The sequence below is a fragment of the Amblyraja radiata genome, chromosome 11 (genome assembly GCF_010909765.2).
Source record: "Amblyraja radiata isolate CabotCenter1 chromosome 11, sAmbRad1.1.pri, whole genome shotgun sequence".
NCBI lineage: Eukaryota > Metazoa > Chordata > Chondrichthyes > Rajiformes > Rajidae > Amblyraja > Amblyraja radiata.
The window spans coordinates 47,713,169-47,826,593 of record NC_045966.1 but is presented as its reverse complement, the minus strand read 5'-3'; the positions used below and the strand labels follow the sequence as shown (position 1 = coordinate 47,826,593).

At 44.0% G+C, this 113,425-nt stretch overlaps 1 protein-coding gene and 1 pseudogene across 1 annotated transcript; one reads left to right on the top strand and one right to left on the bottom strand.

Moving 5' to 3' along the window:
* The first annotated feature begins 47,217 nt into the window (after window positions 1-47,217).
* LOC116978604 lies at window positions 47,218-84,760 on the top strand. Its single transcript, XM_033029870.1, has 10 exons — window positions 47,218-47,292; window positions 50,202-50,301; window positions 51,801-52,139; window positions 62,837-63,109; window positions 63,910-64,248; window positions 75,089-75,361; window positions 78,570-78,680; window positions 83,760-83,822; window positions 84,234-84,277; window positions 84,409-84,760. Exons 2-10 carry the CDS (start codon window positions 50,214-50,216, stop codon window positions 84,475-84,477), a joined length of 1,599 nt encoding a protein of 532 aa, XP_032885761.1. The 5' UTR covers window positions 47,218-47,292; window positions 50,202-50,213; the 3' UTR covers window positions 84,478-84,760.
* Window positions 72,794-72,907, bottom strand: LOC116978839 (annotated as a pseudogene).
* Window positions 84,761-113,425: the final 28,665 nt, after the last annotated feature.

Sequence of the window (113,425 nt, the reverse complement as noted above, 5' to 3'; positions counted from 1 at the left end):
TACAGGGAGTGGATTTGTAAGTGGGATATCATAGAACTACCTTGGACAATGGTTGGCAGGAACATTTCAGTACCTGCCCTTGAAACACTCCATTCACTTTGTTACACATATATTGCATATATGTTAGGAAATGCTTCAGGTTGCTAATGGAGGAAACGAATATTGCAGTGTATCTAACCACCCCACACATAATTGGGATATAAGAGGAAACCCACCCAATCACAGGAAGAACATGCAAACTCTACATAGACAGCATCTGAGGTCTGGATTGAACTGACTGGAGCTGGCAGGCTGTAGCTTGACTTGCTATGCCACCATGTGGAAATATGAAGTGGTTCACTCTGGGAAGAAGATTGAATGGACAGATTGTTACCTAAAGAGAGAATGACTGCGGAAAGCTGCAGAAAGGAATTTGAAAGCCCTCATTTATGAAACACAGATTCAACAGGTAAGCTAATGAAATGCTTGCCATTAATTTAAGGGAGTTGGAGTATAAAAATAGACATGTCTTACTGTGACTGTTCAAGTGACATCTCATCTCCAATGCCATTACTGAAGTACGGAACAGTATGGAATTACTGAAGGATGGCAGAGTGGCTTAGCTGGTAGAGTTGCTGCTCCACAGTGCCAGAGACCCAAGTTTGATCTTGACCTCAGGTACTGTTCGTGTGGAGGTTGCATGATCTCCATGTCACCACTCGAGCCACAGAGGTAGGTCTCCTCTGGGTGGTCCTGTTTCCTCCCTCATCCCAAACACGTGTAGGTTTATAGGTTAATTGGCCCCTGTAAATTGCCCCTAAAATGTAGGAGGTGGATGCAAAAGTGGGATAATAAAGAAACTTGTGTGAACTGTTAATCGAGGGTTGTTGGGGACTTGATGGACCGAAGGGCCAGTTTTCACACTGTATCTTTTAATCAATCAACAAAATCTGCAATGTGAACATATATTTGCTGTTTAATGGAGGATGGAGATGGAAGTAAAGACCTTACAAACTCGCTGAATACTGGAAATGTGATTTAATTAAACACTACTGTGGTCAAGCACTGTGATTACGTTGGACAGATTGACTCCAAAGACGCACAGGTTTGTAGGTTAATTGGCTTGGTAAATGTAAAAATTGTCCCTGGTGGGTGTAGGATGGTGTTAATGTGCGGCGATCGCTGGCCGGCGCGGACCCGGTGGGCCAAAGGGCTGTTTCCGTGCTGTATCTCTAAACTGTTAAACTAAAGATATGGCACTTACGTCCTGCGGTAATAGATGGAAGTAGAAACACTAAAAATATGAACGTCAACCCTGTGTAGACTCTGCTGTAGAAAAATTGTAGCTTCATTTTACAAATATATTCCCTGTAAAAAAAACAAAAGTTACTTTAGAGACTGGTAATTCCTTGTGAGTGCTTCACACACGTTTACTGTTTTTGTTTCATTTAAAGATACAACACGGAAGTAGGCTCTTCAGCCTATCGAGTCTGTGCCAACGAGCAATCTCCGTATGCTAGCTCCAACCTACACACTACGGACAATTTCCATTTTCTTAACAAAGCCAATGAACCCACAAACCAGCAGGTCTTTGGAACGTGGGTGGAAACTGAAGCACCCAGAGAAAGACCATGCGGTCACAGGAGAATGTACAAACTCCGTACAGAAAAAATCCGTGCTCAGGAACAAACCTGGGTCTCTGCGCTGTGATGCAGCAACTCTACCGCTGCGCCACGATGATTGAAATAGGCTCAATGGACCAAATGACCTACTTCTGCTTCCCTGACTAATGAACTTATGAATTCATGAATCAGGCTCATTACGGATGTCAAATGTTAAGGTTAGGTGGGGAAAAACAGAAACTTCACAGACAGTAATTAGCAACAGTAATAAAATAAAATAAAATGATATTACTCACAGCAAATGGCTCAAATACGTAGTACACTTGCTGACCTTCTGATTCTGCTGAAAGTTTAAAATATCCAGTCAAAAGCAGTGCAGAAGTTAGAGGCACAATGGGCTGCAGATGCTGGAATCTTGACCAAAACACCAAGTGCTGTAGGAACTCAGCAGGTCAGGCAACATCTGTGGAGGGAATGGATAGACAACATTTTGGATCAGGAACCTTCATCAGACTGAGGTTTGAGGAACGTTCCCGACCCGAAACATTGAATTTCTAAACCACCCTCGGATGCTTCACTGTGTTTCTACAGCATTTGTATTTTGAAAGATCTTATTTATCTCCACTAATGTATATCTACTGACCTGGCCTCCACCATCCCAATGACTGAGAATTCCAGAGATACTACATCTGGTTAAGGGACTTTGTATGCAGCCAATTGTAAATGACCAATCCATCATTTTATGACTGTCTTCATTTTTGGGACTCTCATACTACTGAAGACATCTCATATCAATTCCAGCATTTCCCCTCAGGATCTTATATGTTTTAATAAGATCACCCATCATTCTTCAAAACTCCAAAATGTTTATGGGGTTACAATAGTCTGCAGATGTTGGTATCTTGAGCAAAAAAACAAAGTGCTGGAGGAACTCAACAGATCAGGCAGCATCTGTGGAGAGAAATGGCCAGTCGACGTTTTGGGTCAGGACCTGAAGATGCACCCCAACGCAAAATATTGTCTGGCCATTTCTCTCCACATGTACTGCCTTGCCTCCTGAGTTCCTCAAGCTTTCTGTTTTTGCCCTACCTATTTATCTTCCCTTTCAGGTGTATTTGCTATGTTCCTGCTGACTGCTGCTTTATAAGTGCAGTGGCTTAGCATAATCTCTCAGACACCGTGTTTCTGGGAAAAGAAAGCAGTCTCAGATCACGATTACAACATAGGCTCAAGATGTGATCAATGCAGTTGACAACTCATTTTGCGAGACATGGTCTGTATATAGCAGTGATTCCAGACATCCTTGTCTGTCTGATCTACTTCCCTCCACAGATGATGCCTGACCCACTGAGTTCCACCAGCAGTTTATTTTTTGGCCAGACATCATAAGCATTTCGACACGACCTGTCTGTACTGAATGATTTACAACAAGTGGCAAGACAAGATTGCAGGCATACTGGTCCTACCCCAGACAAACCTGCATAGCATCTACAAATTCCTGATAGAATCAGAGATCAGATGGGCAGGACATAGTCCTTGTATGTCTACTCAAGTCAAATCAAGCCAAGTTTAATATATTGTCAAGAGTTAAGAATATGTTATTGCCATATGTCCCAAAATGGAACAACAAAAGCCTTAATTGCAGAAGCACAACAGGCATGTCAACATGGACTGCAGTAGATACCATTATAAACAACAAAATAAGTTCAATACATATTTTTAAAACATTATGCAATAATGCAAAAGGAAAACAAGCCTGAAGTCCTGAGTGCAATCAAGGCAGTTTGTACTTTGTAGTTTAGTTGTTCTTAGTAGTCAATAGCCTGATGGTTGTTGGAAATAAATGATTCCTTAACTTGGATATTCAGTTTTCAGGCTCCTATACCTTCTTCTCAGGAGTTAAATGAGCGTGTGACCAGAGTGCAAGAACAATGAAACGAGAGTCTTGAAAACAGACTCTTGAGAGTATGAAGAAGGCTCTGAAATGCCATCTTTCCATTCCCTCCACAAATGCTGCCTGCCCCACTGAGACCTTCCAGCTCTTTGTGTTTTGCTCAAGATTCCTGTTTGTTCAATTTGTGTGTTGCCTCACTCTGATAGTGGAGGAGGCCCAGGACAGAAAGATCAGTATGGGAATGGGAAGGAGGGGTTTAAATATTTACCAAGAGGAGTTGAGTAAAGGAGCAAAGAGGTCCTTCTGCAGTTGTATAGGGCCCTAGTGAGACCACACCTGGAGTGTTGAGTGCAGTTTTGTACCCCTAATTTGAGGAAGGACATTCTTGCTATTGAGGGAGTGCAGTGTAGGTTTACCAGATTAATTCCAAAGATGGCGGGACTGTCATATGATGAGAGAATGGAGTGGCTGGGCTTGTATATTCTGGAGTTTAGAAGAATGAGAGGATATCTTATTGAAATATATAAAATTATTAAGGGTTAGGACAAGCTAAAGGCAGGAAACATGATCCCGATGTTGGGAGAGTCCAGAACCAGGGGGCCACAGTTCAAGAATAAGGGGTAAGCCATTTAGAACGGAGACGAGGAAACACTTTTTCTCACAGAGAGTTGTGAGTCGGTGGCATTCTCTGCCTCAGAGGGCGGTGGAGGCCGGTTCTCTGGATACTTTCAAGAGAGAGCTAGATAGGGCTCTTAAAGATAGCAGTCAGGGGATATGGGGAGAAGGCAGGAACGGGGTACTGATTGGGGATGACCAGCAATGATCACATTGAATGGCGGTGCTGGCTCAAAGGGCCGAATGGCCTACTCCTGCACCTATTGTCTAGTGTCTAGTGTCTATTTGGCCACCGGGAGATTAAGTAAGCCAAGGCAGACTGAGTGCAAGTGTTCAGCGAAACGGTCGCCCAGTCTGCGCTTGATCTCGCCAATATATAGCAGCAAACACCGAGAACAGCTGTTTCAGTCAGTTTATTGTCACTTGTGGTGTGCTAACCTGTCAGCAGAAAGACAAAACATGATTACAATCAATCCATTTACAGTGTATAGCTACATGATAAGGGAATAACAGATACTGTAGATGAGGTTGGAGGAGGTGTATATGAACCTCAGCTACTTTATGGAAAATGCTCATAAGGGCAGCAGGGTGGTGCAGCGTAGATTTGCTGCCTTACAGTGCTTGCAGCAACGGAGACCCGGGTTCGATCCCAACTACAGGTGCTCTCTGTACAGAGTTTGTACATTCTCTGTGTGACCGTGTGGGGTTTTCTCTGAGATCTTTGGTTTTCCTCCCACACTCCAAGTTGGAGTGTTGGCTTGGTGTATGTGTAAATTATCCCTAGTGTGGGCAAGATAGTGTTAATGTGCAGTGATCGCTGGTCAGTTTCTGTGCTCTATCTCTAACCGAAGGGCCTGTTTCTGTGCTCTATCTCTAAACTAAAACTAAAAACCAAAACTTAGAACAGAACTAGAAAGAGACTCTGTTAGAGCCTCACTGATGCACACCACCAGGAATAACAAGGATCGGATCGTTGTGTTTAGTATACCAACATAAAGAGTGATGCCCGTTCAGATGAGGTATCTGGGTTGGAGGAAGCAAAGAGGAAAAGAGAATCTCAAAAATCAAACTGATACAGCAGAGTCCTTGCACCTCTGCCACCCGTGTGAAAAGAGCTTTTGAGCCCCAACTGATCTAATCCGTTCTCTCCGTACATATCGCACGATCATAGACTGGATGTCATTGTTTTAACTTGAGAACGTGTGACAAACAACACATTTCCACAGATTTTTCATTCATCCTGGAGCTTCAATTTCTCCATCACACTCACTGGGAGAACTAAACCATAAGTAGGGGTAGAGATACATCAAGGAAACAGGACATTCGGCTGACCAAGTCCACGCTGACCAAAGATCACCAGTGCATTTGTTCTATCCTATACCCTAGGGACAATTTGCAGAAGCCAATTAACCTACAAACGCGCACGTCTTTGGAGTGTTGGAGGAAAGGCAGAGAAAGTTAGATTCTTGATTAGTACCAGTGTCAGGGATTATGGAGAGAAGGCAGGGGCATGGGGTTAGGAGAGCAAGAGATAGATCAGCCACGATTGAATGGCAGAGTAGACTTGATGGGCCGAATGGCCTAATTCAGTTCCTATCACTTATGAATTTATGAACTTATGAAACCAGAGCACTTGAAGAAAACTCACATGGTCACAGGGAGAACGTACAAACTCCACATAGACAGCACCCATATTCAGGATTGAAGCCGGGTCTCTGGCGTTGTCATGCAAATACTCTACCCTTGCGCCACTATGATGCCCTAGTTATGCTCTTATTTGGGTCTGAGGAGATGCAGGATTGATTGAAAATTGGTTGAAAGGGAGAAGGATTGAAAATAAAATGATTATTTAACTGAAGTAAGGTCACCTACCTGGTGGGAAGAGACTGGCGAAGGAGTCCAGTGATTGAACAGCAAAGGTACGAGCACAGCAACACATAAGAAGCTGAGCTTCTGAATCTCACTCTGCACAATGATTGATGGCATCTCTTGTGAAATAAAAAGAGTACAGAGCTTCCTCTTCCTTTCCAGCTCAGAGTTCAGACATCATTGGTGCTTTGAGAAAAGGTTGGCTGAAAAAGGATATGGAAGGAAGTTGAAAACGGGAACATCAAAATTATTTCAAAAGGTATATACTTTGGAAATTTATTATATTAATTGAAGGAACCAAATGGTAATCTTATTGGTAAATGGGGGAATCTGCTGTGCTAAATGCAACATGAAAGGATGTCATGGGATGCTGCTCTGTACCAGAATTATGACGTTCTATCTTTAGTTTAAAGCAGCATCTGCAGTTCCTTCCTCCACGGAATTAGCACCAATGCAGAATTCCGCCTAGTCTCCAATCATGAAGGTTGACTGTCCCATGTGCTAGGAAGAGTTTTCTACCATGAACTGGCTATTCCAAACCAACTGTAAGAAAGTCCAATGATGAAGACACCAGGAATCTTCTTCAACCTGATTGGAGTAGAGGGGTGGAAAGTTTGAAAAGGGAGGTGGGGTGCAGGGCAAAGCCTGGCGAGTGATAGATGGATAAAGTCGAGGGCAATAGTTTGACAGATGCATAGAGTAAGTGACATGGGACGGAGGTGAAAGGGTGACAAAATGGACTCAGAAAAAGACTCAGAGAAGAAGAGGAGAGATATGTAAAGCTGGAGGGATGTGGTATGTGTACAGGGGCAGGGAAAAGAGAGGAGGTAAAAGGGAAACAGGATACTCAGAGATAGATGAGTGAGGGAATGATAAGAAAGGAGCAGGGTGGATGGAGATGGTGGGAGAACTGGTACCCATTGGGGTGAAGAGTGGGGGAATGGGAAAGGGACGATGAGCATTATTTGAAATTAGAAAATTCAATGTTCATGGCATTAGTTCATGGCATGGCATAAGCTCGCCAAGCAGAATATGAGGTACTGAGATATTTCCTGATCTAACCCAGGATGAAAGATTGGGGATACCAGTGAGGATGCAGAAATAGAGATGAACGGCATTGGGCCAGTGTACAGATATTCACAGATGTGAATTTGCCTTCCACTGTATTAGCTGGGAAAGTTGTATTAATCACACCCTGGCCACACCCTCTTCTCCCCTCTCCCTTTCCACAAGAGGTATAGAAGTGTGAAAACAAACATGTCCAGATTCACGAACGGTTTCTTCCCAACTGTTATCAGGCAACTGAATCATCTTAGCAACAACTAGAGAGCAGTCCTGAGCTACTATTGACCACATTCGAGACACTCGAACTATCTTTGATGTGACTTTACTGGACTTTATCTTAAACTAAACATTATTCACATTATTCCCTTTCTCATGGTACACTGTGGATGGCTCGATTGTGATCATGTATTGTCTTTCCGCTGACTGGTTGACATGCAACAAAAGCTTTTCACTGTACCTCAGTACAGGTGACAATAAACTAAACTAAACTAAACTTAATGTGAGAATTAAAGTGCTGGATTAACCTAAAATAAATAATTTAGTTATTTAATGTTCTTCAGGGAATAAAATCTTCACTCAGGTTATATGTGACTCCAGACCCACCACAAATTCAACATGTAATGTTTAGGTGGTAAATTCCATATCTCTATCTTTAAAAAAAAAACTGGAATGTCCACCTGTGCTGTTTTTGTCAGTAATCTGTTGACTTGTTGGTTTAGGTTTATTATTGTCACATATAGAAAGGTACAGTGAAAAGCTTTGTTTTGCACACTATCCTAACTTATCAGATATACCATGCATAAATATAATGTTCAAACTCAAGTACAATCGACAGAGCAAAAGGGAAGATAAAAGGGAAAAATATAGTTCTCAGCATTGTAGTGCACCAGTCCATAGACAAACACACTTCTCGGCATCTGCATGCACTGGTGTCTGTCTTGCGCCTCTTGTGCTTCTTGTGCGTGGTAGTGGAAAGATTGGTGGAAACTGGGCCGCAACGTGAATGCTCTTTTCTTGACCCCCCTGAGCCTGGTGAAGTGCGATTTCAAGTATCTGTACCTTTTGCTGTACAGGAACAGGTAGAAGAAGCGTTGACCAGGATGTGACAAGTCCTTGATTATGTTGGCTACTTTTCCGAGTCAGTGTGAAATGTAGATGGAGTAAATGGTGGGAAGACTCGTCTGTGTGATGGATTTAGCGATATCTTCAACTCTCTACAATTTCTTGTGGTCTTGGGCAGAGTTATTCCAAACCAAGCTGTGATGCAACCTGATGGTAAGCTTTCTCTGGTGCATCTGTGAGGTTTATAAGATTCACTGGAGACATGCTGAATTGCCTCAGTCTCCTCAGGAGTAAAGCATTGGTGTGCCTTCTTGGCTATTGCATCAATGTGGTTGGTCCACAACGGATCATTGGTCATATTAACACCAATGAACTTGTAGCTCTCAACCCATTTCCACTTCCACACCATTAAAGGTGTTTGGGGAACGTATTCCACTATGCTTCCTCTAGTCAATAATAGCCCCTTCATCATGCTGACATTGAGGGGAGGTTATTGCCTTGACACCATGTAACAAAGTTCTCTATCTCCTTCCTGTACTTTGTCTCATCATTGTTTGAGATTCACCCCACCACAATGGTGTAATCTGCAATCTTGTAGATGAAATTAGAGTTGAATTTGGGTGTATAAGTGCACAGGGAGCATAGTAGGGGACTGAGAACGCATCCTTGCAGGGCACTAGTTTTGAGAATTATTGTGGGGTGGACTCTGTGATTTTGCATCACCCTGCTGTTTATTGCCTAGCTTGCCTCCCTGAAATAGTCTCCTGTTGTGACTGAAGAGTAAAACACTGCTTCGCACAGCTTCGATCAAGTAGCTACAGAGTGCCCTAGAAAATATCACATTTCAGTAATCTTGGATCCCCCCCAGCTGAGGTTAATTGGAGCGTAGCCCTCCATGCAATAGGGGGATAAGTTGATGCTGATTTCTGCATGAGTATAGAAGTTGAGACATTATGTTACAGTTGTACAAGATGTTGGTGACAACGTTTGGGTTCTGGTTTGGCCTTCCTATTATAGGAAGGATATTATTAAGCTAGAAAGAGTGCAGGGATGATTTACGAGTAAGTTGCCAGGACTTGAGGTGCTGAGCTAAAGGGAGAGGTTGGGCAGGCTTAAGACTTTATTTCTTTGAGCGCAGAAGGCGATGTTATACGGGTGTATAAAATCAGGAGGGGAATAGATAGAGTGAATGGAAACTCCAGCCATTAGGTCCGCGTAGGCTTTGAGAATGTGGCATGGAACACCATCAGGTCCAGACACTTTCCAAGGGTTCACCCACATAAAGGAACTTCTGGTGTCAAATTCAGTGTTTGAGATTACATTGCCATTAGAAGCTATAGGGACCTGTGAAGGCACATCAGTATTCTCCCTTTTGAAACATGCGTAGAACGCATTAGGCTTGTCTCAGACTGATACCTCGCTGTTGCTTGAGCTACGACTTGGTATTGTCTTGCAAGAATGATTGCTTGCAAGATTGGTCATAGCTGCCAAATGTCGATCCCACCCTTCAATTTAGAGCAAAAGTGCCTCTTTCGAGGCCATGAACCTGCGTCACCAGACTTGAATGCCTGAGATTTAAGGACCTCCTGGTTTATCCAAGGCTTCAAGTTGGGGAACACTTGGATGGTTTTGGTGCAAACACTCCCCTCCATATATTTTCTTTTGTCAGGAACAACCGAGGGTGTATTGGATTATATTGCAGAGTCCATTCTTCTTGCCAGTTCTATGCAGTCCTCACCACTGTTGTACTCCTCAGTCACTGCCTGTACACAGGAAGAAGGAGTAGGTGATCCAAATTCCCAAAGTGAGGGTGAGGGATGGACAGTAGGCATATTTGAAGGTGGAATAGCAGTGTTGGGGGGTGTTTTATCCTCTGGTGCTGTAGGACACACACAGACAGCAGTTAGGGAATGACTTTTTCGAATTGGCCTTGTTGAAGTCCCCGGCTATGATAGGAAAGGTATCGAGGTACGACATCTAGGGTTTGTTGACCATGGTGTGCAGATCCTGCAGGGCTAAACGGACATCTGCCTGGGGGGGGGGGGGGGGGGGGGGGGGGGGGGGGGGGGGGGGTGAAGTAGACCACAGTCACGATGAAGGAAGTGAATTCCCTCAGGAGGTAGAATGTACGGCACTTCACTGCTAAATGTGTAGCATGTATAAAACAGTGGTTTACTCCTTTCATTTCAACAGGCACTATTTTAAGAAGATGAATAAGGCAATAAATAGCTGTATAATGAAGCATCATGGAGAGCACATCGACATTTCCCTGAAAAAAATAGGACAGGCGGACACAGTTTATTAAATATATTTGTTCTAATACCGAGACACAAGGAACTGCAGATGGTCATTTACAAACAAAGAGACTTAATCCTGGAGTAACTCAGCAAGTCAGACATCATCTCCAGAGGATATGGATAGACAATGTTTTGTCACTTGTCACAATTTGTCACAATGATAGACACTTCTTCAGACTGATTTGCTATTGTTACATGGGTGAGTTTAAACTAAACAGTGGGGGGTGGGGGTTAATAACGTGGAAGCATAAGCGTGCAGTTAATGGGAAAGAGAATGTAGGAATGGTCACGTTTAAACTAACAGGGCAAGGGGATAGGAACCAATGCAAGGAGACAGAGGGTCATACAAGAAGGGCAGAAGCAAAAGGTAGAAGAGAGATAAGAAGAACAAATCTGAAAGCTTTGTGCCTTAATACAAGGAGCATTTGTAATAAGGCAGTTGAATTGAATGTGCAGTTAATAGTTAAGGCATATGATATTGTTGGAATTACAGAGACGTGGCTCCAGGGTGACCAAGGCTGGGATCTAAACATGCAGGGGAATTCAATATTCAGGAAGGGTAGACAGAACAAAAGAGGAAGTGGGGTGGCATTGCTGGTTAAAGAGGAAATTAATTCAATAGCAAGGAGAGACATTAGCTTGGATGCTGTAGAATCGATATGGGTAGAACTGCGAAATAGCCAAGGGCAGAAAACACTTGTAGTTGTATACAGACCGCCAAACAACAGTAGGGAGGTTGGGGATAGCATCAAGCAGGAAATTAAGGATGCGTGGTGCAAAGGTAGAGCAGTTATCATGGGTGACTAATCGACACATAGATTGGGCCAACCAAATTGTTAACAGTACTGGGGAGGAGGATTTTCTGGAATGTACTGTATATGGGATGGTTTTTTAAACCAATATGTAGAAGAACCGGCCAGAGGGCAGACTATCCTCAACTGAGTATTGTATAATGAGGAAGGATTAGTTAGCAATCTTGTTGTGCAAAGCCCCTTGGGCAACAGTGACCTTAATATGGTGGTATTCTGCATTAGGATGGAGAGTGACACCGTTAATTCTGAGGCTAGGGTCCTGAAAGCAGACTTTGAAGGTTTGAGATGGGAATTGGCTAGGATAGACTGGAAAATTATACTTAAAGGGTGACGGTGGAGATGCAATGGCAAAGATTTTAAAACCACATGGATGAACTCCAAAATGTTCATCCCTCTTGTGTTTCCTACATTGTTGACCCATCGGGTCTAGCAGCATCTCTGGGGAAATAGGGATTGTCACGGTTTGGTCTGAGATCCTGAACCAGAATGTCTGAATAACTCCAGCAGTTTGTACATTAGTCCAGATTCCAGCATTTCCTGTCGCTTGTGACTCCATAAAGGGAAGGAAGGAAATCACTTTATCTTTTAACTGAGCACATTATAGTCGTCAGGACTCTGTGTCAAATGTAATCATTTTATGGTAGTGAGCTATTTCACACCTTGACTCTTATATCTCTAGTATGCAGCTGTTTGCATTCTTCTGCAATAGGATGGAGAATGACATGGTTAATTCAGAGACTGGGGTCCTGAACTTAAAGAAAGGAGACTTTGAAGGTATGAGGTGGGAATTGGCTTGGATAGACTGGCAAATTATACTTAAAAGGTTGACGGTGGAGATAAAATGGCAAAAGTTTAAAGACCGCATGGATGAACTGCAAAAATTGTTCATCCTTGTCTGGCGAAAAAATATAATGGGGAAGGCGGCTCAACCGTGGCTAACAAGACCCTTCACAAAAAGCTGGAGTCATGCAGTGGGATAGGCAGCATCTCTGGAGAGAAGGAATGGGTGATGTTTTGGGTCTTGACCCAAAACGTCACCTATTCCTTCTCTCCAGAGATGCTGCCTGTCCCGCTGAGTTACTGCAGCTTTTTGTGTCTGTCTTCGGTTTAAACCAGCAGCTGCAGTTTGTTCCTACACATTTTGCCTGCTCCACTGCGAAATCACCTCAAGGTATGTCTACTTTGAAGAAGTTCTCCTCCTCTCTCCGACAAGAGTTGTGCAACACCTTCTCTCACTGCTCCCCCTCTGTGATTCCTCCTGCTCTCTCACTCTACGCACTCATTGTACTTTATCTCTCTATATCACCGTCTATATCTCTCATTTCCCATATCTCAACCTGAAATGTCACCCATTCCTTCTCTCCAGAGATGCTGCCTGTCCCGCTGAGTTATTCCAGCTTTTAGTGTCTATTTTAGGATTGTAAACTTTGACGAGGAGCCCCTACACCCTGACACTTTCCCTTTGTGTCAATGACTTTACATCCAAGAGGTCATCCAAGGGTATGTAGTCAGTGTTACATGCAGTCAGTGTAACAATCTAGAATTACAGGGAAAGCTCAGAATATAATTCTCACCAGATTAGACCAGCAATTTCAGGAGACACAAAGAACTACCGATAATGGAATCTTGACAAACCAGAAACTCAATTACTCCAGCACTTTGTGTTTTGCTCAGCAGAAGTCTTCTTACAAATTCATAGTCATGTAATAGGTTTAATTCTCAGTTTAGTATTGTCACCTACACCATGGTACAATAAAAAGCTTTGTTCTGCATTCTATCCAATAAGATTAAATGATACTACATGAATACAATCGTCAAACTCAAGTACAATAGATGGGCCAAAGGGGAAGATGCAGTGTGCTGAGCCTATTTTACTTCGGAGTCACGTGAGTGACTACGTGAAGAACCCCGCTAGGACGCATGCGTGTCATATCGCTTTCACGCTTGCGAAACGACAGGCGGGGTGGAGCGTTCCCCCGCAGCGGTAAGTTTGAAAACCGCGACCTGCAGGTAAGAGATTTACTCTGCGGTAGTTTTGTTCCCCGCGCTGTTTTTACATGAGGGGGGAAGCTGGACAAAATAGTGTCCACAAGTGCTGCGAGTGAAGCTGGCTGGGGAGGACCACGAAGTTGCGGGAGCCAGCAGCAGCTGAAGGCACAAGCCCGTAAGTGGGATCAGCTGTGCCGACTTTTGGTCCCGCGCCGGCCAGAACACCACGGCCGGGCGGGAGACTATTCAGAATGGGGCCGTCGACTTTTGACAAGTCGAAAACGGCAGGAGGCGGGGTGGAACGACGTTCCCCCGTAGCGACTATTTAGACCAGGACCTGCAGGTAAGAGTACTCTGCGGTCTTTTTGTGTTTTCCCACGCTGATTACAGGAGCATGGAAAAGTCGAATAAACCAACGAGGGCTGCGACAAAGCTGGTGGGACAGCAGCGGCCAGCGGCACTTGAATCACCTATAATGGGATCAGCTGTGCCCGATGTCACCTCCGCACCGGCCAGATCCACTCCGCGGCCGGGCGGTAAGGCAAGACAGAAAACTAACAAAGTCGTGGACTCAGAGGAGTCCGACTTTGAGCAGCCGCGGGCGGCCAGCGACCGTGAGCGCTGGAGCCGGATGGAGCGGTGTGTGGAGCATTTGCTCCAACGTGACAGGCTCTGGGAGATGGAGTCGAGTCACGGTGGGCTCTATGTAAAACCCACAGCAGCACCTCTTGTAGGGCTGCACAGTGCTTCTTCCTCGTCAGAGGGGAGTACTGGGGGTCAGTTCTGGGCTGATCCTGAAGAGGGGTTTGCAGAACAGAAATCAAGTGTGCGGGGGGTGCAGGAACGTGAAAATCTACTGGACATGGTGTCCAACTTCATACAGCCAGACCAGACTGGCCAAAACCTAGAGGACACCTGACACCGGGTAACTGTATATCCCTGAATGTTCCTGTAGTAAATAATTGTGTATGGAAACATATTGGAGTAGGAGTTAGAGGATGGATATCAAACTCCAAAAGGTATTTTACTTCGGAGTCACGTGAGTGACTACGTGAAGAAGCCCGCTAGGACGCATGTGTGTCATTGCGCTACACGCATTGCGAAATGTCAGACGCGGTGGAAGGACGTTCCCCCGCGGCGGCAATTCAAAAAGCCGCTATTGCAGGTAAGGTTCTTACTCTGCGGTCTTTTTGCCTTTTTGTCCACTACAGACGGAGAATGGAGAAAGGGAAAAAGACAACGAGGGCTGCGACGAAGCTGGTCAGGGAGGACCGCGGAGCAGCGGACAGCCAGCAAAAGCAGCCGTCGGCACTAAGATCACCCGTAGTGGGATCAGCTGTGCCCTGTGTAGCCGCCGCACCGGCCAAATCAACGCGGCCGAGCGGCAGGCAAAACACAAAACAAACAGAGTCGTGGACTCGGAGGAGTCCGACTCTGATACACCACGGGAGGCCAGCGACCGAGAGCGCTGGACCCGTATGGAACGGTGTTTGGAGCATCTGCTCCAGCGTAACCGGCTCCGCGAATTGGAGTCAGGCCTCTGTGGGCACTATATCAAACCCACAGCAGTACCTTTCCAAGGGCTGCATGATGTCCCCACCTTATCAGAGGGGAGCACCTCAAGTCAGTTCTGGGCTGACTTGGAAGAGGGGTCCGCAGAAGAAACAAGTGTGCATGGGGTGCAGGACAAAGAAAAATTGCTGGATATGGTGGCAAACTTCATACAGCCAGAACAAACTGGGGCAAACCTGGAGCCAAAGCTTGCTGCCAGCATTGACTATATGTCACTGCACCAGCTACAAGAACAGGCTGTAGTGGATACGACAGGGAGCATTCTCCTGTTCGGAGGCAACTTGTCTAAGCAGGTAAAGGAGCTAGACGAAGAAGCAAAAACTTTAGGGTTAATAAAAGGAACAACCCACCCTGCAAAAACCCACCACAGCCTATGACAGCACCCTTACGCACCCACCAGCGGAACTGGTGAGAGCTCGAGGGCACGGCACTCTAAACATGAGTCTTTTTTAGGCCATGGCCCAGGCCGGCCTTCCTGGAAAATGCGGGGAACCCCAACAACACCAGCAACCAACCCGAAAAACCAAGCACCAGCACAGCAACGGAAGAACTTCAGGAAGAAGTAGTCCTGCCACTGGTAACAATGGAGGTAGGTGGGTCTGGTTCCCCAAATAATATGGGAAGCATGGAGGTTGGGGGAAGACTATACTGGTTCTTGAATGCATGGAGCATGCTAACAACCGATACTTACGTCTTAAGCAGTATCCAGGGATATACCATAGAGTTTATACACGAAAACAGCCCTCCAGTCCAACATAAACCAAACCAAAAGTTTGTGCTCTCTGATGTGGAGAAAACAGAAGCACAAGCTGAACTGGAACGGCTTTACATAAAAGGTGTAATTGAACTAACGCGACACGAACCATTAGAATTCGTGTCCAATATATTTACCAAAACCAAAAAAGATGGTGGTTGTCGCATCATCATAGATCTGACAAAATTGAATATATTTGTACAATATATTCACTTTAAAATGGAAACCTTTGTTACTGCTAAACAACTAATTTCCAAAGGGTACTTCATGGCTAGCATCGATTTAAAAGATGCTTACTATTCAGTACCCATACGAGGTGACCACAGATGTTACTTAAAATTCAACTGGATGGGACAACTCTGGAGCGCTGCCAAATGGGCTAACATCAGCCCCCAGGCTGTTCACAAAAATCTTGAAACCAGCCCTAGCATTTCTACGGAAACGCAAACACATGATTATGGCATATTTAGATGACATACTCATTGTGGGCATAACTTTGGAATTGGCCACACTAACGGTAACAGCCACAAAACAGTTGTTTGAACAACTGGGATTTATCATCCATCCAGTTAAACATAAACTAACACCGTCCACTACTATGGACTACTTGGGATTTACCATTGATTCAGTTCACATGACAGTGACACTACCTAAGGGAAAGGCCAGAGAAATAATGGAGGTTTGCAGCAACCTCATTGACATCAGAAACCCATCCATCAGATTGGTAGCTAAAGTAATTGGTAAAATGGTGGCTGCTTTCCCAGCCATACAATTTGGACCCCTACATTACCAAAACTTACAGAGAGCCAAAATTCAAGCTCTAAAAATTAATGCAGGTCACTTTGACAGACCTATGAGACTACCAATCCAAGCCAAAACGGAATTCAAATGGTGGATAGATAACATCTGGCTTTGTTCCAACCCAATCATTGTCAGTAACCCTTCGATGGTACTACAAACTGATGCCAGTGCACTAGGGTGGGGAGCCACCAATACCATCACCAGCTGTGGAGGTAGATGGAAAGTGCAGGAGGCATCCTTCTTACTCACACTGGGTATAATTTATACTACTTGGAAATGTTGGGTGCATTTCATGGCCTTAAGTCATATTGTACTGGATCACACCACCAGCATGTTAGATTACAAATAGACAATACCACTGTGGTAGCATACATCAACCACATGGGCGGCAACAAATCGATATCATGTGACAATCTCGCTAATTCAATTTGGCAATGGTGCATCCAGAGAAATATTTGGATATCAGCCACTTATCTACCAGGGACACTAAATTTAGTGGCAGACACCAGGTCACGCAAATTTAATGAAAACACCGAATGGATGTTAAACAAAACGGTGTTTTCTGATATTACAGCAAAATATGGTACACCGGATATCGATCTTTTCGCATCCAGACTAAACAACCAGATATCTAACTAAGTTTTCATGGGAACCAGACCCTGGGGCAGCGGCCACAGATGCATTTTCGTTGCATTGGGGGAAATGGTTTATTTACGCATTCCCTCCCTTCTGCCTCATCAGTCGGGTATTAAGGAAAATACAACAAGACTCTGCGTCTGGTATTTTGGTAGTACCCGATTGGCCTACTCAACCATGGTTCCCAGTGGTGCAAAACATGGTATTAGAACCATGTATTACAATCCCACACAGACCAGATCTACTACTACATCCCGTGACAGGGGATAGCCATCCAAGCCATAAATGCTTGAACCTGTTAATTTGTAGAGTTTAAAGACACCGCTTCTACAACTGGGACTCACGGACCGAACAGCAAACATCATCTCGGCGGCCCAAAGAGAATTAACCAAGAAACAATATCTGGTCTACATCAGAAAGTGGGAAACGTACTGCCATAAGAACAAAATCACCAACAGAAATATCAACATCCCATCTGTTCTGGAATATCTGGCAGGCCTCCACCATGGTGAGGGGCTCAGCTACAGTGCCATCAACAGCGCCAGAAGTGCCCTGTCGACATACCTATGGCAAGGGACAGAGCGTTACACGGTAGGGACTCACCCTCTGGTAACCAAGCTCATGAGGGGAATATTTAACACAAACCCCCCAAAAACCAGGTACTCCCATATATGGGATGTAAGTATTGTCCTGAAAGCACTCAGGAACTGGTCACCAGCATCTACCCTGTCCCTATACAGACTAACGTTAAAAACAGTCATGTTAATGGCACTGGTCATGGCACAGAGGGTTCAGTCATTGCACAAACTCAGACTGGACAACATGACCTCCTCACCAGACGATATTACGTTCCATATTTACGAACTAGTAAAACAGAACAGACAGGGATCAGCAGGCCTCAATATCCAATTTAGGTCATACCCCGCAGATGACCGCCTCTGTATAGTTAAACATCTATCACTATACATGGAGAAAACAAAAATCCTAAGAGGCAATGAGAAGGGACTGCTGATCAGCCATAAGAAACCTCACAAAAAAGTGATGGTCCAGACGATCTCGAGATGGCTGAAACAGGTACTGACGCAGGCTGGGGTGGATACTAACGTGTTCAAATCTCATTCCACCAGGGCTGCAGCTACATCGGCAGCAGTACAACTGGATGTGCCCATGGACCAAGTCCTCGAAGCAGCAGGATGGTCAGGGGAAAGAACTTTCCAGTCATTTTATAATAAGCCAGTGAGGAAAACTGGCTCATTTGCAGGAAAAAAATTTAATTCTGTAAATTAATTAAAAAACCCATAATTGGGGTTATAATTTGTGTTAATAAATTTTATGATTTCAATAACGAATCATATGCAATTATGTTAACACTATTCCTCCCACAGTCAAGGCAGACGTGTGCATGGACTCGTTTCCACGGCATGAAATCACAGAGATTTGAAATCTTCATGTAGTCACTCACGTGACTCCGAAGTAAAATAGTAAGATTAAACGAGAACTTACAAGTTTGAAGTTTGATCTGTATTTTATGAGTTACGATGAGGGATTACGTGCCCTCCGCTCCAACCCTGATCATATTATTAACTGGTACCCCTTCTCTAATCTTACTATGTTTAGTCATTACAATTATCTGTTAATTCACACCGCTGCTTTGAAGAATGACACGCATGCGTCCTAGCGGGCTTCTTCACGTAATCCCTCATCGTAACTCCTCATAAAATACAGATCAAACTTCAAACTGGTAAGTTCTCGTTTAATCTTACTATTAAAACTCCTAACAGCGGGGATAACAGCATTATCCGCACAGTGGATGAGAAGGACATGTCGCAGGACCAACAGGATGCACTGGCACTGCTTTGCAACACACGGCCATAGACAGCACCCTTACGCACCCACCAGTAGAACAAGACCGACTGGTGAAAGCTCGAAGGTCCGGTACACCAAACATGAGTCTTTTTTAGGCCATGGTCCAGGCCGGCCTTCTTGGAAGATACACGAACCTCCAACATCAACCAAAGCACAAACCCAGACACCGACGCCTCATATCAACGAAGGATTTACAAAAAGAAGTAAACCTGCCACTGGTAACTATGGAGGTAGGTGGGTCTGGTTCCCTACAAATTGCAGGGAGCATGGAGGTTAAGGGGATATTACACTCCTTTCTGGATGCATGGAGTATGTTAACTACCGATACTTATATTTTAAGCAGTATCCAGGGATATACAATAGAATTTATACACAAGTACAGCCCTCCAGTTCAACATATACCGAACCGAATGTTCGTACTTTCCGGTAAAGAAATCAGAAGCAACGCTGAACTGGAGCAGCTTTACGCAAAAGGGGTAATTGGAAAATCCCAACACGAACCGCTAGAATTCATGTCCAATATCTTTACCAAAAACAAAAAAGATGGTGGTTGTCGCATCATCATAGATCTGACTAAATTGAATACATTTGTACAATATATTCATTTTAAAATGGAAACCTTTGTTACTGCTAAACAATTGATTTCCAAAGGTTACTTCATGGCTAGCATCGATTAAAAAATGCTTACTATTCAGTGCCTATACGAGGTGACCACAGATGTTACTTAAAATTCAACTGGATGGGACAGCTTGGCAGTATAGAGCGCTGCCAAATGGGTTAACATCAGCCCCAGGCTGTTCACCAAAATTTTGAAACCAGCCCTAGCGTTTCTACGGAAACGAAAACACATGGTCATGGCAATGACATACTTATTGTGGGCAAAACTTTGGAATTGGCCAAACAAAGTGTAACAGCCACAAAACAGTTATTTGAAAAACTGGGAAAAAAAGGGAATTGGAAGAGCTGGGTCACTATGCATGGGCAAGCAAAATAAATGTGTTTTTTAATTGTGGCAGGCACGGGTTATTGATAGGGGAAGATCCGCCATGATCGCAATGAATGGCAGTGCTGGCTCAAAGGGCCGAATGGCCTCCTCCTGCACCTATTTTCTATGTTTCAGCGACCTTCAAGCTCGAGGGCACACGCCTGAAAAACCTTGAGCTAGTTCGACCGTCAGCGATGAAACCGCGGATCGATCACACACACACACACACACACACACACACACACACACACACACACACACACACACACACACACACACACACACACACACACACACACGCACACACACACACGGAGCACTGTCTGAAATTCACAACCACGATGAACAGGAATGTAAAAGGCGGCTGCACGGTGTACGGTAAGTCCTTTAGAGAGCGCGTGGGGGGGGGGAGAAAACAGAGGGGGAGAGAAGGGGGGAGAAGGCGGGGGGGGAGAAGGAGTTGAGACACTTTTCTCCCCCCAATTTTTACTCGCGGAAAAATTTTCAACATGCTGAAAATTCTTCCTCGACCAAACTGAGGCCGTGAGTATGCGAGAACTTCCCTCGAGCATGAAGGAGAGTTTCAGTGACCTCATAAGACCGCCTAGGATCACGTGTCATCCATGCTGCGAGTTTGAGTCAAGAGCAAACTCTTCTAAACTCGCAGATTATGTTGCCGCAGTGGGACAGCCCCTTGAGGTTGCAGCCCCTGTCCATCATCTAAAGGAGCTGTTCCTTGCCTGGTTGCACTTCACACACACCACCCTCATCATTGGATAATCTGTGCATAGGGGAGAGTGGAGGGATGAAGATGTCCTGGTTGGGTTGCTCCTGGGCCTGGCCAAGCTGGTCACGGTGCCCGGCGCAAGAGGGTTCTGGGGTTACGTCTATGCCTGGGTGGTAGTTGAGAGGGGCTACACGCTGTCCACAGGCACCCTGGGGGATTTCCGGGACCGTTTGGCACCGCATGGGATGGAAGTCATCCTCAATAAGGATTGTAATATAGTTGTGTAGGTTGTTGACGTATTATGGTGGTGGGTTTTGTTTACTGTAAATATTACTGTTAATAAATTAAAAAAATTCACTAAGGGCATGTTAAGTACTATTGTGTGTGGGTTAGAGGCAGGTTTATTAGGGCAGGGGGTTTGAGTTATCTCACACATTGTATCCCTGAGCAGCCAATACAAAGCTATAATAATTCATTGGAACAATGGAAGGTGTAAAGCTGTGCTGCCTGGGCTTGCACAGGCAGATTACACAACGACACAGTGATGAAGCTGGGAGAGCTGCTGCCTCACAACGCCCGAGAACCGGCTCCGATCATGACCTTGAGTGCTGTCTATGTGGGGGTTGCACATTCTCCCTGTGTCTATATGGGTTTCCTCCATCTGCTCCAGCTCTGCAACTGGTGTGAACGAGTGATCGACGTTTCCATGCTGAATCTTTCAATCAATTAATCGGGCTGCGATCCCTAACGCTTTCCTTTGCATCACATTCCCTGGAGGAGATAAATCAACTATAGGTACTATCATCAAGTCCATGCAAAGAGCTTTCAGTCTCCATTGAAATTCTCTGTTGGGTATTGACTCTTCTGACAGCACAGTGACTCGCTGCACAGTGTCTGACTGCAGAATAACTGACTACAAAGTAACCAATGCCGATGCTTGTGAAGCTGCAGGCCAGGTGAACTCCCTCTTCCCTTCTTGATGTTTTCATTTCATTGCTGTTGATCACTCCAAGGGCGAACACATAATTGACATTGTAAAAATGCAAAAGGAGGACCCTTCATTAAAACATGACTGTTCACTGAGCAAGAGCAATTTAGTTGAGTACAATCTTGGAGCTTAACGATTGAGATGTTTATCGATTAAGTTAAACTGTAGAGTTTATGATAATTGGAGATGCTTTAGGTTTTACTCAGAGAGGCATATTATGTCATCTAGGACCAATGCCCGATATCAGATCGTTCACTTTACTGGGACATCTGCAGCCTTCGACTATAACCAAATCCCAAACTCTGTGTGACCCCATGCTCTGTGCATGGCCTGCATCACCCCCTCCCCCACCCCCTAACCCAACTGGAAGGCTCAGGGCACGAATGATGCAGAAAAGAGAAGCTGGTTGAGGGAAAAGCAGGAAACAATGGTACCTAGTGCATGGGGTCTTAAATCTGCTGAGCAGAACCTGGTGTCATTGGGTGTGACAAAGAGACTTAACATGGGGAGCGCAGTAAATGTTGGCTACATGGTCAAGGGGGTCAATTCCCCCCTATATTCCACCAATCAGCAACAAACTAGTGGCAATCTGCAATGATCATTGAACCCACTGACAGTGTGCATAAACTCCACACTGACAGTGTCTGGGGGTCAGGATTGAGCCTGAGTCACTGATGCTGTGTGGCAGTGATTCTGCCAGCTGCGGCACTGTGCTGTTCAATTCTCTTCTTCTCAGGAACTCCCTTAGGATTAAGCGAGACTTGCGTCCACTCCAGTTCTGCCAATTCTGAGGTAGCCGCTTACGCCAATGTTGGAACCATAGACCTTTCCATGGATGGGGCAGGAAGTGCCCGACAAGGCGGGCAGGTCAATGGGTAGATTGTGAGGTGGTGTTCTCCTTCCACTGCTTAAGCAGAATTTTTGTCTGTTTCCAATGTTTGGATTAGAGTGCCCCAATACAACGCCAAATGCTTGTTCTTTTTTTGAAGCCGTCATGGACCAGAGATTCCCAGGGGTCAGTGAGGAGGTTATATTACCTCAAGCAGGATTAAGCACACCTGTGATGGTTTTCCTTTTGATTAAAGGGGCATTGGAGTGTCAGGAGGTAGAGTGACAGATCATGTAAATCCGGCATCTCAATGTTTTGAATAACCTCGGCATTCACAAGTATTTATTACAATGAAATAAACAATTCAAAATAAAATGATTAAGAATTTTAAAGAAAACAACATGCATAAAATCAGAGAATCTTTGAAGTAATTAAAACGCTGAGCAAAAGCAAATTGTTAAACTACAAAAAACTGGAGTAACTCAGTGGGTCAGACAGCATGTCTGAAGAAAAAAGAATAGGTGACGTTTTGGGTCGAGACTGTTCTTCAGAAACTTTACCTTGTTCTTACCTTTGTTCCTCACCTGAAGATTCCCTGATCAAAGGAATGGAACTGTGTAGCTGCTCCAAGCAGGGCTGGCCTTAAGCCGATTTGACCGATTGCTCCCAATTGGGCCCTGCGCCTAAGCGGGGCCCCGCACTAATGTTCCGTATTTCGTACGGAAATACAAATTCTCTTTGTTAAGTAAAGTTTTTTTTTAATTCGCCATCCGGATTTTTTTTAAACGAACATGTATAACAACCACTGCACGGTCATCAGACACAAACGATTTGTTAACTAGTACTGTTAGCACTTCTTAACAGCAAGTAGTTAACACCTTGTTATGCAAGTCATCAATCTACATCCATCCGCATTCCTCAGTAAATGTTATTGTGTTTTGAACAAGTATTAATGACGCCGTGTTCCTTTGAATAAAATTCATGTGGCGTCATTAATACTTGTTTAAAACACAATTACATTTACTGAGGAATGTAGATCGATGACACGTTGAGAATTTCATTAAACTCACCATCATGAGTGAGGGCCCTGGACCGTGAGGAGGGGCATCTTCCTGGTGTGCAGGTTAGTCATTCTCCTACCGACCCATGTTGTGTCTCTCTGTGTTTTGCTCTCTCCCTCCCTCCCTCTCTCTCTGCCGCTCCCCATCTCGTCTCTCTCTAGCTCTCTCACCCTGTCACCTCAGCATTCCCGGAATCATTGACGTTTAGCGGTAGACAAAAATGCTGGAGAAACCCAGCAGGTGAGACAGCCGCCTGGCCCGCTGAGTTCCTCCAGCACTCTGTGTTTTTTGTTTGGCTCTGAAGTTGAAGGTGGCTCAGCGGGACGGGCAGCGGCTCTGGGGAGAGGGTTGCGTTTCTGGTCAAGAAACTTCTTCAGACAATCACAAGTACTCTCACCGACGCGGGTTCAGTTCAGTCTGAAGAAGGGTCTTCTCTTCAGAGTCGCTGCGCTGCCTGTCCTGCTGAGTTACTCCAGCTTTATGTCTATCTTCAATTTCAGAGAATTACAATTTCTCACGGGGGGCTAATAACGTCTCTAAACCCCCTCTGGGACCCTCTGAACACCTCTAAACCCCCTCTAGCCTCCCCCCCCTTATTACCCTCTAAACAATTCTAAACACACATGAACCCATCTGAAGCCCTCTAAACATCTTTAAACCGTTTAAACCCCTCTAAACTAGGAGGCTGCAAGGTGACTTGGATAGGCTGGGTGAGTGGGCAAATGCATGGCAGATGCAGTATAATGTGGATAAATGTGAGGTTATCCACTTTGGTGGCAAAAACAGAAAAGTAGACTATTATCTGAATTGTGGCCGATTAGGAAAAGGGGAGATGCAACGAGACCTGGGTGTCATTGAAAGTAGGCACGCAGGTGCAGCAGGCAGTGAAGAAAGCGAATGGTATGTTCGCATTCATAGCAAAAGGATTTGAGTATAGGAGCAGGGAGGTTCTACTGCAGTTGTACAGGGTCTTGTGAGACCACACCTGGAGTATTGGTACAGTTTTGGGCTCCTAATCTTGCCATAGAGGGAGTACAGAGAAGGTTCACCAGACTGATTCCTGGGATGTCAGGTCTTTCATATGAAGAAAGAGTGGATAGACTCGGCTTGTACTCGCTAGAATTTAGAGGATTGAGGGGGGCTCTTATAGAGACTTACAGAATTCTTAAGGGGTTGGACAGGCTAGATGCAGGAAGATTGTTCCCAATGTTGGGGAAGTCCAGAACAAGGGGTCACAGTTTAAGGATAAAGGGGAAATATTTTAGGACTGAGATGAGAAAAACTGTTTTTACACAGAGAGCGGTGAATCTGTGGAATTCTCTGCCACAGAAGGTAGTTGAGGCCAGTTCATTGGCTATATTTAAGAGGGAGTTGGATGTGGCCCTTGTGGCTAAAGGGATCAGGGGGTATGGAGAAAAGGCAGGTACAGGATACTGAGTTGGATGATCAGCCATGATCATATTGAATGGCTGTGCAAGCTTGAAGGGCCGAATGGCCTCTACTCCCGCACCTATTGTCTATGGTTCTATGACTGCGTCCAACTGCTGTCTGGTTCGTTGATCGGTTTGCTAGATATGAACTGTTTTGGGAGAGAAAAATGCTCACGGCAGACCAAACGTGTTAAACAGAAATTGGTCAGATATTGAGCTTTACACAGTGAGAAATCATGTGAAATAATCACTGAATTTAATTTTAAGTGAATGTACCTGCATGTTATACTGTTTAGTTTGGAGATACAACCAGATAGTCTGGTTGATACAACCAGATTAGTTTGGAGATACAACCAGATAGTTTACTGAGTTCGCACCGACCAGCGATTTTTGTTACAGATTTGACAATTTTATTTGGCGGCCAATCAAACGCTGTCTCTAAGGGGGTTGCATCCAATCACCAACCAGCTTACCTTAAAATTCCCGTCCAATCAACAAATAGGTCTCCTCCCGTCCAATCAGCCGCTGTCTCCAAGGACATTGTGTCCAATCACATAATTAGCTGCTACGGTTAAAGGTTGGAAGCCAGCGGAGCTACTGACAGGCAAACGGGAGCAGGAGAGATTCACATAGTGTATAATCCATAGCACCTAGTGTACAATTTCATAATATATACTAAATAACTGGGCTGACACACCTTGGCTGGGAATGTGGGGTTCACCAAAATTGTTCCCAATTGGGCCCCGCACCCCCTAAGGCCGGCCCTGGCTCCAAGTATAATTTGCGACTGGATCCAATGGCAGACTCCCCTGTCTCAATGTTGTCTGTCCCCTGGACTCCTGGAACAGTGCAGTGACAGGGCAGAGCCAGGGAATCACTGGGGGAGCTCAAACATAGAAACATAGAAATTAGGTGCAGGAGTAGGACATTCGGCCCTTCAACGTCTGTATTAAACAGTCCCCATCTTGTCAGTGTGTATGAAGGCAAATGTTTCCAACAGAAGTGACAGTAATTCCAGGCCAACAATATTCAACAACATTTTTTTTAAATTACCATGAATATTTCTCGCAATGGAGATCTACAGCTTGGGCGATTGAAAAAGAGTTACACAGACAATGAGGAACTGTTTCCATTGGCAGCTTTCTCATTTAGTTAACTGGAAATGTCTGTGAAAAAGAGGAATTAACTGTTCATATTGCCAGGTGTTTCACAACACTGGAAATTTTCATCTGCCAACATTTCCCCTTCATCGCATGGACTTCAATGGTTCATGGTGGCAACTCAGTGCCATCTTCTCAAGAGCAACTGGGGTGGCAATAAAATCTGCTCTTGAATGTGACATCCATGTGCCACAGTCAAACAAAACAAAATGCCCATCTTCCACTGAGAAAAAGAGTTTACATTTCAGAGGCATATTAAATATAGAATGTCAGGCATTTCTCAGGGGGGAAATGATGCCACTCTCTTGATTACGGAAAGATATTTGGTGAACAGTTCACTTGAAGAGGTCACCAGGATAGGAAGGTAGAGGCTGGGAAGAGATTTAGACATAAAATGTTGGAGTAACTCAGTGGGACAGGTAGCCTCCCTGATTGGAGAAATGAAGGGTCTCGACCTGAAACGTCACCCATTCCTCCTATCCAGAGGTGCTGCCTGTCCGGCTGAGTTACTCCAGCATTTTGTCTCTATCTTTGGTTTAAACCAGCATCTGCAGTTCCTTCCTGCACAAGTGATTTAGACATTTGGGTGACGCCTTTGAATTTGAAGTATTAATAAGGATGGGTGATAAGTGGGTTTGCAGGACATGATTTGGCAGCAGAGTTTGAGTCAAAGGGTCTCACATATGTTATGTTTAAAAGTTAGAAATCATCCCAGGATACTTGACAAGAACAAAAGGAGGAGGGAGTAAGAGGAATGACTCAAACCTCAGTGAACAAATTAAAACTAAGGAGAAATTCCCATTTGTGAATATTCTGACATCTTGTCTTTGCACAGTGGCCTGTGGATGAAAAACAGGAATGAGCCTAAGGCCAGATCTTTATGGAACTGTATTGGTTACAGGACAGAGTGAGGTACAGATGAAGAAGGTGGCTCTCAGAACAGAATGCTCCAAGAAAAATATTTTAAACTTAATGTTCATCCTCCTTTGTATCCATTGGAGAACTTCTCCAGGAATCAGTCCAATATGAAAATAGATGGGATTTTAAAATGGGGATAAGCTTTTGCTTTGTGGTCTCTTCCACTGAAGTATAGTCACTGCTGTAAAATGAAAGTATAGCAGCAAAGCAACTTCCAACACGGTTTTGTTTCAGTCCATAAAATGTCAGCCAGTAATGCAACATCAAGTGTTTGTTAGCAACTGACTCATCCTTATTGAGAATAGAGGTTGTGTTGGCTTCACAGTGTGAGATGAACCACATCCTCCACAAATTGCCCAAATGATCAACTATCCTCTGGCTACTCAGATGACAAGAGAATTTAGACAGATGCAGGGTAACTTTATTAATTGCACAGATTTTATTTTGTTCCAATTCATTGTAAATAAGTAATGCTCTTGCTTATTTGGGGGTGGGGGGGGCATGAGCTGGTTTGAAAGAGCAGGAACATTGCAATATGACACTGACATTGCATTATTGAGCTACCACCGGGAAACTGGTGAAGACTGCAGGATGTGATTAGTGTAATCCGAGTTCAGATGGAATACCAAGTGCTTAATTGTCACATGCACCAAATGCATAACAATTAACTTCTTACTTGCTGGTCTTCAGTAAATAACCATATAACCATATAACAATTGCAGCACGGAAACAGGCCATCTCGGCCCTACAAGTCCGTGCCGAACAACTTTTTTCCCTTAGTCCCACCTGCCTGCACTCATACCATAACCCTCCATTCCCTTCTCATCCATATGCCTATCCAATTTATTTTTAAATGATACCAACGAACCTGCCGCCACCACTTCCACTGGAAGCTCATTCCACACCGCTAGCACTCTCTGAGTAAAGAAGTTCCCCCTCATGTTACCCCTAAACTTCTGTCCCTTAATTCTGAAGTCATGTCCTCTTGTTTGAATCTTCCCTATTCTCAAAGGGAAAAGCTTGATCACATCAACTCTGTCTATCCCTCTCATCATTTTAAAGACCTCTATCAAGTCCCCCCTTAACCTTCTGCGCTCCAGAGAATAAAGACCTAACTTATTCAACCTATCTCTGTAACTTAGTTGTTGAAACCCAGGCAACATTCTAGTAAATCTCCTCTGTACTCTCTCTATTTTGTTGACATCCTTCCTATAATTGGGCGACCAAAATTGTACACCATACTCCAGATTTGGTCTCACCAATGCCTTGTACAATTTTAACATTACATCCCAGCTTCTATACTCAATGCTCTGATTTATAAAGGCTAGCATACCAAAAGCTTTCTTTACCACCCTATCTATATGAGATTCCACCTTCAAGGAACTATGCACGGTTAATCCCAGATCCCTCTGTTCAACTGTATTCTTCAATTCCCTACCATTTATCATGTACGTCCTATTTTGATTTGTCCTGCCAAGGTGTAACACTTCACATTTATCAGCATTAAACTCCATCTGCCATCTTTCAGCCCATTTTTCCAAATGGCCTAAATCACTCTGTAGACTTTGGAAATCCTCTTCATTATCCACAACACCCCCTATCTTGGTATCATCTGCATACTTACTAATCCAATTTACCACCCCTTCATCCAGATCATTGATGCACATGACAAACAACAAAGGACCCAACACAGATCCCTGAGGCACCCCACTAGTCACCTGCCTCCAACCCGACAAACAGCCATCCACCATTACCCTCTGGCTTCTCCCATTCAGCCACTGCTGAATCCATCTTGCTATTCCTGCATTTATACCCAACAGTTTAACCTTCTTAACCAACCTTCCATGAGGAACCTTGTCAAAGGCCTTACTAAAGTCCATATAGACAACATCCACTGCTTTACCCTCGTCAATTTCCCTAGTAACCTCTTCAAAAAATTCAAGAAGATTAGTCAAACATGACCTTCCAGGCACAAATCCATGTTGACTGTTCCTAATCAGACCCTGTTTATCCAGATGCTTATATATATTATCTCTAAGTATCTTTTACATTAATTTGCCCACCACTGAAGTCAAACTAACAGGTCTATAATTGCTAGGTTTACTCTTAGAACCCTTTTTAAACAATGGAACAACATGCGCAGTACGCCAATCCTCGGGGACTATTCCCGTTTCTAATGATATTTGAAATATTTCTGTCATAGCCCCGGCTATTTCTACACTAACTTCCCTCAATGTCCTAGGGAATATCCTGTCAGGTCCTGGAGACTTATCCACTTTTATATTTTTCAAAAGTGTCAGTACTTCTTTTACTTTGAAACTCATAGTATCCATAACTACTCTACTCGTTTCCCTTACCTCACATAATTCAATATCCTTCTCCTTGGTGAATACCGAAGAAAAGAAATTGTTCAATATCTCCCCCATCTCTTTTGGCTCTGCAGATAGCTGCCCACTCTGTTTCTCCAATGGACCAATTTTATCCCTCGTTATCCTTTTGCTATTAATATAGCTGTAGAAACCCTTTGGATTTACTTTCACCTTACTTGCCAAAGCAACCTCATATCTTCATTTAGCTTTTCTAATTTCTTTCTTAAGATTCTTTTCACATTCCTTATACTCCTCAAGCACCTCATTTACTTCATGCTGCCTATAATTATTGTAGATCTCCCTCTTTTTCCGAACAAGATGTCCAATTTCCCTTGAAAACCAGGGCTCTTTCCAATTTTTACTGTTTCCTTTCAACCGAACAGGAACATAAAGATTCTGTACTCTTAAAATTTCCCCTTTAAATGTCCTCCATTTCTCTTCTACATCTTTCCCATAAAATAAAATGTCCCAGTTCTCTCCTTTTAAATCATCTTGCATCTCATCAAAGTTAGCCTTTCTCCAATCAAAAATCTCAACCCTAGGTCCAGTACTGACCTTCTCCATAATTATATTGAAACTAATGGTATTGTGATCACTGGACCCGAAGTGCTCCCCAATGAATACCTCTGCCACCTGACCCATCTCATTTCCTAACAGGAGGTCCAGCACTGCCCATCCTCTAGTAGGTACCTCTATGTATTGCTGCAAAAAACTATCCTGCACACATTTTACAAACTCCAAACCATCCAGCCCATTTACAGAATGTGTTTCCCAGTCTATGTGTGGAAAGTTGAAATCTCCCACAATCACTACCTTGTGCTTACTACTAATATCTGCTATCTCCTTACATATTTGCTCTTCCAATTCTCGTTCCCAATTTGGCGGTCTATAATACACCCCTATAAGTGTTGCTACACCTTTCCCACTTCTCAGTTCCACCCAAATAGCCTCCCTAGATGAGCCCTCCAATCTATCCTGCCAAAGCACTGCTGTAATATCTTCCCTGACTAGCAATGCAACACCTCCACCTCTTGCCCCTCCAATTCTATCACACCTGAAGCAACGAAATCCTGGAATATTTAGTTTCCAATCACAGCCCTCCTGCAACCATGTTTCACTGATCGCCACAACATCATACTTCCAGGTGTCTATCCAGACTCTTAGCTCATCCACCTTTCTTACAATGCTCCTAGCATTAACATATGCACATTTAAGAAACCCCCCGTCTCTTATTCTCTGTTTATTTCCTTTTTTTTTTTCTTTCTCCTCTTGTGTCCGAGTGCTTCCCTTTTCTGCTTCCTGCCTCCCATTCTGTCTACTAGCTTTCTCTATTTGAGTCCCTCGCCCCAACCATTCTAGTTTAAAGTCTCCCCAGTGGCCTTTGCAAATTTCCCCGCCAGGATAATGGTGTCCCTCGGGTTCAAGTGCAACCCATCCTTTCTGTACAGGTCCCACCTTCCCCAAAAGAAGTCCCAATGATCCAGAAACTTGAATCCCTGCCCTCTGCACCAGTCTTTCAGCCACGCATTTATCCTCCATCTTGCTCCATTCCTACTCTCACTGTCGCATGACACAGGCAGTAATCCTGAGATTGTTACCTTTTTGGTCCTTTCCTTAACTCTCCTCCCAACTCCATAAATCCTCCCTTCAGGACCTCTTCCCTTTTTTTACCCATGTCATTGGTACCTATATGTACCACGACCTCAGGCTCCTCTCCCTCTGATTTCAGGATATCTTGGATGCGTTGAGACACGTCCGAGACCTTGGCACCAGGGAGGCAGACCACCATCCTGGTCTCCCGACTGCGTCCACAGAATCGCCTATACGACCCCCTAACAATAGAGTCCCCAAGTAAACAAAATCATACTTAAGAATGTGTGTTCGTTGTGTGATCTTGAACGGAACAGGGGCACTAAATAATTTGCAAATGAAAAGCTGCAGTAAATTTCTAGTTGACAAGTGTTGTATTGAGCACAGCCACTTTGAAAACTCTGGGCCCGGACTATTTGAGAATTAACCGCACACAATTACACGGGGAAGGATCATTCCTCTGGAATCTGCCACTGGAATATTGTCACTGCTGTAATCTGGGATTTCACAACAACATTCAGTCGGTTTGCCTTGATGAAACGACTCACCCGACATTTTAATTCTTGACCCACTTATTTCCTGCTACTCGGAGTGGTTTTAACACATTTGTACCTCACTAGACAGTCAATTAATTGAACGGGCAACAGAACGGCGAGGACGTTGAACATCCTCAAACAGTCCCAGAGCCAGAGGAATGCTGGATAAATGGGAAAAATAAAATCCACATTGGCATGGATTCATTATATTGACCCGGTAACAAATAACAAAGCCCAAATGGGTAAAATGGCAGGTGCTGGTAATTTTGCTTCATTAAGTTTCTAGGGGAAACAATGGAGACAAAAATACATCGATAACGTTTCGTGTTGGAAGGAACTGCAGACGCTGCCTTATACCTAATATAGACACAAAAGTAACTCGGCGGGACAGGCAGCATCTCTGGAAATAAGGAATGGGTGATGTTTCGGGTCGAAGAGGTCTGGGTCCGAAACGTCAGCTATTCTTTCTCTCCAGAGATGCTGCCTGTCCAGCTGAGTTTCTCCAGCATTTTGTGTCTCTCTTCATTATTAATTAAGTTTCTATGTCCTTGTAAAATCTAAAGCAGAACAGACTGTAACAGTCTAATAAATGGTTGTAGTAGTGGAATATCACACGTTAGAAATTATTCAACACGGAGTTCCGTTTCTAGATCCCATTTAAACCACTCCTTTACCTGAAGTGAACCTGTAGGAAGGTTCAGAGAATGGTGAACGAGTTCAGAGACTGGGCAGCAAAGCTCCAAGCACGGCGACACACTGAGTTCCCCAGTCTCACTTTGCACAATAACGCTGTGTCTTATGAAAGTACAGGACCTTCCTCTTCCTCTCCTGCTCAGGGTTCAGACATCACTTCTGTTGAAAACTTTTGCGTCAGTGTAAAAACAAATCTTACAAAACCTTATTTCGGCAGGTTCTGATTGGTTTTGAGATACAGCATGGAAACAGGCCCTTCAACCCGCCGTCCACGCCGACCACTGATCACCCGTTCACGCTAGTTCTGTTATCTCACTTTCCCGTCCACTCCCTACACACTCCAGGCAATTTATGGAGGTCAAGTAACAAACAATGTAGTGGCCATTTGGCCTGTTTTGCATGTCATTGTGGATGGCATGTTCCTTTAAATTTTAGACTGCCCGTTATAATGTGGGTGGGATTTATGACGTGTCTTTGGGCGTGTTTATGCAGCTTAACTGCTTGCGTGGTAGTTTAGTTGGTTAGATTCGTTTTGGAGTGAAGAGAGAGAAGGTTAATCCTTCGATCATGTCAAGCCGCATGTCGAGCCACATGTCAAGATCATGTGAAGCATGGAGACACGAGGAGTTTTCTAGTATCTGAAGTAATGAGCTGGAGTTCGAAGAAGATTGCCGGAACAAGTCGGAAAAACCTTGGATGTATCTTACTGTTTTATATCTACAATAAAGAAAATATTCATTAAAAGACTGTGTGCTGAAGCTTTATGAAAGGAGAAGCTCTGCAGGTCTCTGAGGCAGCTTGCATGCGTACCGAAGATATTCCCCTTATCCCGTCTCACCCAATTAGTGGCTAGGGAGTTAATTTCCTGAAAGATTTGAAAAATCTGCCGCTACATTAAGTCGAAAGATACCTCCAGCAGGGGGGTAATTGCCAGTCCCAGAGAGTGGGACAGAAGAAGATAAGTAGAAGTGAACCTCCGGCGGGGGTAAATACCAGTCCCTGAGATAGGGACAGAAGATCGAAGTGCGAAGGCTAAGACCTCGGAGAGGCGCAGCCAGAGCAGGACGAAGGCTAAGACCTCGGAGAGGCGCAGCCATAGAAGATTGGTTCCAGTCGTGGAACTGAAGAAGAAATACTAGTCCCAGAGAGTGGGACAGAAGATTTAATTGAAGACGGCAGGGCTAAGACCTCGGAGAGGCATAGCCAAAGAAGATTGGTTCCAATCGTGGAACTGAAGAAGATCTCGGCCAGGAAGAGCCTTGAGGTCTATCAACAGCATCGGAACGTATCTGAAGACGTATCACTGGATATGTGAGTACGAATCGATTATTACCTTTTGAATTAAAATTCACGGTTTTAATTAAAATAATTCTGTTACAGAGCTTAAGAAGCTGTTTTCTCCAGCATGTCTGGGAAAGGCAGACCGACCTTGGATTGTTTTGAATCTCTTATGATAAAGCACATTCCATTTGAATTAGCATCATTTATTTTGCACCTGGAATTAGAGAGAGGTTCTCTACATTATCGGTATGTTTTAGTTTTGGAAGAAATTGTTGATAATAACAAAGAAGCAGAGACTTTTTCGACTAATTTAAAGACTTGGCAAAGATGAGGGCAGAGCTATGCCAGAAGAGCCACGTGGTGGTGAACAAGGACCCAGACAACTTGAAGAAACAGATATTTCACTTGCTGCCTGTCTGAGGGAAACCGAGAAAGAGAGAAATGAATTATGGTTGCAGGTTACCAGAGTAATTGATACACAGAAAAAACTAATGGAATCAGAACAGAACGTGATCGAGGTGAAATCGTATATGAGCCAACTATGGAACCTCTACCAGGAGGTTGGCAAGAAACAGAATGTACTGCTGTGTTCAGTGCTGTCTTGGGAAGAACGCAGACGTCATACCCAGTGGGATGAATACACGAAGAAGATATTCAATGGGTTCAAGAAAAATGCAGAGAAGTGGTTATCTGAAATTATGTCACAAGTGACGAGCTTAATAGCTGGAAGTGCGAAGCAACAAAGTGCCGGAATGGAAGATGAATTTAGACGAGGAGATGGCTTGGTGCTTGAAGGAGCACATGGAGGAGAAAGACCAGCCAGACAACTTAAACTCACTGAGAGGTCGAAGTCATGTTCTCAAGGAGGCTGAATTGGATAGGAACAAGTTGGGGAAGAGGATTAGAAGGCTGTTTGAAAGTGTGAAGATACTCATGGAATCAGAAGAGAACCAGGACAAGGTGGAGGAGAAATTACGCCTGATAAGTAGCCTTAACCAGGAGCTGAAAGAGAAGCAGGACACACTGCTGGAAGCAGAGCGTTCTCAAGAGGAACGTGAAAGACATTATAAGTGGGATTCCGAAAATACGGAGTATTATGATGAATCCAACGATGCTGCAGAAGCATGGTTAGAGCAAGTTGACAAAAGTAAATGTAGCAGAAAAGAAGATACTAAGCATGAAGAAGAAGATGATGAAATAGAACAGGGAGATAGTATCTCAAATGTATCTTCACGAAGATCAGGCTGTAAATCTGGTAGCTCAGCCAGTTCGGTTTCGAGGGCTTCTGCTCGTTTGGGAGCCAAGGCTGAGTTAGCAGCGCTCTCAATAGAAGTGGATGCTATGAAGAAAAAACATGAGATGGCCCGACAGCAACATGAGATGGCCCGACAGCAAGAAGAGCTGGCGCGATGTCAGGAACAACTGGAATTAGATACAAAGTTGAAGGTGGCTAAAGCCAGAAAATACATACTGGAAAGTGAAGGGTCTAGATGCAGCTCCAGATCGTCAAAGACGATGAGCTCTAGACAGAGAGCCAAAACTGCTCAGAGTGAATTGGCAGTTGAATCGATTCCATGGTCAAAGTCCACAGGATACCTTGGATTGGAAAACCTAAATAGGTTGAGTGAACCTTCAGCTCAGCAAATGGGTGCTAGACTGAAACTAGCTACTATGGGAACATCCGTACAAACTCGAGATGGACCAGTAGACCAAGGAGAAGGGAATCAGGTTGGTCTATTGGCACTGTTGAATAAGCAATCTGAATTCAACGAGATTATAGCTCGACAAAATACCTCTCTCATTCTGCCACCAGTTGAAATTCCTACGTACGGTGGAGATCCTTTGGGGTATGAAACTTTCGTAAGAGCCATAGAAGAGGTATTAGAGATGAAAGTTAAGGATGAAAAGGAGCGCTTACGTGTGAAGGTGCTTGTGGAAAGTAGTCAGATGGAGCCAGGCAACCAGGGCTATAATAAGGCGAGAAGGTTACTAAAGGAACGTTTTGGTGATGAACAGAAGTTGGCGAATGCATACATTGAAAAGGCCCATGCTTGGAAAGAAATCAAGCCAGAAGATGTGGATAAATTGAGTGAATATGCAACATTTCTGAGAAGATGTTGCAGCTCGATGAAAAATCTTGGCTACATGGAGGAAATTAATCTTTCAAGTAATATGAGAATCATCATTAACAAGTTGCCCAGAAGAATGAGAGAAAAGTGGAGAGATAGGGCTGGTAAATTACGAGATAAGAGCAAACAAGTAGCCAGACTACCAGATCTGGTGGAATTTTTAGAAAGAGAAGTACGGTACATGTCAGATTCATGCAACGGGATTATTGAAGAAGCCAAGCCACTTGCAATTTATAAGGGTTCTACCTATGTCAAAACTAAACAAAAGACAGGGCCTAAGAAAAGCAATTTTGCTACCAATATAATACCTGAGAATGTGTTGGGTGGTGCCAAAGAGGATGCACCGACCAGAAAGAACAAATTTTGTCCATTTTGTGATGAAGTAGGTCACACCATAAGATGGTGTCGTAAATTTAAAGACAAGAAATATGAAAAAAATATGGACTTTTTAAAAAGGAATGGAATCTGCTATGGATGTTTAAAGAAGGGGCACATGATAAAAGACTGTAAGTGCCCAATAATTTGTGACAAATGTAAGCAGAATCATCCTGATGTGCTTCATACTGTAAAGAAAGAGCCAGATCTTACTGAGCAGAAAAAGGAGTCAGCGGATGTTAATGCTATCACCTCGCCTCAAGTAACTGCATATATTGGGGCCGGAGAGAAAGCATGCATTTTCTCTATTTTACCAGTACAAGTGAGAAATAGGGAAACTAATGTAGTGTTGCAAACATATGCATTTCTGGATCATGGAAGTTCAGCTACTTTTTGCACAGAGAATTTGATGAGAAGGTTGGACATTACTGGAGAGAAAGTTAAAATTCAAATGCGTACCATGAATAAAGAAAAGGATTACCATAGTTATTATATAACAAATATGGAGATATCCAGTTTGGATGAAGATAATCTTATTCCAATTTCAGAGGTTTTCACACATGAAACAATGCCTGTTGGTCGTCAAAATGTACCCAGATGTGAAGACTTACAGCAATGGCCTTACCTGAAAGATGTCAAAATATCAAAGATAAATTCTGATATTGACTTACTTATTGGAACAAATGCTCTGAGAGCATTAGAACCTGTACAGATAATTAGGAGCCAAGGGGATGGACCGTATGCTATGAAGACCCTACTAGGATGGGTTATCTATGGCTCCTTGTGTAAGAATAAGGAAAGCACCAGCAAAATGAATTGCCGTGTTGTTGCTGTTAACCAAATATCTACAGGTAAATTGGAAAAGCTGTTAATTAAGCAATATAACCATGACTTCAATGAAAGTACCAGCCAGGAATATGAAGAAATGTCTAGAGAAGAATTAAAATTCTAAGATATTATGAACCATTCAGTTAAGATGAAAAATGGACATTATTGTTTGGATTTACCTTTCAAGCAAGAAAGTGTTAATTTACCGAATAATCGTTATATGGCTGAACAGCGTATTCAAGGTTTGAAACGTAAATTTGTTAAGAACACGAAATTTCAAGAGGAATATACATCCTTCTTACAGAATATGATTAATAATGATTATGCCGAAAGGATACCAACGAATCAACTATATCGAGATGATGGAGAGATCTGGTATATTCCGCACCATGGGGTGTACCACTCGAAGAAAGGGACATTGAGGGTGGTCTTTGACTGCGCTGCAGTCTTTAAAGGGACATCGCTTAACAGTGAACTACTGCAAGGTCCAGACCTTACTAATTCGCTCATTGGAGTTCTCATCAAATTTAGGCAAGAACCGATAGCTTTGATGGCTGATATCAGATCAATGTTTCATCAAGTGAAAGTAACTGGTAAACATATTGATTATCTGCGATTCTTATGGTGGCCTGATGGGGATGTGCAACAAGACCTTGTTGATTACCGAATGAAAGTACATCTTTTCGGAGCAGTGTCATCTCCAAGTTGTGCGAATTTCGCTTTGAGGAAAACCGCAGAGGATAATAAAGATTATTTTCCAGAGGAGGTAATTTCCACTTTGATAAATAATTTTTACGTGGACGATTGCCTAAAATCCATATCAACTGAGTTAGAGGCAATTCAAATGGTGAAACACCTAACCTCTCTCTGCAATAAGGGAGGATTTGTACTTACCAAGTGGGTCAGCAACAGTCGTGCTGTTTTGGAAAGCATTCCACCAGATGACAGAGCGGAAGAAACCAAGGAGTTGGATTTAGACAAAGACAACTTGCCAATGGAAAGGGCACTGGGACTGCACTGGTGCGTGGAAACGGATGTGTTTAAGTTTAAATTGTCGATTCAGGAACGACCATGCACAAGAAGGGGTATATTATCTGTGATTGGTTCAGTATACGATCCTTTGGGATTTCTTGCACCATTTACACTGCTAGCCAAGTTAATTTTACAGAATCTGTGTAGAGAAAAACTTGGTTGGGATGAGAGTATAACTCAAACATCCTCGCATAGTTGGACAGAATGGTTAAAAGACCTCCACAAAATTTCAAAGTTTAAGGTAGATCGGTGTATAAAGCCTAAAACCTTTGGTGAAATCGGAAATGCACAACTGCATCACTTTTCGGATGGCAGCGAAAGTGGTTATGGGACTGTTTCACACTTAAGACTACAAAATGTAAACAAAAGAGTGCATGTTGCATTCTTAATGGGAAAAGCCAGAGTAGCACCATTGAAGCAAATGACGATTCCCAGAATGGAACTTACAGCAGCAGTCTTAGCTGTTAAAATTGACATAATGCTGAGAAAGGAACTGCAATTTCAACTGGAAGAATCTATCTTCTGGACCGATAGCACTACGGTTTTGAAATACATTAACAATGAAACAAACGTTTTATGACATTTGTTGCAAATAGAGTTTCCTTTGTACTAGGAGCTACTAATATTTCTCAATGGAGATATGTTAATACAAAGGAAAATCCTGCGGATGAAGCCTCTAGGGGACAAACAGCAAATTGCTTTCTTAATAACAAGTGATGGATCAATGGGCCAAAGTTTCTTAGTAAGCCAAGTAGAGAATGGCCAAAGCTTGAACTCGGATTTGAAATTTCTACAAAAGATCCGGAAATTAAACAAAACATTTTGGTGAATGTGATTGAAAAAAACTCATATGACACCGTGAATAATTTAATTACCCGCTTTTCATCATGGAATAAATTGATAACATCGGTAGCCTGGTTTCTTAAAATAAAAACAAGATTGTTGATGAAGATTCGGGAAAAGAAACAAATAACAGAAAATATCTTGTAGGAGAATCCTGAGGAAAGGGAAAAGGAGATCAAAGTCCAGATGCAAGATCATCAAGACAACTTGCGTCCTATGTCTTGATGTTCAAAAGGGAACTGCAGATGCTGGAATATCGAAGGTACACAAACTTGCTGGAGGAACTCAGCGGGTGCAGCAGCATCTATGGAGCGAAGGAAATAGGCGACGTTTCGGGCCGAAACCCTTCTTCAGACCCGCTGAGTTCCTCCAGCAAGTTTGTGTACCTCCTATGTCTTGATGATCTCCTCAAAGCAGAAAATGCGATCAATTCTTTCTGTCAAAGACAGAAATACAAAGAAGAGATATTAACATTGCAAGCTGGAGGAGAGGGGGTAAAAAGAAGTAGTCAATTGTATAAGCTCGACCAAATCTGGGAAGGAGATCTTCTGTGGATGGGTGGGCGCCTAAATAGATTGGCAATGCCTGAAGAAATGAAACGTCCTATCATTCTCGCTAAGGACTTTTACATAACGACATTATTATTCCAGGTTTTTGTCGAGGTATGAGTGGATTTGCGCCATGATCAGCCTTTCAAAGCACTTCATCACCACAGTCATTAGTGCCACTGGCCGATAGTCATTGAGGCACGTCACCTTGCTCTTCTTGGGCACCGGTATTATTGATGCCCTTTTAAAGCAGGTGGGAACCTCAGACAACAGAAGTGAAAGGTTGAAAATGCCCGTAAAATCTCCAGCCAGTTGGTCCTCACGGGTTTTTAAAACGCGCCCGAGTATACCATCATGTCCAGGCGCTTTTCGAGGGTTCACCCCTCTGAAGGATATTCTGACGTTGGCCTCTGTGACTGTGACCAAAATACCAGCACGGCGAATGGGGGCTCGCGAAGACACATCAGTATTCTCCCTATCAAAGCGTGCGTAAAACGCATTGAGCTCGTCAGGGAGTGATGATTCACTGACATTAGAGTTGCTTCCTGATTTTGCCTTGTCAGAGGTGATTGCATTCAAACACTGTCACAGTTGACGAACATCCGTCTCATCCTCCAGCTTGGAGCAGAAGTCCATTTTGACCTTTCTGATGGCCATACCAAGGTCGTATCTGGACTTCTTGTAAACCTCTGCATCTCCAAACCTGAATGCCTGGGAATGGTAGGGAATTGAAGAATGTAGGTGAACAGAGGGATCTGGGAATAACTGTGCACAGTTCCATGAAAGTGGAATCTCATGTAGATAGGGTGGTAAAGAAAGCTTTTGGTGTGCTGGCCTTTATAAATCAGAGCATTGAGTATAGAAGTTGGGATGTAATGTTAAAATTGTACAAGGCATTGGTGAGGCCAATTCTGGAGTATGGTGTACAATTTTGGTCGCCTAATTATAGGAAGGATGTCAACAAAATAGAGAGAGTACAGAGGAGATTTACTAGAATGTTGCCTGGGTTTCAGCAACTAAGTTACAGAGAAAGGTTGAACAAGTTAGGGCTTTATTCTTTGGAGCGCAGAAGGTTAAGGGGGGACTTGATAGAGGTTTTTAAAATGATGAGAGGGATAGACAGAGTTGACGTGGAAAAGCTTTTCCCACTGAGAGTAGGGAAGATTCAAACAAGGGGACATGACTTGAGAATTAAGGGACTGAAGTTTAGGGGTAACATGAGGGGGAACTTCTTTACGCAGAGAGTGGTAGCTGTGTGGAATGAGCTTCCAGTGAAGGTGGTGGAGGCAGGTTCGTTTTTATCATTTAAAAATAAATTGGATAGTTATATGGATGGGAAAGGAATGGAGGGTTATGGTCTGAGCGCAGGTATATGGGACTAGGGGAGACTATGTGTTCGGCACGGACTAGAGGGGTCGAGATGGCCTGTTTCCGTGCTGTAATTGTTATATGGTTATATCTAGACTTCAGAAGAGTGCGGATCTCATGGTTCATCCAAAAACCCGGCTTAAAGCTGACAGCCTGGCTGAAAGTCAGAACAACTTCTCCCCCAGTGTCCTCAGACTCCTGGCACACGTGGCTGGTCACATTGACGCAGCGAAATGCCGGCTGTTCACCGTGGGACAGCTGTTGGAACCGACAACATTCAGACGTTGTTGTATTGAGCCACTGCAGGGAGACATTGGTTTCATACCACCTTGCCCCGATCAACTTATCATGTGCCGGCAAGAAGACCATGGTATACGTAACTAAGTAAGTTTATTGCCCAAGTATTCACATACAAGGAATTTGCCTTGGTGCTCCACCCACAAGTAACAACATGACAGAGTGACAGTTATGAATGACTCAGAAAACACTAAACATTAATAATAATAAAACATTAATGATAAAACACCATTGATTAAGCATGTGAACCAGATCAAAGGGAGGCTACAGATTTTTGGTTGTTGAGTAGAGCAACTACTCGTGGATAAATACTGTTTTTATGTCTGGCTGTGGCAGCTTTGACAATCCGGAGTCACCTTCAAGAGGGAAGTGATTCAAACAGTTTGTGAGGGGTCAGAGATGATCTTACCCGCTCGCTTCCTTGCCCTTGCAGTGTACAGTTCATCAATGGAGGAAAGATTGCAGCCAATAACCTTCTCTGCTGATCGGATGATTCGCTGCAGCCTCCAGGTGTCGTGCTTGGTGGCTGAGCCAAACCAGACCATGATGGAAAAGGAGAGAACAGACTCTACGATGGCTGTGTAGAATTGGACCATCATTGCCTGTGGCAAATTGTGCTTCCTCAGCTGCCGTAGGACGTAATCCTCTGTTGTGCCTTTTTGACTGTGGAGTCGATGGTAGCCTCCTACTTAAGGTCCTTGGAGATGGTTCACTGGAACTAAAAAGACTCCACAGATGTGACTGTGTTGTTATTGATGGTGAGTGGGGTGAGGGGAGGGGGAGCTCTCCTAAAGCCTACAATCAATTTCACTGTCTTAAGAGCATTGAACTCTAGGTTGTTGCGACAGCACCAGGACACCAGCTGTGACACTTCCTGTCTGTAGGCAGATTCCTCCCGATCCTGGATCAGTCCAATCAGGGTTGTGTCATCTGCAAACTTGAGAAGCTTGACAGAGATGTCTGTGGATGTGTGGTCATTAGTGTAGAGAGAGGAGAGGAGAGAGTACGCAGCCTTGCGGTGCTCCTATGCTGAGCGTTTGTACATCAGGGTGAAGTCATAAAACTATTTTCACTCCTGCTGATCATCAATGAAAAAAAACACTTCCCCAGTTGTTTTAATGTGAGATTCTCTTCTCACCGGGTGGAAGAAGTCTTACAATTCCCGCCATCTCTCATCATTATAGGTGACAATATTTACAGAGATAAATTAAACATTATTGATCCTTATTGCACCCACTCACCTTTGATCCCAAATATTTCATATTGTTTCAGGATTTGCTTTCTCGGTTCTGTTTGAGCCAAAGTGAAAAACCCCGCCCATTTAAATGTGGGTTTATTATAAATTGTCAGATCAAGGGTAAACTGAATCACATTCATCTCCGGGTACAAGTTGACGTTACTCTCGCCAGATGCCTTCTCTATGATCCAATAGCCCCTCATTCTTCTAAAAGTCGTCAATTTTTCGATTTCCCTGAGTGTGGTTTCCATTCCCAGCCAACAACAGTGTCTTTCTCAGGATTGTCCGGTCCGTTTAAAACAATGTCGTCTCCGTTATCCAAGAAATACGTTTGACTTCTATTTCCTGTTACAAATACGAGCAATGAAGAATTAACATTTAAAACACATTTTCCCTACCCCATTTTAAACTTAATTTAATTCCAGACAGTTTTGATCTTCTTTGGAAACCCCAGCGAGGAAGACACGGTTTGTGAAGAGATGTCTGTCTGGAATAACCTGGCTTGGAGGAGTTGGTGGAGGATGGTGTGAACAACCGTGTCAAAGGCTGCAGAGGCTGAGCGGGATGGGGAGGGAGAGTTTAACTCTGCAACATAGAAACATAGAAACATAGAAATTAGGTGCAGGAGTAGGCCATTCGGCCCTTCGAGCCTGCACCAACAAGCTCACAGGAGGCCATTTCTGACATTACAAGGACCGTGTCGGTGCAGGAGGACAGGGAGCTGATGGGAGGGGTTTAGAAATGGAGCTCCAGCAAGGAATGGCGTGGATTTGTGAGGCAGCAGCACATTCAAGTACGTGGAGAGGAAAGCGAGATTGACAATGGGGTGCGGGTTTACACGGACAATGATAACATAATGCAAGGTGATTGTGACCGGCGAAGAGAAAGCACTTACTCTGTGTAGAAACAGCTTCAAGCAGGAATACAAAGAAACCGAACATCAAACCAACTGGTAAACTGCTGCAGAGAAACCTCGGCTTCATTTTGTGCATTATCTGTTTAGAAATAACGTGCAGTTTTAGACTAGGGATCAGTAAATTGGTAGTTGGCAAATGTTGTATTGAGTCCTGCCAATTTGAAACTCCTGACACCAGGGCAGTTTAGAATTTGCCGCACACAATTACACGGGGGAAATACATTCGCTTGGTGGACTCTGTCGCTGGAATATTGTCACTTCTGTAATCTGGGATTTCACGACCATATTCAACTGCTATCGGTTGATTAATTAAATGAGCCTGCAACAAAACGGCGAAGACGTTGAACATCCTCAAACAGTCCCAGAGGATTGCCGGAGAAATGGGAAAATTAAAAATCCACATTGGCATGGAGACATTAGATTGATCAGGCAACAAATAGGAAAGCCCAAAGGGGTAAAATGGCAGATGCTGGTTATTTAGCTTCATTAAGTTTCTAGAGGAAACAATGGAACCAAAAATACATTGATAACGTTTTGTGTTGGAAGGAACTGCAGATGCTGCATTATACCGAATATAGACACAAAAGTAACTCGGCGGGAGTAACTTGGCGGGACAGGCAGCATCTCTGGGAAGAAGGAATTGGTGACGTTTCGGGTCGAAGAAGTCTGGGTCTGAAGAAGTGACTTGACCCGAAGTCATCCTGTCCCGCTGAGTTACTCCTGCATTTTGTGTCTCTCTTCATTATTAATTAAGTTTCTATGACTGTGTAAAATCTAAAGCATAACAGACTGTAACAGTCTAATAAATGGTTGTAGGAATGAAATATCACACGTTAGAAATTATTTAACACGGAGTTCCGTTTCTAGCTCCCATTTAAACCACTCCTTTACCTGTAGTGAGACTGCAGTGAGGTCGCCTGCTTTGTGGGAAGAGACTGGTGAACGAGTCCAGAGACTGTGCAGCAAAGCTCTAAGCATGGCGACACACTGAGTTCCCCAATCTCAAACCCCTTTCCCACGGTACGTTCATTCCAAGCGCTCTCCCGAGTTTAAAACAATCAAATTTGTGGTAAGCACGGAGAATGAACGTAGCGGGTACGTCGGAGCTCGGGGAAGTCTCTAAGCGCTAACGGCACGTACTCGGGAAGACTCGCTAACGGCAGGTAAGCACGGGAAGGCTCGTGAAGATCTTTCAACATGATGGAAAATGTCCACGCGACCCCGAGTACCGAAGAGTGGACATTACCGTAAATCTCCAAGTTCGAATCCGGGCAAACTCGGGAGAATTCTTGGAATGAACTCGTACCGTGGGACAGGGCTATCACTCTGCCCAATAACTAACACACTAACACAATAACTAACTTATGAAACTACAGGACCTTACTCTTCCTCTCCTGCTCAGGGTTCAGACATCACTTCTGTTTAAAGCATTTGCGTCAGTGTAAAAACCATCCTGTAAAACCTTATTTCGGCAAAGCAAAATGGGCATTTACTGAGCTCAAACATGCATTGGATGAGTTGACACATGGAACCTCATTTTTCTAAAGGTTATTGGAGGATAACAAATGTCAACGGCAATGGGAAGTGAAAGAATCTATTGTTTTGTAATGATGATTATATGTCTTTTTTTTTGCATCTTTAGTGAGGTTCTGATTGATTTTGGTTTTGAGATACAACATGGAAACAGGTCCTTCAACCCTCCGTCCACGCCGACCACTGATCACCCGTTCACGCTAGTTCTGTTATCTCACTTTCCCGACCACTCCTTACACACTCCAGGCACTTTATGGAGGTCAAGTAACCTGCAACCCCGCTCATTCGTGGGATGTGGTAGGAAACCAAGCACCCGAAGGAAATCCACGTGGCCACAGGGAACGTGCTATCTCCACCCAGAGAGCACGCGAGGTCAGGATTGAACCCTGGTCACCGGCACTGTGAGGCAGCAGCTCTAACATCTGTGCTACTGTGGTTTGGATGGTTTGGCAGTTTACAACAATGTAAGTTTTGGATTGCGGAGAACACAAACGAGCTGATGTGATAATAAAAATGCTGTATTTTTTCAGTTATTCCAACATTGAGTGCAATTATCTCCTGAGTTTCACACAAGGTAAACCACCAGCCACCATCCTCATTTTCATCCATTTTCTTCTGCAACTTTCAGTGTTCTCCAAATCAAACCGTACAGTTTGCACCAAGACCTTCACAACCTCTGGGAATAAATCGTGTCCCTTCCAGTTCAATTCAGTTTAGTTCAGTGTCACGTATCTGAGGTAAAGAGAAAAGCTTTTGCTGAATGCTAACCAGCCTGGGGAAAGACAATTATAATTAATGCTATTCACAACTAAAGTTAGAATTGTTTCTTGTAACACATGTTCAAGTGAATGACTGTGTGAGGATTGAAATGTCTATGATAATGGCACAAACAGAATCGCTTGTTTTGTAATAAAGCGTACGGTCAATATTCTTGCCTGTTCGTGCTGTAGCTGGTCCGATAGTTCAAACTTATATTCAATTGCATCAGATCGTGGTGGAGGTTGGACTTAGGAGGTCACCAATGAGCTGCATGTGATAATCAAGCTACTACATTTTTTCACAATAAGTTCAATATTGAGAGCAATTTTCTCCTGAGTTCTCAATTTCACTCAAGGTAGAACCTTCAGCAAACATTTTCACAATCACAAATTTTTCCCTATGTCATTTGGTGTTCTCCAAGCCTAAGCTCACAGAGTAGGACCAAGATCTCCACACCTGAGAGATATAGACACGAGAGATACATTGGGTTCCAGGTGTACACTGGCCCTATCCACGGACTCTATCCCCATTACATTGATGACTGCATCGGTGCTAGAATATATATATACAATATATATGCAAGCACAATCCATGCCCAGAATTGCTTGGTCAAGTTAGCGGAGTGGCACAAGTTGACCCAGTTAGTCACCATCATAACTTGGAAATACATTGCTGGTCCTTCGTTATTTGTGGGGCCTACTCCTATCATTTACATCATTTACTAAACACCTCAGTGGTGAAATAAGGATGTACCCATCCTCATGGGTTAAAAATGGAAGCCTGAGCACTGAGGCCCACACCCAAAAACATTGATTTATAAGCAAAAATGTTGGAGGGAATCACAAGTGCAGCTCATCATCTGCTCAGGAGTTAGTGTCGTCCTAATCGTGACAATAAATCTAATTAATCCGGGTTAACAACTCATTTCCCCCATATTGTGTGAATTCTGCAGAGAAATACAATTCATTTTTATTGCTGCTTCACCCTCTGTTTTGATATTTTTCCCCCAGCTCCTGAATCTTTCTCTTCGTAATTCATCTCATCCCCCCCTCCAACCCACACTGTCCGTCAAACTCACATTTTAAACACTGGGATTACCCCCTGTCTTATCTGGTGCAAATGTATCTGTGGGGCACTTGCTGAGTTTTGCAGCAGAAGTGTAAACAGGGCTTAACACAGATCCTTCCTCTTTTACGCTGATGCTATCTTCAGAAACAACTTCTCTATTTCCCCTTTATATTTTCAGAAAAAGTAATTCCATATAATTTTATTTATGTCGTTTTTAAAAATACTTTGAGAACAGATCATGGTGCATGTGTGCTGAGGATGCATTTATTATAAGGATAGTAACTAACAGACAGAGCAGCTCAAGTGTCATTGTCGGTGATTGGGATAAATTGTGGCAGATAATTAATATTTTATCATCCATCGCTAACTGCCTTGGAAAAGGTGATGGTGAGTTGCCTTCTTGATGTTCTACAATCCTTTTGTTGAAGGTGCTCCCACACAGTGTCCCCAATCCTCTCTGGAAATGGTTCAGTTTGTCCCAATGGGTGTGATGGAATCGCCAGCATGTTAATGAACACAACCCCTTATGGATGTGGCAGTGTGAGTTTTTCATCACTGTGGTAGGACCTTCCTGGACTGCTTGTACTCTCTCTCAGCTGCTCATTACTTCACACACCCAGCAGAATGCAGCAAAGCACCTGGAGCTCTCCCATTAGAAATCCATCAGATATGATCAAAACCACATGGGTGCGTTCAATTCCAGGTGAAATCTCTTTGATCTCAAAACATTCCCATTTTGAACATCCCTATCTTTATTCGTTGTATAATTCTATATTTTAACCCATTTTGGATCAACACCAGTGGTGCAGGAAACCTGAGCTGGAGGGGGAGTGTCATTTAGTTTGACAAGAGGCAGCGTCAGTTACTATGCAGAGTGAGGGAACCTCAGCTTGTCCTGTGCTGGGCTCAAAGCCACGTTGCTGCTTCTCTGGAATTCCGCACAAGTCCCCCTGCAGAAGGTCAGTAAACTTCAGACATTATTCTTCATTGCTTTAAAGTGGTTTAATTGGACAGGATTAAATGATTGAAAATGTAGTTTGCAAAATTATGTACTTCTTCAAATTTTATTTTTAAATGTCTTCTCCTATTGCATTGTTGGTGTTAACCAAAAATTGTGCTGTTTTCATATTTTTGCTACTTCCTACTGATTAAAAATTAAAATAGCCGTGTTTCAACTAAATGATTGCTCTTTATTCTTTTCGACATATTACATTTCCTGTTTGATACCTGCTGGATGAAAATATTTCAATTTCCAACCTGGTTTGGTGTTTCCGGGTTCCAAAACAGTGTTTGGATATTTAACAATAATTTATGCGATAAGACAATGTCTTTTTGAATTTATGTAAGCAAAATCATGGCAAACCAATCTATTGGAGATTATTGTGATGTACCATGTAGAATAGATAAGGGAGAAGATGTGGAGACCGAAGAGTTTGCAGATGCTGGAAACACGAGCAAAGAGCAAACTGCTGGAGGGAATTTGTGGATCAGGAATCATCTGTGTAAGTAAATGGACAGATGATCATTCGCAACTAAAGAAGGGCCACGATACAGGGTCACCTGCACATTTTCCTCGATGAACGCTGCCTGACCCACTGAATCCCCCCAGCAGATTGTTTTTGTTTGTTTCAGGGAGAACAAGTGGATGTGTTGAATTTTCGGAAGGTCTTTGAATGTTAAAATATGTGGATTAGGCAACAGGTTTGAATTGAAATTTATTTGGCAGACAGGAAACAGAGAGGAGACTTCTTTAGGATGGCAGCTGGTGATAAATGATCCAGAATCAAGCCAGTTCTTGAGTCCATTATTTTCAATGTTCATCAATGGTATTGACAAGGAAACAAATTTAATGTTTCTAAGTTTGATGACATGAAACTGAGAATAAATAGAAGCAAAGAGGATGCAAAGAGGTTTCCAGACGATCTCAGTCAGTCGAGTTACTTGTCAAATATACACAGATATTGCAGCAGAGAGTCATAGAGCTGTAGAGCATGGAAATAGACACATTGACCCAACGCACACATGCTGACCAACATGTCCAACTGACCCCATCACAATTGGCTGCACCTGGCCCATGTCTCTCCAGACATGTCTTTGTGCTCTCCTTACCGGAGAAAGGGTTTTTCAGCCACAAAGGGAATACAGCCAAGGCAGGACTAATGTGTAAGGAGAGGAGGAGCTAACTGAGCCAGCAGTTACTGGAGTTTGGAAGACTTAACAGGACCTCTCTAAACTAAACTAAATTCAAAGCAGAGCTAGACAGAGCTAGACAGACTCGATACGTAAGGATATTTCCAGTGACTGTAGGATCTGGAACAAGGGGTTTTGGACTCAAGATAAGGGGTGAGACATTTAGGGCTGAGAAATTTCTTCATTGTGAAAATGCCGAGCCATTTAAATTCACCCCACAGAAAATGGTGGATCGCAGGTCACTGAATCTTGTTAAGTAGGGGATAGATTTATTTGACATAAAATGCATCAAAATTTATCCGGAGAGAATTGGAATATGATATTGTTTTGAATGATTAAACAGGCTCAAAGTGACAAATAATCCATCCCTGATTCTCTTTTGCTTATTTCAATAGGTTTTGGGATGGTTTGATTTTTTCTTTGTCCTTCACACTTCTGATATTTATTTACACATTGTGAAATTTAGTTGAGATATAAGATCAGCAAGAGAACAGCCCAGAGCTCAGAATAGACGAATCATTGTGGTTAAATTGCAAGACAGCTCTTCATGCAGCCTTGACCATTTCTCTGAATTTTGCATCAGGTCCTGAATGTGATATGGGGAAATGCAGAATCCTTGCACCCTTAAAACCTCACATTTTTTTATATTCAAAAATAAACTTTATTTCAGAATAAAACATATATACGAAACTAGTCTGAAGGGTCCCGACTCGAAACTATCCTTGTCCTCCAGGAGTGCTGCCTGACACTGAGTTACTCCAGTATTTTATGTATTTCTTTGGTAAACCAGCATCTGCAGTTCCACATTTCTATACAAAACTAACACACTCTTGGTGTCTATACATTCAATAGTGTCACACTCAGTAGTGTTTGCACCTATCTTTACACAATACGCCATTGACTGTTATTTGCCACTACTGGGGTGATATCCCTTCCCTTGTATGGGTGACTCACCTGTTCTCAATGACCAGCAGGGGAAGGACCCAAGACAGTGATCCTTCCTAACAGAGTCTATAAGTTGTTTGTACAAAGCTTCAGTGCGTCCCTCAGCACGTTATCCTGCAGTCTGGAATGGGTCAATCAGCCTCATTCCTAGATGGACCTCTCTTTGTCATATCGTTGTTTTATTCCTCAGCACAGTAACAGTGTGTGGGACATGGGGCAATGTTCCTGTCCTCATAATCCAGCGTTTGACCCACAGTGGGCAGCACCAGAACAAAAATAATGCATTTGAAGATTTGTCTATAAAAACAAGTAAACAGAATCCTGTCTCTGTATTACCAGCGTCCTCAAGGAGAGACAACCTGCGATCCTTATACAGTGTGTGCTGTACATGACCACGGGGCACAATAATGTGGGTGACTCTGGAGTGGCTCACAATTGGGTCAGTTGAAGGATAATTCAGGATGGCATGAAAGTGTCCACATTTAATGGAAACATTAAAAATGAGAAATGTTCAACTTTTTTTTTCTTTACCAGTCCTATAGAGCTGCATCATGACCTCCTGACTCTGATGTTCAATGGCCTTAGCATTGAAGGCAAGCATACCATACACATTCTTTTCCACCCTATCTACTTGTGCTGCCACCTTCAGTGTCCGATCAACTTGTAGTCCAAATGTGCTGAAGATATGTGTCTCAGATAGGCTCAGTATAAAACTGCACGTTATTTCTCACAGGGAATCCACGAAATGAGGCCGAAGTTTCTCTGCAGCGGTTTTCCAGATGGTTTGATGTTCGGTGTCTTTGTTTTCCTGCTTCGATCTGTTTCTACACAGAGTAAGTGCTTTCACTTCACCGGTCACAATCACCTTGCTGCACTTTATCATTGTCCGTGTAAACCCGCACCCTTTTGTCAATCTCACTTTCCTCTTCACATCCCTGAATGTGCTGCTGCTCACAAATCCATGCCATCCTTTTTGGAGCTCCATTCCTGAGCCCCTCGCATCAACTGCCTCCCCTCAGGGAGATATTCCCACCTGTGAGCTTGTTGCACAGGTCGCTGCCCAAGAATCACCCGCAATATCTTCACTTCACGCTCCCACACAGTTCCGTCGTGCTGCCTCAAACAATAAGTGAGTTCTGTATTCTGAATAACGCAAGGAATCATGGGATTTGTCAAAGGTAGTAAGCTATCACAGTAAATAGATCTCAGCGTTATAGATACAGTGAGTATACTTTTGGTCCGATTTTTTGTCTTTTGTCATGGTTGATTCAAAGTTCCAAGATATGAAGCTGGAAGATTTTATGTCATGGAAAGTCGAAGCTTTGAAGATTTTCTTAGCAGAGAGGGGGTTAAAAAATATGGGATGAAAAGCTGTACTTGTAGCTCTTGCTGTAGCTACAGCAATTTAAATCAGTCCAAAGAACTCCTTAAAGTCTATTGAAAGTTATAGAAATCAAACACTTAATTTCACTCCCCACAACCTCAAGAAAAAAAAAATGCGTATCATTTATCTTGGCGATCTCGCTCACTCATGTAGGCATGAACTAATAAAAACGAGAAAAATATCGCAGCTTTTTACAAAGGAAAAATAAATGCAACAAATTAATAGTTTTAAAACAGTATTTCCTTACTATAGTACTATCGAAACCACAGAGGAAATAAAGCCCTGTTTACACAAATCAGCTCAGCGCCCCTCGAGAGATCGGGGTGGGGGAGAGACCGAGGGGGTGGATGGGTGGGGGGGAGACCGGGCGGGAGAACCCCTGGTTCTCTTTTGCTTGTTTCAATAGGTTTTGGGATGGTTTGATGTTTTATTTGTCCTTCACACTTCTGATATTTATTTACACATTGTGAAATTTAGTTGAGATAAAAAATCAGGAAGAGAAACAGCCCAGAGCTCAGAATAGACGAATCATTGTGGTTAAATTGCAAGACAGCTCTTCATGCAGCCTTGACCATTTCTCTGAATTTTGCATCAGGTCCTGAATGTGATATGGGGAAATGCAGAATCCTTGCACACTTCAAACCTCACATTTTTTTATATTCAAAAATAAACTTTATTTCAGAATAATAAAGACCGGGCGAGGGGGAGACCAGGCCGGGGGGGGGGGGGGGGGGGGGGGGGGGAGAGAGACTGGACCGGCTCTCATCCGGAGAACCGCGTCTCGTTTGCAGTCAGGATCAAACCCGTGTCCCCGCAACCACAAACGCTGCCAAACGCAAGCGCTGCATAACCGTCACTGGACCGTCCCCGGTAACCCCCCCCACCACAACCTCCCCTCCCCCCACCACTCCCCCCCCCCCTAAATTCCTTCATTGCTCTTTCCAACAGAAATCAGAAATCTGATTTATTTCTTGGAAAATGGAGGCAACATTACGTTAAAAGGACCGGACAATCCTGGGAGCAACGTCATTGTTTGGGAATGGGAACCACACTCAGGGCATGGAATCCAGACAGTGTTAACTGGCAGCAGAGCGGACAAGCATTGGACCATCCAGTGGGGCGATGGCTGGAGAGACAGAGACAAGACCCAGGAGGTGGATGTGGATGCCAGTACTTGTAATCTGACAATAAAAAACAACACATTTAAATGGGCGGGATTCTTCACTTTGTCTAAAACACAACCGAGGAAGCAAATCCTGAAACAATATGAAATATTTGGGATCAAAGGTGAGTGGGTGAGACACGGATCAATAATGTGTTTCTCTGTATTTAAAGTCACATGTAAACCTATGTTTTGATGTTAATACTCCAGTCACTCTGGGCTGTGGGTAATAATGGGGCTACAGTTAAGGGCCTGTGCCCCTTACGTAACATTGTCACGCAAATTGCGCGACCTCGTGGTCGCGTTGAGGCGCACGGGCATCCTATGGCCACGCGGGGCCGGTCACACTGAGAGGAGGGGTATGTAGTTGTGCGCGACATCGTGCGGGGCCCCGAAATTTCTGTAGCAAGCAAAATCTTTGCGCGCCAACGGCCTGTCGCATAACTGACGGCCAAAGTGGGACCGGCCCAAGACGCTGGCGCGATGCAATTTCTCACCTGCAACAGCAGCAGAAGCAGGCAAACGATCACCGAGCTCGGCCTGGGGCTCACGGCTGTTGCAGTCCGGAATTGCCCCCACTTCTACTCCCAGAGCGGGGCCAAGAAAATTGAAGGTATACACAAAATGCAGGAGTAACTCAGCGGGACCGGCAGCATCTCTGGAGTCAAGAGCCTTCTTTTCAGATTGAAGAAGAGCCTCGACACGAAACGTCACCCATTCCTTCTCTCCAGAGTTGCTGCCATTCCCACAGAGTTACTTTGTGTCCATCTTCAAATGACGTCACGCGCTCCAGACGGTAGTGTGTACGCATTAAATTGCGCGCGACCCTCGTGGGACCGTCACGGCTCAACGTGACCATGAGGTCGCGTAATTTGCGTGCCAAGGACACGTAAGTGGGACAGGCCCTTTAGTTTCTTCACTTTTCTTTGGTCACAGACAATCGCAGTAGCAGGTAAATCAACATGTCCTCCAGGGTCTTTTATACGCTCCACAAATTAATTCCCCAATACAACAGCAGGAACCAAAAGACTAACTCATAAGACTAACTCATAAATATCTAATACAATAATTATAATATAATTCGTAGCCTTATAATGACAACAATAGAAATAATTATAATAACATTAGTAGCCATATAATGACTTCAATAGAAATAATATATTGTATAGTATTATCATTATTATAATAAACCGTACAAAAATAAATGCAATACAATACAACTTAGATTACAATCTTCCCTTGCTACAAAAAGAAATGTCCTTATTTAAACAGTGACCAACAAGCCATACCACTGGCAATAGACGCAACAAGTGTGGAGTAACTCAACAGGACAGGCAGCATATCTGGAGAGAAGGAATGGGTGACGTTTCGGGTTGAGATCCTTCTTCTTCAGACTGGTTAGGAATAAGGGAAACGAGAGATATAGACAATGATGTGGAGAGATAAAGAACAATGAATGAAAGATATACACAAAAGTGACGATGATAAAGGAAACAGGCTGTTTGTAGGGTGAAAATGAGAAGCTAGTGTGAATAGGGTGCGGGAGGGATGGAGAGCGAGGGAATGCAGGGGCTACCTGAAGTGAGAGAAATCAATATTCATACCACTGGGCTGTAAGCTGCCCAAGTGAAATATGAGATGCTGTTCCTCCAATTTGCATTTAGCCTCACTCTGACAATGAAGGAGAACGAGGACAGAAAGGTCTGTGTAGGAATGGGTAGGTCAATTGAAGTGTCCAGCAACTGGGAGATCATGTTGGTTCACGTGGGCTGAACGATGGTGTTCCGTGAAACAATCGACCAGTCTGCCTTTGGTCTCGCCGATGTAAAAGAGTCCAAATCTTGAACAACGAATACAGTAGATTAGGTTGGAGGAGGTACAAGTAAACCTCTGCCTCACCTGAAATAGCTTTCTGGGTCCCTGGACAGAGCCAAGGGAGGAGGTATAGTGACAGGTGTTGCATCTTCTGCGGTTGCAGGGGAAGGTATCTGGGGAGTGGGTGGTTTGGGTGGGAAGGAATGAGTTAACCAGGGAGTTGCAGAGGGAACGGTCTCTGCGGTAGGTGGGAAGGGTTGGAGATGGGGAAATGTGGCTAGTGGTGGGATCCCGTTGGTGGTGGCAAAATTTAGGAGGATTATGTGTTGTGTACAACTGCTGATGGGACTAGTGGGACTCTGTCTCTGTTGTGACTAGGGTGGAGAGGACGCAAGGGCAGAGCTGTGGAGTACCGAGGAGACAAGAGTGAGGGCCTCATGAATGATGGGAGAGGGGAACCCCGTTGCCTAAAGAATGAGGACATCTCGTATGTTGTGGTATGGAACACCTCATCTAGAGTGCAGATGCGGCGTAAAAGGAGGAATTGAAAGTAGGGGATAGAGTCTTTGCAGGAAGCAGGGTGGGAAGAAGTGTAGTTGAGATAGTTGTGGGAGTCAGTGGGTTTGTAATTGATGTCAGTCAATAATGTATTTCTTGTGATGGAGACTGTGATATCAAGAAAGGGAAGGGAGGTGTCAGAGATGGTCCAAGAAAATATGAAAGCAGGATGAAAATTGGTGGTGAAGTGGATGTTCCATGAGTTCTGCATGGGTGCATGAGTTAGCAACGATGCAGCATCAATGTAATGAAGATAGAGTTTGGGGATATGGCCAGTGTACGCCTGAAACAGGGATTGTTCAATGGCCCCAATGGCTGCCGTGAACCTCCCTTTGTTGACTTGGGTCCACTGGCATTGTCTGTAAAGCCAACCGTTTTGAACCTGGGTTTTAGGATGGACGGTGATTTTAAACTAGATAAACAAATAGGCGCGGTGGTTAAGTCCAGCTTCTTTCACCTAAGGAAGCTGGCAAAGGTGAAGCCCATTCTCGAGCGGCAGCATTTTGAAACAGTAGTCCATGCCTTTATTACATCTAGGCTGGATTACTGTAACGCACTCTACTCTGGAGTCGCACGAGCTTCATTGGCTCGTCTCCAGCTTGTTCAAAATGCTGCCGCTCGGCTTTTGACCGGAACTCGAAAGAGGGAGCACATTACGCCAATTTTGGCCTCCCTTCATTGGCTCCCAGTGCACTTTCGAGTTCATTTCAAAATTATTTTATTTGTTTTTAAATCGTTGAATGGGCTCGCCCCGCTTTACCTCTCTGAGCTGCTCCACCTATATGCTCCTGCCCGGTGCCTCAGGTCAGCTGATCAGCTGCTCCTTGAGGTACCAAGGTCTATGCGGAAGCTCAGAGGGGATAGAGCCTTTTCTGTTGCTGCTCCGGCACTCTGGAACACCTTGCCGCTGCACATCAGACAGGCCCCCTCACTGTCCATCTTCAAATCCTCCCTAAAAACACATTTTTATTCTTTGGCTTTCGACACTGGCTGAGGCATTGCTCCTGTTTTTAGTGCTTTTAATGTCTTTTAATTTTTAGTGTGTTTTTTATAGTCCTTCGTTTTACGGTTTTTAATGGTTTTTAATTGTTTGTAATAGCTTTTTGTTCATGAGTTCTCATGTACAGCACTTTGTGGCAACTGCAGTTGTTTAAAGTGCTTTATAAATAAAGTTATTATTATTATTATTATAATAGGGAGTCATAGCTGGGGCCAATGCGGGTGCCCATTGCTACGCCTGGAACATGGAGGAAGTGAGATGAGTCAAAGGAGAAGTTGTTGAGGGTGTGGACTAACACCATCACTAATTTCATCACTTCTGGCTGTCTGCCTTCCACAGCCTCCAACCATATAGTTTCCCAGCCCCGCAAAGCCAGTTTTTACCTTCTCTCATAGGCCTGGCCAAGCTGGCCACCTGCGAGTCATGGCGCCAGGTGGATGAGGGCTCTGCCCGAGCCAGCTGCCTGCCGCTTTTCCGGGGTTACGTCCGTGCCCAGGTGGTTTTGGAGAGGGACTATGAACTCTGGGGGAATTCTGGGACCGTTGGGCACCGCGGGGGGTTGAATGCATCCTAGACAAGGACTGTAAGATAGTTGTATAATAGTTTATTATTTGGCTTGTATTATGGTGGTGGGTTGTGTTGTGTTTTATTGTCTTGTAAATATTACTTTAATATTTGAATAAATGTATTGAACAGCAACAACGTAACTGTGTTGACCGATACTGGTTCAGATGAGTTTATTGTCATAAACACCAGGATGAAAATACATTTTTGTTCACATGAAGCTCATTGAGTAAAAGTTAATGATGGATAAAATTATAAACACAATAAATGCAACACAGCAGAACGGTGCAGAGTTTTCAGAGCTGTCTGAATGAACGCAAAATAAAACTAAGGTGCAATAACTGCAAGAACATGTGACAGCACCACCAGGAAGTGCGAGTGAAGGTGATGATTGGTTCAAGAGTCTGAAATCACTGGGAAAGAAGTTGTTCTTCACTTTATGTCTACGTTATCAGTTGAGGTGAGATTGAGCCCAGTCATTGGACTGTACACACCACTACTCACTCTGAATCTCATTGATCTGTTTTTCACAGTTGAGGCAAGTCCACAGCGCCCTCTGCTGGGCAGTGACGTCACACTCAGCTGCACCATCTCCAGACTGTCAGATACAGTCAGTCTTCACTGGAGACCAATGGACTCATCCCAGCAGAACACAAGCAACACGGATCAGATCCGCCTGAATAACACGGTCTATCTGATGGTTCGACATGTTACAGTGGAGGATGGGAAGCTGTATGTGTGTGAAGTGCGGGAAAATGGAAAAATCGTTCATACAAGTAACGCCAATTTTAATGTTACTGTGGGTGAGTGTCAATACCTCATATTAGATATTGAACATACACTTGTACCATTGGTGCTTATTATAATATCATGGGTGCACCCCGTAAAGAATTGTAGTTTTTGTCCAAAATCTCATTTGTACAAAATGCTTCAGTGTTCACGGAGAAGCTTCCAGAAAGTCTCCCTGTGGAGCAGCTGCCTGTTCATCTCTGTTTGACAGATACACAATACTGAAAGAATGAATTTAATATGTTTAGTAAGAGTAACTCAGTGGGGCATTACTGGAGAAAATTAATAAGTGACGTTTTGGGTCAGAACTCTTCTTCAGGTTGAAGTGATTCCAGCTGCTCCAGACTCGGGCTTCAGATCAGCATTCAGCTGGAAGCAGGACCCAGGGAGAGGGAAGGGCTGGGAATCAATGGGTGTGAATGGGAGAGGGATGGTGGGAATAATGGGAATGAAGGGAAGGTTGGAATTGGATGCAAAGAGAGGAAGGAGGCAGCTGGTGGACAGAGGAATGTGACAGAATGTGGGGTAGGGCTGATGTTTGCAACATGCTGGTTCTGTATGAGGGTGAGTGAGAGGGTCAGGAGACGTTCACCATTCCCACGGGGGATTCACTAAGATGCCAGACCAGCTCATAATTATGTAAAACCCACCCCATGAAGATGTCAGTCCTCCTGTGATTCCAGGTTAATGTGTTCACACCATCTTGTTCTGTAACCTGGTCACCCTGTGCTCTTCATCTCTCCCCCAAGCTCCCTGTAGAACTGTCTCTGCTGTGTAGACATTAACACGGACACGAGGGTTGCAAACTCTGCCGGGGTCTGACGTGGAAGGATCACCATCCAATATATTGTAGACATGAAGAACTGCAGATACTGATTTACAAAAAAGAGACAAAGTGCTGAATAATGGCGGATCCGGCAATATCTCAGGATGCTGCCTGACCCGCGTTTTGGGTCGACACCTTTCTTCAGACTGATTGTAAAAGGGGGAGAAAGCTGTAAGAGGGTTGGGGGTGTGACAAGGCCTGCAAGTGATAGGGGGACATAGGTGATGGGGGGGGGGGGGGGGGGTTGTTGATTAACAAATAGTCGGACAAAGGCCAGAGATAAAATTGTGAACAAATGTGATATGATAACGATAGAAGACATGTGGGGGGAGGTGGACGTTTACATGTTAGTAACCAAACACTGGATAATTCAATGTTTGTATCATTGGGTTGCAAGCTATTCCAGCAGAATATGAGTTGCTGTTGCTCCAGTTCAGAACTCCGCGACTGGACAAGAGGAGGAAATGATTTATGTGGGGCGGGGGTAGGCAGAACCAATGGGTCTGCCAGGGCTGCTCTGTTTGTGGTGTTTCAGAAGGAGATAGATAGGGGCTGGTGGACGATTAGGTTGGAGGCTGTGGATGGGCGATCGCCAGAGATGATGAGATCAGTGACATTCTGGGAGATGGTGGCCTGGTGCCTGTATTGTAGTGGGCATCTGTTTTATTTTTAGAAAAAACCTGAAGTGTTTTGGTGTGGAATTCATGCAAGAAGTCACATTTTGAAACTTATCAGATGAACAAAATACAAAGAATTTTAATAAAAATCTGTTTGGGAATTTTTACCTGATAACACCTGTGCCTCAGTAACTGTGATGCTGAAAGGAGTTCTATTCTTTTGTCTCTCTGCTATAGACTTATACACCAAACGTCACACACTTTACCGCACCAGCACAGATCACAGTGAACTCCAGCTGGTTTGCTATTGTCTTCCTGGTTCCGACACTTCTTTTGACGTGTGGACCTGGACATATAGTCGCCTAAAAGACCAGGACGAAGTAATAGCATCAGCAACACTCTCTCAACCCATCAATGTCACCAATACCGCTTTTAGGAATCGACTGATGACCTCAGTGAAACACGTCAAAGGCGAGGATTTTAGTGTGAGGATTGTCCCAGTTTTGTTTGAAGATGCCGGAGTTTACAAATGTTCAACAGGAACATATCCATTTCTCACCATTGATCTAATCACAGTGAAAGGTAGGAGACATAATGCTGCCACTGTTTTTACGGATGAATTGATTGTTGAAAGTGTAATCAAACTGCTTGTTTCCACAGTCACAGCTGAACCGTCTGATGCAATGACTGAGGGAGACAACGTTACACTGACCTGCTCTGTGTCCCACATCAATGAGTTAATAAGACTGGTTTGGATCAATGGCGATGGCAAAAGTGTTGGAGAAAAGACACTGACTGTGGAAGAGAAATCACTAAGTCTGGTTCATAAAGTTGATAGAGGCAGAGGGAACTGGAGATGTGGTTTGTTTCATCAAGACCTGCCCTGGCTTTTAGTCCCGTACTATCAGGAGACCAGTGGTAAGTGACTCAGGATTTGCTCTTTATACTTAGAATCAGGATCACATTTTGATGTCACTTATTGCACTATTTGCCAGTATTCACTCCTCCTTTACAGCCTATGTGGGATGCTCAGCTGTGGTGTAGTGCCTGGGAATATGGACCGTGGGATTACTCCGTGCCCCTGGGTTAATATTGAAACTTCACCTTTCTATGTGTCACTGATGGGAAAGTGGGAAAGTGACAGAGCTGGGACAAGCATTGGGTCCTGTCAGCAAAACAGAGCCTTTCCATTGGACCCTGAACCAATTCCACTGCCGGAATCACTGCCCACAGTCCATCATGCCCATACTGACCAATGCTGAACACAGAGAGACCATCTCACTGATCCTCCTCACTCGGAGCACAGCTGGACCCTGGAGTGTTCAGGATATCTGGATGGAGAACGCTGTTTACATAAGCAGTCCTGCCACCTGTGGTACTAAAACTGTGCAATCATAGAATCATGCAGCATTGGAATGGGCCGCTTACCCATTTCACCCATGTTGACCAGTTATACATGTCAATAATGTCCCGTCAGAGACCTCAACTCCATGGCAAATAGATTTTGCTTATCTAATCTCTTCTCAAGTAGCATCCTGTCAATCTCCTCTATACCTTCTCCAGTGCTACCACATCCTTCCTGTCATTTGGTGACCAGACTGCATACAGTACTCCAGCTGAGGTCTGACCAAAATTTACACATCTGCCGCATAACTTCCCTACTTCTGTGATCTATGTCCTGACTGATGAACACACTATCCCGTATGCCTTTCCATCCACATTATCTATTTGTGTGTCCACGTTCAAGGATCAATGGACTTACTCCAATGTCCCTCTGTTTCTCAATAATTTGTCAGACCTTGTAATTCATGGTGTATGTCCTAGCCCCATTTGTGCCCCTAGGACACATCACCTCACAAATTCTGAATTAAGATCCATCTTTCATTTCCCAGCACATTTCACCAACACATTGACATCTATCTGCAGAATAAGACCACTGTCCACACTATCAACAACTTCACTAATCTTGCCTGCCAAATCCACTGCTATCCACTGCAAGACATTTGTGTACATTAGATTCAACAAGGTCCCAGGACCAATCCTTGTGGAACACCATTAGTCACCATTAGTAACAGGCATCCAGGTGTAAAAATAACTCTCTGTCATCGCCTTCTGTCTCCTGTTGCCATCGATGATTGGACATGGCTGCTGGCTGTTTGCAAATAAACCTGCCCTCCTCTGCCCCATCTCCATTGGTCATTGTTGGGTCACCCAGCCCTCCCTCCACTTTTCTCATAGAAGACTTGATTACACTGGGAGACTGTGAAATGTCCATACAATCTCCCCACACTATCATGTATCTCAGCTCCTCTCAAACTCTTCCCCCAAACCATATGTTCAATAATCTGAATTCACACATTCACAAGGGCTGGTGAACAGTGCCAGAGACCTGGGTTCAATCCTGACCAAGGGTGCTGGCTGTATGGTGTTTGTACGTTCTCCCTGTGATCGTATGGCTTTTCTCCAGATCCTCCGGTTTCCTCCCACATTGCAAAGATTTGCAGGATTGTAGGTCTGTAAATTGTCTCTTGTGTGTAGGATAGAACTGATCAGTGGCCATCATGCACCTGGTGGGACAAAGGACGTGTTTCCACACTGCATCTTGAAACTAACTAAACAAAACTAAACCAAACATCATTACTTGTGGTAACTGTGTACCATTTCTGCTCTCCTCTGATGCCAATCTCATGTGCTTGTCAAATTATAAAACCTCTAGCTTAACTGTGATGTATTGTTACATTAGTGATGCAATGGTAAGCTGTTCTATGGATGTACTTCACTGCTTGTTGTAAAATATAGTTTTATTTAAAACTGCTGGGCAAATCACACTTGAATCACATTGGCATTGCGGACAATTGACCAAACAGATGGGACAAATATGGAAGAGTGCACTGGTCGACATCGCTGGGCTGGGTTAGAGGGTCTGTTTCACTGCTATAAAATTCTATCATTCTATAAACTATAACTAACAACCTTTTTAAAGAAAACAATTTCACAGTATTCAGTACGACATAGATCAGATTGAGAAGTTATCGTCCGATATTAAAACACTATTTTGCTTTTCTGGCAGGGACTACTATTTACTTTTTCCACCAGGAAGGCAACTATGTGTTGAAAGGACCAGACAGTCCTGGAAATGGTCCCATTGACTTGGAATGGAGGCCACACTCAGGGCAACAAACCACAAAGCAATTGGCTACTTTTCACAGAGAAGATCAGCAGTGGGCCGTACAATGGAGTGATGAGTACAATCAAATACCAGGCATTTCCCAGAGTATGCATATGGACTGGGGTACCCTTAATCTGAGGATCAGGAAACCCATCTTTGAACTTGCAGGGCTCTTCACTTGGAATCAGGCACAGCCCAGTGGGAAAATCCTGAGACAGTGGGAACTATTTGTGATCAAAGGTATGTCGGACAAGGAACAGAAAGGGTAGACAAATGTGTTTTTCCATAACGTTTTCCACAAATTTGTGACAGATTGTTGGAATTAGGTCAGTTATTTGATGAGTTTTGTACAAACAATGCTGCAGAGTTAATGAATTGATGAATATCCCCACAATTTGGAAACGGCCAAGACTGACAGATGTGGGTGTAATCATCAAATTTTTAATGACATGTTTAGCCATTTTACTGCGCTGTTACCCCCACACCTCCACCCCACCATTCATTCTAATTCAATAACAGAAATGGCTGGAAAATTTCACAGCAAGTCAGGCAGCATTTGCGGAAAGAGAAACAGTCAAGATTTCTGGGAAAGACTTGAGGAAGACGGCAGCCCAGGCAGCATTGAAATGTGGTGAAACCAGGGAACTTCTCCTGATAGAGAGAAGACCTGTGGCAGGTGGGATAAGATCAAGTCACTGTAGCTGAGTAATTTGTTGATGATGTGGTTCTGGCCGACTGCGACACACTCTCTACACAGAGAGGAAATGGAAAACAATGATGCCTGACGGTAATAATCCTTATGTAGATGGAAGTTCCATATTGACAATAGAAGGTAGCAACTTGCCCAGACCAAAGATGAGGTGTGGCTCTTGGAGCATGTTGTCAAAAATGCTTATATTTTAGCTACATCAATATCTAAGATCTGTGTTCCAACATATTGAATTCTGTAAATTGTTAAAATATTAACATTAACTTTCAGTTTTCCGTTCTTCATTTTCCGTCACTGGGGAGGGTTTAATATGAATGTCAGCTCTGGTAATATGATGGCCATGTTTACGACAGATATTCCCATAAACTGGCCCTGACACTGGGAAAGTGAAGTCCTGGCCACAGAGAGGGCCCAACCTCTGTAGCAGCTTCCTCAAGGTCAGCAGCAGTGACCTTGCTTCACCAGGCCATTGTTAGCCAAGTCATCGACAGCACAGAGACCATGGGAGGGTTGCGTGAGGTGGCGGGAGGCAGAGCTGGTGCTGGGAACCTACCTGTGGAAGCTGCTCAATGTCTTTGGATGATGTTGTTCGGGAGCAGTGGGTAGATGTGGGAGACGAGGGGGACGAGGGGTCACTACCAGGAAGTGTGGATGACATCACTGAGCACGGATGCTCAACATTCGGCCGACTGTCTGTTTGCAGGAAAGAGACAATTCTGCCCGCAGTCGTTCAGAAAGCTGGACTGAACCACACGTCATGTGTCTGTTTCCACAGTTGAGGCAGACTCACCGAGGCCAGTAATGGGCAGTGACATCACCCTCAGCTGTACCATCTCCAGACTCCCAGATACCGTCAGTCTTCACTGGAAACCAAGAGGCTCATCTCAGCAGAACAGGAGGAACAACACTGATCAGATCCATCTGAATAACATCGTCTATCTGATGATCCAACATGTTGGAGCAGGAAATCCCAATCTGTACACATGGGAAGTGCTGGAAAATGGCTCCATTGTTCTCACTGGAGACACCAATGTTGAAGTGGATCAGGGTGAGTCCAAAGCTGCCTTGCAGCAGGTATTAAATAGTTCCTGATATCAAACTGTTCCACATATTGTACAGTGAGCTCTGACTTCACCGTGGGCTTTCACTGCAGGATATTGGCATTGCCTTTAACCTGGGACACGGTGTAAATATAAAATGGTGGCACTAAAATTGATGGAGCTACACAGGAGAACCAAGGAATTAATTTCAATTCACCTGCATGAATCAAAGGGGATAACATCACTCAATGGAGAGAAGCAAGTTGTCTTCTGTCCAGAGTAGATGAGAATATTAACTTATTCAAGATAATGTACAGCTGCACCAAAATTCAGTTGTTGGCTGAGCCATTTCCTTGGGTTGGGTGTTGTTCGTCACTCACTCCAGTGATCTTAGTGTCTGACATTCAGTGGCACTCTCATCTTCCAAATAATGTTCCTTCATGTCCCTCTCACTGTATGACTCACCTTGTGTAACAACCTGATGCCCAGTTCAATGTGTGATAAATATTTCACTGTAATCGATTTCTGAGACTGGGTAACAGATTGTTTATTATCTCCAGTCCACCGGCATCACTTTGCTGGGTGTGTGTCTGGGGAAGATGGACTTTGGTGCACAGCCCGGCGTTTGAACAATGGGCACCTGGACTGGCAGCCAGCGTATTGCAGCTCCCAGCCGACTTTCCTGTCTCAGTCCGGCCCTCCAAGCTGACATTCCAGAGCTGGGGATTTGTCCCTGTGGAAATTCAGATTATCTGTATCTCACTATCTGTGGAAATCTAATTCTTTGTTCCCTGTCCCTCTCTTGCAGATTTACATAACAAGGCGTACACAGTTTATCGTTCAGTCACAGATCACAGTGAACTCGACCTGATTTGTGAAGCTTCTCTTGAGCTCAATGAAACCAAATGGACTTGGAGATCACAACGTGTCCAAAATCAAGAGAAGGAAATAGATTCTTCTCACAGGTCTGAGCCGATCCATGTCGACATGAGTTACTTTGGGAATCGACTGAAAACCACAGAGGGAAATGTGAATGGCACGAATTTCCGTGTGAGGATTGTCCCCGTGCAGTTTGCAGATGCTGGAGTTTACACATGTTACATAGGATCAAATAAATATGTCACCATTGATCTAATCACAGTTACAGGTAGGAGACTGAATATTGGAATATGAATGGTAAAGTCATTGGGCTAAAGTACTCACTTTCATGCAGACTTTGATTTCAGCACATGTTTCTCCAAATATTTTACTCTGAAAAAAGATTTAAACCCCTGTCCCACGGTACAAGTTCATTCCAAGAGTTCTCCCTAGTTTGCCTTCATTCGAACTCGGAGATATACGGTAATGGCCACTCGTCAGTACTCGGGGCTCTCATGGACATTTTTCATCATGTTGACAAATCTTCATGAGTCTTCCCGTGCTTACCTGCCATTAGCGAGTCTTCCCGAGTACCTGCCGTCAGCACTAAGAGACGAGCTCCGACGTACCCGCTATGTTCATTCTCCGTGCTTACCACGAGTTTGATTTTTTTAAACTCGGGAGAGCTCTTGGAATGAACTCGCACCGTGGGACAGGGCTATAATTTCAATAGAACTGCTACTCAAGTATAGTTGTATTTTACTCATTAAAAAATTGCCCTGATAAAACACATGTTAATTCACAATTTAAAAAAAAAAATCCCTTTGCCACTCCTCCACCTGTGCATTCCCTGAGTTTGAAGCACCATCACAATGTGTTGGGGATTGGGTCATTAATGGGAAGTAGACTCGGGGTGAGGGTCGCTGCCGACAGTCGTGGTGGTGGGAAGTGGGTGGTGTCTTGGACTGGTCGTCTGTCTTGTATTTGATTGGTGGGAGTGGGTCGTGTCGACTGATTGTTGGATGTGTACTGTCCGATCATGTGATCAATGGGTGGAGAGGCTGTTGCGTGATGGGTGTGTGGGGTTCTTGATTGGGTGAAAGTGATGAGGTCTGGAGGAGGGTAGAGGTTGCACTCCACCCTCCTTGGGGGGGGGGGGGGTGAGGGGGAGCAGAGAGGCTCAAGTGAGAACCGCTAATGAAATAAATTAAAGGGAACCCGCCTACATTTAGTGCTGATCATTTGCTTATTTCCTGCTCAATCCCTTTAAATTGTGAAGAAACATTTTTGAAACTTGCCCAAGCAGACTACCAATTCCAATATAAATCCAAGAAGTCTGTAACTTGGGTCCACTGTGTGTTATATACACCTAAGGTACTGGAAGAGAGAAGGTGGGTGACGGTGAGAAAGGGAGGGAAACATGGAATGCAAAGGTCCCTGGGTGTTGTACCTCTTGTGAACAGGTTCACCCGCATAGAAGCTGTCGGGACAGAAGACGTTATCACACTGAGCGGCTGGCTGAGTGGCAGTTTAAATTCCATTTGGAATATTTTGGAGGACCAAGAAACCAAGAACCAAGAACCAAGAAGCAAAAAGGGCTGTTGAGCCAAAACCAAAGAGGCCGACGTCAGGCAACGCCATTGTAGTTGGAGACTCCATTGTGAGAGGTACGGACAGGGGTTTCTGCGGGAACAGATGGGATTCGAGGATGGTGTGCTGCCTTCCTGGTGCCAGGATCCAGGATGTCATGGACAGAGTGCAGAAAATCCTCAAGGGCGAAGGTGAACAGCCGGAAGTGGTAGTGCACGTCGGCACAAACGATGTCAGAAAGAAGGGGATGAATATTCTGCAGCGTGACTTTAGAGAGCTCGGAAAAATGCTGAAAAGCAGGACCTGCCAGATGGTGTTATCTCCGGTTTGCTTCCAGTTCCTCGTGCTGGCGAGAGCAGGAACTGGGAGATACGGGGCCTGAAAGTGTGGCTGAGAAACTGGTGCAGGGGGCAGGGATTTAGATTCTTAGATCACTGGGATCTGTTTTGGAGTAAGGGGGAACTGTACAAAAGGGACGGATTGCATCTTAACAGGTGGGGGACCAGCATCCCGGCAGGCAGGTTTGCCACTGCTACACGGGTGGTTTTAAATTGAATATGGGGGATGGGGTGTCAAATGGGATAGTCGAGGACGGAGTTAAAGGGAAAGAGAGTAAAGGGAGAGTTAATGCCCCTAGAATTAACGGGAAAGGAAGCTCACAAAGGGATAGGAGAGTATGGCCAAGTGTAATAGGGATCGATGTGAAAGGTGAGATGCGTAAGGAATTAAAAGTATTGTATATGAATGCGCAAAGTATAAGAAGTAAAGTAGATGAGCTTGAGGCTCAGTTAGAGGTTGGCAGACATGACATTGTGGGGATTACTGAGACGTGGCTGCAGGAGGATCGGGCCTGGGAACTTAATATTCAGGGTTATACATCCTATAGAATGGACAGGCAGGTGGGCAGAGGAGGAGGGGTAGCTCTGCTGGTGACGGCTGGAATTCAGTCCCTTGCAAGGGAAGACATAGGGACTGACGAGGTAGAGTCACTGTGGATTGAGTTGAGGAATTGTAAAGGCAAGAAGACACTAATTGGTGTTATCAACAGACCCCCAAATAGTAGCCCGGATGTAGGGTGTAAGTGGTTAAAACTGGCATGTAACAAAGGTAATGCCACTATGGTGATGGGGGATTTCAATATGCAGGTAGACTGGGAAAATCAGGTTGGTTCAGGACCCCAAGAAAGAGAGTTTGTAGAATGCCTCCGAGATGGATTCTTAGAGCAGCTTGTAATGGAGCCGACCAGAGAAAAGGCAATTCTGGATTTAATGTTGTCCAATGAACCAGATATGATAAGAGAACTTGAGGTAAAGGAACCGCTTGGAGGTAGTGATCATAATATGATTAGTTTTAATCTGCAATTTGAGAAGGAGAAAGTTAAATCGGAGGTGTCAGTAATGCAGTTGAACAAAGGGGACTATGAAGGCATGAGAGGGAAGCTGGCCAAGGTAGACTGGAAAGGGATCCAAGCAGGAATGATGGTGGAACAGCAATGGCAGGAATGTCTGGGCATACTCCAGAAGAATCAGGATCATTTCATTCCACAAAGGAAGAAAGATTCTAAGGGGAGTAGGAGGCAATCGTGGCTGACAAGAGAAGTTAGGAATAGAATAAAACTAAAAGAAAAGATGTATAACACAGCAAAGAGTAGCCGGAAGCCAGAGGATTGGGAAACTTTCATAGGACAACAGAAGTAAACTAAACGGGTAATACGGCTGAAAAAATGATGTACGAGGAGAAGCTGGCCAAGAATATAAAGAAGGACAGTAAAAGCTTATTTAGATATGTTAAGGGAAAAAGAGTAGCAAAGTCAAATGTGGGTCCCTTGAAGGCAGACATGGGTGAAATTATTATGGGCAACAAGGAAATGGCAGAAGAGTTGAATAGATACTTCGGATCTGTCTTCACTAAGGAAGACACAAACAATCTCCCTGATGTACTGGAGGACAGAGCATCTAAGGGGGTAGAGGAACTGAAATAAATTTTAATTAGGCGAGAAATATTATTGTGTAGGCTAATGGGATTGAAGGATGATAAATCCCCTGGTGTTCTGATGGTCTGCATCCCAGGGTCCTCAGGGAGGTGGCTCTAGAAATAGTGGACGCATTGGTGATCATTTTCCAATGTTCAATAAATTCAAGATCAGTTCCTATGGATTGGAGGATAGCTAATGTTATCCCACTTTTCAAGAAAAGAGCAAGAGAGAAAACGGGGAATTACAGACCAGTTAGCCTGCCTTCGGTGGTGGGAAAGTCAATTATTAAAGAGGTATTAATGGGGTATTTGGATAGCAGTAAAAGGATTAGTCCAAGTCAACATGGATTTATGAAAGGGAAATCATGCTTGACTAATCTTCTGCAATTTTTTGAGGATGTGACAAGTAAAATGGATGAAGGGGTGCCAGTGGATGTAGTGTATCTAGACTTTCAGAAAGCCTTTGCTAAGGTCCCGCACGGGAGACTGGTGACCAACATTAGAGCACATGGTATTGGATGTAGGGTGTTGACATGGATAGAAAATTGGTTAGCCGACCGGAAGCAAAGAGTAGGAGTGAACGGGTCCTTCTCAGAATGGCAGGCAGTGGCGCGTGGAGTGCCGCAAGGCTCGGTGTTGGGGCCGCAACTGTTTACCAAATATATTAATGATTTGGAAGAGTGAATTAGGAGCAACACCAGCAAGTTTGTGGATGACACAAAGCTGGGTGGCAGTGTGAACTGTGTGGAGGATGTTAGGAGGTTTCAGGGTGACCTGGACAGGTTGAGTGAGTGGGCAGATGCGTGGCAGATACAGTATAATATAGATAAATGTGAGGTTATCCACTTTGGTGGCAAAAACAAGGGGGCAGATTATTATCTCAATGGGGTTAGGTTAGGTAAGGGGGAGGTGCAGCGAGACCTGGGCGTCCTTGTACACCGGTCACTGAAAGTGGGCTGACAGGTACAGCAGGCAGTGAAGAAAGCTAATGGAATGTAGGCCTTCATAACAAGAGGATTTCAGTATAGGAGTAAAAAGGTTGTTCTGCATTTGTATAGGGCTCTGGTGAGACCACATCTGAAGTATATGTACAGTTTTGGTCTCCTAATTTGAGGAAGGACATCCTTGTGATTGAGGCGGTGCAGCGTAGGTTCACGAGATTGATCCCTGGGATGGTGGGACTGTCATATGAGGAAAGATTGAAAAGACTAGGTTTGTACTCACTGGAATTTAGAAGGATGAGGGGGTTCTTATAGAAACATATATAATAGTAAGATGAAATGAGAACTTACCAGTTTGATCTTTATTTTATGAGGAGTGACAATGAGCGATTATGCGAAGAAGGCCATCAGAACGCATGCGCGTCAACTTTCAAAGCAGCGGTGTGAAATCACAGATAACAGTAGTTGAACTGAACATAGTAAGATTGGAGAGAACTACAACCTACCAGATGACCTTTATAATATGAGGGTGGGAGCGGTAGGCACGTAATCGCTCATCGTAACTCCTCATAAAATAAAGATCAAACTTCAAACTGGTAAGCTCGTTTAATCTTACTGTTTTACTTCGGAGTCACGTGAGTGACTACGTGAAGATTTTAAAGCTCTGTGATTTCATGCCGTGTAAACGAGTCGACACAAGCACAACCGCAAATTTAACTGTTGACCACAGATAAGGGAAACATTCATAATGCATACAGACATGACATAGATTTGAAACATGCTGATGCTTTTGAAATGAACAAATAATAATTATAGCAACCCCTTTCTTCTGGGAGGAAACTATAAAATAGAACCTAAGATAGAGTTGGCAAATACCCCTGATCTGGCAATGGGTTACTATAAAATGTTTGGAGTTTGTTTATTAGACTATCCTGCAGCCGCTAGGATGTGGTCCAGCGGAACGTACATAACCCTTGCTGCTGATGTTGTAGTAGCCTGGGTGGAGTGAGATTAGAAAATATTAGAATCTACTCTTGCATGAGCCAAAACTCCCTTTGAACCACCTGGAGATGGTCTGAATTGATACCTTCTTATTAGGTTATTGTAACTAAAAAATACTGCTAGTATCAAAGCCTCTAATGCTCTAGGTGACCTAACATATTGTAGTAAATGTGTGACCACACATAACCGTAGGTCCATAGGGTATGCCATGAGAATTGGTTCGAAACCTGACGCCCCTGGGCTGGTCTGCTTAACTGAGTCATAAACATAAAATATTGTATTATTTGCAGATGTAACCATCCTGTCCAGTCGCAATTTATGTAGTGACTGGACCCGTTGCGCTAAGACCAACGCCATGAGGATAGCCACCTTTAGAGAGCTGGGCCAAAGATGAGGATGTAGCTGGAGCCCCCTGTTGAAGTAGTGTTAACACAAAGTCAATATCCCATACGTCCGTGTACTTGGGCCTGGGAGAACTTGTGTTAAAGATATCCTTTATAAACTGGATATCTGTGGGTGAGACCCAACCGTGTGGGTCCAGCTTGCTGCAGCAAATATGATGAGAAGGCACGTTTGGCACAGTAAATGGCACTATAACTTAATTTATTGTCAAATACCCATTTGAAAATGAACTCCACGACGTCAGTAGTCCGTGCCGTATCATATGTAACATTAGCATTTAAAAAAAAACGCTTCCCATCTCCTGAAGAGGAAAAATACTGCTTTTTTGGGGCTATCCCTGCACTCTGCAGTGAGCACATACATGGATCGGTCTGAAAACCCGAGCCGCAGGAGCAGTTTACTCAGAATCTGCAAGTCAATAATTTGATTTTATCATGCAGAGACTGGTTTCCCAAGCCACAGGCAGAACCAGCAAAGTTTTATGTTTAGAATAATCATATAAGTTTGTATTATTATTCCCGACAAAAGCGGGAACCATGGCTGCATAGGCCAGTCAGACAGTATGAAAGCCTGAAGCGGGATTGCTGACTTTATTGCAAGACCCGACTGATGAGGCAAAATGGAGAAAAGACATAAAAGAACATTCCTCCTCCGAGTAGCGAGAGTGTATCTCTTGCCACTGTTATGCCCCATATTTTTGCAACCGGTGAATGAGCCTGGGTGTAAACACATCGATGTTTGGTGTTCCATCGAGCCATAATTTCATAAAATACCTTGTGATCCAACACCCATTCTGTGTTGTCATTGATTTTACGTGATGATACACCAGTGCCAAATGAGATAAGGTAAATTATTACAGGATACTATGACTTGATTGCACCCATGTGACTAACATATGCCACCACCATAGTAGAGCATGCAGTTATGCATATTCGCACAATAACCCTTTTTTTTAAAATCAAAATCTTTTTATTTAGTTTTCAAGACATAACAAGGTGCAAAGTTGTCCATTTGTTACAGACAGAGTGTACGAAAAGAATAAATAAAAAAACAACTTATGCCAACATATAACAAGAAAACGACAATAAAAGAAAAATGAGATACCAAAAATAATCCCTCCCCAGTCACTGCCAGTGAGCATTTGCAAATATCAGCCTGTCACAGCAATAATCCCCGATAAATGAATGGGTAGACTGTTAATGTTAAACTGTACTTGATGATCAACCATTTACAAAGTCTGGAATGCATTTAAAAAAGGTCCCCACGCTTTCTGAAACCTTCCATTTGAATGTTGAAGTGAGTACCTAATTTTCTCGAGCTTTAGGCAGGATATAATATCTGTCAGCCATTGTATATGAGTGGGCACAATAACCCTTTAACCCATAGAATGCACCCAGTGTTTATAGGTAGTTGATACCAATAACTGAAGAATTGGTAACTCATGCAAATCTCATTTGTCTCCGCGGGTCGCCGCGCTGGGTCGACGCGCTGGAACTCCGGTGAGCTGGGACCGGCGTTAAAAACATCGCGGAGCTGCGGGCGGCAGCGCTGAACTTACATCGGGAGCCTGGGATCTCGCGACGAGATCGCCAGTTGAGCTCCATTCGGCGCGGCCTTGTCGGCTCCGGAAGCCACGGTCTCGAGTAGGGAGGCGGCCGCTCCAGGGTTCCCAGGCCGCTGAGAGGACTCTCCCGACGCCGGAACACCATCACCCGGCGAGGACGGCCTGGAACATCGGGCCTCCGTGAAGGCAACTGTGGAGGCCTCAATAGGCCCGACTATGGGTGAACATTGGGGATGGGACTGGACTTTGTGCCTTCCCCCATAATGGGAACCATTGTGGGGGGATGTTTTTATGTTTTTATGTTGAAGCTATTTATTATTGGTATGTTTGTATTCTTTTTTAAGTGCTGCATTGGCAAAAAGAATTTCACTACACCTAGGTGTATGTGACAATAAATACAACCTTTGAACCTTTGAACCTTTGAACTAGAGATGGCATTCGTAATTTTCCATCTTTGAGCACTAGCAGCAGTTTGTGATATAACTGACGATTTACTGACCAAAACTACTGGAGCAATGCTGAATACTGTTTGTCCACCATTGTGACTTTGGTAGCTTCAGCTGGTAATATCATAGGTCTGTGAACAATGGCCTACATGGCACTTGAGAGGTTTCTACTTTGCATGATGTAAGTTCTGATCATGCAAAAGCCCCACTTACACAGCTGAATCACAGCTACGATATTGCCAATTACACTTGATGAATAGAAAGCTGTTTTATAACAACAAGGTTGTTACAGGCTTCTATTAATTCCAATCTCTTGCCCCAGGGCGGAATCACAAGCAAATTAATAGTTAAAGGTAAATCCCAATAATCAATAAGTCTAGTTGGTATCAACTTAAATTTAACTGGATGGATGAGGAACCCCAATTTCTCAAATATAGTTTGAGGCTGAAACAGTTAATTTTAGCAAAATACAGTTAAAATTTCATCCGGACAAGATATAACAAGTGTTTTTAAGCTCTGAGCAGTCCAAGTTACAAGATTTTAGTAAATAACTTGGGAGCTGAAGTTAGCCCATTTTGCAATGCTTTAACAGTTATCATTGCCTCATCCAGATAAATTTCAAATGTCTCCGGTGATCCCTGTGAATGGGAACTGAATAGAATGTATCTTTGAGATCGAAGCATGCCATAAAGATCCTATGGAAATCAGTTGTTAGTCAGTAACGAAGTTTCCTATTCTGAAGTTTATACTGCACATGCGAGTTAAACGACATTCTCCATCTTTCACAATGAACAGGCCACGCCTGCCATAATTCCGTGCCTGCCTCGAATGCCAACTCTGGCCATAATACAGAGGCTGCCTCGAAAAACAACTCTGGCCCCAATTCCAAGCCAGCTTGGAACCCTAGTATTGTGCAGTTTAACATGGTTAGATGCCACCAAGTAGATGGCAATGCCTTAACCATTTGTATGTTGGAAGGCCACTAGGGCCCCTTCCATCCTTATCAAGGGGAGTGCTTTCATACAACACATAAACTAATCACATGTTATCATTATCATTTGTACAAAAAACAAGTGTAAATATTACCAACTTGTAAGTGGTCCACATACCCCATGTTTTGGAAGTGCCAGACCCACCTACCTGCATGGTTACCTTGGTTGGAGAGTAGGACTGGTAGGGTGCGTGGATTCCATATTTTTCCTGAGACCGACTTGGGCCTTTGCTTAAAAGGCCTCTGCCCAGCTTTCACGCTACCACCAGCTTCAGTGAACCGCTTACTGCCGATGGAGGTGTGGGGTGTGTTGTCACCGAAACGATGAAGCTTTGCTCGTCGTTGGTACCTTGATTGGTCCGACAGCTTTTCTTTCCTCATCCAGGTCTTACCTGTTGAATAGGTCTTACCTGAAGAGAAGATTCGGCGGCTCCTCTAATGTCACCCCTGATAGCACTGTTCACTGCCGGCACTTGTAGCGTGAGGGGAACTCTGGCCCCTTCCGGGTATTCTGCCAATGGCTGGTAACCGACTCTTCTGGCAGCAACACCTTCATTTGCGAGGATTCCCTTGAAGACATGCGCATGTGCTCCAGTATGACATACTTTAGAATTTAAAGTCAGTTACACACTGACCACTTGCACTCCCCTCCACAGAGAGGGAGGTTCGTAGGAAGCCCTGAAACAGGTGCTGCCGCAGGCCCCTGAGGATACCTGTGCTGATATGGCCCCTCCTACGGACCTATACCAGGAAGGGACATCACATTTTAGAGATAAACGCCCGAGGGCGCTATCCATGCTCCATTTTACCCATAGCTAGAAAACTGACCCCGAATGCTCCCCTTCTCTGAGAGGGAGACATTGTGCAGCCCTGTAACAGGTGCCGCTGCCGCGGGCTCCCGAGGAGTCCCGGAATGATAGCTCCCTCCTTTGGAGCATATCATTGTGGAGCAAACTCTCCATTAGGTGCTCCATGTGGGTTAGACGTCCGAAGACACTACCCATTGAAGGAGGGGAACCCTCCTGGCCTGACTTGCCCGAGTCCAAAGGCCTGACCGACATTGTTGGTTTTACCCCCTTTCAAGGGTACCACAGCAGTCTGGGAGCCGCTGATCAGCGACTCTGGTGTGACTTCTCCTGGATTTACCCCCTCCACGGGAACCACAGCATCTGGGAACCGCTGACCGCATGTCAGCGACTGGGGTAGCGAACCCGCACTTCCGCGGTCCGGACCGGAGTCTCCCCACGGCCCATAACCGGTTTTCCCGCAGCCCGTCCGGACTTCGCCCCGAAAATATCCAGCAGGAAACCTCTGTAAAAAGAGATTCCTGCAAGAAAAAACAGAACCTGGTAAGGAATACAAAACTTACCTGCAGGTTTAAACTTACCGCTGGCAGGAGAGACGTGCCTGCCAGTCAGTCGATGCATAATGCGTCTGCGTAATTGACGCGCATGCGTTCTGACGACCTTCTTCACGTAGTCACTCACGTGACTCCGAAGTAAAATTATAAAAGGACTGGACAAGCTAGATGCAGGGAAAATGTTCCCAACCAGGGGCCACAGTCTTAGAATAAAGGGGAGGTAATTTAAGACTGAGGTGAGAAAAATCTTTTTCACCCAGAGAGTTGTGAATTTATGGAATTCCCTGCCACAGAGAGCAGTGGAGGCCAAGCCACTGGATGGATATAAGAGAGAGTTAGATAGAGCTCTAGGTGCTAGTGGAGTCAAGGGATATGGGGAGAAGGCAGGCACGGGTTATTGATAGGGGACGATCAGCCATGATCACGATGAATGGCGGTGCTGGCTCAAAGTGCCGAATGTCCTCCTCCTGCACCTATTTTCTATGTTTCTATGTTTCTATATGCTGCTTGCAGAGTAACCTGTTACAACAATAGTGGTCACTATTCTGAACGTCTCACTCAGATGCTCCTCAAATAATGTCCAAATTCCTCTTTTCCACCGGAAGTTGCTGATTAATCTTTAGAGTCATCTTGAAATATGAAAAAGGCTACAATTCATGGAGGGTGTTATGTCCAGCACTGTGGGTAGTGGGAGCATTGTGGGAATTGGTGATTATTCTCAAAGTTGGTGTTCTCAACGTTGGTGCAAAAGCTTGTCAGTGATCCTTTGGATTAGTTTTACAGGCATCAGGGTTTAAAAAAACATTGGGCAGAAACTCCAGCTGTTGTTTTAATTCTCAGTGAATTTCTTGTTTCCCAGCTGAACAATCTAATGCAGCGACTGAGGGAGACAACGTTACCCTGACCTGCTCTGTGTCAAAGGTCACTGAGTCAATGAGACTTGTTTGCATCAATGGTGATGGCAAAATAGTGGGAGAGAAAATTTCCAAGGAGCCAAGGCAGGAAGAGAAATCTTTACAGCTGATCATTCCAAAAGCTGTTGCAGACAAAAGGAATCATCCCTGCGGTTTGTTTCTTCAAAATACTCCCAAGGTTTTAATTCCATATGGTCTGAATTCATTGCAACCCAATGGTAAGTGTCTTGTCTTCTGCTCTTTGTAATTTCCACAGAAACGTAATATTATTTATTTCTTCTAACGTATCATATTTCATAACCCACTGCGGTTAGTTTCTCTGGTAACTCCTGCCCACTCTGTGGAAGGGTCTGTGGATCCCACATTGTCATCAACAGTAACATCTGAATCCGCACAACTGGGGAATTAAAAAAAAACATTCTCAGGACTATACGTAGATGTCAGTAGCATGCTGTTACTGTAGATAAATGTGACACATTTGTCCAGAAATTGGATGTCACCCATTCCTTGGGCATTAAATGTGTGGTGTAGGTACTCCTAGTATCCAATGACTGCCTCCTCAAGATCACAAATGGGATGAGAATTAATTTCAAAATTAGCTTTTGGACATTTTTGTCCTGAAACAACAGAGGAGTTGTGTCATTATCATTGGGGCGATGGGTGTGTCCTATCACACACAGACATGAATTCAAGACAATGCTCAGACACACAATGAGCACTGTTGCATTTGAGATATATTTTATCAAGCCCTTCCTCATGTCTCCATCTGCACTTTCATTCAATGGCTCAGAAGTCAAGTGAACTCAATAAATATCCAACAATATTTAATGCTTTCTGCTTTAACACTTCTTCGGGAAAGCTTTATTTTACCGACCCTGCAGTTTCAATACACCAACACATGTAAAACTCTCCCTGGCAACAGCAACTTTCTTCATGATGGTCACTGTGAGCTTTTGGTTGCTGTTTATTTTCTCCTGCAGAGCAGCAGTCTCCCTCTGGGTGAGGACAATAGGGCTCTGACTACAGTTGGCTGAGAGTCCACTGAGGAATGAAGACTTTGTTTGTGCTCTGCCTGTGCCTCAGTGACAGTAGAACCCTGCTCCAGCAGCCGCTGCACCAAGGGAGAGGCCACCCCCACACCCACTCCCACTGTTGTGTCCCCAACCCTTTGATTGGAAACCTGTGCTCATGGCTCTACAGAAAGCCGTGCGGAAGGTTGGAGATGGGATCTCTGACACTCCTTGACATCTCTTCCATGCTGTAGGGTGGAGAAACCTTCCCATGTACTCATCCTCATCACAGTTTCCATCAGACTCCTCTGGGGCAGATCTGAATTTGAACCCTGACCTCCAAGGAGTTGCTATACAAGCCTCCCAATCCTTTGGTCTAACTACAGCCGACTGCTGCCCAGTCTGAAGTGTCCAGCAAGTGATGGAGCCTTAAACTACATGGGTTTGTGAACAGATTGGCAGGTGTGCAGCATTGATGAACTGGTCAACCTTACTAGAAGAAATGAAAGATTATGCACAAAAATGCACAGAAGAATTTTCTGCTGCATTGCAATAGAATAGCAATAGGTTGGTCTAGTTCTTGATCAAAAGAAAAAGAAGTACATCTGATTAAATATGAAATAAAATCAGAGAATGCTGGAAGCATTCATCAGGTCAGAAAGCATCTGTAGAAAGATGAATATAATGAAGGTTGCTGATTGAAAATGTTTTGTGAGAATCCGTCAAAGTATTTTCAGATAAAAAAAAAAAAATTACACTACTTCAATCTGCACTACAATCTGTGCACCATTCTGCTATTTTGGGCATTCCTTGTAGGAATCCTTATAGCATTTGTCACGCATATTGTCAAAAAGGCTTTCAGTACATTCGCCTTGATCAGTCAAAGGATTGTGTATGGAAGTTGGGATGTTATGTTACAGTGTACAAGACGTTGATGAGGCCGCATTTAGAATATTGTGCTCAGTTTTGGTCACCCTGCTATAGGAAAGATTTTGTTAAACTGGAAGGAATCAGAGAAAAATTATGAGGACATTGCCAGCACCTGAGGGCCTGAGCTATAGGGAGAAGTTACCAGGCTTGGACATTATTCCGTGGAGGGCAGGAAAGTGAGGAATGATATTATAAAGATGTTTAAGATTATATGGGGAATAAATGGGGTAAATGCACAGCCTTTTAACCAGAGTAAGGGAATTAAGCTGAGAAGGGAAAGATTAATAGGATATTGAGAGGCAACTTTTTCACACAGAGGGAGCTGGGTATATACATTAATAGACATTAGCCAATAGGTGCAGGAGTAGGCCATTCAGCCCTTTGAGCCAGCACTGCCATTCAATGTGATCATGGCTGATCATACCCCATCAGTACCCCGTTCCTGCCTTCTCCCCATATTCCTCAACGCCGCTATCTTTAAGAGCCCTATCTTGCTCTCTCTTGAAAGTATCCAGAGAACCGGCCTCCACCGCCCTCTGAGGCAGAGAATTCCACAGACTCACAACTCTCTGTGAGAAAAAGTGTTTCCTCATCTCCGTTCTAAATGGCTTACTCCTTATTCTTAAACTGTGACCTCTGGTTCCGGATCCCCCAAAATCGGGAACATGTTTCCTGCCTCTAGCATGTCCAAACCCTTAACAATCTTCTATGTTTCAATAAGATCCCCTCTCATACATCTAAATTCCAGAGTGTACAAGCCCAGCCGCTCCATTCTCTCAGCATATGACAGTCCCGTCATCCCGGGATTTAACCTTGTATTAGCTGCCAGAGGAGTTAGATGAGGCATGTATGATAACAACATTTAAAAGACATTTTGGCAAGTGCATGGATAATTAAGGTTTAGAGCAGTGGTTCTTAATGTTTTTGGCAACAAATTGATATGTTATTTATGACCCCTTCATGACCCCTTGCAAAGCCCCAAACGACCCCCCCCCCCCCCACAGGGGGTCATTACCCCCACGTTAAGAACCACTGGTTTAGAGGGATATGTGCCAAACGGGTCAAAGTAGGACTCGAGTGGATGGGGCAGCTTAGTTGGCATAGGCAAGTCACGGGGAAGATCCTGTTTCCCTGCTGTTTGAGTTTATCATTATAGAACCCTTGGACAATGGGCAGCATCACAGCTGACTTGGATCCAGCTATCTGCACATATCTCACGCCAGACAGGGTCGCCGAATTGAAAGCAGGAACAATAACCTTGTGTCATTTGTTTCCTGTCGTTAACTGATGGGTACTGAGGTCAGTTATAGCTCTCAGATCTTCCTGAGCGAGGTCTGTTAACCTGGATCAGGAAGTAAGTCCAGGACCTCTGGACTCTGCTGGTTAATTATAAACTAGACCACATGATTACAGCTGGAAAATTGGAAATGCTTTGGAATGATGGTTTAGAAACTCAAAGTAACATCTGTGCTTATTCTTCTGACAGATTATTCCCCTCCAAAGCAAATTATTATTATCATTATTATTAGCATCATGGCTTCTCTGCTCTTCATTATCCTGACAGTGGTGGTGTTTCGGGGAATTCGTAAGTGGAGAGGTAAGGTGTAATTTTTTTCTCAATGTGCTGAAGAGAAAAGAACAGTTACTGGAATTAAATGAATGAATGAATAAATGTATTGGCCAAGTATATTCATATACAAGGAATTTGCCTTGGTGCTCCGCCAAGTGACAACATGACATACAGTGACAGTTAGGAATCTATCTAATATATAAAACTGTGTGCCTGTCGCCTGCCGTCCGTCCAGCTGCCTTTCTTCCTTTTGATTCGTTTCCATCGTGTGATGTCACAATGCCCAATGCTCGCAGATGTCCAATCACAATGCCCAATGCTCGCAGATGTCCAATTGGAATGGATCCATTTACATGGACGGCTGCTGGCTGCATTTCTTCCTTTGATTCACTGCAACTCCGAAACCAGATGCAGAATCGCCAACATCTTTTCCATTTCGGTAGAGATTTCACTTTTCTTTCTAAGTATCCGCTCCTCATTACATTTCGTTGTGTTTAAGTACACGTTTTTAATCAAATGCTTCCCCCCCCCCCCCCCCCCCAATATTTCAAAAATAAACTGGCTTCTCACCCATAGAAGCAGCACCAGCCCCTGGTGAACATTCCATCGTGTGATGTCACAATGCCCAATGCTCACAGATATCCAATCGGAATGGATTCATTTACATATGCCTTTGCAGGAGCCCCAGCCCCTGGTGAACGTTCCATTGTGTGATGTCACAATGCCCAATGTTCACATATGCCCAATCGGAACTTAAGAGGGAGTTAGATGTGGCCCTTGTGGCTAAAGGAATCAGGGGATATGGAGAGAAGGCAGGTACAGGATACTGAATTGGATGATCAGCCATGATCATATTGAATGGTGGTGCAGGCTCAAAGGGCCGAATGGCCTACTCCTGCACTTAATTTCTATGTTTCTATGTTTTCCTCTCCTCACCCCTTTCCCTCTCCCACCCATCCCTCTCTCCCCCAACCCCCTTCCCTCACTACCCCACCCCCTTCCCTCTCTCCCCCGCCCCCTTCCCCTACCCCTCTGTCCCTCTTCCACCACTCCCCCTACCCCTCCCTCCCCACTCTACCACTTCTCCCCCTTACCCCACCCCTCTCCCTCCCCCATCCCTCTCTCTTCCCCTCCCTTTCCCTCTCTCCCCCACCCCTTCCTCTTACCCCTCTGTTCCTCTTCCACCCACTCCCCCCTCCCTCTTCCACCACTCCCGCTACCCCTCTACCCCTCCCTCCCTCCCTCCCTCCCTCCCTCCCTCCCTCCCTCCCTCCCTCCCTCCCTCCCTCCCTCCCTCCCTCCCTCCCCACTCTTGCACTTCTCTCCCCCTTCTCTCCTCCCCTCCCTCTCCTCACCCCTCTCCCTCTCCCATCCCTCTCTCCCCCACCCCCTTCCCTCTCTCCCCCCACCCCCTTCCCCTATCCCTCTGTGCGTCTTCCATCACTCCCCCTACCCCTCTCCTCCTCCCTCCCCACACGACCACTTCTCTCCTCCACCCCCTCCACTCTCCCTCCCCACTCTTTCCCCTCTTTCCCCCCACGGCACTCCCCCTCCCTCCCTGTTCCCCTCCCTCCCCACCCCCCCACCCCTCCCTCCCCACATCTCTATCCCCATCCCCCTCTCTCACCCCCTATCCCGCTCTCCTTTCTCCCCCAAATCTGTACCGTTTCCTCCTCCTCCTCTCCCCTCCTTCCTCCTCTCCCCTCCGTCCCCTCTTCTCACCCCCCTCCCCCCACCCGTGTGTTTGGGGGGTGGTTAATATGAGTGTGATGCCGCAGCCCCCCCAATATTAAAAAAAATACTGGCTTCTCACCCATAGAATCCGCCCCAGCCCCAGCCCCAGCCCCTGGTGAACGTTCCATTGTGTGATGTCACAATGCCCAATGCTCAAAGACATTGTTGCCATAGAGGGAGTACAGAGAAGGTACACCAGACTGATGTCTGGGATGTCAGGACTTTCATATGAAGAAAGACTGGATAGACTCGGCTTGTACTCGCTAGATTTTAGAAGATTGAGGGGGTATCTTATAGAAACTTACAAAATTCTTAAGGGGTTGGACAGGCTAGATGCAGGAAGATTGTTCCAGATGTTGGGGAAGTCCAGAACAAGGGGTCACAGTTTAAGGATAAGGGGTAAATCCTTTAGTACCGAGATGAGAAAAACATTTTTCACACGAAGAGTGGTGAATCTCTGGAATTCACTGGCACAGAAGGTAGTTGAGGCCAGTTCATTGGTTATATTTAAGAGGGAGTTAGATCTGGCCCTTGTGGCTAAAGGGATCAGGGGGTATGGAGAGAAGGCAGGTACAGGATACTGAGTTGGTTGATCAGCCATGATCATATTGAATGGTGGTGCAGGCTCGTAGGGCCGAATGGCCTACTCCTGCACTTAATTTCTATGTTTCCCTCTCATCACCCCTCTCCCTCTCCCACCCATCCCTCTCTCCCCCACCCCCCTTCCCTCTCTACCCCACCCCCTTCCCTCTCTCCCCCCGCCCCCTTCCCCCATACCACTCTGTCCCTCTTCCACCACTCCCCCTACCCCTCCCTCCCCACTCTTCCACTTCTCTCCCCTTACCCCACCCCTCTTCCTCCCCCACCCCTCTCTCTTCCCTTCCCTTCCCCTCTCTCCCCCACCCCTTCCCCTACCCCTCTGTTCCTCTTCCACCACTCCCCCGTCCCTCTTCCACCACTCCCGCTACCCCTCTACCCCTCCCTCCCTCCCTCCCCACTCCTCTCCCCTCTCCCCCTCATCCCTCCCCCACCCCCTTCCCTCTCTCCCCCACCCCCCTTCCCTCTCTACCCCACCCCCTTCCCTCTCTCCCCCCGCCCTCTTTCCCCTTCCCCTCTGTCCCTCTTCCATCACTCCCCCTACCCCTCTCCTGCTCCCTCCCCACTCTTCCTCTTCTTTCCCCCCTTCCCCCTCCTCTCTCCCCACTCCTTCCCCTCTCTCCCCCCACCCCTCTCCCCCTCCCTCCATCCTCCCCTCTCTCCCCACCCCCCCCACGTCTCTCTCCCCATCCCCCTCTCTCACCTCCTACCCCGCTCTCCTTTCCCTCCCAAATCTGTCCCGTTTCCTCCTCCTCCTCTCCCCTCTTCTCACCTCCACCTCCCCCCACCCCACCTCCCCCCACCTGTGTGTTTGGGGGGTGGTTAATGTGAGTGTGATGCCGCGGCCCCCCCCCCCCGCAAACGCCGTTAGGGAAACAGACCCAACGGGTCAGCACTTGGTCTAGTGACACATAAAACTTTAAACGTTAATAAAAGAACATTATCGATTAAACGTGAATTAAATAAAATACCAGAACAAAAGGAGGCTACAGATTTTTGGATACTGAGTAGAGCTACTACTCGTGTAAAAAAGCTCTTTTTATGTCTGGCTGTGGCAGCTTTGACAGTCCGGAGTCGCCTTCCAGAAGGAAGTGATTCAAAGAGTTTATGGCCAGGGTGAGAGGGGCCAGAGTGAGAGATCCTGGCCCTTGCATTCTACAATTTGTCAATGGAGGGAAGGTTGCAGCCAATTACCTTCTTGAATACCTTCTCAGCTAATCGGACGATTAGCTGCAGCCTCCGGATGTCGTGCTTGGTGGCTGAGCCAAACCAAACCATGATGTAGAAGATGAGGACAGACTCTACGATGAACATCTACGAATTGGACCATGTGCCTGTGGTAGATTGTGCTTCCTCAGCTGCCGCAGGAAGTGCATCCTCTGTTGTGCCTTTTTGAATGTGGAGTCGATGGTGCCCCCCCCCCCCCCCCCCCCCCCCCCCCCCCTCCCCCCATTTAAGGTCCTTGGAAACTATGGTTCCCAGAAACTTAAAAGATGCCACAGATGTGACTGTGGTATTGTTGATGGTGAGTGGGGTGAGGGGAGGGGGAGCTCTCCTAAAGTCCGCAATCAATTCCACTGTCTTAAGAGCATTGAGCTCCAGGTTGTTACGATGGCACCAGGATGCCAGCTGTGTCACTTCCTGTCTGTAGGCAGATTCCTCCCCATCCTGGATCAGTCCATAAATCTGTTTGTGTTTCTGTTGTTGAGAAGGTGGATTTCACATTTTTCAGTTCGCTAAAACATTATTATGTCTGAGCTATCAATGTTGTCATGACCAATCTCCTTTGCCTTCAGTTCACTTGTGTCCAACTGAGAGGGCAGAAAGATCTTAGTTTTACAAATAATCACAATGATAATCTCTGATCAGGTGGTACTTCCAATACGGCAGCAATCCCATAATACGGCAGTAGAGTGTCAGTTTCTATTGTATGATCAGATACTCTTCCAATCTGGTGTGCGTCTTTCTATGTTATGGCACATGGAGTCTATCAGAGAGATACCAGGGTATGAACAGAGCATTCTTTACTGAAAGCAGTAGCTCTCAACTAAACAGCAGTGCCTGGAGCACTGAACATTTGCATGGTGCCGCCCCTCCATTGGTCTGGCCACTCCTGTGATGCTGACCATCAAACAGCCTGATTGATGTTGCCCTCATGTTAGATTGGTTGCTGCCTCAGTGCTGAATCTCCATGGGCCTGGCCATTCCCCTCAACATCATCCTCCACAAACCTAAGTGCTGAAAATTCTGCTCCAAAGTTCCCAGCAGCAAAAGAGACACATTTATTGGAACAATATTCAATGTTAATTTAATTTAGAAGTAATCCCATTCTTATTTTGCTCTCTGTAATCAGACTTTATTGGATTTCAATATTCCATATATCCCTAAATGTTGTCCCTGTTTTCCTTGATCTATGCACTGTGGAAAGCTTGATTGTATTCATGTATTATACTTTTCCTTGACTGGAAAGCACACAAACAATAATGTATTTCAGTGGTCTAGTCTAGTCTAGTCAACACGAAGGTCTCAAAAAGCTGGAGTAACTCAGCGGGACAGGCATCATCTCTGGAAAGAAGGAATGGGTGACGTTTCAAGTCGAGACTCTTCTTCAGATCCAAAACGTCACCCATTTCTTCTCTCCAGAGATGCTGCCTGCCTGCCTCGCTGAATTACTCCAGCATTTTGAGTCCATCTTCGGTTTAAACCAGCATCTGCAGTTCCTTCCTATACTAAACAAAGGCCTTGACACTTATATAAATTGATTCTTCATTTCAGTCTCTGCAGAAACAGAAGATATCCATTATGGATCTATCACCTTCCAGAAAAAAGCGGCAACAGGTAAATCACTATTTTTCTTTTTTTTTAATCATTTTTTAGTTCTTTTTATCAACTGATTGTTGGCACTGGGTCTGAAATCTTGAATGTATGTGCATCTTAGAAACACATTCAGCATTCCAGGACCCTCACGCTGCCCATTGACATGTTCTAGGACAGTCAGTTGAGACTTCGTTGATACTTCAATATTCTCTGAGTGGGTTCAGGACCCCTCCAGAGATCTGAGCACTGACATCCGAGCTGATGTCACAACGACAGATTGCAATTGAGATTTCTGAACATCAATGTCTAGCTGGTCCTCTATAATTAAGTGGAAAGCTGTACGTTTCAGACATTTGTATTCCATCATCACGTCCTTTGTCAGTGTGATCCACCAGTGTCATCCTTTAATTGTGATGTTTCCAATTATCACAGGGCGCCGTGATGGAAAATCACCCTCCAACCAAGAGACAGATATGGTCAGTACATTCATTCCTTGTGGTGAAATACCAAGTAGCGCATTCTCAATTTCTGGAAGCTTCTGCAAAGTTTCGCTGATATACGAATATACGGCAACAAATTGTATTAAGGTGATCATTTTCTCTTTTAGTACCTGGCTTCTTCAAGGAACGACGATTCATCTGTCATCTATGCTCAAATAGCACAAACAAAGATGTGAATGAAGCGGAAAAAAAGTTCCACTCATTGAGACGGAAATGTAGAATGAAGCTTTTTTGTGAACTGAATTTTTACTTTCCAACTGCTGCAGCTTTTATCTTTTGTACTGCGGGAAGGCCAAGCTGGGGCTCAGAACACTCGGGTTTGGGGAGAACTTTGAATATGGTCAGAGGGATCATTTTAGATGTGAATGCAAATAATCCAAAGGAAAAGGAGGACAGGGTGGATATTCTGAACTTTTTCCCCAGGATGGAAATACTGGAGGGTATAGCCTTAAGATGGGTGTGGGGAGCGTTCGGGGGAAGGGGGGGGGGGGGGTGGAGGATGTGGGGTGCAAAGTTTAAAGGAGATGTGTGAGGCTACTTTTTTCACAAGAGTGTGGGTGCCAAGAACGCGCTGCCGAGGGAGGTGATGGGGGCAGATAGAATAGTGATATTCAAAAGAAATTTGGATAGGCAAAGGGATATGCAGATTATGGAGGGTTATAATGACAGGCAGATAAAGGTTGGTCTTGGCATCATGTTTGGTAGTGCTTAAGGAGATGCACGGGCAACTGTTTTACACAAGGGTGCTGAGTGCCGCTAATCTATTCACAAATATCACAAACACAAGCATGATTTAAAAGAAAAAATATGTTTCTCTCCGACATAGCAGTGTAGAATGTAGACTTTTGTGAACTGAATTCTTCGTTTTTCAACAACATAGAAAGCAGTTAAATAGCTTTTATATTTTGTTCATGCTCTGATTTAACATTGCACCAAGCTTACAATGGATCAATGCTGTTCCTGACGAATGACTTACAAATCAGTACCGGTTTTCTTAATATTGATTCAACATCTGTATTCAGCGTCTGAAAATGTTCCGTCAAAGATTGCAGATGCATTATGCAAAATAAATGCACCATTGCAGGTAATGTTAGTGTCCTTACATCTTGTATCTCTGAATTATAATTAGTAAAAGTAATGATTTAATTGAAATACAAAAATCCTAGTTATCAGCCAGATGTAAGAGTGCGAGAGAACTGGACTGTCAGAGGATTGGACAGACACTACTATTTTGTCTGCTCTCTTAACAGATCACCAGACTCTGCTCAATGGGCTTTGTGACCATTTCTGGGACTGACCTTGGTCACAATGGGCTTTGTGACCATTTCTGGGACTACTGCGGGAAGGTTGTGGAAGGTTATGCTGCAGCAGGCTGGCACTTTCGCTGAGATTGTGCAGGAAGGAGCAGAATGGGAGTGGGATGAGGCTGCAAGGAAGCTGACGTGAAACTCAGACAAGACCAAAGAGCCAGACAGACGGGGAAGGAAGAGTTTGGGTTGAATCCATAATTTGGCCAGGGGAAGGTTGAATGCACAATGGAGTTTAAGATCAATGGGGACCTGCAGTTATTGCTGATAACATCCACTCAAGATCTACCTGAATGTGAAGTATCTCAGCTACAAGACCACTGCATTGGGAAGGATGAACTAATCTGTTACAAGAAGTTGTACCTCAAAGGACTGACAGAGATTGACCCTAAAGTTGATTATGAGTCACTGAACATAGCACAGCGGGTAGAGAGGAATGATGTAATAACATCCATTGTTAAATTAATGTTACTGAAATTGCTCCACACCAGATAATAATAATAATAATAATAATAATAATAATAATAATAATAATAATAATAATAATAATAATAATAATAATAATAATAATAATAATAATAATAATAATAATAATAATAATAATAATAATAATAATAATAATAATAAACTTTATTACGGATTCGAGGTCCAGACAAGGGGCAACATTACATTTTTAAAAATGCATTGCATATTAAATATCATAAAGTACATATCAAATCTTAGTATATCACTTATAAAAGCATCATAAATTATATATTTTTTTAAAACACAATACATAAGTTAAAAATCCAGATTAAAAGAATGATCAATGTCCTACAACGAGACAAAGACACCAGTGTCTCCACAGCTGGGATTCGTAGCGTGTAGTTCTAACCCTTATGTTTGACAAGGTCACAACAATTACATTTTTAGAGTCATTTATCCTGCAAATACATTTATATATGTGATGTCTTAGGATAGCTAAAGTACTGACTCCTGCAGCCACAAACATATTACTGGCACTACACCATCTAGGTTTCCTTAGCAGTGTACTCATGGCATCGTTATATGCCACCTTTAGTCTCTGCAAACTTGTCTTTCCATAGTTCGAACACAGGTGTGCAGTGTAGAGTGGTGTGCAGTATGCTCTAAATAGCAACATCTTCACCACATCTGCACATGCACTAAATTTACGCAAGAGAATATTCGCCTGTACATACAGCAAGCGTCGTTGCCTATAAATATCCTCATCATCTGTTATTTGTTCTGTAATAATATGCCCTAGATATTTTACCTTATTACAGACACTAAGATTATTGTCAGACAATTTAAAATCAGAAATTTTAGACATTTATCCTCTTTGGTTCTACAGATCATAACAGGACTCTTACTAGCATTATATTTAATGTCATGTTCCACACCATACACAGAACATATAGTAAGGAGCTGCTGGAGACCAGCGCTAGATGGACTAAAGACCACAAGATCATCTGCATACATAATATGGTTCATAAAATATTACCAATCACGCACCCAGCATTACAGGCTTTCAATTGTTTAGACACATCATCAATATATAGATTAAAAAGGACTGGGAACAAAATTCCTCCTTGTCTAACACCATTGCTAACCCCAAATGGGGCTGAGACCCTATTGCCCCATTTTATTTGCATAGTCTGGTGGGCATGCCAGTAGGCCAGAATTCTAACAATGTATTTAGGCACCCCTCTTTGACTCATGTTATGAAACAGCTTTCTGTGATTAACACGGTCAAAGGCTTTGGAAGCATTAATAAAGCACATAAGGATTGAAGAGTTTTTGCCTCTATATTTGTTTACAATCTCCTTTAGGGCATATATGCATAAGTCAGTGCCATGTTTAGCTTTAAAGCCAAACTGGTTATCTGTGGAGTTAACAAACTCATTTATTCTATCCAGCAGAACTCTTTCTAAAACTTTTGACAATAATCTGGCTAAAGCTAGGGGCCTGTAATTATTTAGGCTGCCTACTTTACCGGCTTTGTCCTTAATGACCGGAACTAACTAAATTCTAGATCAATCTAGAATACCACAAATTTCAGCCTTTGAGACACAGGCCAAATCATCTCTTGAATACTGAGACATTAATATGTGCACATAACTCAATGTTATAAACTATGGCTGATGTTATTCTGACCAAGACAGATAATCGCTCATTAATTGCAGTAAACTCACTTTCCTCACATTGCTATCACTGTGAATCATGGACAGAGTATCTCATCCTTAGGTAAATCTTGTTATATTGCTGTTTAATAATTTTGCAATAATGGGGTGGCGGCTTTTCTCATTCATCTCGAATAATTTATTTTCACTATTCATGGGAAGGTCTGAAAGACAATGGATCAGAGCACAACTCCTGAATTCAAAGAGATTGCAGACACTGCAATCTAGAGTAACAACCCATCTACTGGATGAAACCAGACAACACGACAACATGGCTGGGAAAAACCTGCGATTATTCTCAATCTAACTTTCAGTTTTGGCACCAGCTTCTCACTTTCATCATCAAGGTTTGTATGGAGACATCTCCTCTCAATCTCCATTCATTGGCATCCTGTCTTGCAGGAGGCCAATGGATGCATTAGTGATAATTTTTCAAAACTCTTTAAATTCTGGAGTAGTTCCTGAGGATTGGAGGGTAGCTAATGTAACCCCACTTTTTAAAAAGGGAGGGAGAGAGAACACGGGGAATTACAGACCAGTTAATCTTAACATTGGTTGTGGCAGTCAGTTATTAAAGATGGGATAGCAGCACATTTGGAAAATGGTGAAATCATTGGACAAAGTCAGCATGGATTTACGAAAGGTATATCATGTCTGACGAACCTTATAGAGTTTTTCGAGGATGTAACTAGTAGAGTGGATAAGGGTGAACCAGTGGATGTGTTATATCTGGACTTTCAGAAAGCTTTCGACAAGGTCCCACATAAGAGATTAGTATACAAACTTAAAGCACACGGTATTGGGGGTCCATTATTGATGTGGATAGAGAACTGGCTAGCAAACAGGAAGCAAAGAATAGGAGTAAACGGGTCCTTTTCAGAATGGCAGGGAGTAACTAGTGGGGTACCACAAGGCTCAGTGCTGGGACCCCAGCTATTTACAATATATATTAATGATTTGGACGAGAGAATTGAATGCAACATCTCCAAGTTTGCGGATGACACAAAGCTGGGAGGCAGTGTTAGCTGTGAGGAGGATGCTAGGAGGCTGCAAGGTAACTTGGATAGGCTGGGTGAGTGGGCAAATGCATGGCAGATGCAGTATAATGTGGATAAATGTGAGGATATCCACTTTGGTGGCAAAAACAGGAAAGTAGACTATTATCAAAATGGTGGCCGATTAGGAAATGGGGAGATGCAACGAGACCTGGGTGTCATGGTACACCAGTCATTGAAAGTAGGCGTGCAGGTGCAGCAGGCAGTGAAGAAAGCGAATGGTATGTTATCATTCATAGCAAATGGATTTGAGTATAGGAGCAGGGAGTATAGGAGCATTTGTATAGCATATTGGTGAGACCACACCTGGAGTATTGTGTACAGTTTTGGTCTCCAAATCTGAGGAAAGACATTCTTGTCATAGAGGGAGTACAGAGAACGTTCACCAAACTGAGTCCTGGGATGTCAGGACTTTCATATAAAGAAAGACTGGATAGACTCGGCTTGTACTCGCTAGAATTTAGAAGATTGAGGGGGGATCTTATAGAAACTTACAAAATTCTTAAGGGGTTGGACAGGGTGGATGCAGGAAGATTGTTCCCGATGTTGGGGAAGTCCAGGACAAGGGGTCACAGTTTAAGGATAAAGGGGAAATCCTTTAGGACCGAGATGAGAAAAATATTTTTCACACAGAGAGTGGTGAATCTCTGGAACTCTCTGCCACAGAAGATAGTTGAGGCCAGTTCATTGGCTATATTTAAGAGGGAGTTAGATGTGGCCCTTGTGGAGAGAAGGCAGGTTCAGGATACTGAGTTGGATGATCAGCCATGATCATATTAAATGGCGGTGCAGGCTCGAAGGGCCGAATGGCCTACTCCTGCACCTATTTTCTATGTTTCTATGTCTTGGTGAGTGGAGTACTGAGGTCACTCCTGCAGCAGATCTCCATTGGCAGCTTGATGTGATATTTTCCAGGAATTGGATTCATGGCCACAACCTCACACCAGATTGTACAACAGATGTCCATGCCCCGTGTTGGGTTGGTCAAGCACCAAAACATTGATGAATCCCCCATCAACAAGCTCTTGTGGGTGGCAAGTGGTGCAGTAGATGGCTCGGTGGCTGGTAGAGCTGCTGCCTCACAGCACCAGAGACCGGGTTCAATCATGACCTCGGGTGCTGTCTGTGTGGAGTTTGCATGTTCTGCCTATGACCGCGTGGGTTTCAGAAACATTTCTGGAAATGACTAAGGTTTGACTGAGCAAATTAATGAATCAAGCCTGCCGCTTGAAGGAAGTGGGTGTCATCCGAGATGTCCTCTTTCTTTGGTAAATATGGTTTCTGTCCTGCAGTTGTAGATGGATCCCTCACACACATCTCCTCTGTGTCCAGTAGTTCTGCTCTCACTCCCGCTCAGTCCAGACAGAACCAGGATAAAGTTACCTTTCACTCCACCAGCCACCACATCCAACATTATTCTGATATTTCTGCTACCTTCAACGTGATCCCACCACCGGTCACATCTTCCCATCACCACCACTTTCAGCACCTGGCTGCTGGAAAACACCGGCACCCTAGACTGAGCTGTAGCCACAGTCATGTGAGCCACGGCTGTGTCCAATTCGCCAGAAATGGATCAACTCACCTGCACCTCAGCCTCCTCTTTATAAACCCAGGCAGTTCCAGCCAGAGGGATGGTGATGCTTTCCTTAAAGCAAGTGGGCATCTTAGATAGGATGAGCAAGAGGTTAAAGATGTCTGCAAATACTCCTGTCACCTAGTCTTTATGGGCCAGGTGCTTTCAGCCTGTTTGTGATGATTCCATTTGCAAGATAGTGGTCAAGGTGTATGTGAGGGAGTTTATAGTAGATGACAGAATAAAATCTGAAATACTAGAAGATAAGAATGCAAACAACTGAATACTAGAAATGTAAGAAGCATGGGTGAAGTAGCTCACTATCTAAAATGATTACATTTGAACCTGAGTCCTGATGGCCACAATGTGCTGTGTTAAAAGCTGAGGCGATTTCCTTTCTTCACTTTGTGGAGCCACAAGGATGGCAGATGCTGGAATCTGGATGAAAGCACCAACTGCTAGAGTTATTATCTTCTGGTTCAGGATCTCAGCCTAAAACGTGACAATCCCTCTCTCACCACAGATGCTGCTTGATCCGATGGGTTCCTCCAATAGTTTGTTTTTATTCCTTTAAGTTATGTTGGGTTTCCATGGGAACAATGTGGGAAACATAAGAGGAGGCAGACTTGGGGAGGGAGAAGTAAAATCGCCCTTGAAGCACACTGCACAATCTTGACTACAATCCTGACAGCAACAAACTACCTACGGACGTTGCAGTAATAATGTTGCACTAGATACTTTAGCTTGCACTATCATGGTCTGGTTTTCCTGGAATAATTAATAATATTATAGGGACAGCAGTTCGCAGGACGACCAAAATGACGGCAACGGCTGCAACAGGCCTTTGTGGCTAGCTATAGCTGGGACTGCAAAATGGTGCCAAAATGTTGCCTCTTGCATATGGTCTCAGGGGGCTATTGTGAACATTCTGTACTTACTGGGGGATTGTGCTCATATCCGGAGATAGTCTTACTGAGCTGTATGTTAAAAAAAAGTATTTCACTCTACCTTGGTACACGTGATAATAAAGAAACCATTGAACCATTGACCTTATTATAGATTTATTTGTGTGATTGTTATGTTTAATGTGTTTATAAAGCAGCAGCAAGTAAGATTTTCATTGTTTTGGTCTGGTATATGACATTTAAACATTCCCGACTTTTGGTAATTCAGTTACTAACCCATCGTAAATATTAGTTGTCAGGAGGAGATGCCAGAACCACAGACTGAAGCATCGCACCACATCCGAAAGGGAAGTTTGGGGTTTCCCACAATGTGTTTGCCATTGATACAGCTTCCTATCGGTGGGCTAGTGGTGAAAATCAGAAGTCTATTGAGTTGATCACATCCACTCTGTGTGATGCACTGTGGTGAATGGAATTCAAGAGCAGGTGCCATGTGAAGTGCAGAACTACTATTCATGTCATTTATTCCCATTCTGTTCTCCTGTTGATGGCACAGCCTCAGCCTTGGAAATGGTTGGAGAACACTTTGGGCCTGGACTGTTTTCTCACATCTTGGAGGAATGCGAGGTTAATGTGCCAAAGGTCATAGGGTGTTTCTGGGTTATAATTTAAGCCAGTGATTTGCCACATGTACACAAACCATAGCATAAAAAAATGGGTCAGGCAGCATCTCTGGAGAACATGCATAGGTGATGTTTCAGTCGGGGTCTTTCCTCAGAGTTAGGTAGCAGAATTAATCCAAGGATGAATCCCGACCAAAGATATTAATTTAAATTCCCCTAGTTTTGACAAACTGACCTCACTTCACGTCATATGATGAACCGTAAAGGAGCCGATGTTGGTTTTAGAGTCACAGCTTGGGCAGTTTGCTGCAGGATAATGAATAATGTGGTTCATCACGTGACCGTGACATGATGAGAACTACAGTATGTGACCTTAGAAAAGACCAGTTATTGTTCAGCATGAGTTTTGTAGTTATAGTTTTAAACATATCAGTGACTGAACACTTATGTTTCAGAGATGCTTGAATTTGTTTTTAATTTAAATTTAAAACTGATGAAAAGGTTGTCGTGTTTGGATTGGAAATCAGTTACTGGTGCGGTCTTAGTGGGATCAACTATTTACACTGAACATTAACAGTGCACTGTAGATACATGTGTAAATGACTCATATGTTATGGATGAGGACACCAACAGTAAGTAAAGCATGGGCCGCGGATCCGGGGGTGGGGGCTGCAGTCCCTCCACTTTTTTGGGGAGAGACGATTCATAAACCGAAATTATCCCGCCCGCAGGTGTATTTTTCTCTTCTTCTGAGGACCTCCAACATCCAGAATCACAGAACAAGCGCAATGATCATTGTTCTTGAGGGAAGGGCATATCTTTAGGTGTTGGTTGATTATTGTCCTGTACTGCAGTACAGTGCTAATATTAGTTTTGCATGCTATCCAATCAAATCAGATACTACTATAAAATAAAACAATCAAGCCAAATTCAAGTACAATAAGTAGAAAAGAGGGTTAAAAGATTGGGGCGATTATATTGAATGATAGTAGATCCTCCTCTGTGACCAACACACAAAGACTCGCCACTCTCCGGTGCCATCTTGTATCTCTATGATTCCAGAGGGCAGTCAGAGTTAACTACTTTGTGTGGATCACTTTTAAGCCTCTTCTCTGGCTATCGGATTTTACCTTTTTTGGTTCAATGAATATGTGCGACATTTCACACTGATGGAATCTCCATTAAAAATTGTGAAATGAGCAAAGATACCTTGCAAGCAGCAACACTAGACTTTGGACATAGAGACACTGAATACAGGAAACCCGCGAGGTTCCCATCGGCAGTTGCATCAGAATCTTGTAAATGTTACGTATTTGCTAGGGTGATCACTGGGAAGGGCATCAAACCCTCCCCATGGCGGATAAGCAGCGCTAAATCCAGCTCAACTCTTCCTGTTAACCCACCAGCCCTACCTGGACTTACGGGAATGACGGCCCAGGGGGGTGGGGGGGTGAAGTAGACCACAGTCACGATGAAGGAAGTGAATTCCCTCAGGAGGTAGAATGTACGGCACTTCACTGCTAAATGTGTAGCATGTATAAAACAGTGGTTTACTCCTTTCATTTCAACAGGCACTATTTTAAGAAGATGAATAAGGCAATAAATAGCTGTATAATGAAGCATCATGGAGAGCACATCGACATTTCCCTGAAAAAAATAGGACAGGCGGACACACTTTATTAAATATATTTGTTCTAATACTGAGACACAAGGAACTGCAGATGGTCATTTACAAAAAAAGAGACTTAATCCTGGAGTAACTCAGCAAGTCAGACATCATCTCCAGAGGATATGGATAGACAATGTTTTGTCACTTGTCACAATTTGTCACAATGATAGACACTTCTTCAGACTGATTTGCTATTGTTACATGGGTGAGTTTAAACTAAACAGTGGGGGGTGGGGGTTAATAACGTGGAAGCATAAGCGTGCAGTTAATGGGAAAGAGAATGTAGGAATGGTCACGTTTAAACTAACAGGGCAAGGGGATGGGAACCAATGCAAGGAGACAGAGGGTCATACAAGAAGGACAGAAGCAAAAGGTAGAAGAGAGATAAGAAGAACAAATCTGAAAGCTTTGTGCCTTAATACAAGGAGCATTTGTAATAAGGTAGTTGAATTGAATGTGCAGTTAATAGTTAAGGGATATGGTATTGTTGGAATTACAGAGACGTGGCTCCAGGGTGACCAAGGCTGGGATCTAAACATGCAGGGGAATTCAATATTCAGGAAGGGTAGACAGAACAAAAGAGGAAGTGGGGAGGCATTGCTGGTTAAAGAGTAAATTAATTCAATAGCAAGGAGAGACATTAGCTTGGATGCTGTAGAATCGATATGGGTAGAACTGCGAAATAGCCAAGGGCAGAAAACACTTGTAGTTGTATACAGACCGCCAAACAACAGTAGGGAGGTTGGGGATAGCATCAAGCAGGAAATTAAGGATGCGTGGTACAAAGGTAGAGCAGTTATCATGGGTGACTAATCGACACATAGATTGGGCCAACCAAATTGTTAACAGTACTGGGGAGGAGGATTGTCTGGAATGTACTGTATATGGGATGGTTTTTTAAACCAATATGTAGAAGAACCGGCCAGAGGGCAGGCTATCCTCAACTGAGTATTGTATAATGAGGAAGGATTAGTTAGCAATCTTGTTGTGCAAAGCCCCTTGGGCAACAGTGACCTTAATATGGTGGTATTCTGCATTAGGATGGAGAGTGACACGGTTAATTCTGAGGCTAGGGTCCTGAAAGCAGACTTTGAAGGTTTGAGATGGGAATTGGCTAGGATAGACTGGAAAATTATACTTAAAGGGTGACGGTGGAGATGCAATGGCAAAGATTTTAAAACCATGTGGATGAACTCCAAAATGTTCATCCCTCTTGTGTTTCCTACATTGTTGACCCATCGGGTCTAGCAGCATCTCTGGGGAAATAGGGATTGTCACGGTTTGGTCAGAGATCCTGAACCAGAATGTCTGAATAACTCCAGCAGTTTGTACATTAGTCCAGATTCCAGCATTTTCCATCGCTTGTGACTCCATAAAGGGAAGGAAGGAAATCACTTTATCTTTTAACTGAGCACATTATAGTCGTCAGGACTCTGTGTCAAATGTAATCATTTTATGGTAGTGAGTTATTTCACACCTTGACTCTTATATCTCTAGTATGCAGCTGTTTGCATTCTTCTGCAATAGGATGGAGAATGACATGGTTAATTCAGAGACTAGGGTCCTGAACTTAAAGAAAGGAGACTTTGAAGGTATGAGGTGGGAATTGGCTCGGATAGACTTGAAAATTATACTTAAAAGGTTGACGGTGGAGATAAAATGGCAAAAGTTTAAAGACCGCATGGATGAACTACAAAAATTGTTCATCCTTGTCTGGCAAAAAAATAAAATGGGGAAGGCGGCTCAACCGTGGCTAACAAGACCCTTCACAAAAAGCTGGAGTCATGCAGTGGGATAGGCAGCATCTCTGGAGAGAAGGAATGGGTGATGTTTTGGGTCTCGACCCAAAACGTCACCTATTCCTTCTCTCCAGAGATGCTGCCTGTCCCGCTGAGTTACTCCAGTTTTTTGTGTCTGTCTTCAGTTTAAACCAGCAGCTGCAGTTTGTTCCTACACATTTTGCCTGCTCCACTGCGAAATCACCTCAAGGTATGTCTACTTTTAAGAAGTTCTCCTCCTCTCTCCGACAAGAGTTGTGCAACACCTTCTCTCACTGCTCCCTCTCTGTGATTCCTCCTGCTCACTCACTCTACGCACTCATTGTACTTTATCTCTCTATATCACTGTCTATATCTCTCATTTCCCATATCTCAACCTGAAACGTCACCCATTCCTTCTCTCCAGAGATGCTGCCTGTCCCACTGAGTTATTCCAGCTTTTAGTGTCTATTTTAGGATTGTAAACCTTGACGAGGAGCCCCTACACCCTGACACTTTCCCTTTGTGTCAATGACTTTACATCCAAGAGGTCATCCAAGGGTATGTAGTCAGTGTTACATGCAGTCAGTGTAACAATCTAGAATTACAGGGAAAACTCAGAATAGAATTCTCACCAGATTAGACCAGCAATTTCAGGAGACACAAAGAACTACCGATAATGGAATCTTGACAAACCAGAAACTCAATTACTCCAGCAATTACTCCACCTTGCTCAGCAGAAGTCTTCTTACAAATTCATAGTCATGTAATAGTTATTAAAATTAGAAGATTTGGTTGCATTTAAAACAGCACAGCACAAACAGCACAGATAATGTTTAGGGCCAAAAATAAAAACTTACCTGGAAATATACAAAAATTATTCAATGAGCGAGTGGGGGGTTATAATTTAAGAAGAATATTTAATTATAAGGTACAGAGAGTCCGCACGACCAGAAAGACTTTTTGTATTTCGGTCTGTGGAGTAGGATTGTGGAACAGTTTGAATGTGGAGTTAAAACAATGTCCAAACATGAACCAGTTCAAAATGACATACAAAATTTTTTTTTCCACAAGGTACAGGGATGAATGGGATGGTTGACAAACAGGGGTTAATGTTTATTTATTATTTTATTTATTATTTATTTATGTTTTTTGGTTACTTCATACATATTACTTCTATGTGTATATCAGTTGTATGTATATATATGTCTGTATGCATCTCTAAAAATTGTCTGGGGTATTATTATGATTAATTAATTAATTATTAAATATGGAAGAAGGGTTTAGGGAGATGGGGTGAGATTAAATAAGTTATTCTTCTTCTCACTCCTTTTCGAGCTTGTAAAGAAATAGTGTTGGACATTTAAATTTTGCTTTATGCTTTTCATTGCTTTGCAAATATTGCCTGGAATGTCCAATTGTTTGACTATTTCGATTTTGTTGTTGTTATTTATTCCTATTTATGTCTTTACTTGTTCAGAACAAATAAACAAATAAATAAACAAATCAATAAATAAATAAATAGGTTTAGTTCTCAGTTTAGTATTGTCACCTACACCATGGTACAATAAAAAGCTTTGTTCTGCATTCTATCCAATAAGATTAAATGATACTACATGAATACAATCGTCAAACTCAAGTACAATAGATGGGCCAAAGGGGAAGATGCAGTGTGCTGAGCCTAGTTCTCAGCATTGTGGATAGTTCCAATGTCCACAATGGGGTAGTGAATCACACAGTACCCTAGCTTATGGATGGACCAATCCGAAGCCCGATAACAGGGAAAGAAGCTGTTCCTGAGCCTGGTGGTGCGAAGTTTAAAGCTTCTGTATCTTCTGCTAGATTGGAACAAGGAGAAGCAGGAATGACTGGGGCAGAGCACGTCTTTGATTGTTGGCTGCTTGATTATGCTGATTGCTTAATAGATTCAGATTACAGGGAAGGTTTCTGGTTGGCACCTTCCGCTTGCTCTCCACGCTCTGCCATGTCCTGCAGACATTGGAGTGATATTCCACGCCCGGCTGTTCTGCCCTCACTCAGTTTCCACTCTCACCGAGTTCTCTCCCACTCGAGAGAGATGGGGGGGGGGGGAACTCATTGTCCGTCTCCTCCTGGACCTGGCCAAGATGGGCATTCGTAGGTCCAGGCAGCAGGTAGTCGACGGTCGCACCAGGTTTGACTGCCTGCCCCTTTTCCGGGCCTACATCCGTGCCCGCGTGTCCTTGCAGAGAGAACACACAGTGTCCACGGGGACTTTGGAGGCCTTCCGTGAACGCAGGTCTCCGCGGGAGGTTGATTATTTTGTTGATAAAGTTGGCGTTATATTAATTTGATGATCATTTGTTTGTAAAACTGTCAACATAAGCAGTCTTTGATTGTGCTAATTTGTATGTTTATTTTCATTTATTTGAAAAAAAGTATTTGTATAATTAAAAAAATGGTGACTTAGGACAATTGGAGGCTGCTGAGGACCCGTGATGTTGGCTCACCTGCTGAAACGGGTTGTCAGTCTTGGGTTTGGGGCATCTGTTGATGCCTCCACCCTCACCCAGTGGTTTCCGGCATCTGATTTTGCTCAGCTGTTGCTTCTCCCGGGGGCTGCCCCCTCCAGCCCATCATTGCTTCCAGCACGTATTGTCCACACTGAGCAGTGCGGCCCCACACCACATCCTGAGGTGGAGCGGTGGTGAACCACAGCCTTTCCCATTGACACGGGTCTCTGCTGAGTCAACAAGGCTCAGGACATCCTGACGAGGAGGCTGCTTTATCTGCAGTGAGTCTGAGCTTGGTTTGGGCGGGAAACCAGCGTTCAGTCTTGCGGTTGCCTGGTTTATTTCTCAGATGGCTTGGTTTCTGGTGAAGATAGACACACAATGTTGGAGTAACTCAGAGGGACCGGCAGCATCTCTGGATAGATGGAGTGGGTGAAGTTTCAGGTCGAGATCCTTCTTCAGACTGAGAGTCAGGGGGGAGGGAGACACCAAGAAAAGGAAGTGTAAGGTGTGAAAACGAAACATCAATAGAGGTGTGGATCAAGAAAAATGTAGAATAGATAATTTCTGGTTTCAGGAGTAACAATGTCTGTGATTTGCTGCCCTGCAATCAGCAACAGGCCCACAACAGAGGGAGATCCCAATGCAAATCCGGAGATTCCTGTGGCTACATGACAGGTGGCCCTGCCAGTAGTGACACTGAACAAGTGGTTCACAACAGTCCAGTGGTAAATCAAGAGGGCAGGGACACAAGCAATGATAAAATTATAAATGATAAAAGCAGTGGGATTGTGATGGGTGAGTGCTTTGTGTGGGAAGAAGCCGGAGTGGAAAAACAACATCTGCAAACTAAATTTGTGCAATACATTCTCAGTATCTATGCATTCAGTAGTTTCATACTCACTAGTGTACCCACCTATCTTTACACAATTCGGCATTCTGTATCTTCCCTTTTGTTCTATCTATTGTACTTGAGTTTGACGAGATTGTATTTATATATGGTATGTCTGATCTGTTTGGATAGCATGCAAAACAAAGATTTTCTTACTGTATCTTGGTACACATGACAATAATAACCTAATTCTAAACAAAACAGCCTTGATGACTCGAGGAACCACAGATTTTGGTTTACAATAAAGATACAATGTGCTGGAATAACTCAGCAGTCAGGCAGTATCACTGGAAAATATGGATGGGTGATGTTTCCAGTTAGGGTCCGTCTTCAGACTTCTAAACACCTTGGCCAATAATTTGGCTCATGGGGTGATATCCCTTCCCTTGTTTGAGGACTGTCCCTGTGGAAGCTGCAGTATGACAAAGGGTAAGATAGCTGTACAGCACAACAACCTTTAGGTATTCATTAATGCACATCACTGTTCCTGATAGGTATTCAATGATGTACCCTAATGTTTTTGGATGGCTATTCCTTGACGTACACTACAAGGCTCTTGATATTGAAAATTAAATAAAGGATTAAATAGCATGTAGGTTTACTTCTATTAGTGTTATTGCATTTGTATATTAATGTTTTGAGAACGTATTGTTATTGATGATAAGAAATTAGAAAGCGCACACAATTTCAAGGGTCGAAATCTGTATAAAATGTTGACCGTTCTGATTGGAATTTCAGAGTAGTACGACAGGTCAGTCCCGAGTCCGCGGCAGTTTATATTTGAGCAACAAGACTGAACCGATCGCTGGAACGCAGATTTCTTCCTGTGTGGAGTAGATGAAATACGCCATCACATTAGTCGCCGAGAGAGTTATAAGGGGCTGGCGCCAGAAAAGGGAATAGCAATTGCAGCGGGAAGTTTGGGCTGGGTCGCACGAAGAACATAGGACAGAAGACCAGTGGGTAAGAGTGGACATTTTATGTGTGAGTGTGAATGAATATGATTGTAGCTAAATGGCCTGTCCCACTGTACGAGGTAATTCAAGAGTTCTCATGAGTTTTCCCCTGATTCGAACTCGGATCAATTCTCTGCAAACTCCTACCATTTGTAAATCTTTATAATCCAAGCTCTATAATAAATTTGAATTTGGAATATGAGGTTTGGAAATGGTTGAAGTTTTGGTTGATGTGGGGGTGTTCCACTTTAAACATGTTGAACATTTACTTCATCAATAATTTCCAGCATCAGTCTCCCTGTGACCACGTGGGTTTTCTACGGGTGCTCCAATTGCCTCCCCACATCACACACGTGCAGGTTTGTAGGTTAATTGGCTTTTGTAAATTGTCCCGCAACGGCAACTTCTCCCGCCCGAGTTGCGGGGTTGAAAATGACCTGGAGTGGGGCCTTACATCGCCCGGCATGGCTTTAACGCCCGCGGGGCTAGCTAGCGCCTGCCGGGGGCTCCAACATCAAGACTCGGAGCGCGGCGGTGCATCGCCCAGCGGATCCTTAATGGCTGCGGGACTTACCATCACCCGCCAGGGGCTTTGACTTTGACATCGGGAGAAGATTGGAGAGCAGGGGAGAGACAAGACTTTGCCTTCCATCACAGTGAGGAGGAGATTCACTGTGATGCATGTTTGTGTAAATTGTATTGGTGTGTTTCTTGTTGTATGACTGCAGAAACCAAATTTTGTTGTTGTTTCTCCTCCTCCTCCTCCTCCTCCTCCTCCTCCTCCTCCTCCTCCTCCTCCTCCTCCTCCTCCTCCTCCTCCTCCTCCTCCTCCTCCTCCTCCTCCTCCTCCTCCTCCTCCTCCTCCTCCTCCTCCTCCTCCTCCTCCTTCTTTTCCTTCTCCTTCGTCTTCGTCTTCGTCTTCGTGTGTATGGCGTGCACAGCCTAAAGTTGTAGGACAACTTGTTCTATTTGATCTTCTGTTTGTGCACGTCGAGTTGATTGCATTAGTCGAAACAGGGCGGACCACGTGAAGGTTGCAATCTTCCACCCCATTTGAGGTTCAAATGACAATAAACGGTATTGTATTGTATTGTATGTATTGATACAGGGAGCAGTGAGGACAGTAGACATACTGCTAAGGAAAATTAAACCACAGATATCACTTCAAAAATGTATTGATAGATCATCTTGGATGGTCGATGGAATCAGGAAAGCAGAATGTGGAATTTTGTGGAACATTATTCAGGCACACTGCTAGCAAAGATAGCTGCCTAGATGTGAATGTCTTCCGATTAGATACTCAACCTATTGAATGTGACTCTGTTTTTGAACACCGTATTCCAGCACAAAACTTTGGGGATGTCATCTAGGACCAATGCCCGATATCAGACCGTTCACTTTACTGGGACATCTGCAGCCTTCGACTATAACCAAATCCCAAACTATGTGTGACCCCATGCTCTGTGCATGGCCTGCATCACCCCCTCCCCCACCCCCTAACCCAGCTGGAAGGCTCAGGGCACGAAAGATGCAGAAAAGAGAAGCTGATTGAGGGAAAAGCAGGAAACAATGGTACCTAGTGCATGAGGTCTTAAATCTGCTGTGCAGACCCTGGTGTCATTGGGTGTGACAAAGAGACTTAACATGGAGAGCGCAGTAGATGTTGGCTACATGGTCAAGGGGGTCAATTCCCCCCTATATTCCACCAATCAGCAACAAACTAGTGGCAATCTGCAATGATCATTGAACCCACTGACAGTGTGCATAAACTCCACACTGACAGTGTCTGGGGGTCAGGGTTGAGCCCGAGTCACTGATGCTGTGTGGCAGTGATTCTGCCAGCTGCAGCACTTTGCTGTTCAATTCTCTTCTTCTCAGGAACTCCCTTAGGATTAAGCGAGACTTGCGTCCACTCCAGTTCTGCGAATTCTGAGGTAGCCGCTTACACCAATGTTGGAACCATAGACCTTTCCATGGATGGGGCAGGAAGTGCCCGACAAGGCGGGCAGGTCAATGGGTAGATTGTGAGGTGGTGTTCTCCTTTCACTGCTTAAGCAGAATTTTTGTCTGTTTCCAATGTGTGGATTAGAATGCCCCAATACAACGCCAAATGCTTGTTCTTTTTTTGAAGCCGTCATGGACCAGAGATTCCCAGGGGTCAGTGAGGAGGTTATATTACCTCAAGCAGGATTAAGCACACCTGTGATGGTTTTCCTTTTGATTAAAGGGGCATTGGAGTGTCAGGAGGAAGAGTTACAGATCATGTAAATCCGGCTTCTCAATGTTTTGAATAACCTCGGCATTTACAAGTATTTATTACAATGAAATAAACAATTCAAAATAAAATGATTAAGAATTTTAAAGAAATGCATAAAATCAGAGAATCTTTGAAGTAATTAAAACGCTGAGCAAAAGCAAATTGTTAAACTACAAAAAACTGGAGTAACTCAGTGGGTCAGACAGCATGTCTGAAGAAAAAAGAATAGGTGACGTTTTGGGTCGAGACTGTTCTTCAGAAACTTTACCTTGTTCTTACCTTTGTTCCTCACCTGAAGATTCCCTGATCAAGGGAATGGAACTGTGTAGCTGCTCCAAGCAGGGCTGGCCTTAAGCCGATTTGACCGATTGCTCCCAATTGGGCCCCGCGCCTAAGCGGGGCCCCGCACTAATGTTCCGTATTTCGTACGGAAATACGAATTCTCTTTGTTAAATAAAGATTTTTTTAAATTCGCCATCCGGATTTTTTTTAAACGGACATGTATAACAACCACTGCACGGCCATCAGACACAAACGAGTTGTTAACTAGTACTGTTAGCACTTCTTAACAGCAAGTAGTTAACACCTTGTTATGCAAAGTCATCAATCTACATCCATCCGCATTCCTCAGTAAATGTTATTGTGTTTTGAACAAGTATTAATGATGCCGTGTTCCTTTGAATAAAATTCACGCGGCGTCATTAATACTTCTTTAAAACACAATTACATTTACTGAGGAATGTAGATCAATGACACGTTGAGAATTTCATTAAACTCACCATCATGAGTGAGGGCCCTGGACCGTGAGAAGGGGCATCTTCCTGGTGTGCAGGTTAGTCATTCTCCTACCGACCCATGTTGTGTCTCTCTATGTTTTGCTCTCTCCCTCCCTCCCTCCCTCTCTCTCTCCCGCTCCCCATCTCGTCTCTCTCTATCTCTCTCACCCTGTCACCTCAGCATTCCCGGAATCATTGACGTTTAGCGGTAGACAAAAATGCTGGAGAAACCCAGCGGGTGAGGCAGCCGCCTGGCCCGCTGAGTTCCTCCAGCACTCTGTGTTTTTTGTTTGGCTCTGAAGTTGAAGGTGGCTCAGCGGGACGGGCAGCGGCTCTGGGGAGTGGGTTGCGTTTCTGGTCGAGACCCTTCTTCAGACAATCACAAGTACTCTCACCGACGCGAGTTCAGTTCAGTCTGAAGAAGGGTCTTCTCTCCAGAGTCGCTGCGCTGCCTGTCCTGCTGAGTTACTCCAGCTTTATGTCTATCTTCAATTTCAGAGAATTACAATTTCTCACGGGGGGCTTATAACATCTCTAAACCCCCTCTGGGACCCTCTGAACACCTCTAAACCCCCTCTAGCCTCCCCCCCCCTTATTCCCCTCTAAACAATTCTAAACACACCTGAACCCATCTGAAGCCCTCTAAACATCTTTAAACCGTTTAAACCCCTCTAAACTAGGAGGCTGCAAGGTGACTTGGATAGGCTGGGTGAGTGGGCAAATGCATGGCAGATGCAGTATAATGTGGATAAATGTGAGGTTATCCACTTTGGTGGCAAAAACAGGAAAGTAGACTATTATCTGAATTGTGGCCGATTAGGAAAATGGGAGATGCAACAAGACCTGGGTGTCATTGAAAGTAGGCACGCAGGTGCAGCAGGCAGTGAAGAAAGCGAATGGTATGTTCGCATTCATAGCAAAAGGATTTGAGTATAGGAGCAGGGAGGTTCTACTGAAGTTGTACAGGGTCTTGTGAGACCACACCTGGAGTATTGGTACAGTTTTGGGCTCCTAATCTTGCCATAGAGGGAGTACAGAGAAGGTTCACCAGACTGTTTCCTGGGATGTCAGGACTTTCATATGAAGAAAGACTGGATAGACTCGGCTTGTACTTGCTAGAATTTAGAGGATTGAGGGGGGATCTTATAGAAACTTACAAAATTCTTAAGAGGTTGGACAGGCTAGATGCAGGAAGATTGTTCCCAATGTTGGGGAAGTCCAGAACAAGGGGTCACAGTTTAAGGATAAAGGGGAAATATTTTAGGACTGAGATGAGAACAACTGTTTTTACACAGAGAGCGGTGAATCTGTGGAATTCTCTGCCACAGAAGGTAGTTGAGGCCAGTTCATTGGCTATATTTAAGAGGGAGTTGGATGTGGCCCTTGTGGCTAAAGGGATCAGGGGGTATGGAGAAAAGGCAGGTACAGGATACTGAGTTGGATGATCAGCCATGATCATATTGAATGGCTGTGCACGCTCGAAGGGCCGAATGGCCTCTACTCCCGCACCTATTGTCTATGGTTCTATGACTGCGTCCAACTGCTGTCTGGTTCGTTGATCGGTTTGCTAGATATGAACTGTTTTGGGAGAGAAAAATGCTCACGGCAGACCAAACGTGTTAAACAGAAATTGGTCAGATATTGAGCTTTACACAGTGAGAAATCATGTGAAATAATCACTGAATTTAATTTTAAATGAATGTACCTGCATGTTATACTGTTTAGTTTGGAGATACAACCAGATAGTCTGGTTGATACAACCAGATTAGTTTGGAGATACAACCAGATAGTTTACTGAGTTCACACCGACCAGCGATTTTTGTTACAGATTTGACAATTTTATTTGGCGGCCAATCAAACGCTGTCGCTAAGGGGATTGCATCCAATCACCAACCAGCTTGCCTTAAAATTACGGTCCAATCAACAAATAGGTCTCCTCCCGTCCAATCAGCCGCTGTCTCCAAGGACATTGTGTTCAATCACATAATTAGCTGCTACGGTAAAGGTTGGAAGCCAGCGGAGCTACTGACAGGCAAACGGGAGGGAGCAGGAGAGATTCACATAGTGTATAATCCATAGCACCTAGTGTACAATTTCATAATATATACTAAATAACTGGGCTGACACACCTTGGCTGGGAATGTGGGGTTCACCAAAATTGTTCCCAATTGGGCCCCGCACCCCCTAAGGCCGGCCCTGGCTCCAAGTATAATTTGCGACTGGATCCAATGGCAGACTCCCCTGTCTCAATGTTGTCTGTCCCCTGGATTCCTGGAACAGTGCAGTGACAGGGCAGAGCCAGGGAATCACTGGGGGAGCTCAACGTCTGTATTAAACAGTCCCCAGCTCGTCAGTGTGTATGAAGGCAAATGTTTCCAACAGAAGTGACAGTAATTCCAGGCCAACAATATTCAGCAAAAAATCTTTTAAATGACCATGAATATTTCTCGCAATGGAGATCTACAGCTTGGGCGATTGAAAAAGAGTTACACAGACAATGAGGAACTGTTTCCATTGGCAGCTTTCTCATTTAGTTAACTGGAAATGTCTGTGAAAAAGAGGAATTAACTGTTCATATTGCCATGTGTTTCACAACACTGGAAATTTTCATCTGCCAACATTTCCCCTTCATCGCATGGACTTCAATGGTTCATGGTGGCAACTCAGTGTCATCTTCTCAAGAGCAACTGGGGTGGCAATAAAATCTGCTCTTGAATGTGACATCCATGTGCCACAGTCAAACAAAACAAAATGCCCATCTTCCACTGAGAAAAAGAGTTTACATTTCAGAGGCATATTAAATATAGAATGTCAGGCATTTCTCAGGGGGGAAATGATGCCACTCTCTTGATTACGGAAAGATATTTGGTGAACAGTTCACTTGAAGAGGTCACCAGGATAGGAAGGTAGAGGCTGGGAAGAGATTTAGACACAAAATGTTGGAGTAACTCAGTGGGACAGGCAGCCTCTCTGATTGGAGAAATGAAGGGTCTCGACCTGAAACGTCACCCATTCCTCCTATCCAGAGGTGCTGCCTGTCCGGCTGAGTTACTCCAGCATTTTGTCTCTATCTTTGGTTTAAACCAGCATCTGCAGTTCCTTCCTGCACAAGAGATTTAGACATTTGGGTGAAGCCTTTGAATTTGAAGTATTAATAAGGATGGGTGATAAGTGAACATGGGTTTGCAGGACATGATTTGGCAGCAGAGTTTGAGTCAAAGGGTCTCAAATATGTTATGTTTAAAAGTTACAAATCATCCCAGGATACTTGACAGGAACAAAAGGAGGAGGGAGTAAGAGGAATGACTCAAACCTCAGTGAACAAGTTGAAACTAAGGAGAAATTCCCATTTGTGAATATTCTGACATCTTGTCTAGGCACAGTGGCCTGTGGATGAAAAACAGGAATGAGTCTAAGGCCAGATCTTTATGGAACTGTATTGGTTACAGGACAGAGTGAGGTACAGATGAAGAAGGTGGCTCTCAGAACAGAATGCTCCAAGAAAAATATTTTAAACTTAATGTTCATCCTCCTTTGTATCCATTGGAGAACTTCTCCAGGAATCAGTCCAATATGAAAATAGATGGGATTTTAAAATCAACCCTAAGGTGGTCTGTTGTCAAACAATAAGAGTCTGATCACACTTCAACTATTTCCAAAGCCAGGCACCAGACTTAGGAAGCAATCACTACTTGGAACTCTATCACAGCAAGTGATTTCAGGATTGATGTAGAATTCACGGCCACCCTCAAAACCATGCAGAAATGTTGCATCCCCACTGACTCATGAGTATCTCAGGTACATAATCATGGTAAGTAATGGAAAGCATAAATCACTTTGAATTTCTTCTTTTGGAGATAAAACCGGAGTGGTGGAAAGGTTGTTGAAGAACCCAACATTGCCACATGTGCACGCCTTCATTTTATATATCTGCATCCTGGGGAAGTGGGAGCAAATTTCACCAATTACCTCAGATTCCACAGAACTGGAGTGGAAGTACATCATCTTTGAGTTCCAAGGGAGTGCCGAAGGAGAAGAGATTGTTTTTTTAAATCCAGGTTTCTTGTGAAATTCTGCCCAGAAAGCAAAGATGTTGTAGAGCGAATAGTTGTCCGAAGTTCTTTGAAACCTGAAAAGGTGTATTAAGTTGGCATTGTGGGGTAGAGCATCAAACATTTTATTAAGTGTTGCCGCTTCAAAGACCTTGGGTTTTGAGTGCTACAGAATGGGCCTCACATGGGGATAGGCTTTTGCTTTGTGGTCTCTTCCACTGAAGTATAGTCACTGCTGTATAATGAAAGTATAGCAGCAAAGCAACTTCCAACACGGTTTTGTTTCAGTCCATAAAATGTCAGCCAGTAATGCAACATCAAGTGTTTGTTAGCAACTGACTCATCCTTATTGAGAATACAGGTTGTGTTGGCTTCACAGTGTGAGATGAACCACATCCTCCACAAATTGCCCAAATGATCAACTATCCTCTGGCTACTCAGATGACAAGAGATGCAGGGTAACTTTATTAATTGCACAGATTTTATTTTGTTCCAATTCATTGTAAATAAGTAATGATATTGCGTCTGTGGGGGTGGGGGGGGTGGGGGGCGGAGGGGCATGAGCTGGTTTCAAAGAGCAGGAACATTGCAATATGACACTGACATTGCATTATTGAGCTACCACCGGGAAACTGGTGAAGACTGCAGGATGTGATTGGTGTAATCCGAGTTCAGATGGAATACCAAGTGCTTAATTGTCACATGCACCAAATGCATAACAATTAACTTCTTACTTTCTGGTCTTCAGTAAATAACCATATAACAATTACAGCACAGAAACAGGCCATCTCGGCCCTACAAGTCCGTGCCGAACAACTTTTTTCCCTTAGTCCCACCTGCCTGCACTCATACCATAACCCTCCATTCCCTTCTCATCCATATGCCTATCCAATTTATTTTTAAATGATACCAACGAACCTGCCGCCACCACTTCCACTGGAAGCTCATTCCACACCGCTACCACTCTCTGAGTAAAGAAGTTCCCCCTCATGTTACCCCTAAACTTCTGTCCCTTAATTCTGAAGTCATGTCCTCTTGTTTGAATCTTCCCTATTCTCAAAGGGAAAAGCTTGATCACATCAACTCTGTCTATCCCTCTCATCATTTTAAAGACCTCTATCAAGTCCCCCCTTAACCTTCTGTGCTCCAGAGAATAAAGACCTAACTTATTCAACCTATCTCTGTAACTTAGTTGTTGAAACCAAGGCAACATTCTAGTAAAGCTCCTCTGTACTCTCTCTATTTTGTTGACATCCTTCCTATAATTGGGCGACCAAAATTGTACACCATACTCCAGATTTGGTCTCACCAATGCCTTGTACAATTTTAACATTACATCCCAGCTTCTATACTCAATGCTCTGATTTATAAAGGCTAGCATACCAAAAGCTTTCGTTACCACCCTATCTATATGAGATTCCACCTTCAAGGAACTATGCATGGTTATTCCCAGATCCCTCTGTTCAACTGTATTCTTCAATTCCCTACCATTTATCATGTACGTCCTATTTTGATTTGTCCTGCCAAGGTGTAACACCTCACATTTATCAGCATTAAACTCCATCTGCCATCTTTCAGCCCATTTTTCCAAATGGCCTAAATCACTCTGTAGACTTTGGACATCCTCTTCATTATCCACAACACCCCCTATCTTGGTATTATCTGCATACTTACTAATCCAATTTACCACCCCTTCATCCAGATCACTGATGTACATGACAAACAACAAAGGACCCAACACAGATCCCTGAGGCACCCCACTAGTCACCTGCCTCCAACCCGACAAACAACCATCCACCATTACCCTCTGGCTTCTCCCATTCAGCCACTGCTGAATCCACCATTCCTGCATTTATACCCAACAGTTTAACCTTCTTAACCAACCTTCCATGAGGAACCTTGTCAAAGGCCTTACTAAAGTCCATATAGACAACATCCACTGCTTTACCCTCGTCAATTTCCCTAGTAACCTCTTCAAAAAATTCAAGAAGATTAGTCAAACATGACTTTCCAGGCACAAATCCATGTTGACTGTTCCTAATCAGACCCTGTTTATCCAGATGCTTATATATATTATCTCTAAGTATCTTTTCCATTAATTTGCCCACCACTGAAGTCAAACTAACAGGTCTATAATTGCTAGGTTTACTCTTAGAACCCTTTTTAAACAATGGAACAACATGCGCAGTATGCCAATCCTCGGCGACTATTCCCGTTTCTAATGACATTTGAAATATTTCTGTCATAGCCCCGGCTATTTCTACACTAACTTCCCTCAATGTCCTAGGGAATATCCTGTCAGGTCCAGGAGACTTATCCACTTTTATATTTTTCAAAAGTGTCAGTACTTCTTTTACTTTGAAACTCATAGTATCCATAACTACTCTACTCGTTTCCCTTACCTCACATAATTCAATATCCTTCTCCTTGGTGAATACCGAAGATAAGAAATTGTTCAATATCTCCCCCATCTCTTTTGGCTCTGCAGATAGCTGCCCACTCTGTTTCTCCAATGGACCAATTTTATCCCTCGTTATCCTTTTGCTATTAATATAGCTGCAGAAACCCTTTGGATTTACTTTCACCTTACTTGCCAAAGCAACCTCATATCTTCTTTTAGCTTTTCTAATTTCTTTCTTAAGATTCTTTTTACATTCCATATACTCCACAAGCACCTCATTTACTTCATGCTGCCTATAATTATTGTAGATCTCCCTCTTTTTCCGAACAAGATGTCCAATTTCCCTTGAAAACCAGGGCTCTTTCCAATTTTTACTGTTTCCTTTCAACCGAACAGGAACATAAAGATTCTGCACTCTTAAAATGTCCCCTTTAAATGTCCACCATTTCTCTTCTACATCTTTCCCATAAAACAAAATGTCCCAGACCGCTCCTTTTAAATCATCTCGCATCTCATCAAAGTTAGCCTTTCTCCAATCAAAAATCTCAAACCTAGGTCCAGTTCTGACCTTCTCCATAATTATATTGAAACTAATGGTATTGTGATCACTGGACCCGAAGTGCTCCCCAACGCATACCTCCGCCACCTGTCCCGTCTCATTTCCCAACAGGAGGTACAGCACTGCCCCTCCTCTAGTAGGTACCTCTATGTATTGCTGCAAAAAAACTATCCTGCACACATTTTACAAACTCCAAACCATCCAGCCCAAATACAGAATGTGTTTCCCAGTCTATGTGTGGAAAGTTGAAATCTCCCACAATCACTACCTTGTGCTTACTACTAATATCTGCTATCTCCTTACATATTTGCTCTTCCAATTCTCGTTCCCCATTTGGCGGTCCATAATACACCCCTATAAGTGTTGCTACACCTTTCCCACTTCTCAGTTCCACCCAAATAGCCTCCCTAGATGAGCCCTCCAATCTATCCTGCCAAAGCACTGCTGTAATATCTTCCCTGACTAGCAATGCAACACCTCCACCTCTTGCCCCTCCAATTCTATCACACCTGAAGCAACGAAATCCTGGAACATTTAGTTTCCAATCATAGCCCTCCTGCAACCATGTTTCACTGATCGCCACAACATCATACTTCCAGGTGTCTATCCAGACTCTAAGCTCATCCACCTTTCTTACAATGCTCCTAGCATTAAAATATGCACATTTAAGAAACCCCCCGTCTCTTCTTCTCTGTTTATTTCCTTTTTTTTCTTTCTCCTCTTGTGTCCGAGTGCTTCCCTTTTCTGCTTCCTGCCTCCCATTCTGTCTACTAGCTTTCTCTATTTGAGTCCCTCGCCCTAAAGTCTCCCCAGTGACCTTTGCAAATTTCCCTGCCAGGATATTGGTCCCCCTCGGGTTCAAGTGCAACCCATCCTTTCTGTACAGGTCCCACCTTCCCCGAAAGAAGTCCCAATGATCCAGAAACTTGAATCCCTGCCCTCTGTACCAGTCTTTCAGCCACGCATTTATCCTCCACCTCGCTACATTCCTACTCTCACTGTCGCGTGGTACAGGCAGTAATCCTGAGATTGTTACCTTTTTGGTCCTTTTCCTTAACTCTCCTCCCAACTCCCTAAATCCTCCCTTCAGGACCTCTTCACTTTTTTTACCTATGTCATTTGTACCAATATGTACCACAACCTCAGGCTCCTCTCCCTCTGATTTCAGGATATCTTGGATGCGTTGAGACACGTCCGAGACCTTGGCACCAGGGAGGCAGACCACCATCCTGGTCTCCCGACTGCGTCCACAGAAACGCCTATCCGACCCCCTAACAATAGAGTCCCCAATTACAATTGCCCTCTTCTTTTTTTCCCTACCTTTCGGAGCAACAGGGCCGGTCTCTGTGCTGGAGGCCCGTCCGCTGTTGCTACCCCCGGGTAGGCTGTCACCCCCATCCGTACTCAAACAGGAGTACTTATTTGCAAGGTGTACCGACATTGGAGTACTCCCTCGTTCCTGCCTCTGCCCCTTGCCCTCCCTTAGCGTGACCCACATGTCTCTCTCCCGTGGTTTTGGAGTGACCACCTCCCTATAACTCCCCTCTATGACCTCGTCACTCTCCCTGACCAGACAGAGGTCATCAGCTGCTTCCTCTAGTCTGCTTCCGCCAATCAGCGTCTTCCACCAGAACCCTCCCTATGGAGTGTGGAACGTTACGGGTTTCGGTAAAAGCCATGACCCTCCTCCACTGTCTCCAACGGTCCCGGGCCTCTGTGAAAACAAGCCCCGCACCCGATTTAAGTACTCACCGCCCTGACCCTCCTCCACTGTCTCCAACGGTCCCGGGCCTCTGTGTAAACAAGCCCCGCGCCCGATTTAAGTACTCACCGCCCCGACCCTCCTCCACTGTCTCCAACGGTCCCGGGCCTCTGTGAAAACAAGCCCCGCGCCCGATTTAAGTACTCACAATTGCACTGACATTGCATTATTGAGCTACCACCGGGAAACTGGTGAAGACTGCAGGATGTGATTGGTGTAATCTGAGTTCAGATGGAATATCAAATGCTTAATTGTCACATGCACCAAATGCATAACAATTAACTTCTTACTTGCTGGTCTTCAGTAAATTAATGCAACAACACAACAAATCAATATACAGCATATAACAAGGCAATGGGTTTAAAACAGGAGCTCAAGGCAGTTCAGCTTCTGCTTTGGGTGGAACTGAATCTAAATCACAGACCGTTATTCCTTCAGTATTAACTGTGACAGATGATGCAAACCACAAATGATTCATCTGTTCTAAGATCAGTCATGGAGTCTCTGTGGCCTCCGACACAAAGTTCTACGGCAGCAGAAATCCTGGATATGGCATCCATCAGCAGGTTTACTTGATATTCTGTGAATCAATTCACTCCCTTGGCTTTTATGTTCCTGGGAATTGAATACGAGTTGGTATGATCACTCCTCATAATTTTACTATGGTCCCAATAATATACTGATGAATCTGGTCATCATTGGTCATAAACAATACAGATCCTTTCTGGTTATAGAACACAAAGTGCTGAAGTATCTCAGTGGGTCAGGCAGCATCACTGTAGGTTATGGAGAGGCAATGTTTCATGTCATGACTGCATTTTGGATCCCAAAATGTTGCCTATCCATGTCCTCCAGAGAGTTTGCCTAATCTACTGAGTCCCAGCACTTTTTGTTCTACGCAAGATTCCTGCATCTGTAGTTCCTTGTGCCCCTTGTCAGGTTGAGTTGCCCAGAATGGCACATCATCTTACAACTGGGGTCTAACCAGGACTTGTCCACATTTTCTGGCATCTCACTTACCTGGGGTAATAACCGTCTGCTACAGTTTTGGCATCTCCCTCTAATGATTCTCACAACTACATGTTGCCGTTGTTGCTATTCATTACCCCTTCAGTCTTTTAAAAAAAAATGTCAGCACTTCTTAACTTTCTGATTTCAAATTATGTTTTCAATATTGCACAAATAGAACTGCCCAGAATTCCCTTCAATGTATTCTGATAGCAGTGATGAAGCTGAATTTTAGTTAAAATATAAGAAGATATTAAATTGGCTTCTGGGCTAGCTTACAGCTTATATTTGGTCTCAAATTAGGCTTGCCTCAGGTTGCGGGTGTGTGAGATAATAAATCCTATAACATTGTCTCCCAAGTGAGGAAGTGACAGAGGAAGAAACAGCTAGTCACATCTTTGAAGTAAGATGCCGTAAACCAAATGGTCTATGTTTATGAGGGACCAAGTGACAGAGAGGAAGCAGCGAAAGAGCTAGGGTGATCTCTGTGAAGATAAAATGTCGTAAACCAAATGGCCAATGTATCTTGTAACATGTAAACAAAAGGCCTTTGATGTGATGCATTCTGTGGAAACCTTTTCCTGTACCTCTGACCATGACTAATGTCTGTGAAATGTGCTAAGGGGACAAAAAACCCCTATTTAATGCAATGTAATTCTGTTGTTCAGAGTAGTGGACGGAGGACGGTCAAGTGTCTGTATTGGTCACTTGACTGGAGTTCTCCTTCTCCCTCCCTTCCATTGGCCGATAATAAGTAAAGTTTTGAACTGGTCTACCAAACAGTTTGTGTGGTGTCTGTTTATTAAGAAGCGAACCTGGTTTAGTAGTTAAGAAAGTAGCTTTTTCATTGGCGTAGTTATGCAGGCCTCGCTGGGACCACATCAACAGCTGACTGTG

Excerpts from the sequence above, each read along its gene's own strand:
- LOC116978604 (XM_033029870.1), top strand. The coding sequence starts at position 50,214 with ATGAGGCCGAAGTTTCTCTGCAGCGGTTTTCCAGATGGTTTGATGTTC. Across the intron at positions 63,110-63,909 it reads CAATGTTGAAGTGGATCAGG|ATTTACATAACAAGGCGTAC; the intron begins GTGAGTCCAAAG and ends CCTCTCTTGCAG. Across the intron at positions 64,249-75,088 it reads TGATCTAATCACAGTTACAG|CTGAACAATCTAATGCAGCG; the intron begins GTAGGAGACTGA and ends CTTGTTTCCCAG.